This window comes from Rutidosis leptorrhynchoides, chromosome 5 (genome assembly GCF_046630445.1).
Source record: "Rutidosis leptorrhynchoides isolate AG116_Rl617_1_P2 chromosome 5, CSIRO_AGI_Rlap_v1, whole genome shotgun sequence".
Taxonomy (NCBI): domain Eukaryota; kingdom Viridiplantae; phylum Streptophyta; class Magnoliopsida; order Asterales; family Asteraceae; genus Rutidosis; species Rutidosis leptorrhynchoides.
This window is the reverse complement of record NC_092337.1, coordinates 196,429,474-196,573,652: the sequence shown is the minus strand read 5'-3', so window position 1 is coordinate 196,573,652 and position 144,179 is coordinate 196,429,474.

Genomic DNA, 144,179 nt, shown 5'->3' with positions numbered 1-144,179 from the left:
TTGACCAAAATATGTCGCCTTCATTTCAAAATAAAGATTGTTTCAAAGTTTACAAGAATTGTTCAACCAAAAGTTAAGTTACAACGTTATAAGTACGATTGAAGTCTAGGCGACACGGTCTAAAGTAAAGTCAAAAGACGCTCCATGAAATTCATGTATACTCGACATCGGATGCAAGTATCAAATAGTAAGCGGAAGCATGTTTCACATATCGTGCAAGACCTGAGAAAAACATAGAAATCTGTCAACGAAAACGTTGGTGAAATCATAGGTTTAGTAAGTAAATTGTATTGAACCACAAGGTTCTTTAAGAATTGTTCAACCAGAATCGTTCACATTCCAAAATTGTATTTGTATCACGAGCACCCAATTATCAAGGCTTAACCGAATCTTCCCTCTGAATTTTGAATTTAGTGTTAGAACTTACACTATACATTGTTGAAATTATATTTCATTCACTAACGGTAGCGAACCGTCTGAATGAGGGTTTGTTAAACCCGTATGGCCACACAACATAATTACACGCTTACACTTACACCCTGCAAGTGGAACTAATGATAATTGGATTGAGGACTTTTGTTCAAACTCGTATGCATCTTTGTATTCGTATTTGTTCACAATGTAAAAGCATGAAAAGTAAATAAGTATGAAATGTATGTGTTTCTCAGCCCACGATGTAAAGAATAAAAGTGATTGAAAAAGTGGGACTATGATCTCACCTTGAGTGCAAGAGTTAATAAAGTACTTCAACAAGTAGACGCGTGCAAAGACAAAGCTAGTCTTGACCTAAACATATAGGTTATATCAATAACGGTAAACACAAACGGTCAAAGATGTTCAATTAGTCCTATGGCTCGTTACGACTCGATTATATTAGCATGTGAATCAAATTGTCAAGTTTCATGCAAGATACTAGTAAATAATCATGTTAGAAAGGTTGCATAAGTATTTGGTTAAGTTTGACAAAAAGTCAAACTTGGTCAAAGTCAACGAAAAGTCAACACGTTCGGGTCGGGTCCCGAACTATTTTTCTAAGCTTAGAAGTCATATATGAGCATGTTGGCCAAGTTACATGTTAATCGGAGGTGCGTAGCATAGCAAACATTTTTCGAAATTTGACAAAATAGGTCAGAATCTGACCACGGCATATGCCGCGCCGCGGCCAGATGTGTCGCGCCGCGACATAACACGTGGTCTGGCACCTGGTCAGTTTCAAGGTTCAAGTCTTGGTCAAAACTTCAAATAACCATAAAACGCAAACCGTAAACAACTAGAAGACGTATCTTATACCGTTGGAAAGCTCTTTTGACAAGGAACACAACTAAGCACTTATCATCAAACGACAACATCATTTACAATAGCCGAAAACTCATCAAGTGATCATTAAACGTTCATTTCAAGGTTTCAAGTTCATCAAATGCAATTTGAGTTTCGGGAAACCAATTCACACATATGATATGCCGTTTTGAAGGTAATGGAGCATACATTACAACTAAACACTAACAATTAACATTCCATGGCATTCAAGCATCCAAAAATTCATGTCAAGAACCATCAAACCCTAGTCAAGAATCACAAAATCATTAATCATGTTTTTGAAGTTTTACAAATCAACCTACACATCAAAATGAAGCTAGTGATACTAGTAACACAATTAAAACATGCACTTTAACAATCTAACAACATTAACTCATCCAAAATCAAGGATTAAGCACACCCATCTCAAGTTCATGCTAGTTACTCCAAAAACAACAAATCGAGCAAACCAAACATATATTCATGTTAGACTCGAGCCATAGACACTAACTAACACCATTTCAAATCAAAAACACGAATTTAGAGAAATCTAGAGTTTTAGAAATGTTACCCAAACGAGATGAAGTTGGTATCAAATTGTAGAGGATGAAGAGAGGATTCCAAATATGTAATCGGATTTGTTGTGAGCTTCCAAGATTGAATTTAGATGATGAATGAATGGAATGGGTTTGTGTGTGTGTTCTTGAGATGGAGAGAAAAGGGATGAGGGAGATGATGGAATGGATGAAATGGGTTGACTAGTTGACCTAGTCAACTAGTTTGCCCATTTGGCAACTCCGGTCCCTCGAGTTTCAAAGCGGGTGCGGGATTTAACCGATCGAATATTTTTAAAACGCAAGTTAACGAGAGATGTTATAATTAAATGACGGAATTATTATGAACGTTAGTCAACGGAAACTACGAATTTAAATAACGAAAGGTATTATTTAAAAGAAAAAGACGGTGTTAAAAATAAATTTAACGGAAAAACGCGGGATGTTACATTATCCACAACTCAAAAGAAATTTCGTCCCGAAATTTAGTTGGAAGTAGTAGTCGATATCTCTTACTCGAGACTTTACGTTGTCAATGCTATGAATAAGTGAAAGTACGTTCTTGAGGGTTCTCATGAATTTGGATAGTCAGGGTTTTACGTTGCATTAAGGTTCGGTTTTTACGATCCCCAGTTTCAACTGGTTTTCCTATGAAGAGAAGTTTGTCATCGATAGCTGATGTATCCAGCAGGATTGCACGTTCCTGTTCCGCAGGACACGTTTCTAAGTTTGTTGCACGAAATGTAGGGTAAACGGAAACTTAATTGAGTCGGAAGTTCTAAACGGTAGGGAGCGGTTCCAATACGCCCCAAGGTTTCAAAAGGGTTCGATACTGCGGATATAGCCTTTCTCGATTTCCCCAAAATGGATTACACCCCTCCAAGGTGCGGTTTCTCAATATTACGCGGTTACACACTGGGTTTGGTGAGGTTTTCATCTAAGTTTGGTATAACTCTTCTGGCGACAATGGGTTGTCTCGAGCCCTTCTCGGACTTGAACGATCTCAATTGTTGTTTCTTGATGGAGTTCAGATTTCGGTGGTTGATGCTTTGGTTAAATGAACAGGGGTATGACATTAGCGGTCATATAGGGTTTCGGAAAATGCGCGTGAACACACGAGTGGTAACTACTGTTGTAAGAGTGATCTACTAAAGGTGACAATACGAGTTTGTGACATGTCTTTCCAAGACGTAAATCGTTCGTTTGCTCGGTTCGTCAGTTTGTGAGAGATACGCGGTACATGTGTCTAAGCGGGTCTCCAAGGTTCCTTGTAAAACTAGAAGTGAAACGAGTATTTCAATACGGAATAATTGACAAGGATACACCGTGTTGGAATAGAATCTCTTAAGATACGTTTGAACAAGTTAGTTAGGGTTCGAAAAAAAAAAAAATGTTCGTTAGGACTATTCACCCTCGTGGCGAATACTTATGTAATATGAGGAGTTTCTCTATCCATGGAGAAATGTTACAAGGAGTTTCTTTAAACGGAAAAGCGAACGGTAAAGATAGTAGTGAAATGAGGACTTAGAATAGGATGAGTTTACATCTCGAGATTGCCATAACGTGCCTCTAGTTGTCAAATGTTGAAGTCTGAAAGAGAAACGAGGTAGTACACGTAGTTGTATAGTTCGGGGTTGAATAATAGTTGACCGATTATCAGAAACACAAGGGCGTTAAGTCAAAGAAGAGTGAAGTATCGTTGGATTGTGTGCTATCTTAAATTCCAGTAATATCAGACGGTGACGGTGAAATAACAGAGGTATGTAGTGTGGTACATGATGACGAGAAGATTGATCGGATCCACAATTTAGTATTCGGATTCTTCGTGTAAAATAACGAATTTTAGTTATGTTGATTTTTGAGTCGAGAGAGTATGCCTTTCGGCGTTCAAATAGAAATATTTCCATGTTCGAGTTCCATCTGTTGCTATACGATTTTAACTAGAAATGTTGGTGTGAAGAATCACGTTCAAGGCTCGAACACGGAGAGGTTTATAGTTTTTCCTTAGTGAGTTAACGAGTTTAAAAGTCGGGTAACACGAGAAAAGTCAGAAATGAATCTTCGGTGATAACAGGCGAGTTCTAAGATTTTACGAATACAAGTCTGAGTTGAGAGAGTTTCATGATCACGTGTGGCTTGATTTCGAGATTGATTGTAATGCCTTTACCATTAACATCATGGTCTAGAAAATTTGACTTCGTTTAACAGAAATTCTCACTCGGAGAATTTGGTATAGAGTTGCTCTTTTCTCAAAAGTTCGAGCGTAAGATGGTGATGTTGTTCGTTTTCCTTCTTTACCTAAATAAGTTAAGACGTCATCTATAAATACGATAACAGATTTGTCTAGATAAGTTGCACACGTGATTTAGGAGGTTCATGAATACGGACGGAGTCCTAAATAAATCAAACGGTACTAAGAGAGATTTACAACTAACGTTGCGAGTTCGGAAATGGCTTAGGAGACATCGTCTCACTTAACCCCCAATTGATGATAACCGGAACGGAGGTCGTTTTGGAATACACACGGGATTCATGCAAGAAATCATGAGGTCATGGATGCGAGGGAGAGGGTATCGGTTTCCAACCGAAAATTACTCAGTTCACAATAATCTATACAAGATGATGGGGAAACAAATTTTTTTTTTTTTTTTTTTTTTTTTTTTTTTTTTTTTTTTTTTTTACGAATAGGTTTCGAGCTCCCTAGTTCTATAGGTGTCAAGTCAAAAGTCTTAACGTATATCCTCCAATAAAATTTATAGGCACACAATATTTTCCGTTGGTCACTTAAATCGTCTAAGTAGTATCTAGGGGAAAAAGTGGAATGTAAAGAGCACGAGTCAAAGACTTGTTTATAAAATGTCTAACGGTAACCGAATCGAATAAACATGAAACGTGAGAATTTCGAGGAGAAACATACCCGAGACTAGTCCATCGTCGTCTCGGGCATCCTAGGCGTTGATGTTGAAAGTTTAACGGCGTGCGTTGGGGTTGATTTTCTTATTTGGGCACGCACTCCTAAAATGACCCGGTTGGCCACATTCAAAACAAACACCCGTCTTGGGTGCATTGGGCTCCTTTTGAGCGACGGGAGCGGTATTCCTACAATCGTGGGCTACATGGCCACTTCTTTGACACTTCAAGCAAAAAGGTTTGCCACATTCACCTAAATGATGTTTGTAGCACTCGTTACAATACGGTAGGTGTCCGGTATAACCTTTCTTGTCGTTGGGGATGAAGGGCTTTTTGGCGGGGTTGTTGTAATTGCTTGATTGGGGGGCTTCCCATTTTCTTTTGTTGTCACCCGATTTATCCTCGGCTTTAGGTGCCGGCACTTCAATTTCGTCCACTGTTTCAATCAATTGGCGGGCCATATTCAAAGCCTCTTGGTGGTTAGCGGGTTTGGATGACATTACTCCTTGTTTGATGCTCTTGGGGAGACCATCCATGTAAAGTTCAACCCTTAAAGATTCGGGGTTCACAAGATTTGGGCACATTAAAGCAAGTTCGGAGAATCGTTGATTATATGCCTTTAGGTCATTCCCGACCGCTTTTAAAGTTCTTAGTTCGTGTTCGAGCTTACGGGTCTCTTCGCGCGGGAAGTATTCGGTGATCATCTTTTTCTTTAAGTCGGCCCATGAGAGTGTGTGGGCTTCATCGATACCCACCGACAGCACATACGTATTCCACCATGTGAGGGCGATACCGGCAAAAGTGTGGGTGGAATATTTGACTTTGTCTTGGTCCCGACAACCGCTTATGCTAAAAACGGCTTCTGTTTGCTCAAACCATCGGGTGAGCACAACCGGTCCTCCGGTCCCATCGAAGGTGTGAGGTTTGCACCCCATGAAAGTTTTGTAGGAGCAACCCTCGTTTGAATTACCGGCTCCATGGTTGTTGTGGTTGTGGTTGTTATTGTTGTTGTTGGAGGAGTGACCGGCCATGGCCGCATCCACGGCAGTGGCTATCATACGTTGGAGGGCTTGTTCGGGAGTTTCGGGAGGAGCGCGTCGACGAGCCATTGTTCCTTCATGACACAAGAATATCGTTGGTTAGTATTTTCAACAATACTAACCGGAGTATGGAATAAGGATAGAGAGAAAATTTTCCTTGACTCGCCCTAAATTCTTTATGTCATAATGTCGGAACGTCCATGTGAATCACCGTAATATAATCCCGGAAATTATATTACCCTGATTCTCATGTGCATTTAACATTACTTCATAAAGTCAAGGTGGCGCGTCAACAAAATTTATTAACGTAAGATCAAGATCGAATACAAGTTAGATATGATAGAAGAGTTCGAGTATAAATGCACAAATAGTCAAGTAATTCCTACTGCAGTCTATATGCCGGTTGTAGTCTAGATTCACCTATGTACCCTATGACTCGGGGTGGACACAAATGAACTCTAAATCCCTACAACCAAGGCTCTGATACCACTTGTAGCGACCCCGACAAATCGTCAAGTGACGGCGTCGGCTACGTGGGTCCCATTACCTGATTATAAGTCTTTAAGATAACGTTTGACCAAAATATGTCGCCTTCATTTCAAAATAAAGATTGTTTCAAAGTTTACAAGAATTGTTCAACCAAAAGTTAAGTTACAACGTTATAAGTACGATTGAAGTCTAGGCGACACGGTCTAAAGTAAAGTCAAAAGACGCTCCATGAAATGCATGTATACTCGACATCGGATGCAAGTATCAAATAGTAAGCGGAAGCATGTTTCACATATCGTGCAAGACCTGAGAAAAACATAGAAATCTGTCAACGAAAACGTTGGTGAAATCATAGGTTTAGTAAGTAAATTGTATTGAACCACAAGGTTCTTTAAGAATTGTTCAACCAGAATCGTTCACATTCCAAAATAGTATTTGTATCACGAGCACCCAATTATCAAGGCTTAACCGAATCTTCCCTCTGAATTTTGAATTTAGTGTTAGAACTTACACTATACATTGTTGAAATTATATTTCATTCACTAACGGTAGCGAACCGTCTGAATGAGGGTTTGTTAAACCCGTATGGCCACACAACATAATTACACGCTTACACTTACACCCTGCAAGTGGAACTAATGATAATTGGATTGAGGACTTTTGTTCAAACTCGTATGCATCTTTGTATTCGTATTTGTTCACAATGTAAAAGCATGAAAAGTAAATAAGTATGAAATGTATGTGTTTCTCAGCCCACGATGTAAAGAATAAAAGTGATTGAAAAAGTGGGACTATGATCTCACCTTGAGTGCAAGAGTTAATAAAGTACTTCAACAAGTAGACGCGTGCAAAGACAAAGCTAGTCTTGACCTAAACATATAGGTTATATCAATAACGGTAAACACAAACGGTCAAAGATGTTCAATTAGTCCTATGGCTCGTTACGACTCGATTATATTAGCATGTGAATCAAATTGTCAAGTTTCATGCAAGATACTAGTAAATAATCATGTTAGAAAGGTTGCATAAGTATTTGGTTAAGTTTGACAAAAAGTCAAACTTGGTCAAAGTCAACGAAAAGTCAACACGTTCGGGTCGGGTCCCGAACTATTTTTCTAAGCTTAGAAGTCATATATGAGCATGTTGGCCAAGTTACATGTTAATCGGAGGTGCGTAGCATAGCAAACATTTTTCGAAATTTGACAAAATAGGTCAGAATCTGACCACGGCATATGCCGCGCCGCGGCCAGATGTGTCGCGCCGCGACATAACACGTGGTCTGGCACCTGGTCAGTTTCAAGGTTCAAGTCTTGGTCAAAACTTCAAATAACCATAAAACGCAAACCGTAAACAACTAGAAGACGTATCTTATACCGTTGGAAAGCTCTTTTGACAAGGAACACAACTAAGCACTTATCATCAAACGACAACATCATTTACAATAGCCGAAAACTCATCAAGTAATCATTAAACGTTCATTTCAAGGTTTCAAGTTCATCAAATGCAATTTGAGTTTCGGGAAACCAATTCACACATATGATATGCCGTTTTGAAGGTAATGGAGCATACATTACAACTAAACACTAACAATTAACATTCCATGGCATTCAAGCATCCAAAAATTCATGTCAAGAACCATCAAACCCTAGTCAAGAATCACAAAATCATTAATCATGTTTTTGAAGTTTTACAAATCAACCTACACATCAAAATGAAGCTAGTGATACTAGTAACACAATTAAAACATGCACTTTAACAATCTAACAACATTAACTCATCCAAAATCAAGGATTAAGCACACCCATCTCAAGTTCATGCTAGTTACTCCAAAAACAACAAATCGAGCAAACCAAACATATATTCATGTTAGACTCGAGCCATAGACACTAACTAACACCATTTCAAATCAAAAACACGAATTTAGAGAAATCTAGAGTTTTAGAAATGTTACCCAAACGAGATGAAGTTGGTATCAAATTGTAGAGGATGAAGAGAGGATTCCAAATATGTAATCGGATTTGTTGTGAGCTTCCAAGATTGAATTTAGATGATGAATGAATGGAATGGGTTTGTGTGTGTGTTCTTGAGATGGAGAGAAAAGGGATGAGGGAGATGATGGAATGGATGAAATGGGTTGAGTAGTTGACCTAGTCAACTAGTTTGCCCATTTGGCAACTCCGGTCCCTCGAGTTTCAAAGCGGGTGCGGGATTTAACCGATCGAATATTTTTAAAACGCAAGTTAACGAGAGATGTTATAATTAAATGACGGAATTATTATGAACGTTAGTCAACGGAAACTACGAATTTAAATAACGAAAGGTATTATTTAAAAGAAAAAGACGGTGTTAAAAATAAATTTAACGGAAAAACGCGGGATGTTACATATGTTACAACAAAATAAGTTTCTTGAATGCAGTTTTTACACAATATCATACAAGCATGGACTCCAAATCTCGTCCTTATTTAAGTATGTGACAGCGGAAGCTCTTAATAATCACCTGAGAATAAACATGCTTAAAACGTCAACAAAAATGTTGGTGAGTTGTAGGTTTAACCTATATATATCAAATCATAATAATAGACCACAAGATTTCATATTTCAATACACATCCCATACATAGAGATAAAAATCATTCATATGGTGAACACCTGGTAACCGACATTAACAAGATGCATATATAAGAATATCCCCATCATTCCGGGACACCCTTCGGATATGATATAAATTTCGAAGTACTAAAGCATCCGGTACTTTGGATGGGGTTTGTTAGGCCCAATAGATCTATCTTTAGGATTCGCGTCAATTAGGGTGTCTGTTCCCTAATTCTTAGATTACCAGACTTAATAAAAAGGGGCATATTCGATTTCGATAATTCAACCATAGAATGTAGTTTCACGTACTTGTGTCTATTTTGTAAATCATTTATAAAACCTGCATGTATTCTCATCCCAAAAATATTAGATTTTAAAAGTGGGACTATAACTCACTTTCACAGATTTTTACTTCGTCGGGAAGTAAGACTTGGCCACTGGTTGATTCACGAACCTATAACAATATATACATATATATCAAAGTATGTTTAAAATATATTTACAACACTTTTAATATATTTTGATGTTTTAAGTTTCTTAAGTCAGCTGTCCTCGTTAGTAACCTACAACTAGTTGTCCACAGTTAGATGTACAGAAATAAATCGATAAATATTATCTTGAATCAATCCACGACCCAGTGTATACGTATCTCAGTATTGATCACAACTCAAACTATATATATTTTAGAATCAACCTCAACCCTGTATAGCTAACTCCAACATTCACATATAGAGTGTCTATGGTTGTTCCGAAATATATATAGATGTGTCGACATGATAGGTCGAAATATTGTATACGTGTCTATGGTATCTCAAGATTACATAATATACAATACAAGTTGATTAAGTTATGGTTGGAATAGATTTGTTACCAATTTTCACGTAGCTAAAATGAGAAAAATTATCCAATCTTGTTTTACCCATAACTTCTTTATTTTAAATCCGTTTTGAGTGAATCAAATTGCTATGGTTTCATATTGAACTCTATTTTATGAATCTAAACAGAAAAAGTATAGGTTTATAGTCGGAAAAATAAGTTACAAGTCGTTTTTGTAAAGGTAGTCATTTCAGTCGAAAGAACGACGTCTAGATGACCATTTTAGAAAACATACTTCCACTTTGAGTTTAACCATAATTTTTGGATATAGTTTCATGTTCATAATAAAAATCATTTTCTCAGAATAACAACTTTTAAATCAAAGTTTATCATAGTTTTTAATTAACTAACCCAAAACAGCCCGCGGTGTTACTACGACGGCGTAAATCCGGTTTTACGGTGTTTTTCGTGTTTTCAGGTTTTAAATCATTAAGTTAGCATATCATATAGATATAGAACATGTGTTTAGTTAATTTTAAAAGTCAAGTTAGAAGGATTAACTTTTGTTTGCGAACAAGTTTAGAATTAATTAAACTATGTTCTAGTGATTACAAGTTTAAACCTTCGAATAAGATAGCTCTATACGTATGAATCGAATGATGTTATGAACATCATTACTACCTTAATTTCCTTGGATAAACCTACTGGAAAAGAGAAAAATGGATCTAGCTTCAACGGATCCTTGGATGGCTCGAAGTTCTTGAAGCAGAATCATGACACGAAAACAAGTTCAAGTAAGATCATCACTTGAAATAAGATTGTTATAGTTATAGAAATTGAACCAAAGTTTGAATATGATTATTACCTTGTATTAGAATTATAACCTACTGTAAGAAACAAAGATTTCTTGAGGTTGGATGATCACCTTACAAGATTGGAAGTGAGCTAGCAACTTGAAAGTATTCTTGATTTTATGTAACTAGAACTTGTAGAATATATGAAGAACACTTAGATCTTGAAGATAGAACTTGAGAGAGATCAATTAGATGAAGAAAATTGAAGAATGAAAGTGTTTGTAGGTGTTTTTGGTCGTTGGTGTATTGATTAGATATAAAGGATATGTAATTTTGTTTTCATTTAATAAGTCATGAATGATTACTCATATTTTTGTAATTTTATGAGATATTTCATGCTAGTTGCCAAATGATGGTTCCCACATGTGTTAGGTGACTCACATGGGCTGCTAAGAGCTGATCATTGGAGTGTATATACCAATAGTACATACATCTAAAAGCTGTGTATTGTACGAGTACGAATACGGGTGCATACGAGTAGAATTGTTGATGAAACTGAACGAGGATGTAATTGTAAGCATTTTTGTTAAGTAGAAGTATTTTGATAAGTGTATTGAAGTCTTTCAAAAGTGTATAAATACATATTAAAACACTACATGTATATACATTTTAACTGAGTCGTTAAGTCATCGTTAGTCGTTACATGTAAGTGTTGTTTTTAAACCTTTAGGTTAACGGTCTTGTTAAATGTTGTTAACCCAATGTTTATAATATCAAATGAGATTTTAAATTATTATATTATCATGATATTATCATGTATGAATATCTCTTAATATGATATATATACATTAAATGTCTTTACAACGATAATCGTTACATATATGTCTCGTTTAAAAATCATTAAGTTAGTAGTCTTGTTTTTACATATGTAGTTCATTGTTAATATACTTAATGATATGTTTACTTATCATAGTATCATGTTAACTATATATATATCCATATATATGTCATCATATAGTTTTTACAAGTTTTAACGTTCGTGAATCACCGGTCAACTTGGGTGGTCAATTGTCTATATGAAACATATTTCAATTAATCAAGTCTTAACAAGTTTGATTGCTTAACATGTTGGAAATATTTAATCATGTAAATATCAATCTCAATTAATATATATAAACATGTAAAAGTTCGGGTCACTACAGTACCTACCCGTTAAATAAATTTCGTCCCGAAATTTTAAGCTGTTGAAGGTGTTGACGAATCTTCTGGAAATAGATGTGGGTATTTCTTCTTCATCTGATCTTCACGCTCCCAGGTGAACTCGGGTCCTCTACGAGCATTCCATCGAACCTTAACAATTGGTATCTTGTTTTGCTTAAGTCTTTTAACCTCACGATCCATTATTTCGACGGGTTCTTCGATGAATTGAAGTTTTTCGTTGATTTGGATTTCATCTAACGGAATAGTGAGATCTTCTTTAGCAAAACATTTCTTCAAATTCGAGACGTGGAAAGTGGTATGTATAGCCGCGAGTTGTTGAGGTAACTCTAGTCGGTAAGCTACTGGTCCGACACGATCAATAATCTTGAATGGTCCAATATACCTTGGATTTAATTTCCCTCGTTTACCAAATCGAACAACGCCTTTCCAAGGTGCAACTTTAAGCATGACCATCTCTCCAATTTCAAATTCTATATCTTTTCTTTTAATGTCAGCGTAGCTCTTTTGTCGACTTTGGGCGGTTTTCAACCGTTGTTGAATTTGGATGATCTTCTCGGTAGTTTCTTGTATAATCTCCGGACCCGTAATCTGTCTATCCCCCACTTCACTCCAACAAATCGGAGACCTGCACTTTCTACCATAAAGTGCTTCAAACGGCGCCATCTCAATGCTTGAATGGTAGCTGTTGTTGTAGGAAAATTCTGCTAATGGTAGATGTCGATCCCAACTGTTTCCGAAATCAATAACACATGCTCGTAGCATGTCTTCAAGCGTTTGTATCGTCCTTTCGCTCTGCCCATCAGTTTGTGGATGATAGGCAGTACTCATGTCTAGACGAGTTCCTAATGCTTGCTGTAATGTCTGCCAGAATCTTGAAATAAATCTGCCATCCCTATCAGAGATAATAGAGATTGGTATTCCATGTCTGGAGACGACTTCCTTCAAATACAGTCGTGCTAACTTCTCCATCTTGTCATCTTCTCTTATTGGCAGGAAGTGTGCTGATTTGGTGAGACGATCAACTATTACCCAAATAGTATCAAAACCACTTGCAGTCCTTGGCAATTTAGTGATGAAATCCATGGTAATGTTTTCCCATTTCCATTCTGGGATTTCGGGTTGTTGAAGTAGACCTGATGGTTTTTGATGCTCAGCTTTGACCTTAGAACACGTCAAACATTCTCCTACGTATTTAGCAACATCGGCTTTCATACCCGGCCACCAAAAATGTTTCTTGAGATCCTTGTACATCTTCCCCGTTCCAGGATGTATTGAGTATCTGGTTTTATGAGCTTCTCTAAGTACCATTTCTCTCATATCTCCAAATTTTGGTACCCAAATCCTTTCAGCCCTATACCGGGTTCCGTCTTCCTGAATATTAAGATGCTTCTCCGATCCTTTGGGTATTTCATCCTTTAAATTTCCCTCTTTTAAAACTCCTTGTTGCGCCTCCTTTATTTGAGTAGTAAGGTTATTATGAATCATTATATTCATAGATTTTACTCGAATGGGTTCTCTGTCCTTCCTGCTCAAGGCATCGGCTACCACATTTGCCTTCCCCGGGTGGTAACGAATCTCAAAGTCGTAATCATTCAATAATTCAATCCACCTACGCTGCCTCATATTCAGTTGTTTCTGATTAAATATGTGTTGAAGACTTTTGTGGTCGGTATATATAATACTTTTGACCCCATATAAGTAGTGCCTCCAAGTCTTTAATGCAAAAACAACCGCGCCTAATTCCAAATCATGCGTCGTATAATTTTGTTCGTGAATCTTCAATTGTCTAGACGCATAAGCAATCACCTTCGTTCGTTGCATTAATACACAACCGAGACCTTGCTTTGATGCATCACAATAAATCACAAAATCATCATTCCCTTCAGGCAATGACAATATAGGTGCCGTAGTTAGCTTTTTCTTCAATAACTGAAACGCTTTCTCTTGTTCATCATTCCATTCAAATTTCTTCCCTTTATGCGTTAATGCAGTCAAGGGTTTTGCTATTCTGGAAAAGTCTTGGATGAACCTTCTGTAGTAACCAGCTAGTCCTAAAAACTGGCGTATGTGTTTCGGAGTTTTCGGGGTTTCCCACTTTTCAACAGTTTCTATCTTTGCCGGATCCACCTTAATACCTTCTTTGTTCACTATGTGACCGAGGAATTGAACTTCTTCCAACCAAAATGCACACTTTGAAAACTTAGCGTACAATTCTTCCTTCCTCAATACTTCTAACACCTTTCTCAAATGTTCACCGTGTTCTTGGTCATTCTTTGAGTAAATAAGTATGTCATCAATGAAAACAATGACAAACTTGTCAAGGTATGGTCCACACACTCGGTTCATAAGGTCCATGAACACAGCTGGTGCATTAGTTAAACCAAACGGCATGACCATAAACTCGTAATGACCGTAACGTGTTCTGAAAGCAGTCTTTGGAATATCATCTTCTTTCACCCGCATTTGATGATACCCGGAACGTAAGTCAATCTTTGAATAAACAGACGAGCCTTGTAGTTGATCAAATAAGTCGTCGATTCTCGGTAGTGGGTAGCGGTTCTTGATGGTAAGTTTGTTCAACTCTCGGTAGTCGATACACAACCTGAATGTACCATCTTTCTTCTTGACAAACAAAACAGGAGCTCCCCACGGTGATGTGCTTGGTCGAATGAAACCACGCTCTAAAAGTTCTTGTAATTGGCTTTGCAGTTCTTTCATCTCGCTGGGTGCTAGTCTGTAAGGAGCACGAGCTATTGGTGCAGCTCCTGGTACAAGATCTATTTGAAATTCAACGGATCGATGTGGGGGTAATCCCGGTAATTCTTTCGGAAATACATCGGGAAATTCTTTTGCGATGGGAACATCATTGATGCTCTTTTCTTCAGTTTGTACTTTCTCGACGTGTGCTAGAACAGCATAGCAACCTTTTCTTATTAGTTTTTGTGCCTTCAAATTACTAATAAGAAGTAGCTTCGTGTTGCCCTTTTCTCCGTACACCATTAAGGGTTTTCCTTTTTCTCGTATAATGCGAATTGCATTTTTGTAACAAACGATCTCTGCTTTCACTTCTTTCAACCAGTCCATACCGATTATCACATCAAAACTCCCTAACTCTACTGGTATCAAATCAATCTTAAATGTTTCGCTAACCAGTTTAATTTCTCGATTCCGACATATATTATCTGCTGAAATTAATTTACCATTTGCTAATTCGAGTAAAAATTTACTATCCAAAGGCGTCAATGGACAACTTAATTTAGCACAAAAATCTCTACTCATATAGCTTCTATCCGCACCCGAATCAAATAAAACGTAAGCAGATTTATTGTCAATAAGAAACGTACCCGTAACAAGCTCCGGGTCTTCCTGTGCCTCTGCCACATTAATATTGAAAACTCTTCCGCGGCCTTGTCCATTCGTGTTCTCCTGGTTCGGGCAATTTCTAATAATGTGGCCCGGTTTTCCACATTTATAACAAACTACATTGGCATAACTTGCTCCGACACTACTTGCTCCGCCATTACTCGTTCCGACACCATTTGTTCCTTTCGTTCTGTTAACCCCTGGTCCGTAGACATCACACTTCGCCGCGCTATGACCATTTCTTTTACACTTGTTGCAAAATTTGGTGCAGAACCCCGAGTGATACTTTTCACACCTTTGGCATAGCGGCTTCTGATTGTTGTTGTTGTTGCGGTTATTATTGTTGTTAAGATGATTGTTGTGGTTGCTGTTGTTGTTGTTGTTGTTGGGCCATTTGTTGTAGTTGCGATTGATGTTGCGATTGTTAGGATAGTTGTTGCGATTATTGTTATAATTGCTGTTGTTGTTGTATTGGTGATTCTTATCACCGTTTTCCTCCCACTTTCTTTTGACTTGCTTCACATTGGCCTCTTCAGCAGTCTGTTCTTTAATTCTTTCTTCAATCTGGTTCACTAGTTTGTGAGCCATTCTACATGCCTGTTGTATGGAGGCGGGCTCGTGTGAACTTATATCTTCTTGGATTCTTTCCGGTAATCCTTTCACAAACGCGTCGATCTTCTCTTCCTCATCTTCGAATGCTCCCGGACACAATAGGCACAATTCTGTGAATCGTCTTTCGTACGTGGTAATATCAAATCCTTGGGTTCGTAACCCTCTAAGTTCTGTCTTGAGCTTATTGACCTCGGTTCTGGGACGGTACTTCTCGTTCATCAAGTGCTTGAATGCTGACCACGGTAGTGCGTACGCATCGTCTTGTCCCACTTGCTCTAGATAGGTATTCCACCATGTTAACGCAGAACCTGTGAAGGTATGCGTAGCGTACTTCACTTTGTCCTCTTCAGTACACTTACTTATGGCAAACACCGATTCAACCTTCTCGGTCCACCGTTTCAATCCGATCGGTCCTTCGGTTCCATCAAATTCCAAAGGTTTGCAGGCAGTGAATTCTTTGTAGGTGCATCCTACACGATTTCCTGTACTACTATCCAAGGTTATTGTTGGTATGTAGCGCAGCCTGTACTGCGGCTATGTTTGAAGCTAGAAAAGTACGAAATTCCTCTTCATTCATATTCACGGTGTGTCGAGTAGTCGGTGCCATTTCCTTCAAAATAGTTAAATGGAACAAGTTAATCATATAGAATATTAAGAGTAGTTAATAGTATTTCGTAGCATAATATGAACTCATTTATAAAAGCTTTTTCTTCATATTAGCGTTTTATAAGTTTAAATTCGGGTAGTACCTACCCGTTAAGTTCATACTTAGTAGCTAATATACAATTCAACTACTACAATTCTATATGAAAAACTGATTATAATAATATTTCGCGTTCAAACTTTTATACAATATTTTACAAACTTACAATACCGCTTATTTTACATAAAACATGAAATATAGCACACAATAACTTTGATACAAGATAGTTGTGAAGATAATTCTAGCTAGTACACAAGTCGTTCAGCAAAGGCAATAAAGACACGTAATTCATACGTCCAGAAACAAGTCATGCATTCTGGTTTTACTAGGACTACTTCCCATCCTTGGTCTTGTGCAACATAACCGTTATGGCCGTTGATAAGACAGCGTGTTGTAACGTCGTCAAAGGGACGAGGGTTACGTAATGTCCAACAGTCCCGTAACAATCTAAAAACCTCATTTCTTACCCCAATTACCGACTCCGTCACTTGTGGGAACGTTTTGTTTAATAGCTGTAGCCCGATGTTCTTTTTCTCACTTTGGTGAGAAGCGAACATTACTAACCCATAAGCATAGCATGCTTCTTTATGTTGCATGTTAGCCGCTTTTTCTAAATCATGAAGTCCTATATTCGGATACATTGAGTCAAAATAATTTCTTAACCCGTTGCGTAAAATAGCATTTGGGTTCCCCGCAATATATGCGTCAAAGTAAACACATCGTAACTTATGGGTTTCCCAATGTGATATCCCCCATCTTTCAAACGAAAGTCTCTTATAAACCAAGACATTCTTGGAACGTTCTTCGAATGTCTTACAAACTGATCTCGCCTTAAATAGTTGTGCCGAGGAATTCTGACCGACTCTAGACAAGATTTCATCAATCATGTCTCCGGGTAGGTCTCTTAAAATATTGGGTTGTCTATCCATTTTGCGTTTTTATACTGTAAAATAGACACGAGTTAGATTCATAAAAAAAATACTTATTAATACAAACAATTTTTACATATATCATAAAGCATAAGCACACTATATTACATATATTACACCACATGAATACAACTATCTTATTCCGACTCGCTTGTTTCTTCTTCTTCGGTTTTGGTTCGTTTTGCCAAGTTTCTAGGGATATATGATTTTTCCCTAATACGAGCCGTCGTTATCCACATTGGTTTAGAAAAACCTGGTGGTTTAGAGGTTCCCGGGTCATTGTTACAACTTAAGGACTTCGGGGGTTGACGATACATATAAAGTTCATCGGGGTTGGAATTAGATTTCTCTATTTCTATGCCCTTTCCCTTATTATTTTCTTTTGCCTTTTTAAATTCAGTTGGGGTAATTTCTATAACATCATCGGAATTCTCGTCGGAATCCGATTCATCGGAGAATTGGTAATCCTCCCAATATTTTGCTTCCTTGGCGGAAACACCATTGACCATAATTAACCTTGGTCGGTTGGTTGAGGATTTTCTTTTACTTAACCGTTTTATTATTTCCCCCACCGGTTCTATTTCTTCATCCGGTTCCGATTCTTCTTCCGGTTCCGATTCTTCTTCCGGTTCCGACTCTTCTTCCGGTTCCTCTTCGGGAACTTGTGAATCAGTCCACGAATCATTCCAATTTACATTTGACTCTTCATTATTATTAGGTGAGTCAATGGGACTTGTTCTAGAGGTAGACATCTATCACATAAAATCAAACGCGTTAAGAGATTAATATATCACATAATATTCACATGTTAAAAATATATAGTTTCCAACAAAATTTGTTAAGCAATCATTTTTCAAGTAAACACGGTCGAAGTCCAGACTCACTAATGCATCCTAACAAACTCGATAAGACACACTAATGCAAAATTCTGGTTCTCTAAGACCAACGCTCGGATACCAACTGAAATGTCCCGTTCTTATTGATTAAAAACGTTCCATACTAATTGATTCCGTTGCGAGGTTTTGACCTCTATATGAGACGTTTTTCAAAGACTGCATTCATTTTAAAACAAACCATAACCTTTATTTCATCAATAAAGGTTTAAAAAGCTTTACGTAGATTATCAAATAATGATAATCTAAAATATCCTGTTTATACACGACCATTACATAATGGTTTACAATACAAATATGTTACAACAAAATAAGTTTCTTGAATGCAGTTTTTACACAATATCATACAAGCATGGACTCCAAATCTCGTCCTTATTTAAGTATGTGACAGCGGAAGCTCTTAATAATCACCTGAGAATAAACATGCTTAAAACGTCAACAAAAATATTGGTGAGTTATAGGTTTAACCTATATATATCAAATCATAATAATAGACCACAAGATTTCATATTTCAATACACATCCCATACATAGAGATAAAAATCATTCATATGGTGAACACCTGGTAACCGACATTAACAAGATGCATATATAAGAATATCCCCATCATTCCGGGACACCCTTCGGATATGATATAAATTTCGAAGTACTAAAGCATCCGGTACTTTGGATGGGGTTTGTTAGGCCCAATAGATCTATCTTTAGGATTCGCGTCAATTAGGGTGTCTGTTCCCTAATTCTTAGATTACCAGACTTAATAAAAAGGGGCATATTCGATTTCGATAATTCAACCATAGAATGTAGTTTCACGTACTTGTGTCTATTTTGTAAATCATTTATAAAACCTGCATGTATTCTCATCCCAAAAATATTAGATTTTAAAAGTGGGACTATAACTCACTTTCACAGATTTTTACTTCGTCGGGAAGTAAGACTTGGCCACTGGTTGATTCACGAACCTATAACAATATATACATATATATCAAAGTATGTTTAAAATATATTTACAACACTTTTAATATATTTTGATGTTTTAAGTTTCTTAAGTCAGCTGTCCTCGTTAGTAACCTACAACTAGTTGTCCACAGTTAGATGTACAGAAATAAATCGATAAATATTATCTTGAATCAATCCACGACCCAGTGTATACGTATCTCAGTATTGATCACAACTCAAACTATATATATTTTGGAATCAACCTCAACCCTGTATAGCTAACTCCAACATTCACATATAGAGTGTCTATGGTTGTTCCGAAATATATATAGATGTGTCGACATGATAGGTCGAAACATTGCATACGTGTCTATGGTATCTCAAGATTACATAATATACAATACAAGTTGATTAAGTTATGGTTGGAATAGATTTGTTACCAATTTTCACGTAGCTAAAATGAGAAAAATTATCCAATCTTGTTTTACCCATAACTTCTTCATTTTAAATCTGTTTTGAGTTAATCAAATTGCTATGGTTTCATATTGAACTCTATTTTATGAATCTAAACAGAAAAAGTATAGGTTTATAGTCGGAAAAATAAGTTACAAGTCGTTTTTGTAAAGGTAGTCATTTCAGTCGAAAGAACGACGTCTAGATGACCATTTTAGAAAACATACTTCCACTTTGAGTTTAACCATAATTTTTGGATATAGTTTCATGTTCATAATAAAAATCATTTTCTCAGAATAACAACTTTTAAATCAAAGTTTATCATAGTTTTTAATTAACTAACCCAAAACAGCCCGCGGTGTTACTACGACGGCGTAAATCCGGTTTTACGGTGTTTTTCGTGTTTTCAGGTTTTAAATCATTAAGTTAGCATATCATATAGATATAGAACATGTGTTTAGTTGATTTTAAAAGTCAAGTTAGAAGGATTAACTTTTGTTTGCGAACAAGTTTAGAATTAACTAAACTATGTTCTAGTGATTACAAGTTTAAACCTTCGAATAAGATAGCTTTATACGTATGAATCGAATGATGTTATGAACATCATTACTACCTTAATTTCCTTGGATAAACCTACTGGAAAAGAGAAAAATGGATCTAGCTTCAACGGATCCTTGGATGGCTCGAAGTTCTTGAAGCAGAATCATGACACGAAAACAAGTTCAAGTAAGATCATCACTTGAAATAAGATTGTTATAGTTATAGAAATTGAACCAAAGTTTGAATATGATTATTACCTTGTATTAGAATGATAACCTACTGTAAGAAACAAAGATTTCTTGAGGTTGGATGATCACCTTACAAGATTGGAAGTGAGCTAGCAACTTGAAAGTATTCTTGATTTTATGTAACTAGAACTTGTAGAATATATGAAGAACACTTAGAACTTGAAGATAGAACTTGAGAGAGATCAATTAGATGAAGAAAATTGAAGAATTAAAGTGTTTGTAGGTGTTTTTGGTCGTTGGTGTATGGATTAGATATAAAGGATATGTAATTTTGTTTTCATGTAAATAAGTCATGAATGATTACTCATATTTTTGTAATTTTATGAGATATTTCATGCTAGTTGCCAAATGATGGTTCCCACATGTGTTAGGTGACTCACATGGGCTGCTAAGAGCTGATCATTGGAGTGTATATACCAATAGTACATACATCTAAAAGCTGTGTATTGTACGAGTACGATTACGGGTGCATACGAGTAGAATTGTTGATGAAACTGAACGAGGATGTAATTGTAAGCATTTTTGTTAAGTAGAAGTATTTTGATAAGTGTATTGAAGTCTTTCAAAAGTGTATAAATACATATTAAAACACTACATGTATATACATTTTAACTGAGTCGTTAAGTCATCGTTAGTCGTTACATGTAAGTGTTGTTTTTAAACCTTTAGGTTAACGGTCTTGTTAAATGTTGTTAACCCAATGTTTATAATATCAAATGAGATTTTAAATTATTATATTATCATGATATTATCATGTATGAATATCTCTTAATATGATATATATACATTAAATGTCTTTACAACGATAATCGTTACATATATGTCTCGTTTAAAAATCATTAAGTTAGTAGTCTTGTTTTTACATATGTAGTTCATTGTTAATATACTTAATGATATGTTTACTTATCATAGTATCATGTTAACTATATATATATATCCATATATATTTCATCATATAGTTTTTACAAGTTTTAACGTTCGTGAATCACCGGTCAACTTGGGTGGTCAATTGTCTATATGAAACATATTTCAATTAATCAAGTCTTAACAAGTTTGATTGCTTAACATGTTGGAAACATTTAATCATGTAAATATCAATCTCAATTAATATATATAAACATGTAAAAGTTCGGGTCACTACATAAAGCATCCGGTACGTTGAATGGGGTTCGTCGGGCCCATAGATCTGTCTTTAGGATTCGCGTCAATTTGGAGATCGGTTTCCAAATTTTTAGGTTACCAAGCAAAAAGGGGCATATTCGGCTTCGATCATTCAACCATAGAATGTAGTTTCAATTACTTGTGTCTATTTCATAAAACATTTATAAAAGTTGTGCATGTATTCTCAGCCCAAAAATATAAAGGGTAAAAAGGCAAATGAAACTCACCTAATGTATTTTGTAGTAAAAATACATATGACTATATTGAACAACTGAACAATGCAGGGTTGGCCTCGGATTCACGAACCTATATCATTTATATATATATTAACACATATTGTTGTAATCGAATAAATTTATATATATGTATGTATGCTTATCTAATCGAAAACTACTATTCGTGAATCGTCGAGGTTAGTCAAAGGTCAAGTGTATACATGATCATAGTTCAAAGTTTTTGAAATTCAGTTTAACAAACTTTGCTTATCGTGTCGAAACCATATTAAGATCAAGTTTAAATTTGGTCGGAAATTTTCGGGTCGTCACAGTACCTACCCGTTAAAGAAATTTCGTCCCGAAATTTGAGTAAGGTCGTCATGGCTAACCATAAAAATGTTTTCATGACGAATATGGGTTGATAAATAAAGTTTTATCACCATTAAATAATATTGATAAAACATTTCGATTACTCGAAGTGTACGAGTGGAGTTATCACAAAAGATTGATATTGAGATTTAACTTTTGACGTAGTCACTGTTGAATTTAGAAGATAAGGTGCGTCTTAACTTTTGACGTTGCCTTGGTTGAATTCCAGAATTCAAGGGATTCAAAAGGAAATCTTTAGAAATCTATAAGATCTTATTCTTCGGGATTTAAGGAAATTAAGATTTCTATAATTAAATACGGTGATCTGCCTTGATTACTCTGTCTGATATTTCCATTATAAATTAAGCTCTTACGTTCCATTATTCTCACCATTCCTATACTTTCTTTCTTAATTCATACATCCAAAAGATTGTGAAAATGCTTAATCCAGTTCTGATTCTTGTTCTTATCCTGACTATCGCAACAATCATTCTCCTTTTCCAACTTTCACCGGAGAAATCTATTTTCTTCTATTTCGCCCTTGGGGTTATATTGTTTTTAATTCTCCCGTGTCTTTATGTTGCGATAAACATTGATATACACGGTTTGTAATTTATGTGTTGTTATCGGCTTTATATTCTCCTTTATATTTCGGAGCTCCATGCTTTTGTTTTCTCTTTCCGACTTTAAGTCAAGCGAATAATGGTCCAGAATTCATATGTATGAAGTTTTGATTGAACATGACTAATGTTCTAAGAGGGAGATTGTATTAGCACGATCTTGATTGGTTAAATTACCAGAATTTAAAAGGAAGATAGATCTATCATGATGATATGTTCTTAATATGTGTGAAGATTGAGTAGAATGTAAGAGTCGTGTAACATGGAACCTGATGACGTTAAGGTCTGTGAATCATCAAGTTCCATTAGAAACTCAGCATGACTTACTGTAATATAATCACGTTGATCAAGTGTCATTATATTATACTAACTCATGCATCAGTTTCCAATACTACTTCAAAAACATTCATATTTTAAATTCGATGGTTCGCAGAATATAGAAACTAAAACAGTTTTCTTTTATAATATAATACGGATAGATCAGAGAGAAAATTAATATTGAACGAGAATATTTATGAAGATATCTTCGAAAATATTGAGGATATTAATAAAGAAAGGTACGATGATATCTTAGGATTTCAGAATCAATTTATGATGAAGAAATTCATTCACGATGATTTAGAGTGGTTAAGGAGTTAGGTATTCGCTAAAGATTTCATCAGAAACAGAATCATTTAGATTCTTTATGTACAAGTTTAGTCCTTGTGATTTGTCCAGAGTCTCCTTCATGGTTTGCTCAATCCGGTTTCCAGTTCTAACTTTTCTGAGCTTTGCCAACATACTATTCTTTATCTTTATATCTTCGACGGTTAAGGTCGTGTACAGTTTTTGCTGCTGTATTCATCTTGTACAGTTTTTTTGCTGCTGTATTCTGCTTGTATAGTTTTTGCTGCTGTATTCAGCTTGTACAGTTTTTGCTGCTGTATTCAGATTTTTCAGAATTTGGAGTATTGATTTGTAGACTGGGTGCTTTTCAAAATTTCAGAGTGGAAGATCATAATTTTAAGAGATAAGGATTACATGTATACTTATAACTGTTGATGTAGATATGCTGCGAGATTTCAAAATACTGATTGCTGATTTCCCAATACATGGTATGGCAATTCTCGTTACAAGATGCCGATGAGTTCATGATAAGACTTCAATAGATAAATATAGTGATTTGCCTAAGAGATTTAAGCCAAGGAGCAACGAGATTGCTGGTACATCTGCTGGTAATATGATGGAATATAAAAGGTTCTCCGGTAACAATAAAAGAGCACATATACATATCAAGGTTATAATAAGGTTGTTTCGAACGAAAAATTAAATTTGGTTTGCTGAAGCAGTGACAAAATTGACTACATTGGAAAGGTATTGTAAAGTGATTTTCGGGAATAATAACGCCAAAGGAGCTAGCACAAATACGTGTTAAACGTTTACTCAGGTTCCAAGTGTTTTTTAGGTGCATAACTATATGCATAAATCTTTTCTTCCGTAGATGAAGTGCGGTTGGTTCATTCTCTCGATTGAGGTGTTTTCAAGAATCACTAAAGGTTTGATCGCAGATTGTAATCGTCGAGATAAAAATGAGATTTAAGATGAAATCAAGTGGCAAACTTGAAGAATTGTTTAGTTTCATATGTTATAATCAATATTTTAATTCATTTTAATTGTCCAATGTTGGTAGTCCTTAGTTGATAGTCCACAGTTAGCAATTCAATAATTCATATATAGTTTAATATATAATATTCGAATTAATCAATACGTATCGTGACCCGTGTACATGTCTCAGACTCGATCACAACTCAAAGTATATATATTATTATAGAATCAACCTCAACCCTGTATAGAGAACTCGATCATTACTGCATATAGAGTGTCTACGGTTATTCCAAATAATATATATATATATATATATATATATATATATATATATATATATATATATATATATATATATATATATATATATATGCGTCGATATGATATGTCAAAACCTTGTATACGTGTCCCGATATTTAAAGTGCGTAAAATAAATACAGAAATTAAATGACGATAAATAAAATTGAGAGAATATAAATTGCAATAATTAAATTGCGATAAATAAAATCTAACCAGTTAGATAGGAACAGTTAGCGTGGATTCTTAACAAAATTCTTTATAATTAATTTGTTTGTTTCTAATAAATTTTAGTTTGTCCAATGTTTTCTTCATTATGCCACTTGTTGGATTCTGATAAGTCAAAATCCAAATATGAAATTGAATAAAAATGGTTATTCTGTGGTGCACGGATTTGTATATCTGTAGATGTATGTAGGATAGTAAATGATCATTGAATCTGATTCGAAGAACGTACAGTATAACTTATTAATGTGAAATCTAAATATTCCTCGGGTATTACCTACCCGTTAAAATATTTTCACCATTAATATTTTGTACAAAAGAACTTTTAATTACAATCTTTATGGAAAAAAAAATATATATATATACCTATATATTTTCTTCAGATGTAATCATGGATTTAAATGAGTTAATATGATATTAAACTCATTTGCTTTTCGGTTTGAGCTAGAATAAGTAATCTCTAAAACTATTAGGAACCACATATTCTTCGCAGAATATTAATGAAGTTATGGATCAATACTTCATTGTTCATTGTTGTTGGTATTCCTTGGTATCTATGGTGAGTATGATGTTGATGTTCATGGGACAGGTTGTGAAATTGAGACTTGGATTGTTGATGATTGTGGTGCTGTTGATGTCGGTGTTGTTGCTGAAGTTGGTACATTTTGCACCATATTTTCCAAAGCCACTATCCGAGCGCAAAGCTCGTTGACTTCTTCTATTACACAGGGGTAATTGTCGGTTCGAACGAGCGAATGAATAAGGTTTAGAATTTTTGATAGAATATAATCGTGGCGAGATACTCTGGAAATGAGTGTGAAAATGGTGTTTCGAACAGGTTCGCCGGTAAGTGCTTCAGGTTCTTCGCCAATCGGTGAATTCGGTTGGTGGAAGGGATCGCCTTTTTCGCGTCTCTATTGATAGAGTCGACTACGAACTCATCAGATGAATTGGGGATCGATGATTGGTTGATTCATTCTGGTGCCACTGCTTTCGGAGCTTAGGTGAAACTCCATATCGGAATAGCTGTCGGAATAACTATCGGAATAGCTATCAGAATCTGAGGGACTCGAACTGGTTGAGGGATTCATCTCGTACGATCAGATGAAGGATTTTTGATAAGAAATAGATTATAGGATGTAGATTAGTACCCTGCAATACATAATTTACATATGCATATATAATACTAAAATCTCATAAGTTACGGAGGAATCTACGAAATATGTCAGGCAAAGTTACAGTAACAGATACGCTAAGTTTTGAAGTAGCAGATACGCTAAGATATGAATTTTGTCTATACACTATTCATGCAATCCAGGCAGTAAGATATGTCTAGATTAGGAATAATAAGCAAGTGATTCCCTAAGAATGATAAGCAGGTAATTTTCGACACGAAATGATAATCAAAACTTTTGACATGCAGACACGGTCGAAGTCCAGAATCACTAATGCATCCTAACGACTCATCAGTTAGACACACTAATGCAGACCTAGTTCGCTAAGACCACCGCTCTGATACCAACTGAAAGGACCCGTCCTAATCCATCCGGACAAAGTCCACATCGATTATAAACGATTCACAATAGTTGATTACATCGCGAGGTACTTGACCTCTATATGATACATTTTACAAACATTACATTCATTTTTAAAAGACAAACTTTCATTTTATCGAAAGTTGACGGCATGCATACCATTTCATACTATATTCAACTATAATTGACTTAATAATAATCTTGATGAACTCAACGACTCGAATGCAACGTCTTTTGAAATATGTCATGAATGACTCCAAGTAATATCTCTAAAATAAGCAAATGCACAGCGGAAGATTTCTTTCATACCTGAGAATAAACATGCTTTAAAAGTGTCAACCAATAGGTTGGTGAGTTCATTAGTTTATCATAATCGATCATTTTCATCATTTTAATAGACCACAAGATTTTCATTTCCATTTCTCATAAATATACGTCCCATGCATAGAGACAAAAATCATTCATATGGATTGAACACCTGGTAATCGACATTAACTAGATGCATATAAGAATATCCCCTATCATTCCGGGAAATCCTTCGGACATGATATAAAACAACATCGAAGTACTAAAGCATCTGGTACGTTGGATGGGGTTCGTCGGGCCCATAGATCTATCTTTAGGATTCGCGTCAATTTGGAGATCGGTTTCCAAATTCTTAGGTTACCAAGCAAAAAGGGGCATATTCGGCTTCAATCATTCAACCATAGAATGTAGTTTCAATTACTTGTGTCTATTTCGTAAAACATTTATAAAAGTTGTGCATGTATTCTCAGCCCAAAAATATAAAGGGTAAAAAGGCAAATGAAACTCACCTATTGTATTTTGTAGTAAAAATACATATGACTATATTGAACAACTGAACAATGCAGAGTTGGCCTCGGATTCATGAACCTATATCATTTATATATATATTAACACATATTGTTGTAATCGAATAAATTTATATATATGTATGTATGCTTATCTAATTGAAAACTACTGTTCGTGAATCGTCGAGGTTAGTCAAAGGTCAAGTGTATACATGATCATAGTTTAAAGTTTTTGAAATTCAGTTTAACAAACTTTACTTATCGTGTCGAAACCATATTAAGATCAAGTTTAAATTTGGTCAGAAATTTCCGGGTCGTCACATAAGAGTTGTATATAGTTTGATGAACCAAAGTTACATCAAGATCTTAGATCCGACACATACATGAGTTCTAATAGTAATATTACACTACAAACTTGAAAGTAAACTAAATAAAAAAGATCTTAAGTTGTAGAACTTGTATCTTAGCTAGATCTTAAAGATCCTAGACTAGAAAGTCTAGATCTAGTGTTCTTAAGTTAGATCCTAAGTTATAGAACTTGGATCTTCACTTTAATGAAACAATAAGTTATGAAACTTAGATTTTTCAACTTGAAAAATGTATGTAAGCTTGTAAGCTCTTATTTACAACAAAATTAGAAGACCATAAGTTATATAAACTTAGATCCAACATAAGTACATGAAGTTATAACTAGAAAGTTATACTTCCATGTTCTTGAACTTATAAAGTTAACTTTTAGTTTCAAGAAATATGAGATCAAGATTAACTAGTAATACTTGACCAAATTAACAACATCACAACTTTAAAGTACTTACAAAAGAAAGAATTAAACTAAAGTACAAGTATTATGTTCATGTTTGTTTCATACTTAGGAAGATTCAAATCAAAGTTTGGATCTTAGGATTTAAGTCTACAAAACATGAACACAAGTATGATTATGAAACTTATGAACTTTAAATCTTGAAAACATTTAAATGTAGAACCATAAACTAGTAAGTTTAGATTCTTGTTCTTGGTTCTTCATCAAACAAAAGATGGAAGTAACCAAGATTACATGAAGATACAAGTTAGAAAACTTGATCTTTAACATAAACAAGAAACAACAACAAGTAACAACAAACTACAACTAGTAATTGATGATGATGGATGGCGGATTTGGAACAAGAAAAAGAAGAAGAAAAAGTTTTGTTACTTACAATATTTGAGAGAAAAAATGAGAGAAAAAGAAGTGGTGTTTGAAGTGTGTGTGAAAGTGAAAGAATACAAGTGAATAAGTAATAAAAAAATTTTTTTGAACTCTCCCTCCTACACCTCTTGGCCGATGGTTTTGGAGCAAATGGGGAAGGGTCAAAAGCCAACTTTCATGCATGGGGAGATGGTGTGAGCTAGAAGTAGTAATAAAGTTAAATGGTGTGGGAAAGATGTGTAAGTATACTAGTAACAAGTCTTTACATAACACTAACTAAACTAGTTTTATCTTAATGAAATACTTGCATAATAATGGGCTAATTAGTCTATTAAGAAAGTAGGGTGGGCTTCCAAGTCCATGTACATTAATAAAAGCCCAAGTCTAAGTAAGTATGCAACAATTAAATAAAAAGCCCAAGTAATTAACTACTAACATTAGTTAATTAAAAATGATTAATAATAATTAATCATGAACGTAAATAATATTCAAAATATTATTCGTGTAAAGTACGTGTGTCACAAAGACAAGTCGGGCCATGAAAAGTTAAATACGGTAACAAATAACACGTATAAGAACACATTTATTAAAACACAAGCATTAATAATAAATTATTAATAATTAAACGTTGGAAAATCCAGGGTCGTTACATTACCCACCTGTTAAAGAAAATTTCGTCCCGAAATTTTAAACTGAGGTAGATGGAGGAGTTGGGAAAAGGTGAGGATACTTTTGCATCATTTGATCCTCTCGCTCCCAGGTAAACTCGGTTCCTCGTTTGGCATTCCATCGTACTCAGACGATCAGAATCTTGTTGCATTTCAAAGTTTTGACCTCACGGTCCATAATTTCGACAGGCTTTTCCACGAAGTGGAGTTTTTATCAATCGTAAGTTCTTCCAATGGTATGACAAGTTCTGGTAGAGCAAGACACTTCTTCAAATTTGATACATGAAAGGTAGGATGAACTGAGCTCAATTGAGTTGGAAGATCCAAACGGTAAGCAACAGGTCCAACACGCTCCAAGATTTCAAAAAGACCAATGTATCGCGGGTTGAGCTTCCCACGTTTTCCAAAACGGATCACATCTTTCCAAGGCGCGACCTTCAACATTACACGGTCACCCACGTTGAATTCGAAGTCCTTACATTTAAGGTCGGCATAACTCTTTTGGCGATCACGGGCAGTCTTGAGTCTCGCTTGATTTTGGACAATCTTCTCAGTTGTTTCATGGACTATCTCGGGTCCGGTGATTTGAGTTTCGCCTACTTCGGCCCAACAAATAGGAGATCGGCACTTGTGGCCATACAATGCTTCAAAAGGTGCGGCATTAATACTCGAATGATAACTGTTGTTGTAAGAGAATTCGGCTAGCGGCAAATGCCTTTCCCAAGCCTTTCCGAAATCAATGACACATTCACGCAACATGTCTTCCAAAGTCTGAATCGTGCATTCGCTTTGTCCGTCGGTCTGTGGGTGATACGCAGTACTCATGTCGAGACGAGTCCCCAAGGCTTCTTGCAAAGAACGCCAAAATCTGAAAGTAAAATGGGGATCGCGATCTGAGATGATCGATAAGGGCACACCATGAAGAGATACAACCTCTTTTATGTATAGTTGAGCGAGTCTCTCCATCGTATCAGTTTCCTTCATGGCTAAGAAGTGTGCAGATTTGGTAAGACGATCAACGATAACCCAGATGGTATCGTATCCGCCCACCATCTTTGGTATCTTCGTAATGAAATCCATTGTTATACTTTCCCACTTCCATTGCGGGATTTTTGGTTGTTGAAGTAACCCATAAGGCTTCTGATGTTTGGCCTTAGCTTTCGAGCAAGTCAAACACTTACCAACATAAGTTGCAACGTCCTTCTTAAGATTAGGCCACCAATACTGTTCCTTAAGATCGTGGTACATTTTACCGGCTCCTGGGTGAATTGAATATCTCGACTTGTGGGCTTCATCTAGTATAAGGCTCCGTAAATCTCCATAACGGGGTACCCAAATTCTTCCGGCATAGCATCGGAGTCCAGTTTCCTTAACTTCGAATCGAGAGACGAGAATGTTTAAGTATTCATGAGATATATTCTCTTCCTTGAGAGCCTCATCTTGGACTGCTCGGATCTGGCTATTGAGGTTCGAATGAATAGTGATGTTCAGTGCCCGAACACGAGGTGCCATCCTCTCCTTTCTGCTCAAAGCGTCAGCTACAATGTTGGCTTTGCCAGGGTGATAATGAAGTTCACAATCATAGTCGTTCAGTGTCTCGATCCATCGACGCTGTCTCATATTCAGTTGCTTCTGATTGAAGATGTGTTGGAGGCTTTTATGATCGGTGAAAATATTGCTCTTAGTTCCATAAAGATAGTGTCTCCACAGTTTTAATGCAAAGACAACGGCTCCAAGCTCGAGATCGTGAGTAGTGTAATTTCGCTCGTGAATCTTCAGTTGACGAGAGGCATAAGCGATAACCTTTGTTCGTTGCATCAGTACACAACCAAAACCACTTTTCGAAGCATCGCAATAAATGATGAAATCGTCACTGCCTTCAGGAAGTGATAAGATCGGTGCGATGGTTAACTTCTTTTTCAAAGTTTGAAATGCAGATTCTTGTTCGGGTTCCCAAATGAACTTCTTCCCTTTGTGAGTCAGCGCGGTCAAAGGATGCGCAATCAGAGAAAAACCTTCAATAAATCTTCGGTAGTAACCGGCGAGGCCTAAAAATTGGCTAATGTGAGTCGGAGTAGTGGGGGTTTTCCACTTGCTGATAGCTTCAATCTTTGCGGGATCAACTTTGATACCTTGATCACTCACAACGTGACCCAGAAATTGGACTTCCTTCAACCAAAACTCACACTTGGAGAATTTTGCATAAAGTTGCTCTTGTCTCAAGAGTTCCAACACTAGACGAAGATGTTGCTCATGTTCTTCTTCGCTTTTGGAGTAGATGAGGATATCATCTATGAAGACGATAACGAAATTATCCAGGTATGGCTTGCATACACGATTCATGAGATCCATAAACACGGCAGGTGCGTTGGTTAAATCGAATGGCCTCACGAGAAACTCATAATGACCATAACGAGTCCTGAATGCAGTCTTCATCACATCGCTCTCTTTTACCCTCAACTGGTGGTAACCGGATCGCAAATCGATCTTAGAGTAAATGCTTGATCCTTGTAGCTGATCGAAAAGATCATCAATTCGGGGAAGAGGATATTGATTCTTGATCGTCAATTTGTTGAGTTTACGGTAGTCGATACACATGCGGAATAATCCGTCCGTCTTCTTCACAAATAAAACAGGTGCGCCCCAAGGCGAGAAACTTGGTTGGATAAATCCACGGTCTAGCAGTTCTTGTAGTTGGCTCTGCAACTCTTGCATTTCGGAAGGTGCGAGTCGATAAGGTGCGCGAGCTACAGGTGTAGCTCCGGGCACTAAATCGATCTGAAACTCCACTACTCTCGATGGCGGTAATCCAGGCAATTTTTCCGGAAAGACATCAAAAAATTCGTTCACAATTCTTACATCATCCACACTCTTCACTTCGGTTTCTAACATTTTCACATGTGCTAGAACAGCAAGACGTCCTTTCTTCATTATCTTTTGCGGTTTCATGCAACTAATGAGATTCAGTTTCGAGCTACATCTCTCTCCGTAAATAATCAGTGGCTCACCATCGCCGTGCAGTATACGAAGAGCTTTATCTCCACAGATAATGTCGGCCCTTATCTTGGTCAACCAGTCCATACCGACAATAACATCAAAGCTTCCCAACTTAATGGGTATCAAGTCAATTTCGAAATTCACACCAGCTATGTTGATAATAGCTCCTCGACTAACTTGGTCAACTTTCTCAAGTTTTCCATTGGCTACCTATACAAGCATACTCTCCTTTAAAGGAACTAACGACCAATTTATCTTAAAGCAAAAGTATCTACATACATAACTTCTATCGGCACCAGTATCAAACAGAACAAAAGCGAATATATTGTTGATAGTGAATATACCTGTGACCAAGTCAAGGTTCTCACGGGCATCCCTTGCGTTTACATTGAATGCTCTTCCACGCGGTGGTCCACCGTCCTTTCGCTTGTTGGGACACTCATTTCTGAAGTGGCCCGTCTGTCTGCATTCATAGCACTTTCTCGGTCCAGTAGGGTTTGTCTTCACATTTAGGGTGGTGATCTTGCAGTCTTTGCCAATATGCCCAGTCCTTTTACATTTTTCGTAGACCACGTTACAGTACCCGGTGTGATGCTTGTAGCATCTCTTGCACTGCGGCAGACTACCCTTGTAGTTATAGTTCGAGCTAGTGTTCGGGTTGGGGTTCCTTCCGTCGTTGTGCCTCTTAGCGGGGGTTTGATCATAGGCTCTCCCCTTGTTGTTGTCCCACTTACGCTTCTCACTGCTAACCCTCGATTTGTATTTTGCCTTTTCCGGTTCATCGCTGATAATTTAGTTCATTAAGGTGTGCGCCATGCGCATTGCTTCTGGGACATCAGCTGGTTTTGAAGAGGTAACATTTCCCTTAATGGTCTTAGGAAGTCCCTACAAGTACCTTTCCATTCGCTTAAACTCCGGGGTAACCATCGTGGGACACATCAGAGCTAATTCTAGATACCTACGGTTGTAACCATCAAGATCGTTTCCTACCACTTTCAGTCCCCAAAACTCGGTTTCCATCTTCTGTATCTCCGTTCTGGGGCAGTACTCTTCGATCATAGCCCCCTTAAATTCCTCCCACGGGGTAGCATACGCCTCATCAATACCCTTAGCTTGAGCAAGTGTGTTCCACTTGGTTTTGTTAATCTCTGAGCAGTTGCTTACACGGAACACCGATTCTAATTTCTTAAACCACCTAGTGAGACCAACTGGCCCTTCAGTACCACTAAAGTTGTGGGGCTTGCAGCTTTGGAATTCCTTATAAGTACACCCATTACGAATGGGCTGGTTAACTGGTGGGGCTTGCGGGTTCATTTTCGCTAAAGCTGTGGCTACTCGTTTAGTGATCATTTCTTCGATCTGTACTGCTGTGGGCGTTGATCTTCCGTTGGCCATTGATGATCTAAAATTTTTTTTGACTCAAGTCAAAATCCAGTATTCAAATAATAATAATGCAGTATATGGTAACCAACATGGAATCAACACAACACATGCTAATTAAGTAACGCAAATAGATTTAGATACTACAAAATCATCATACGGTAACGTAAATGGAACATCGTATAAAAATTAAACAACCCAAAGTTCCATTCATTAATTAAAAGTTGCATACATTCGCATATGATTCGTACAATCCATTAGAAAAACATGAAACTACAAACGAGATTACATAATGAAATCTACTACAATAACTCTAAGGTGACGGTGGGTGTAGGATGTCCATTACGTGGGACATCTGGTCCTCGAGCTCAGTCACCCGAGCACGGAGGATCTCCACCTCCCTCGTCAGTTCCTCAACAGAGGGAGAGGCTGGTGGAGCAGGCGGTGCTGATGGTGCAGGTGGTGCCTGTGGTGCAGATGGTCCAGCACCAGAAGTAGATGGTGCATAACAGTAAGCCTTACGCACGAAAGGATCAGCAGGGTAAGGCACAACCCGCTTACGGGCGGTGACCCTAGTCCTCAGTCCATGTGCGTTAATGAATGGTCGACCTCCGTTAATCCCTGGAATAACGGTACCATCAAAATGATACCGCTTCTTCGGCGGGGTGGAGGGTAGCTGCACGGGTGCCTCATCAGGGTCCTCATCGGAATCCTCGTTGCTAGAGTCATCGGAGGATGAGTAGTCAGATGATGAGTCGTCGGAATCATCTGGGGGTGGCTGCACAGGTGGCTCTGCTCGGCCGGCTATCATCAGTCGGTATCTGAAAGGCAGGATCGGCACAATACATCCATCAGGAAGGCGTCTGCACCAATGGTTATGCTCATTACGGAACGGACCCTCCCCATTCTCCCCGGGAATTACAGCACCACCGGAATGGTGCTATGGATTCGAGGGTCCTGGGACAAGTGGAGCTGGAATCTCCTGTAGGTCCTCGGCTCCGTCTGAGGTGATCACTGGGTCGGGTGCATGGCTACTGGCTCCAGAGGATGAAGTGCCAGAGTCCCTGGAGGGTGTCGATGACGGGATCTGAGAATCGACAACAATGGCAGGCGAGGTGGCGGATGAGTCTGAGTCGCTCTCCAAAATGATAACAGGCGGGACATCCGACATCTGAACAAGGAAAAATAACTTTTTCCATGTCAGTAAGTCATAAAGCAAGCACGTATTAGGAAAAGTAACTACGACAGTCTAGATCATGTATAGCAATAAATAGCATGGCAATAATAACGAATCCTACAGAAGTAGCATGCAATCGAAAGCAGATAATATCATGCAGTAGTGAAAACAAGTAGCAGTATACGACATATAACAGTAAAACTAAGGAGCAACATGCAGTAAGTTCCGCAGAAACAAGTAAACTAGCTAGTTGTAGATTAGTCCTATTAGTGAATCCTATTCGGGTCGGTCCAGACTCACTAATGCAACCTAATTCCCTACAACCAATTGAAATGCCCCGTTCATATTAATTATAAGCGTTTCATATTAATTAGTTTCTTTGCGAGGTTTTGACCTCTATATGAGACGTTTTTCAAATCTTCCATTCGTTTTTGAAAACAACCATAACCTTTATTTTTGAATAAAGGTCTTAATGACATAATTTAGATTGTCTATCAAAGACAATCTCCTCAAATAAATAAGTTTTTACACAACCCATTACAATATGATCAAATATATTACAACAAATACTCCGAATGCAAGTTTAAACAATATAAACAATTATGCCGACTCCAAATCTTGACCTTGTGTTGGCATACGACAGCGAAAGCATTTTTAATATTCACCTGAGAATAAACATGGTTAAAACGTCAACAAAAATATTGGTGAGTCATAGGTTTAATTTCTATATAATAATCATAATATTTAATAAGCCACAAGATTTCATTTAATTAAAATGCGCAGGATCATTACAACTGCAAAAATCATTCATATGATGAGTCGCCTGGTAACCGACCTTAACATAGAGCGCTTAAGATATCTGGCATCATACATTTCACTATTCAAATGTATGACAAGAACCCTTCAAAGTACTAAAGCATTTCCACTATTCGAAAATGGGGGTGGTTGTTGCCCGTAGATCTACCTTTAGGATTCGCGTTAATTAGTGTTTTTCACTAATTCTTAGGTTACCAAGCATAATAATAATAAGTACAGATATCCGGTATAACAAAACAATCGTAGAATGTAGTTCCATGAACTTGTGCTTATTTTGTAAAACATTTATAAATTTTGCATGTATTCTCATCCCAAAATAATTTAGATAGTAAAAATGGGACTATAACTCACTTGTGATGATTTCCGAATAGATGGTGGTAAGACTTGGCCTTTGACAAATTCACGAACCTAATAATAATATTCTTGTGTCAAGATATATATATATATATATATATATATATATATATATATATATATATATATATATATATATATATATATATATATATATATATATATATATATATATAATATTCCATACTTATGATACTTGTGATAATTTTAATTGTCCATTGTTAGTAGTCCAACGTTCGTAGTCCAATAGTCTAATAGTCCAATAGTCCAACAGTATAAATATATATATAAATATAAATGCGTATATTGTGTTAGAATTCACTAACACTATAATATATTGTCTTAATATAATAAGACACATAATATGTATATTGTCTGAAGCAATCTGTGTTCCATTGTATACATGTCTCAGGCTCGATCACAACTCAAAGTATAAAATATTTTGGAATCCACTTCGACCCACAGCTAACTCGAAATTACTGCCAATGGTGTCTTATAGTTCGTTCCAATAATATATATAGAAGAAATCAAAATGATATGTCAAAACGCTGTATACGGATCCACGGTGATCAAGTCATATATATATATATATATATATATATATATATATATATATATATATATATATATATATATATATATATATATATATGGTGCCTTACGATCTTTATTAAGACTATAATATATTGTCGTAGAACTTAATCACGACTATTATAAATTGTATTTCCATAAGTTCAGGAATAAGACATATATAAATACATGTAGGATACAAGGTAAGTTAGCTAGGATAAGGTTAGCATCCATTTTTATGAATCATGTCCGTAGCTAAAAATTAAGAAAAATATCCAATTTTGTTTTACCCATAATTTCTTCATTACAAATTCGTTTTGAGTGATTCGAGTTGCCATGGTTTCGTATCGAACTCAACATTATTAATCTTAACATAAAAAGTATAGGTTTATAGTCTAAAATACAGCTTAGGCTTCAAATAAGAGAAGATAGTCATATCCGTCGTAAAAACGACATCTTGATGACCCTTTTGAAAAACATACTTCCACTTAGAGTTTAACCATGGATTTTGGATATATTTCATATCCATATAAAATAAGATTTTTCACCAAAGGAAATCTTTTAATTCAAAGTTTAAGATAGGTTTTTAAAATTAAACCCAAAACAGCCTACGTTCGACTAAGACGACGTATATTCGATTTTAAGGTGTTCTTCGTGTTTACAAGTTTTATATCCTTATGTTAGCTTGACATACTGTCATAATACATGTGTTGAAGTATTTTAAAAGTCAAGTTAGAAGGATTAAGTTTGTTTACGAACAAGTTTAGAATCAACTAAACTATGTTCTAGTTGTTGTACGTTATAAACTCATAATAAGATAGCTATATGAATATGAATTGAATAAGATTATGAATATGGTGACTACCTTAAATCAATTGAACAAAGTTGCTGAGATAGAAGTGATGTTCTTGATCTTGGAAGAGTTGTTGGCTTGGTTTAAAAAGATTGGAAGTAATCTTCTTGATTTTGATGATGTTCTTGAAGTGTTCTTGGAATGGTTTTCTTATAATGATTTAAGCTTGATTCTTGGAATGGTTTATGAAATATATGATGAAAGGTTTCTGAATTGGAAGTGTTCTTTGAGTAGTGTGTGTTTTGAGATAAATGGAATGAAGATTAAAATGAAGTGAGGTGTTTATATATACACATACATACATACGTATAGATATAGATATAGATATAGATATAGATATGTGATGTGTATGTTTTTGTTTCTTGTATTTTAGTCATACAAGAGGTTAAATGCTTTATCCCCACATGTTTGATACTGATTTAGGGTGGCTAAGAAGGGTATTTTTGGTATTTATTATTGGTATATACTCATAGTAATTAAGTATAGAAGCTGGGTATTATACGGGTATAAATACCGAATGAATACGAATAGAATTCTTGATGGAATTGAATGAAAATATAATTATAGCTATCTTTGTTGAGTATAAGTATGTTAGTATATATGTTTAAGTCCTTCATAAGTGTATTAATACATATTAATACAATACATATACATATATTTTAATTTAGAAGTTACTACAACGTTAATCGTTATATATATGTATATAGTCTTGAAGTCTTTAAGTTAGTAGTCTCATTTTATATATATAACTCTTCATTAATATATTTAATGAGATACTTAAATATCATTTTAACATGTCATAAATATATATATCCAAATATATATATTCTATTTAATGATTATCACAAATTATGACGTTCGTGAATCGTCATACAGACTGGGTGGTCAAACATTTGCATAAAATCCATTCCAAATATATATATCTTGACAAGTTTGATTGCTTAACATGTTGGAAACATTTAATTATGTAAATATTAATCTTATATATAGCGAAAAAATCCGGGTCGTTACATTACACACCCGTTAAATTAAATTTCGTCCCGAAATTTAGAATAGTACCTAGTTAACGTGCGATATCGGGAAACAAATGTGGGTACTTCAACTTCATTTGGTCTTCTCGTTTCCAAGTAAATTCAGGTCCTCTACGAGCATTCCATCGAACCTTAACGATTGGTATCTTACTTTGTTTGAGTCGTTTGACCTCACGATCCATAATTTCGACTGGTTCTTCAACGAAATTTAGTTTCTCGTCAATTTTAATCTCGTCTAAAGGAATAATGAGATCTTCGGTAGCTAGGCATTTCTTCAGGTTTGAAACATGAAATGTGTTGTGAATCTTTTATAATTGTGGAAGTAGCTCAAGTCGATAGGCCACCGGCCTAATGCGTTTTTCAATTTTGAATGGCCCAATGTATCTTGGGCTCAATTTCCCCCGTTTTCCAAAATGAATAATACCTTTCCAAGGTGATACCTTAAGCATAACCATATCACCTTTCTCAAACTCTAAAGGTTTTCTTCTAACATCTGCATAGCTCTTTTGTTGACTCCGGACTGTTTTCAATTGTTGCTGAATCTGAATGATTTTATCGGTGATTTCTTGGATAATTTCCAGACCTGTAATCTGTTTATCCCCCACATCACTCCAAAAAATCGGAGACCTGCACTTCCTACCATAAAGTGCCTCGAATGGTGCCGCCTCCATACTAGAATGATAGCTGTTGTTGTAGGAAAACTCAGCTAACGGTAGATGTCGATCCCAACTGCTTCCAAAATCAATAACACATGCTCGTAGCATGTCTTCAAGTGTCTGAATCGTCCTTTCACTCTGCCCATCAGTTTGTGGATGATAGGCAGTACTTAAATCTATACGAGTTCCTAACGCTTCGTGTAATGCCTGCCAGAATCTGGAAGTAAATCTGCTATCACGATCAGAGATAATAGAGATTGGTATACCATGTCTAGAAACAACTTCTTTCAGGTATAATCGTGCTAATTTCTCTATACCATCCTCTTCTTTTATTAGTAGAAAGTGTGCTGACTTAGTAAGACGATCGACTATTACCCAAATCATATCATAACCACCTGCGGTTCTCGATAACTTAGCAATGAAATCCATGTTAATGTTTTCCCATTTCTATTCTGGGATTTCAGGTTATTGGAGCAGGCCCGATGGTTTCTGATGTTCAGCTTTGACTTTAGAACAAGTCAAACATGCTCCTACATATGTGCCTATATCGGCCTTCATTCCTGGCCACCAAAAGTTTCTCTTGAGGTCTTGGTACATTTTCCCCGCTCCGGGATGTATTGAATATCTGGTTTTATGTGCTTCATCTAGTACCACTTTCCTCAAATCTCCATTCTTTGGTACCCAAATTCTTTTAGCTAAATACCTGGTTTCGTCTTCCCGAATATTAAGCTGTTTTTCTAATCCTTTTAGGTATTTCTCTTTTAAAAATTCCTTCCTTCAAAACCTCCTGTTGTGCCTCTTTTATTCGAGTAGTAAGATTAGTATGAATAATCATGTTCATAGCTTTTACTCGAATATGTTCTCTTTCCTTTCGACTCAAGGCATCGGCTACCACATTCTCTTTCCCCGTGTGGTAACAGATTTCACAATCATAATCATTTAGCAGCTCAACCCATCTACGCTGCCTCATGTTTAGTTGCTTTTGATTTAAAATATGTTGGAGACTTTTGTGGTCGGTGTATACGATAAACTTGACCCCATATAGATAATGTCTCCACATATTTAATGCAAAAACAACGGCGCCCAATTCCAGATCATGTGTGGTGTAGTTTTGTTCATGAATTTTGAGTTTTCGAGAAGCATATGCAATCACCTTCTTCCGTTGCTTAAGAACACACCCAAAACCCATTCTTGATGCGTCGCAATAAATAACAAAATCTTCCATTCCATCAGGTAACGATAAAATAGGTGCCGTAGTCAACTTCTTTTTCAACAATTGGAAGGCACCCTCTTGTTCGGAAGTCCATTCATACTTCTTCCCCTTATGTGTCAAGGCAGTTAAAGGTTTGGCTACTCGGGAGAAATCTTGAATAAATATCCTATAATAACCGGCTAAACCCAAAAATTGACGTATTTGCGTTGGAGTTTTCGGGGTTTCCCAATTTTTGATGGCTTCGATCTTGGCGGGATCAACTTTGATTCCATTACTACTGACTACGTGGCCAAGAAATTGTACTTCATTTAACCAAAAAGCGCACTTAGAGAATTTTGCATAAAGCTGTTCTTTTCTTAACAATTCTAACACAAGTCTCAAGTGTTGTTCGTGTTCTTGGTTATTCTTCGAATAGATAAGAATGTCATCAATAAAGACAATAACAAACTTATCTAAATATGTACTACATACTCGGTGCATGAGATCCATGAAAACTGCAGGTGCATTAGTTAGACCGAATGGCATAACCATGAATTCGTAATGGCCATAACGAGTTCTGAAGGCTGTTTTTGGTATATCGGCTTCTTTAACCCTCAGTTGATGATAACCCGACCTTAAGTCAATTTTGGAGTATACGCTCGAACCTTGGAGTTGATCAAATAGATCGTCGATTCGGGGTAAAGGGTATCGGTTTTTGATGGTTACTTTGTTCAGATCACGGTAATCAATACACATACGAAAGACCCATCTTTCTTTTTAACGAACAAAATTGGAGCTCCCCATGGTGACGTACTCGGTCGGATAAAACCACATTCTAATAATTCTTGTAGCTGACTTTGTAATTCTTTCATTTCGGTGGGCGCAAGTCTATATGGAGCACGAGCTATTGGTGCGGCTCCTGGTATAAGATCTATTTGGAATTCAACGGATCGGTGTGGAGGTAGTCCCGGTAATTCGTCCGGAAACACCTCAGGAAATTCTCTTGCAACGGGAACGTCATCGATTTTCTTTTCTTCTTTTTCAACCTTCTCAACGTGTGCTAGTACGGCATAGCAACCTTTTCTTATTAGTTTGCGCGCCTTCAAACTACTAATAAGATTTAATTTGGCATTAACCCTTTCTCCTTACACCATTAAGGGTAATCCGTCTTCTCTCGGAATGCGAATCGCCTTCTCATGACAAACAACTTTGGCTTTCACCTTGGACATCCAGTCCATTCCAATAATTACGTCGAAGCTTCCCAATTCCACCGGTATTAAATCAATTGCAAACGTTTTGCTAACTAAACTAATTTTTAGATTTCGGAAAATTTTATCAACCTTAATTAGTTTACCATTTGCTACTTCAACTATACACTTTTTATCCAAAGGCATTAACGGGCAATTTAATTTGGCACAAAATTCTCTACTCATATAACTTCTATCGGCACCCGAATCAAATAAAACATAAGCAGGTGTATTGTTGATAAGAAACGTACCCGTAATAAGTTCCGGGTCTTCCTGTGCTTTCTCCCCATTAATGTTGAAAGCTCTCCCACGGCCATGCCTATTTCCATTCTGACACTGGTTTATGGTATGGCCCAGTTTTCCACATCCATAGCAAACAACGCCGTTATTATTTGTTCCGTCATTATTTGCTCCTCTGTTTCTATTTGGTCCGTAGACTTCACACTTTGCCGCAATATGGCCATTCCTATTGCACTTGGTACATAATTCTCTACAAAACCATTCCGGATGAAACGTATCACACCTTGGGCATATAGTCCTTTGCTTTTTGTTGTCATTGTTGTTGTTAGGGTTATTGTTGTTGAGACGTTTGTTGTTGTTATTGTTGTGATTGGGATTGTTGTTGTTGTTATTATTATTGGGATGGTTGTTGCGGTTATTGTTGCGGTTGTTGTTGCGATTATTGTTGTTGTTGGGGTGGTTGCGATTGTTGTTTTAATTGTTGTTGTTGTACTGGTGACCCTGATCACCGCTTTCCTCCCACTTTCTTTTCCCCTGTTTCATTATGGCCTCCTTGGCCGCTTCTTTCTTTATCCTTCCTGTAATTTGGCCTATCAATTTGTGGGCTATACGGCTCGCTTTCTGCATTGTTGCAGGGTCGTTAGCACCTACATGCTCTTGGATTCTTTCCGGCAACCCTTTTATGAATGCTTCAATTTTTGCTTCTTCGTCCTCAAATGCTCCAGGACACATTAAAGCCGGTTCATTGAAACGTCACTCGTAGGTAGTGACATCTAACCCTTGGGTTGTCAGTGCTTTAAGCTCTGCCTTGAGCTTGTTGATTTCGGTTCTGGGACGGTACTCTTCCGTCATCATGTGCTTGAAAGCGGACCATGGAAGTGCGTAGGCGGTATTCTGTCCTACGTAATCCATGTAGGTATTCCACCATGTCAAAGCAGTACCCCTGAAAGTATGTGTGGCATACTTAACTTTATCCTCTTCTGCGCAGTTGCTGATTGCGAACACAGCTTCAACCTTCTCTGTCCACCTCTTTAGTCCAGCGGGTCCTTCGGTTCCTTCAAACTCATTGGGTTTGCAGGCCATAAAAGCTTTGTAGGAACATCCTATCCGGTTGCCATTGTTTCCTCCACTGCTAGAACCCGATTGGTTATTGTTGTTCATTGCATTCACTACTGCAGCCACATTTGCAGCGAAAGCTTGAAGTCCTTCTGTGTTCAATTGTTGTTGTCTAATAGCTGGAGGAGCCATTTCCTTCAAAAATAGCCGAATGAGTTAATCATATAGAATTTTTAGAAGTAGCCAAAAAGTATTTTGTAGCTTAATATGAACTTATTATTATAAAAGCCTTTTATTCATATTAGCGTTTTATAATTGTAATAATGTTCATACTTAGCAGCTAACACACAAATTAACTACTAAAATTCTAATATGAAAAACTATGGTAAGTTATTACGTTACTACGTAATAATAAGTTGTAATAATAATAATAAACCTTCCATGCTTATTCTTATTATTATACAATCATAAGGAAAATTACATTGCTGATTTTCTTACAAACTTAAACACACAATATAATACATATTTCACAATGCATGGAATACAGGATAGCTGCCGATGGTTCAAGAACGGCGAGATTTCTTAGATGTTGACATTGTCTCTCTCTCGGCCAAACGTTTGGATTTTCGTTTGGATAGTTCTTTTTCCAATTCCTCCCAATTGGTTCTTTCGGCTAATTGTTTGGGAGAAAAACCAACAATCGTTATACGAGCGGTCATTTTATAAACTAGTCTCTTAGGTGGTTCAGGTGGATGATCACAAACATTTTGGGTCATAATAGGTTCATCGGGTTTGGGATCGGGTATAACAGCCAAATATTTTCTCAAATCACGTTGTGGTTCGGTAATTTTCACAACTTCTTCAGGATCCTCTTCTTCGGGTTCCTCTTCGGGATCTTCTTCTAGATCCTCTTCTGGAACCTCTACTGGCAATTGTGAATCTTCCCAATTTTCCCAACAATTTTCCACTTTAATGGTAGCACCAAAAGTTAACTTTTCCGTTGGCTCATAAGTTGTATGCTTTGACTCAGCCTCCGAATCACTTGATAAGTAAATGAAATCTGAATCACTAAAGATGCTTTTATGATCGGATGAAGTCATCTATCACATAATAGCAGGCACGTTAAGAGAATGATATATCTTATAATATTTATATGTTAATAATCTTATGTTTCCAACATTTATATTAAGCAATCATTTTTAAAACAATTACGGTCGAAGTCCAGACTCACTAATGCATCAAAAATCAGTTAGACACACTAATGAAAAATGTTTTGATTCTCTAAGACCAACGCTTGGATACCAACTGAAATGCCCCGTTCATATTAATTATAAACGTTTCATATTAATTGGTTTCTTTGCGAGATTTTGACCTCTATATGAGACGTTTTTCAAATCTTCCATTCGTTTTTAAAAACAACCATAACCTTTATTTTTGAATAAAGGTCTTAATGACATAATTTAGATTGTCTATCAAAGACAATCTCCTCAAATAAATAAGTTTTTACACAACCCATTACAATATAATCAAATATATTACAACAAATACACCGAATGCAAGTTTAAACAATATAAACAATTATGCCGACTATAAATATTGACCTTGGGTTGGCATACGACAGCGGAAGCGTTTTTAATATTCACCTGAGAATAAACATGCTTAAAACGTCAATAAAAATGTTGGTGAGTCATAGGTTTAATTTCTATATAATAATCATAATATTTAATAAGCCACAAGATTTCATTTAATTAAAATGCGCTGGATCATTACAACTGCAAAAATCATTCATACGATGAGTCGCCTGGTAACCGACCTTAACATAGAGCGCTTAAGATATCTGACATCATACATTACACTATTCAAATATATGACAAGAACCCTTCGAAGTACTAAAGCATTTCCACTATTCGAAAATGGGGGTGGTTGGTGCCCGTAGATCTACCTTTAGGATTCGCGTCAATTAGTGTTTTTTCACTAATTCTTAAGTTACCAAGCATAATAATAATAAGTACAGATATCCGGTATAACAAAACAATCGTAGAATGTAGTTCCATGAACTTGTGCTTATTTTGTAAAACATTTATAAATTTTGCATGTTTTCTCATCCCAAAATAATTTAGATAGTAAAAATGGGACTATAACTCACTTGTGATGATTTCCGAATAGATGGTGGTAAGACTTGGCCTTTGACAAATTCACGAACCTAATAATAATATTCTTGTGTCAAGATATATATATATATATATATATATATATATATATATATATATATATATATATATATATATATATATATATATATTCCATACTTATGATACTTGTGATAATTTTAATTGTCCATTGTTAGTAGTCCAACGTTCGTAGTCCAATAGTCCAATAGTCCAACATTATAAATATATATATAAATATAAATGTGTATATTGTGTTAGAATTCACTAACACTATAATATATTGTCTTAATATAATAAGACACATAATATGTATATTGTCTGAAGCAATCCGCGACCCATTGTATACATGTCTCAGACTCGATCACAACTCAAAGTATATAATATTTTGGAATCCACTTCGACCCACAGCTAACTCGAAATTACTGCCAATGGTGTCTTATAGTTCGTTCTAATAATATATATAGATGAAATCAAAATGATATGTCAAAATGCTGTATACAGATCCACGGTGATCAAGTCACATATATATATGGTGCCTTACGATCTTTATTAAGACTATAATATATTGTCGTAGAACTTAATCATGACTATTATAAATTGTATTTCCGTAAGTTCGGGAACAAGACATGTATAAATACATGTAGGATACAAGGTAAGTTAGCTAGGATAAGGTTAGCATCCATTTTTATGAATCATGTCCGTAGCTAAAAATTAAGAAAAATATCCAATTTTGTTTTACCCATAATTTCTTCGTTACAAATCCGTTTTGAGTGATTCGAGTTGCCATGGTTTCGTATCGAACTCAACATTATTAATCTTAACAGAAAAATTATAGGTTTATAGTCAAAAATATAGCTTAGGTGTCAAATAAGAGAAGATAGTCATATCCGTCGTAAGAACGACATCTTGATGACCCTTTTGAAAAACATACTTCCACTTAGAGTTTAACCATGGATTTTGGATATATTTCATATCCATATAAAATAAGATTTTTCACCAAAGAAAATCTTTTAATTCAAAGTTTAAGATAGGTTTTTAAAATTAAACCCATAACAGCCCCCGTTCGACTAAGACGGCGTATATTCGATTTTAAGGTGTTCTTCGTGTTTACAAGTTTTATATCCTTATGTTAGCTTGACATACTATCATAATACATGTGTTGAAGTATTTTAAAAGTCAAGTTAGAAGGATTAAGTTTTTTCATGAACAAGTTTAGAATCAACTAAACTATAATGATTTAAGCTTGATCTTGGAAGAGTTGTTGGCTTGGTTTAAAAAGATTGGAAGTAATCTTCTTGATTTTGATGATGTTCTTGAAGTGTTCTTGGAATGGTTTTCTTATAATGATTTAAGCTTGATTTTTGGAATGGTTTATGAAATATATGATGAAAGGTTGCTGATTTGGAAGTGTTCTTTGATTAGTGTGTGTTTTGAGATAAATGGAATGAAGATTAAAATGAAGTGAGGTGTTTATATATACACATACATACATACGTATAGATATAGATATAGATATGTGATGTGTATGTTTTTGTTTCTTGCATTTTAGTCATACAAGAGGTTAAATGCTTTATCCCCACATGTTTGTTACTGATTGAGGGTGGCTAAGGAGGGTATTTTTGATATTTTTTATTGGTATATACTCATAGTAATTAAGTATAGAAGCTGGGTATGATACGGGTATAAATACCAAATGAATACGAATAGAATTCTTGATGGAATTGAATGAGAATATAAGTATAGCTATCTTTGTTGAGTATAAGTATGTTAGTATATATGTTTAAGTCCTTCATAAGTGTATTAATACATATTAATACAATACATATACATATATTTTAATTTAGAAGTTACTACAACGTTAATCGTTATATATATGTATATAGTCTTGAAGTCTTAAGTCAGTAGTGTCATTTTATATATATAACTCTTTGTTAATATATTTAATGAGATACTTAAATATCATTTTAACATGTCATAAATATATATATCTAAATATATATATTCTATTTAATGATTATCACAAATTATGACGTTCGTGAATCGTCATACAGACTGGGTGGTCAAACATTTGCATAAAATCCATTCCAAATATATATATCTTGACAAGTTTGATTGCTTAACATGTTGGAAACATTTAATTATGTAAATATTAATCTTATATATAGCGGAAAAATCCTGCTCGTTACACCAATGCTCTGATACCAAATGTGATGCCCCATACAAAACCATCGTGTACGAATCATCAACAACAGGATCATTACAAGGTCAAATACTATATGCGGTTTCAAAATAAGTTTGCATTCATAAGAAAAGGTGACGTCATAACCAACGTCAAATGTTTAACATACGAAAGTGTGCTTCTACGAATAGCACAACTCGGATTAAGACGAGGTCTAAATGGAAAATCATCTACTTGAACCGAAATAACTGAAAATCAACTTTCCAGTAGCCCAGGTAGTCTGATCAGTTCCAGAAACAGTAAGTAAATGTGTTTCGGTGGGTTCTTGGTGCTTGATGCTCATCACGGTTCACATCCTTGATGCGTATAGCTTCAAGTGTACAACTCGTTGATGGGTTTGCATCATCTTAATCAAGGTTTGACCATCATAACACTAATGTAAGTCTAAGATATGTAGCACAACTCAATTAAGAGTTGTATGTAGTTTGATGAACCAAAGTTACATCAAGATCTTAGATCCGACACATACATGAGTTCTAATAGTAATATTAAGCTACAAACTTGAAAGTAAACTAAATAAACAAGATCTTAAGTTGTAGAACTTAGATCTTAGCTAGATCTTAAAGATCCTAGACTAGAAAGTCTATATCTAGTGTTCTTAAGTTAGATCCTAAGTTATAGAACTTGGATCTTCACTTTAATGAAAACGTAAGTTATGAAACTTAGATTTTTCAACTTGAAAAATGTATGTAAGCTTGTAAGCTCTTATTTACAACAAAATTAAAAGACCATAAGTTATATAAACTTAGATCCAAGATAAGTACATGAAGTTATAACTAGAAAGTTATACTTCCATGTTCTTGAACTTATAAAGTTAACGTTTAGTTTCAAGAAATATGAGATCAAGATTAACTAGTAATACTTGACCAAATTAACAACATCACAACTTTAAAGTACTTACAAAAGAAAGAATTAAACTAAAGTACAAGTATTATGTTCATGTTTGTTTCATACTTAGGAAGATTCAAATCAAAGTTTGGATCTTAGGATTTAAGTCTACAAAACATGAACACAAGTATGATTATGAAACTTATGAACTTTAAATCTTGAAAACATTTAAATGTAGAACCATAAACTAGTAAGTTTAGATTCTTGTTCTTGGTTCTTCATCAAACAAAAGATGAAAGTAACAAAGATTACATGAAGATACAAGTTAGAAAACTTGATCTTTAACATAAACAAGAAACAACAACAAGTAACAACGAACTACAACTAGTAATTGATGATGATGGATGGCGGTTTTGGAACAAGAAAAAGAAAAAGAAAAAGTTTTGTTACTTACAATATTTGAGAGAAAAAATGAGAGAAAATGAAGTGGTGTTTGAAGTGTGTGTGAAAGTGAAAGAATACAAGTGAATAAGTAATCAAAAAAAAAAATTTGAACTCTCCCTCCTACACCTCTTGGCCGACGGTTTTGGAGCAAATGGGGAAGGGTCAAAAGCCAATTTTCATGCATGGGGAGATGGTGTGAGCTAGAAGTAGTAATAAAGTTAAATGGTGTGGGAAAGATGTGTAAGTATACTAGTAACAAGTCTTTACATAACACTAACTAAACTAGTTTTATCTTAATGAAATACTTGCATAATAATGGGCTAATTAGTCCATTAAGAAAGTAGGGTAGGCTTCCAAGTCTATGTACATTAATAAAAGCCCAAGTCCAAGTAAGTATACAACAATTAAATAAAAAGCCCAAGTAATTAACTACTAACATTAGTTAATTAAAAATGATTAATAATAATTAATCATGAACGTAAATAATATTCAAAATATTATTCGTGTAAAGTACGTGTGTCACAAAGACAAGTTGGGGCATGAAAAGTTAAATACGGTAACAAGTAACACGTATAAGAACATATTTATTAAAACACAAGTATTAATAATAAATTATTAATAATTAAACGTTGGAAAATCCAGGGTCGTTACAATCCATTTTCATGGTGGCGCGGACACACCATGAGGATGACGTGACTTTAGAAGAATTCGTCACTCTTCGTAACGACGGAGACAATGTTAGCATCTTTGGAGCCATTTGCCGGATTAGCTCCTCCTGGACAATTAACCCTTACATGCTCAGTCTTCCCGCACTTCCAGCATGTTAGATTCTTTCTAGAGTTTCTCTTCTGCCTATCTGAACACAACAGTACCGTAGCTTCTGATGACGAGACTCTGTTACCTTCCAATCTTTTCTCCTCGGATAGGAGCTTGCTAGTAACATCTTCAAACTTCAACGTTTCTTTCCCGTACATTAGAATAGGTTTCATGTGCTCATAGGACAACGATAAAGATAATATCAACCTCAAAGCTTTATCTTGTCATCCGTTTTAACTCCAATAGCCTCCAGTTCCGAAACAATACCGTTAAGAATACTTAGATGATCTGAAATCTTTGAACCCCCATCCATACGCAGAGTATGAAATTGTTCTTTAAGACACAACCGATTTGAGATGCTCTTACCCTGGTACAACTGCTCTAGTTTAACCCAAAGCTCCTTTGTCGTTGATAACCCGTGCACATTTGCAAGTACGTTCTTTGCAAGACACAAACGAATAGCACTTGCTGCCCTCAAATCCATATCATCCCATTCTTCTTCATCGAACTTACTGCTAGAATCACTGTCAGGAACAAGGGTGGGTTTACCCTTCAAAGCCTTGTGTAAACCAGACTGAATTAACACATCCTTGACTTGAACCTGCCATAAGGCCAAATTGATCCTACCATCAAATTTCTCTACATCAAACCTCATTGGACTGAACTTCGACATCGTATCCGTATCCTATAAACAATACTTTCTCTGATTTTGCTCACGTTTCGACTGGCCGACAGATGTAGTGGAGTGGAGCACAGGATCCGTTAAATTGGAAAATCCAACACCCGGTCCACTACAAATTCGAATCAGAAAAAATATTATCTAACCAGATTCCTTATATGATCAATAGAACTCGTTTCTGATGTGGACGATCCACTCCCGTGGCAACCACAGAGCATACTCCGACTCCTATAACCGAGACCCCTGTCAAACCTGACGCTCTGATACCAGTTGTTGAGAAATTACGGTCTCACTAATTCCCACCACCCAGCCCAATAATAACAGTAAAGAAATTAGAACAATACACAACACAAGATTTAACGTGAAAACTCCAAAACAGGAGAAAAACCACCGGCCCCCAAAGAGAAAAATACACTATATCACAAATTGTTACAATGATATAGACGACTCTCTTAAGCCAACTACACTCTCCAAAATATTTAACTAATACAACTCTCAAACAAGGGTAAGAAAGAAAGAAATAATCAAATACTTAAATTGTATTGATTGGTGCAATTTGGAATGAAGACTTAACCCCTCTTTTATAACCAAGCAAGTCCCCTCCAACTTTTTCCTCCCACCTATGTGAGATAACATCTTTCACAAATACTATGCAACTATATCCAATTTTTCTAACCAAAACTATATCCAATATCTAGCAAGTATTATTCATTGTTTCTATATGGGTATTGATTCAAACTAAATTGTGCATGATGGTACAGATCTATTAGCTTGATTGCGACAGATTTCGGGTCAAGATAAGTTGTTTTTCGTGCTGGGATTTAGGAATCATTGCATACCGTCAAATATGGTCATGAATGTCTTTTTATCTTGATGAAAGTAACATTGTTTCGTTTCTTTTGCATTATTGATACGTAACCCCACAATAGTTCTAAGAACTTAGTTGCATATTGTAGCTCTATTAAAATGAAAACCGTGCACTTTTCAATCAATTCTCAACTTTTCTTTTTCCTTTTTAACTTTTAAGTAACGATGCTTTGATGATTTTTTGTCTAAAGGACCATTGAGGACATGAAGTTGACCAACGAAGGCTATTCATACCGCTTTTAGTGTAAAGCAAAGATGATGATCGTTATGAAGGGTAATCGGATGAAACAGGGGATCACAAGACAAACATTATAGAACTCGATAATTTACATTATTGAACAATCACTACCAATTATGGGAACATGTTTGTATTCATAACATAAATCTATACTACTTTATATATATATATAACCCTCTGAGGTCACACACTTTAGTATTTAAACACCAGTTATTATATATTGTTGATATATAATTATAATAACTCACGAAAAATATAGTTTAATTAAATGTGATTTAATTAAATAATTAAAAGAAAAAAAGTTTTTTGTTGTACTAGTTACATAAACTAAAAAACTAATACAAAATGGTCATGGGCCATATGTCAACTAAATGAGATGGGCTTTACTTTGATATTTTGTTTTAAGTTAATCAAAATAATACTCCTCTATAAACATATACTACGTATTTTTTCTTTTTTGAACCACGATTTTTGACATTAGTAGATCATTTCTTTCAACGACTCTCATCATTTGCACGTAACACACACGTTCGGGCGGAATCCCGAACCCGATCGACGGTACCCGGGAACACATCCATTTGGGCAGTGGTTCCGGGTAGGAGTCCGTGAACAAATCCGGTAAAACCTCCCTATAGGGTCAATATATACCACCATTATTGGTGTTCAATTGGTTTAAAGAAAATCATGACATCTCCCTATCCCATGACACAACCCACAAGTTCAACATATACTATGTATTATGTTAATAGAAGCTAGATGTAGTCATCGAAAAACTAAAACCAAAGGGTTGTAATCCGTTAGGCCACTTGCAATCGTTCAGATCTTTCACTAACATTTTCACTGCCACATCAGCGCCACATCACCACAAACCCTTTAACATCCCTTTCACATTCCTTTCACTAAACACTCACAATCATAAACTTCACCACCCCACTTTACACATTTTTAATATTATTTATATACATAATATAAATATAAATAACACTGCAAATTCAATTCGGGCCCACCAAGTCTTGTCAGAGGATCGTTACAGATCTCACAAACGGACCCTCTCACTAATTGCTGGTGGTGGCAGTCAGAGGGTGGCAGCCAGTGGCGGATGTGGGTGGCGGACCACTACATGTGGCCTTATGAATCTTCTGAAAGAAACAAATACATCAAAAGGGTTTTTAATTAAAATCGGTGCTTTTGGCAATATATACGGCACAACACACTCGAATTAAGATTCCACTTATTTATTGCCAAACCATCTCATCTTTATTTGTAGATACTCGATCGTATGAAACAGAAGAAAATTTGAGTTTCTTCCTTTATCTTTTTACTCTTTTGAAGTTCTAAAACAATATACGGATATTGTTTTTGGGTTATACGGACTAGCATCCGATTGTTGTTGTTTGATCCATAGAGATATTCATATACTTTGAATATATGTTTCAACTTAGACGTGGATTTTTGTTTCTACTGTTCTTGCATCGCTCGTGAAGGTACATCTAAACTTTACTTTGTGAAATTATTATTTGATAATTATTAGTGGTGTAATTGGATGTTGTTGGAAACCGTTAATCGTGTGAAATCTTATAGTGCGAATGGAGCTGTTCCTTTCTTTAGTTTATAAAAAATAGGGGACTAATTCAAAACATTTATATCATTGTTGGAACCTACCATCCCGAAAAAAGCATGTCCAATCTACAATTCATATGATGTCACTGCTTCAAGCATAATCGTCGATTTCTTGTGATCGCCCCTAATGTATTGTCCTTTCAAAGCGACGGGACAATTCTTCCACTCCCAATACATGCAATTGATACTTCCGAGCATACCCTTGAACCCATGTTTCTCCTCGTGTGCATAATATAATCGTGCAACATCATGTGCAGTGGGAGATCTCATGTATTGACTTATATATAAATCGATGACACATTTACAAAGTTTTCTAGACATATCATTGATGTTTGCTCACTCATTTGTAAATATTCATCGAACATATCGACGATGGTTCCATACGCCAATTGGTGTATCGCCGAAGTACATTTTTGTAAAGTAGTAAATGACTGCCTACCTGTAGCATCAACACTTTCCATAAAAAAACTAAAATACTCGGGAATAGAATTATTGGAAAAAGTAGTTATACTTTGCGCTATTCAGAAGAATAATTGTATTCGCATTCGAAAAAGCCTTTTAAAATTCTTGGGCGGAAAATTGGTGTGTCACAAAAGTACTCATTCCACAATCGTTGCGCTAGATCCTCACAATCTCTCATAATATATCCTCGAACTCTAGGAATTCGAGGCGCGGACTCGACATCGGACTCTTCATCCAATTCTTGAATAAGTTGAATAATATAAACATCCTTCGAATCGAAATCCGAATCAAGTAAATACGTTGCCATAATTATATAAATATTAAGATTATAAAAATTGAGAAAAAAAAATGATGTGTTGCTGTATAAAAATGAGATATGATAAGGTATATATAAATAAATAAATAAAAAATAGTCCCGACGGCTATATAGCCGTTTGAAAACGGCTATCCCATGGCAACTAATGAAATCGCGACACCTATGCAGTGACTGTTTCCCGTTAGTCCCATAACTGATGCCCAGTTAGGCTCGTCATTTTTTGCCACCTCGTCTGACGGGCTCCGTCTGGCGGGCTCCGTCTGGCGGGCCGTTAAAAGTGGTCATAGGGACTCATAATCAGTTACCGTTTCCTACCCACCAGGTCATAGGTGGACCTCACGATGAATATAAAGAAACAAACATGTACGCCTTTTATAAATTTATTCATAATTCATAACTCATAATTTTGAAGTTTCCAGAAATCTAGGACTTGTCCTCTGTGTGAAAATAAAAGTGGAAGAATAGTTAGTTTAAGCACGGAGACTCACACCATTAAAACTTAACGGGCTGTTAAGTGTCGTTAAGTTAAGGGATGTATTTGAGACCAAACACATATTTAGTAACTAATAATGCAGGTTATAATTGAGAGTGACTATTTAAGAAAAAATTGAAAAAATACAAGGACTATTTTAGTAATTTTGTCTTAAATAAATTGTCTTAAAAGATCAATTTGAAAATATGTGATCATTTTTTTTACAGCGATTAGGATCACCCGAGAGGAACTAAACCACTGCGATCATCTCCCATTTCGATTATGCCGATGTAGCGATAATAACCCCGCCCCCATCGCTGCCCGAGAGGAAACCTTGAAACTGATCTAAGGGCAAGGTCAAGTAAAACCCCCTCCCCTTTACCCCCCAAACGATATGGGAAAGGTTCCATGTGTGGATACTTCATGGCAGAGATGAAATTGTATTTTTAATATATAGCCAACGGGGGTCGAACTCCTGACCTCCCCTAAAGGAGGCAGACCACCAACCGCTGGACCACATCACAACTTCAAAATATGTGATCATTTTAATGGTTGATACATGGTATAGGTTGAAGCAATTTCTTTCTATTTACTTTTCACTTAATAATAAGTTTTAGTAAAACTCTTAATTTAGTAAATAAAATGTTGTTTGTTTTTGTCACTTAATCTGAAAATTGCTCTGTTTCTAGAAGAAATAGAATCAGACACCCATTTCCATTAAAAAAAGCAAATGGAACATGACTTAATAATATCAAAAAGTAAGCGGCACCTTAGGCAGGTTGCAATGGTTAGTGAGAGGGAGCCAGGGAGCCGTTATGAAATGTCCCGTTCTTATTGATTAAAAATGTTCCATAGTAATTGATTTCGTTGCGAGGTTTTGACCTCTATATGAGACGTTTTTCAAAGACTGCATTCATTTTAAAACAAACCATAACCTTTATTTCATCAATAAAGGTTTAAAAAGCTTTACGTAGATTATCAAATAATGATAATCTAAAATATCCTGTTTACACACGACCATTACATAATGGTTTACAATACAAATATGTTACAACAAAATAAGTTTCTTGAATGCAGTTTTTACACAATATCATACAATCATGGACTCCAAATCTCGTCCTTATTTAAGTATGCAACAGCGGAAGCTCTTAATAATCACCTGAGAATAAACATGCTTAAAACGTCAACAAAAATGTTGGTGAGTTATAGGTTTAACCTATATATATCAAATCATAATAATAGACCACAAGATTTCATATTTCAATACACATCCCATACATAGAGATAAAAATCATTCATATGGTGAACACCTGGTAACCGACATTAACAAGATGCATATATAAGAATATCCCCATCATTCCGGGACACCCTTCGGATATGATATAAATTTCGAAGTACTAAAGCATCCGGTACTTTGGATGGGGTTTGTTAGGCCCAATAGATCTATCTTTAGGATTCGCGTCAATTAGGGTGTCTGTTCCCTAATTCTTAGATTACCAGACTTAATAAAAAGGGGCATATTCGATTTCGATAATTCAACCATAGAATGTAGTTTCACGTACTTGTGTCTATTTTGTAAATCATTTATAAAACCTGCATGTATTCTCATCCCAAAAATATTAGATTTTAAAAGTGGGACTATAACTCACTTTCACAGATTTTTTACTTCGTCGGGAAGTAAGACTTGGCCACTGGTTGATTCACGAACCTATAACAATATATACATATATATCAAAGTATGTTCAAAATATATTTACAACACTTTTAATATATTTTGATGTTTTAAGTTTATTAAGTCAGCTGTCCTCGTTAGTAACCTACAACTAGTTGTCCACAGTTAGATGTACAGAAATAAATCGATAAATATTATCTTGAATCAATCCACGACCCAGTGTATACGTATCTCAGTATTGATCACAACTCAAACTATATATATTTTAGAATCAACCTCAACCCTGTATAGCTAACTCCAACATTCACATATAGAGTGTCTATGGTTGTTCCGAAATATATATAGATGTGTCGACATGATAGGTCGAAACATTGTATACGTGTCTATGGTATCTCAAGATTACATAATATACAATACAAGTTGATTAAGTTATGGTTGGAATAGATTTGTTACCAATTTTCACGTAGCTAAAATGAGAAAAATTATCCAATCTTGTTTTACCCATAACTTCTTCATTTTAAATCCGTTTTGAGTGAATCAAATTGCTATGGTTTCATTTTGAACTATATTTTATGAATCTAAACAGAAAAAGTATAGGTTTATAGTCCGAAAAATAAGTTACAAGTCGTTTTTGTAAAGGTAGTCATTTCAGTCGAAAGAACGACGTCTAGATGACCATTTTAGAAAACATACTTCCACTTTGAGTTTAACCATAATTTTTGGATATAGTTTCATGTTTATAATAAAAATCATTTTCTCATAATAACAACTTTTAAATCAAAGTTTATCATAGTTTTTAATTAACTAACCCAAAACAGCCCGCGGTGTTACTATGACGGCGTAAATCCGGTTTTACGGTGTTTTTCGTGTTTCCAGGTTTTAAATCATTAAGTTAGCATATCATATAGATATAGAACATGTGTTTAGTTGATTTTAAAAGTCAAGTTAGAAGGATTAACTTTTGTTTGCGAACAAGTTTAGAATTAACTAAACTATGTTCTAGTGATTACAAGTTTAAACCTTCGAATAAGATAGCTTTATATGTATGAATCGAATGATGTTATGAACATCATTACTACCTTAAGTTCCTTGGATAAACCTACTGGAAAAGAGAAAAATGGATCTAGCTTCAATGGATCCTTGGATGGCTCGAAGTTCTTGAAGCAGAATCATGACACGAAAACAAGTTCAAGTAAGATCATCACTAGAAATAAGATTGTTATAGTTATAGAAATTGAACCAAAGTTTGAATATGATTATTACCTTGTATTAGAATGATAACCTACTGTAAGAAACAAAGATTTCTTGAGGTTGGATGATCACCTTACAAGATTGAAAGTGAGCTAGCAAACTTGAAAGTATTCTTGATTTTATGAAACTAGAACTTTTGGAATTTATGAAGAACACTTAGAACTTGAAGATAGAACTTGAGAGAGATCAATTAGTTGAAGAAAATTGAAGAATGAAAGTGTTTGTAGGTGTTTTTGGTCGTTGGTGTATGGATTAGATATAAAGGATATGTAATTTTGTTTTCATGTAAATAAGTCATGAATGATTACTCATATTTTTGTAATTTTATGAGATATTTCATGCTAGTTGCCAAATGATGGTTCCCACATGTGTTAGGTGACTCACATGGGCTGCTAAGAGCTGATCATTGGAGTGTATATACCAATAGTACATACATCTAAAAGCTGTGTATTGTACGAGTACGAATACGGGTGCATACGAGTAGAATTGTTGATGAAACTGAACGAGAATGTAATTGTAAGCATTTTTGTTAAGTAGAAGTATTTTGATAAGTGTATTGAAGTCTTTCAAAAGTGTATAAATACATATTAAAACACTACATGTATATACATTTTAACTGAGTCGTTAAGTCATCGTTAGTCGTTACATGTAAGTGTTGTTTTGAAACCTTTAGGTTAACGATCTTGTTAAATGTTGTTAACCCAATGTTTATAATATCAAATGAGATTTTAAATTATTATATTATCATGATATTATCATGTATGAATATCTCTTAATATGATATATATACATTAAATGTCTTTACAACGATAATCGTTACATATATGTCTCGTTTAAAAATCATTAAGTTAGTAGTCTTGTTTTTACATATGTAGTTCATTGTTAATATACTTAATGATATGTTTGCTTATCATAGTATCATGTTAACTATATATATATCCATATATATGTCATCATATAGTTTTTACAAGTTTTAACGTTCGTGAATCACCGGTCAACTTGGGTGGTCAATTGTCTATATGAAACATATTTCAATTAATCAAGTCTTAACAAGTTTGATTGCTTAACATGTTGGAAACATTTAATCATGTAAATATCAATCTCAATTAATATATATAAACATGGAAAAGTTCGGGTCACTACAGTACCTACCCGTTAAATAAATTTCGTCCCGAAATTTTAAGCTGTTGAAGGTGTTGACGAATCTTCTGGAAATAGATGCGGGTATTTCTTCTTCATCTGATCTTCATGCTCCCAGGTGAACTCGGGTCCTCTACGAGCATTCCATCGAACCTTAACAATTGGTATCTTGTTTTGCTTAAGTCTTTTAACCTCACGATCCATTATTTCGACGGGTTCTTCGATGAATTGAAGTTTTTCGTTGATTTGGATTTCATCTAACGGAATAGTGAGATCTTCTTTAGCAAAACATTTCTTCAAATTCGAGACGTGGAAAGTGTTATGTACAGTCGCGAGTTCTTGAGGTAACTCTAGTCGGTAAGCTACTGGTCCGACACGATCAATAATCTTGAATGGTCCAATATACCTTGGATTTAATTTCCCTCGTTTACCAAATCGAACAACGCCTTTCCATGGTGCAACTTTAAGCATGACCATCTCTCCAATTTCAAATTCTATATCTTTTCTTTTAATGTCAGCGTAGCTCTTTTGTCGACTTTGGGCGGTTTTCAACCGTTGTTGAATTTGGATGATCTTCTCGGTAGTTTCTTGTATAATCTCCGGACCCGTAATCTGTCTATCCCCCACTTCACTCCAACAAATCGGAGACCTGCACTTTCTACCATAAAGTGCTTCAAACGGTGCCATCTCAATGCTTGAATGGTAGCTGTTGTTGTAGGAAAATTCTGCTAACGGTAGATGTCGATCCCAACTCTTTCCGAAATCAATAACACATACTCGTAGCATGTCTTCAAGCGTTTGTATCATCCTTTCGCTCTGCCCATCAGTTTGTGGATGATAGGCAGTACTCATGTCTAGACGAGTTCCTAATGCTTGCTGTAATGTCTGCCAGAATCTTGAAATAAATCTGCCATCCCTATCAGAGATAATAGAGATTGGTATTCCATGTCTGGAGACGACTTCCTTCAAATACAGTCGTGCTAACTTCTCCATCTTGTCATCTTCTCTTATTGGCAGGAAGTGTGCTGATTTGGTGAGACGATCAACTATTACCCAAATAGTATCAAAACCACTTGCAGTCCTTGGCAATTTAGTGTTGAAATCCATGGTAATGTTTTCCCATTTCTATTCCGGGATTTCGGGTTGTTGAAGTAGACCTGATGGTTTCTGATGCTCAGCTTTGACCTTAGAACACGTCAAACATTCTCCTACGTATTTAGCAACATCGGCTTTCATACCCGGCCACCAAAAATGTTTCTTGAGATCCTTGTACATCTTCCCCGTTCCAGGATGTATTGAGTATCTGGTTTTATGAGCTTCTCTAAGTACCATTTCTCTCATATCTCCAAATTTTGGTACCCAAATCCTTTCAGCCCTATACCGGGTTCCGTCTTCCCGAATATTAAGATGCTTCTCCGATCCTTTGGGTATTTCATCCTTTAAATTTCCCTCTTTTAAAACTCCTTGTTGCGCCTCCTTTATTTGAGTAGTAAGGTTATTATGAATCATTATGTTCATAGATTTTACTCGAATGGGTTCTCTGTCCTTCCTGCTCAAGGCATCGGCTACCACATTTGCCTTCCCCGGGTGGTAACGAATCTCAAAGTCGTAATCATTCAATAATTCAATCCACCTACGCTGCCTCATATTCAGTTGTTTTTGGTTAAATATGTGTTGAAGACTTTTGTGGTCGGTATATATAATACTTTTGACCCCATATAAGTAGTGCCTCCAAGTCTTTAATGCAAAAACAACCGCGCCTAATTCCAAATCATGCGTCGTATAATTTTGTTCGTGAATCTTCAATTATCTAGAAGCATAAGCAATCACCTTCGTTCGTTGCATTAATACACAACCGAGACCTTGCTTTGATGCATCACAATAAATCACAAAATCATCATTCCCTTCAGGCAATGACAATATAGGTGTCGTAGTTAGCTTTTTCTTCAATAACTGAAACGCTTTCTCTTGTTCATCATTCCATTCAAATTTCTTCCCTTTATGCGTTAATGCAGTCAAGGGTTTTGCTATTCTGGAAAAGTCTTGGATGAACCTTCTGTAGTAACCAGCTAGTCCTAAAAACTGGCGTATGTGTTTCGGAGTTTTCGGGGTTTCCCACTTTTCAACAGTTTCTATCTTTGCCGGATCCACCTTAATACCTTCTTTGTTCACTATGTGACCGAGGAATTGAACTTCTTCCAACCAAAATGCACACTTTGAAAACTTAGTGTACAATTCTTCCTTCCTCAATACTTCTAACACCTTTCTCAAATGTTCACCGTGTTCTTGGTCATTCTTTGAGTAAATAAGTATGTCATCAATGAAAACAATGACAAACTTGTCAAGGTATGGTCCACACACTCGGTTCATAAGGTCCATGAACACAGCTGGTGCATTAGTTAAACCAAACGGCATGACCATAAACTCGTAATGACCGTAACGTGTTCTGAAAGCAGTCTTTGGAATATCATCTTCTTTCACCCGCATTTGATGATACCCGGAACGTAAGTCAATCTTTGAATAAACAGACGAGCCTTGTAGTTGATCAAATAAGTCATCGATTCTCGGTAGTGGGTAGCGGTTCTTGATGGTAAGTTTGTTCAACTCTCGGTAGTCGATACACAACCTGAATGTACCATCTTTCTTCTTGACAAACAAAACAGGAGCTCCCCACGGTGATGTGCTTGGTCGAATGAAACCACGCTCTAAAAGTTCTTGTAATTGGCTTTGTAGTTCTTTCATCTCGCTGGGTGCGAGTCTGTAAGGAGCACGAGCTATTGGTGCAGCTCCTGGTACAAGATCTATTTGAAATTCAACGGATCGATGTGGGGGTAATCCCGGTAATTCTTTCGGAAATACATCAGGAAATTCTTTTGCGACGGGAACATCATTGATGCTCTTTTCTTCAGTTTGTACTTTCTCGACGTGTGCTAGAACAGCATAGCAACCTTTTCTTATTAGTTTTTGTGCCTTCAAATTACTAATAAGATGTAGCTTCGTGTTGCCCTTTTCTCCGTACACCATTAAGGGTTTTCCTTTTTCTCGTATAATGCGAATTGCATTTTTGTAACAAACGATCTCCGCTTTCACTTCTTTCAACCAGTCCATACCGATTATCACATCAAAACTCCCTAACTTTACTGGTATCAAATCAATCTTAAATGTTTCGCTAACCAGTTTAATTTCTCGTTTCCGACATATATTATCTGCTGAAATTAATTTACCATTTGCTAATTCGAGTAAAAATTTACTATCCAAAGGCGTCAATGGACAACTTAATATATCACAAAAATCTCTACTCATATAGCTTCTATCCGCACCCGAATCAAATAAAACATAAGCAGATTTATTGTCAATAAGAAACGTACCCGTAACAAGCTCCGGATCTTCCTGTGCCTCTGCTGCATTAATATTGAAAACTCTTCCACGGCCTTGTCCATTCGTGTTCTCCTGGTTCGGGCAATTTCTAATAATGTGGCCCGGTTTTCCACATTTATAACAAACTACATTGGCATAACTTGCTCCGACACTACTTGCTCCGCCATTACTCGTTCCGACACCATTTGTACCTTTCGTTCTATTAACCCCTGGTCCGTAGACCTCACACTTCGCCGCGCTATGACCATTTCTTTTACACTTGTTGCAGAATTTGGTGCAGAACCCCGAGTGATTCTTTTCACACCTTTGGCATAGCTGCTTCTGATTGTTGTTGTTGTTGCGGTTATTATTGTTGTTGAGATGATTGTTGTAGTTGCTGTTGTTGTTGTTGTTGTTGTTGTTGGGCCGTTTGTTGCAGTTGCGATTGATGTTGCGATTGTTGGGATAATTGTTGCGATTATTGTTGTAATTGCTGTTGTTGTTGTATTGGTGATTCTTATCACCGTTTTCCTCCCACTTTCTTTTGACTTGCTTCACATTGGCCTCTTCAGCAGTCTGTTCTTTAATTCTTTCTTCAATCTGGTTCACGAGTTTGTGAGCCATTCTACATGCCTGTTGTATGGAGGCGGGCTCGTGTGAACTTATATCTTCTTGGATTCTTTCCGGTAATCCTTTCACAAACGCGTCGATCTTCTCTTCCTCATCTTCGAATGCTCCCGGACACAATAGGCACAATTCTGTGAATCGTCTTTCGTACGTGGTAATATCAAATCCTTGGGTTCGTAACCCTCTAAGTTCTGTCTTGAGCTTATTTACCTCGGTTCTGGGACGGTACTTCTCGTTCATCAAGTGCTTGAATGCTGACCACGGTAGTGCGTACGCATCGTCTTGTCCCACTTGCTCTAGATAGGTATTCCACCATGTTAACGCAGAACCTGTGAAGGTATGCGTAGCGTACTTTACTTTGTCCTCTTCAGTACACTTACTTATGGCAAACACCGATTCGACCTTCTCGGTCCACTGTTTCAATCCGATCGGTCCTTCGGTTCCATCAAATTCCAAAGGTTTGCAGGCAGTGAATTCTTTGTAGGTGCATCCTACACGATTTCCTGTACTGCTAGATCCAAGGTTATTGTTGGTATGTAGCGCAGCCTGTACTGCGGCTATGTTTGAAGCTAGAAAAGTACGGAATTCCTCTTCATTCATATTCACGGTGTGTCGAGTAGTCGGTGCCATTTCCTTCAAAATAATCAAATGGAACAAGTTAATCATACAGAATATTAAGAGTAGTTAATAGTATTTCGTAGCATAATATGAACTCATTTATAAAAGCTTTTTCTTCATATTAGCATTTTATAAGTTTAAATTCGGGTAGTACCTACCCGTTAAGTTCATACTTAGTAGCTAATATACAATTCAACTACTACAATTCTATATGAAAAACTGATTATAATAATATTTCGCGTTCAAACTTTTACACAATATTTTACAAACTTACAATACCGCTTATTTTACATATAGCATGAAATATAGCACACAATAAATTTGATACAAGATGGTTGTAAAGATAATTCTAGCTAGTACACAAGTCGTTCAGCAAAGGCAATAAAGACACGTAATTCACACGTCCAGAAACAAGTCATGCATTCTGGTTTTACTAGGATTACTTCCCATCCTTGGTCTTGTGGAACATAACCGTTATGGCCGTTGATAAGACAGTGTGTTGTAACGTCGTCAAAGGGACGAGGGTTACGTAATGTCCAACAGTCCCGTAACAATCTAAAAACCTCATTTCTTACCCCAATTACTGACTCCGTCACTTGTGGAAACGTTTTGTTTAATAGTTGTAGCCCGATGTTCTTGTTCTCACTTTGGTGAGAAGCGAACATTACTAATCCGTAAGCATAACATGCTTCTTTATGTTGCATGTTAGCCGCTTTTTCTAAATCACGAAGTCCAATATTCGGATATATTGAGTCAAAATAATTTCTTAACCCATTGAGTAAAATAGCATTTGGGTTCCCCGCAATATATGCGTTAAAGTAAACACATCGTAACTTATGGATTTCCCAATGTGATATCCCCCATATTTCGAACGAAAGCCTTTTATAAACCAAGGCATTCTTGGAACGTTCTTCGAATGTCATACAAACTGATCTCTCCTTAAATAGTTGTGCCGAAGAATTCTGACCGACTCTAGACAAGATTTCATCAATCATGTCTCCGGGTAGGTCTCTTAAAATATTGGGTTGTCTATCCATTTTGTGTTTTTATACTGTAAAATAGACAAGAGTTAGATTCATAAAAAAAAATACTTATTAATACAAGCAATTTTTACATATATCATAAAGCATAAGCACACTATATTACATATATTACACCACACGAATACAACTATCTTATTCCGACTCGCTTGTTTCTTCTTCTTCAGTTTTGGTTCGTTTTGCCAAGTTTCTAGGGATATATGATGTTCCCCTAATACGAGCCGTCGTGATCCACATTGGTTTAGAAAAACCTGGTGGTTTAGAGGTTCCCGGGTCATTGTTACAACTTAAGGACTTCGGGGGTTGACGATACATATAAAGTTCATCGGGGTTGGAATTAGATTTCTCTATTTTTATGCCCTTTCCCTTATTATTTTCTTTTGCCTTTTTAAATTCAGTTGGGGTAATTTCTATAACATCATCGGAATTCTCGTCGGAATCCGATTCATCGGAGAATTGGTAATCCTCCCAATATTTTGCTTCCTTGGCTGAAACACCATTGACCATAATTAACCTTGGTCGGTTGGTTGAGGATTTTCTTTTACTTAACCGTTTTATTATTTCCCCCACCGGTTCTATTTCTTCATCCGGTTCCGATTCTTCTTCCGGTTCCGATTCTTCTTCCGGTTCCGACTCTTCTTCCGGTTCCTCTTCGGGAACTTGTGAATCAGTCCACGAATCATTCCAATTTACATTTGACTCTTCATTATTATTAGGTAAGTCAATGGGACTTGTTCTAGAGGTAGACATCTATCACATAATATCAAACACGTTAAGAGATTAATATATCACATAATATTCACATGTTAAAAATATATAGTTTCCAACAAAATTTGTTAAGCAATCATTTTTCAAGTAAACACGGTCGAAGTCCAGACTCACTAATGCATCCTAACAAACTCGATAAGACACACTAATGCAAAATTCTGGTTCTCTAAGATCAACGCTAGGATACCAATTGAAATGTCCCGTTCTTATTGATTAAAAACGTTCCATAGTAATTGATTTCGTTGCGAGGTTTTGACCTCTATATGAGACGTTTTTCAAAGACTGCATTCATTTTAAAACAAACCATAACCTTTATTTCATCAATAAAGGTTTAAAAAGCTTTACGTAGATTATCAAATAATGATAATCTAAAATATCCTGTTTACACACGACCATTACATAATGGTTTACAATACAAATATGTTACAACAAAATAAGTTTCTTGAATTCAGTTTTTACACAATATCATACAATCATGGACTCCAAATCTCGTCCTTATTTAAGTATGCAACAGCGGAAGCTCTTAATAATCACCTGAGAATAAACATGCTTAAAACGTCAACAAAAATGTTGGTGAGTTATAGGTTTAACCTATATATATCAAATCATAATAATAGACCACAAGATTTCATATTTCAATACACATCCCATATATAGAGATAAAAATCATTCATATGGTGAACACCTGGTAACCGACATTAACAAGATGCATATATAAGAATATCCCCATCATTCCGGGACACCCTTCGGATATGATATAAATTTTGAAGTACTAAAGCATCCGGTACTTTGGATGGGGTTTGTTAGGCCCAATAGATCTATCTTTAGGATTCGCGTTAATTAGGGTGTCTGTTCCCTAATTCTTAGATTACCAGACTTAATAAAAAGGGGCATATTCGATTTCGATAATTCAACCATAGAATGTAGTTTCACGTACTTGTGTCTATTTTGTAAATCATTTATAACACCTGCATGTATTCTCATCCCAAAAATATTAGATTTTAAAAGTGGGACTATAACTCACTTTCACAGATTTTTTACTTCGTCGGGAAGTAAGACTTGGCCACTGGTTGATTCACGAACCTATAACAATATATACATATATATCAAAGTATGTTCAAAATATATTTACAACACTTTTAATATATTTTGATGTTTTAAGTTTATTAAGTCAGATGTCCTCGTTAGTAACCTACAACTAGTTGTCCACAGTTAGATGTACAGAAATAAATCGATAAATATTATCTTGAATCAATCCACGACCCAGTGTATACGTATCTCAGTATTGATCACAACTCAAACTATATATATTTTGGAATCAACCTCAACCCTGTATAGCTAACTCCAACATTCACATATAGAGTGTCTATGGTTGTTCCGAAATATATATAGATGTGTCGACATGATAGGTCGAAACATTGTATACGTGTCTATGGTATCTCAAGATTACATAATATACAATACAAGTTGATTAAGTTATGGTTGGAATAGATTTGTTACCAATTTTCACGTAGCTAAAATGAGAAAAATTATCTAATCTTGTTTTACCCATAACTTCTTCATTTTAAATCCGTTTTGAGTGAATCAAATTGCTATGGTTTCATTTTGAACTATATTTTATGAATCTAAACAGAAAAAGTATAGGTTTATAGTCGGAAAAATAAGTTACAATTCGTTTTTGTAAAGGTAGTCATTTCAGTCGAAAGAACGACGTCTAGATGACCATTTTAGAAAACATACTTCCACTTTGAGTTTAACCATAATTTTTGGATATAGTTTCATGTTTATAATAAAAATCATTTTCTCAGAATAACAACTTTTAAATCAAAGTTTATCATAGTTTTTAATTAACTAACCCAAAACAGCCCGCGGTGTTACTACGACGGCGTAAATCCGGTTTTACGGTGTTTTTCGTGTTTCCAGGTTTTAAATCATTAAGTTAGCATATCATATAGATATAGAACATGTGTTTAGTTGATTTTAAAAGTCAAGTTAGAAGGATTAACTTTTGTTTGCAAACAAGTTTAGAATTAACTAAACTATGTTCTAGTGATTACAAGTTTAAACCTTCGAATAAGATAGCTTTATATGTATGAATCGAATGATGTTATGAACATCATTACTACCTTAAGTTCCTTGGATAAACCTACTGGAAAAGAGAAAAATGGATCTAGCTTCAATGGATCCTTGGATGGCTCGAAGTTCTTGAAGCAGAATCATGACACGAAAACAAGTTCAAGTAAGATCATCACTTGAAATAAGATTGTTATAGTTATAGAAATTGAACCAAAGTTTGAATATGATTATTACCTTGTATTAGAATGATAACCTACTGTAAGAAACAAAGATTTCTTGAGGTTGGATGATCACCTTACAAGATTGGAAGTGAGCTAGCAAACTTGAAAGTATTCTTGATTTTATGAAACTAGAACTTTTGGAATTTATGAAGAACACTTAGAACTTGAAGATAGAACTTGAGAGAGATTAATTAGATGAAGAAAATTGAAGAATGAAAGTGTTTGTAGGTGTTTTTGGTCGTTGGTGTATGGATTAGATATAAAGGATATGTAATTTTGTTTTCATGTAAATAAGTCATGAATGATTACTCATATTTTTGTAATTTTATGAGATATTTCATGCTAGTTGCCAAATGATGGTTCCCACATGTGTTAGGTGACTCACATGGGCTGCTAAGAGCTGATCATTGGAGTGTATATACCAATAGTACATACATCTAAAAGCTGTGTATTGTACGAGTACGAATACGGGTGCATACGAGTAGAATTGTTGATGAAACTGAACGAGAATGTAATTGTAAGCATTTTTGTTAAGTAGAAGTATTTTGATAAGTGTATTGAAGTCTTTCAAAAGTGTATAAATACATATTAAAACACTACATGTATATACATTTTAACTGAGTCGTTAAGTCATCGTTAGTCGTTACATGTAAGTGTTGTTTTGAAACCTTTAGGTTAACGATCTTGTTAAATGTTGTTAACCCAATGTTTATAATATCAAATGAGATTTTAAATTATTATATTATCATGATATTATCATGTATGAATATCTCTTAATATGATATATATACATTAAATGTCTTTACAACGATAATCGTTACATATATGTCTCGTTTAAAAATCATTAAGTTAGTAGTCTTGTTTTTACATATGTAGTTCATTGTTAATATACTTAATGATATGTTTGCTTATCATAGTATCATGTTAACTATATATATATCCATATATATGTCATCATATAGTTTTTACAAGTTTTAACGTTCGTGAATCACCGGTCAACTTGGGTGGTCAATTGTCTATATGAAACATATTTCAATTAATCAAGTCTTAACAAGTTTGATTGCTTAACATGTTACAAACATTTAATCATGTAAATATCAATCTCAATTAATATATATAAACATGGAAAAGTTCGGGTCACTACACGTTAATGGCCGCCAACGGCTACCGACTGTCGTCAATAAACCGCTAAACCTCTCGACAGTGGACCCTGCAACGAGGGTAATAGCCGGATTTGTGGGTCTCACTTATTTAATTATTTTTTTCCAACGGCTAGTTAACAGATTTTTTCCTTTTTCTTTTACAAATTAGTTATTACTTATTCTATATATATATATATATATATATATATATATACACACACACACACACACACACACACACACACACACACATACTACACTAAACATAATCACACACTCATACTACACTCTCAATCTTTATTTAATATCAAACACTCTATTTCACACACTCATAAACTTCCAATCCTTCAATTCAAACCAAAATGTCTCAACCAAATAACAACGATTTTGTAACGACCCAAACCTCGTTATACCAAAAACACGACCCAAATTTTTTTTTCTGAATCAGTACATCTGAACGGCATCCAATTATCTGGACGGCGTCCAGTATTGAAGGCCAGGACGGCGTCCAAGCAATTTGGACGGCATCTAAATGAACTGCAACTTTCTGATCTGTTTTCCATTTTCACGCGAGCAGAAAACCCGCTTCCCGACACATTTAAATGAAACAACTTCCACAACATGTTAACATAATTAAAACTAAGAAGTTTTCACAATAAAACCAAGTTTTACAACACCGGGCCCATAACGAACCCATTTACGAGTTTCGTTCAAAAATACAAGTTTCGACCATTTGAGTTTAATATCCAAACGACACTAGAGCATGGTGTTTGGGGGTTAAACTACCCAATTCTTGGTCAAACTTCAAAAGCTAATCACCCAAGAGCATCCCCTATCAAAACAAAGCGGGAGGCCACTAATCCAATCGAATACCCTTGCCTTTATCCAAGCCGGAGCTAAAAAAGATAAACAACGAGAGGGTAAGCAAAACGCTTAGTGAATGCAATAGTTATACACATACATATATAATATACCTACTTGCAAACACTTACACATCACCGCATACACGCTAGCAACTAAATAGTATACTATCGTACCAAAATACGCTAAGTCTCCAAATCACGAGCTAGCATAAATATTAGCATATATTCCAAAAAATACAATATGCTATACTACTACATAAAACCATGGTTAACCAATCCTTCAAGGAGATGGTGCTCGCAAAAGACCATCGGAGTTCGCAACATCCATTAGTGTACTTAACACCACGTATCAATAACCCCCGGGTGACATCTTAACACCGTGACTAACCCACCCACTATGACAATGTGGTGTCTTATCACCGCAACTAACCCACATGTCTTCAAGACTCAGAGTGGCGTCTTAACAACGCGACTAACTCACTCGTTACATAGAATGTGGTGTCTTAACACCGCGACTAACCCACATTTCATTAATTTTCGGAGTGGTGTCTTAACACCGCGACTACCCCACTCGTTACGTAATATGCGGTGTCTTAACACCGCGACTACCCACATTTCATCAAATTCCGGAGTGGTGTCTTAACACTGCGACTACCCCACTCGTTACGTAATATGTGGTGTCTTAACACCGCGACTACCCCACATTTCACGCCACACAAATAAATACATTATATACATACATGCATAATTATTCCACTCACCTTAACGCCTTTGGTGAAATGATAAACCAAGCTCGCAACTTCGAATTAACGTAGCTATTACATTATGCACATATAGTCAATCATACATTCAAGTTGGTCAACCAACTTACTCGCCATCCAAGTGTCATTTGACCCATAGTGCAAACGTGACCCATTTGCACCATTAACGCTCACACTGTGACAACCCCGAAATTTCCTACCAAATTCAAACTTTGATCTTTATATGTTTCCGACATGATAAGCAAAGTTTGTTAAGTTAAATCTCAAGAATTTTAAACTATGTTCATACGTTCATTTAACCTCGACCAAATTTTGACGATTCACGAACCATTATATAAATGAATATGATAATATATATATATATATATACAGATTATGACTTGAGAATGTCAACAAAGTATTTAAACGTAAAATGCTTTACATGAACGTATTTGTTTCAATATGATTATCGACGAAAATAAAAGATAAGATCAAATGATTGAATTATCAGAAACATTGAATTATGATTACGAGTCTCTGTTGAGAGGTCCATATTGATTTGAGAAATCTTTCCTTTTTAACGGTATTCGGAATAATTGGTAAAGTGATTACAAGTAAGAACAAATAGGTCAATTAACGATAACTGGACAAAGGTTAGTAGAGATTAACTTTCAACACAATGATTGCCTTGTGTCTTTTGATAAGATAATTATTAATTTTCATAATATTGAAAACGTAATATGACATAGATGAAATCTTTTAAGAAATGAATTTGAATAGATACAATAAGTTGAAATGTTATTTGTTCGAACTAAATATATAAATAACTTGCAACGTATATTTAAAACGTGTTCATTAAATATATATGTTTTCAAATCAGTTAAGTACACGATAGTAACACTCGCTTAGTGATGCGATTGATGATATAAACGCTAGTACCTAAATGAACCATATCTATTTAAGTTTTAAAATGTAAACGTTATATGATACAATATCTTCTAATATGTAAATGATTTTAAAGTTTACTTTGAAATATAAATAATTTTTGAAAGACTAAATAATATATTACTACATAAATGTAACATCCCGCGTTTTTTCGTTAAATTTATTTTTAACACCGTTTTTTTTTTTTAATAATATCTTTCGCTATTTAAATTCCCAATTTCCGTTGACTAACGTTTATAATATTCTCGTTATTTAATTATAACATCACTCGTCTACTCGAACGTTTTTAAAATATTTCGTTTGGTTAATTCCCGCACCCGACTACAAACATGAGGGACTTAAGTTGACAAGTGGGCAAAGTGGTGACTAGGTCAACTAGTCAACCACTTCACCTCCTCCATTCATTTCCACCAACACCTTCCACATTTTCTTCCTCTTTTTCTCTCTACTTCTCTTTTATGAACATAAACACCAAAAATCACAAAATCATCATCTAAATCCGATTGGAGAAGCAAACATCAAAACAAATTGTACTTTTGGAATCCTCGTTTCATCCTCTTCGATTTGATACTAGTCTCATGGCATGGGGTAAGAATTTCTCATGAAACCCTAACTTGTTAAATTCGTTTTTAGACTTGTCAAGTGGTTAATTAGTGTCTATGGCTCGTAGGGATGTCGTGTATGTAATTTGTATGCTCGTTCTTCGTGTTTTGAAAATATGACATGAACACCCAAATGGGTCTAGCTTAATCTTGAGTTTTGGTTGCTCAAATGATGTTATAAGATAAAGTGTATGTGTTAAAAGTGTTACTAGTATCATTAGCTTCGTTTTGATGTATAGGTTGATTAAGGAAACTCCAAAAACATGATTATTGATTTTGAGATGTTTGACTAGGGTTTGATAGTTCTTGACATGAATTTTTGGATGCTTGAATGCCATGAAATGTTAATTGTTAGTGTTTAGTAGTAATGTATGCTTCATTACCTTCAAAACGGCATATCACATGTGTGAATTGGATTCCCGAAACTTAAAATGCATTTGATGAACTTGAAACTTTGAAAATGGATTCTTAATGATCACTTGACGGAAAATCGGTTATTGAAATTGATGTTTTTGTTTGATGAAATGTGTTTAGTTATTTTCCTTGTAAAATTTCCTTTCCAACGATATATGGTATGCATTTTAAATGTTTTCGGTGGATGAAATGTGTTAAATTGTGTTTTGGTTCGAGACTTAGTCTATTTTCTGCAAACAGCATTTTTCCCAGGTATGCGCGTCGCGCATACCACCGCGCGCCGCGCGAATCCAAAAACCCAGATGAATGGCCCTTTAAGTCAAGTTCTGACCTGGTTTTACACTTGGGTGCGCGCCGCGCAACCCATTGCGCACCGCGCAAAACCCCCAGGCCAGGCTCTTGTGTTTTTAAATGTTCTCAAAATGTTTCTCGCTTAACCGTAACTCCGATTAACATGAAAATCGGCTATTGTGTTCATATATGATTTCTCATCAGGGGAAAATTGTCGGATACCCGACCCGACCCCGTTGACTTTGACTTTGACCAAGTTTGACTTTTAGTCAAACTTAACCAAACTTTTATGCAAATGTTCTAACATGCTTTTATACGTGATTCTTGCATGAAACTTGACAACATGATTCACATGCTATACTAATCGAGTCGTAACGAGCTATAGGACTAATTGAACACATTTCACCCGACCTTGTGTCGTAACCGGTTAATTGATATAACTTACTTGTTTAGGTCAAGGCTAAGCAACTTTCATGCACACGTTTACTTGTTGAAGTACCTTTATACTCGTGCACTCGAGGTGAGATCATAGTCCCACTTTTTACTATTTTGAACTTACTTTTGGGATGAGAAAACATAAACGATTCTTTTGAACTAAGTGAACACAAGTACAGGGAAAACAAACATTCTACATACGAGTTTGAACACAAATCCTCAATTCGATTATCATTAGTTACATCAGATGGTGTAAGCGAGAACTTATGTTATATGGCCATATGGGTTTGACAAACCCTCACTTCGGACGGTTCGCTACCGTCTACGGGTGAAATATATTTTCGGGAAACAGTGTATGTTCTAACACTATTATTACGGGGTTCAACGGACGGAATGTTAAGCTTTGATAATTGAGTGCTCATGAATATTAACTTTTAGAATGTACTATTATTCAACTTTGCAAATCTTGTGGTTCGACTTACTTTACTTTTACTCACTTACTCAAACCTATGATTTCACCAACGTTTTTGCGTTGACAGATTCTTCTATGTTTTCTCAGGTTTATACATGGCTACTTGATACATGCTTCCGCACTCTTTGATTACTTGATTGGAGTCTACCATGCATGCATACGCTAGGGATAGCATTTTTGGATTCAAACTTTTGTCTACCTACTTACGCTATTTATAGCAACTGTGGTTTCAAACTAATTATGTCGCAAGTTATTTCATTCATACGTTATAACTTTGTAAACTTAAACTTATTGTCGATCCGTTTGTTAAACTAAACTTTGTACCTTTCAAATGAACGCGACATAATTTTGGTCAAACGAGTCTCATATAGGGACTACGACCACGCAACGGGACCTAAGTTAACGACGCCGTCAATAACGGTTTTGGTCGGGTCGTTACAATAAATATTTCTATTACATATAAGTTACATTCCTAAATGAAAAGGTATTTATGTTTTACAAATATAATATTTACTTACTCATAAAACGTTTTGATTTAAAATAATATTATTAAATATACTACGAAACAATGATTTATAGAAGCAAATGACCACAACACTCAAATATATAAGTTACATTTATTATAAGATAATTTATCGATGTATGAGTTTAATTTTTGATAATGGTACGCATCACTAAACGTAAAGTGCTAGTTTCTTAAGCGTACGAAAGGTCATTTGAGAAAACCGGAACCAGGACATGAGTCGAGTAACAACGTCCATGTCATTAGAATAAAAATTACATTTTTACCATGCACGTAAATATAATATAATATATAATTAATTATATATATTAAATATATTATATATATAATAATATTATACGAGTGTCGGCTGGATCAAACAAGAGATGTGAGCTGGAATGAGCATCCATGCGATCGCATGGCATTCCCTCACACTACCCATGCGATCGCATGGTGGTGTTTAGTGGCCAATTTCTATAAAGTTCGAATGTTTGCATTTTCTGATTCATTCTAATTATCTATCTCTCGATCTCTTACAGACATATACATATATTATATATTATTAATATTATTAATATTGTTATTATTAAGATTATTATTATAATTATAAATCTTAATATTATTATTAGTAGTATTAATATTATTATTAGTATTAAAAATACTGCGACGGAGTGCTGTTCGAGTAATTTAAAAACGGGTTTTACAAGCGGGGCAGAGCTAAGGAGATTATGGGTTATAGCTATGGAGGTTATGGGTATGATTCGAGGGTATGCTCGTAAGGTCAATCTAGTGTTTTATAGTCTCCGTTACGTCTACGTACTTTCCTGCAATATTGAATCACAATATTGATATGTGAGCACTCATAACTTAACTTTTATATATTATTAGTGTATCCTTGACTAGTGCTCGAGTATATAGGATTATGCATGCTTGTACGTTTGATATTGTCGTTAGATAGGTTATGTTGAATACTAAATTAGATACGTATGTTACTGAGATAAGATATATGATATGCATGTCGTTGGAAAGTTAACAAAAAATTAAGAATTTTTCATTTAGATATCAAATGATTTCGATGAACGGATTAGAAGTTATAGTCAATTAGATTATCTATGATTTTATGTATTATTGTTAAAATGATTATTATTATTACTATCGTCGTTATTATCATCGTTATAATTATTATCTAATTATTATTATTATTATTATTATTATTATTATTATTATTATTATTATTATTATTATTATTATTATTATTATTATTATTATTATTATTATTATTATTATTATTATTATTATTATTATTATTATTATTATGATTATCATTATCGTTATTAATAAAAGGTATTATCATTAAAAATTGTTATTTTTATTATTATTACTATCTTTATTATCGTTGAGGTTATAATTAGTATTATTATTTATCATTAAAATAGTTATTAGTATTATCATTAATATTAACATAATATTTATTATTATTAGTATTATTATAATTGAAACTAATATTAGTAATATCTAATTATTATGATTACTATTATTATCATTATTATGAACGCGATATAAAAGATAACTAAAAGCTATTAACAAATTGATTAGGAAATAATGAGTATAAGTATCATGATGAAATTAAAATATTGAAAGGTATTGATTTAGATAAAAATATCGTTTTCATTATTTTTATCATTATTATTATTAAAAGTATTATTAATATTCAAACTATCATTTTTACAAAAATTATTATTTATATGAATATCATTGTTAATATAAAATATCATTATCGTTTTAATAAAAATGATCATTTTATCATAATATCATTTTTTTAGTAAATATAAATATTATTATTATTATTATTATTAGTAGAATAATAATTATTATTATTACTAAATAATACAATTTTTACGTACTATTGTTATTATGGATTCAGAGGTTCGATTTCTATGAAGATTGTATAATCGACCATCGGTGAGATGATTTTGCATTGCACGACGCATTAGCTACCGAAATGGTTCGATTTAGTAGTTAGTAACGGTGAGATGATTTTGCATTGCACGACGCATTAGCTACCATTTTAGCTACCATCGGTGAGATGATTTTGCATTGCACGACGCATTATCTACTGAAATGGTTCGATTTAGTAGTTAGTAATGGTGAGATGATTTTGCATTGCACGATGCATTAGCTACCGTTTTAGCTACCCTCGGTGAGAAATTTTTGCATTGCACGATGCATTAGCTACCGTTGTAAAATTATTTACGCTGAGAAATTTTTGCATTGCACGATGCATTAGCTACCGTTATTGAAATTATATTGTATTAACTACCACGGTGAGATGATTTTGCATTGCACGATGCATTAGCTACCGTTGGTGAGTTTGTTTTGAAAGGTTCCGGTGTTCTTCATATGAATGATTTTTACAGCAGTGAACAGACCTGCACAGATTGTTCTCGAAATATGAGTATCTTGTGGTCTATTATATTATTAGAAATGATTAATTTTGATAAACTAATGAACTCACCAACCTTTTGGTTGACACTTTAAAGCATGTTTATTCTCAGGTATTTAAGAAATTTTCCGCTGTGCATTAGCTCCTTTTAAGGATATTACTTGGAGTCATTCATGGCATATTTTGAAAGACGTTGCATTCGAGTTATTGAGTTCATATTATTATTAAGTCAATTATAGTTGGATGTGTTATGAAATGGTATGCATGCTGTCAACTTTCGATGTAAAGAAAGTTTGTCTTTTAAAAACGAATGCAATGTTTGTAAAACGTATCATATAGAGGTCAAATACCTTGCGATGTAATCAACTATTGTGAATCATTTATAATGCATATGAACGGGTCCTTTCATTTGGTATCAGAGCGGTGGTCTTAGCAAACCAGGTCTGCATTAGTGTGTCTAACTGATAGTAGTTAGGATGCATTAGTGTGTCTGGACTTCGACCGTGTCTGCATGTCAAAAGTTTTGCTTATCATTTTTGTCGAAAATTACCTGCTTATCATTCTTAGTCTAGACACATCTTATTGCATTGATTGCATGAATAGTGTATAGACAAGATTCATATCTTAGCGTATCTGCTAATTCATATCTTAGCGTATCTGTTACTGTAAACCTTGCCTGACATATTCCGTAAATTCCGCTGTAATCTACGAAATCTTTTGCTCTATATATAGATATTCTATGTGATTAGAATACCATCCGATAGCTGGAAAATCATTTCATATCAAAAAATCTTTTATTCAATCGTACGAAAAAGAATTCGTCGTTAGTTCAAGTCCCTCGGATTCCGAAATGGAATCCCACTCGAGCTCCGAAAGCAGTGTGACCGGAATGGACCAACCAATCAGCCATCATCTATCCTAGATGAATTAGGGATGGGTTCATAGCCTAGTTAGTCATTGGAGATAAGAAGAAGGTGATCCTTTCACCCACCTTATTGCCCTCTTGATGAAGAACCTGAAGCACTTACCGACGAACCTGTTCGTAATACCATTTTCTCTCTCATTTCCAGAGTATCTCGTCACGATTATATACTATCTCACATTCTAGATCTTATTCATCCACTCGTCCGAACCGACAATCACCCCGGTGTAATAGAAGAAGTAACAAGCTTCGCGCTCAGGTAGTGGCTCTAGAGAATATGGTGCAAAGGTTACAAGCACCAGCAGCAACACCGGCATCAACGGTACCACCATCAACAGTACCATCATCACCACCCACAGCAACATCCGCACCCCACACCTTAACATCACAATCGGTACCTCGAGCATCAACGTCACACACACCATAGATACCAAGAAGTACCAACAAGGACAAACGATGAAGTATTGATTCATAACTTCATTGTGGAAACATTCTACGACGATGACGTAATTTCTAAAGTTTATAGATTATCTATCCTAGCCTTAACCGTAAATAAAATGAGTTTAATTTGATATTAACTCATTAAATCTATGTTACATCTGAAGAAAATATACACATATATATTTTCATAAAGACTCTAATAAAATTCTTTTGTACAAAATATTAATTGTGAATTTTTTTAACGGGTAGGTAATACCTGAGAGATATATAAATTCACAATTAATATGTTACATTCTTCGATTATGATTCAATAAATCATCAACTATACCCACTACTTTCACAACAATATACATTCTTTTATAGAAATCAAAACAACTATTCTCATCCAAATTTGATTACGTATTCTGATTTTGATAAATCAAAATCGAAGTCAAGGTTTAACAAAAGACATCACTCTTAGATTCTTACATCTTTCAAAGTTATACTTTGACTTCAAAACTGTGCTAACACATAATTTCTATTCATAGAACCCAGAAAGAAAAAAGTATTTGTATCATTCAAAATCCTAGAACATCAAAGGTATGTTAATGATTACAACCCGTGTTCAAACCCTTCAAAATTCCTGAAGACACTTCAAACAATGAACAATTGAAATGATGATCCAACCACATATTACCACAGTCTTGTACCTGAAAAAAAAACTCTCGAAACCAAAGTTATAGTTTAACATGTACCCGCGTCAGATCCTTTGGCATTTATTAGCAAAAATAACTTTACGATTTATTTTCAAAATAGCAAATTCTGTCACAGCTCCAACAAGTCAACTTCAATTTTTCATCTGAAGTAGTCTTATTATAACCCTGATATATATACGATTACCCTTTTGTTACCGGGGAACCATTTATATTCCACCACATTAACAGTAACTTACCAGCAACTTCATTGATCTTTGACATTTTTCCGAAAAATTATTATATTTATCGAAACCTCATCATTTACTCACCCGCATCTTGTAACAAGAATTTCCATACCAATTATCGGGAATCAGCAATCAGTATTTTGAAATCTCGCAGCATTTCTACTTCAACAGTTATATATATACGTATAACGCCTATCTCCTAAACTTACATACTGCGAATGTGAAGTTTCTGAAAGACACCCCAGCCTACGAAATTAGTATTATGAAGTTTTGAAAAGGCTGATGAAGTGACAAGGACTGTAGACAACAATTATGGTCAGAAGTTTGATAATAAAGAATAGTAGATTGGAAAAGCTCAAACAAAAATTTGGTACTGGAAAACGAATTGAGCAAAGTATGAAGGAGGCTGTGGACAAATCACGAAGACTAAATCTGCCTTCAAAGAATCCAACTGATTCAGTGTCTGCTGAAGTCCTTAGCGAATACCTTGCTCCTTACTCTAAACCCTTGTGGACAATATTCTTCATCATCCTCTGATCTTAGATATTCTAAGATATCATCATATCTTTCATTATAAATATCCTCCATATTTCTAAAGATATTTTCATAACTATTCTTATCTGAAAATCATTTATCTCCTCGCGTTATCTGTATCACATCATAAAGGAAACTGTTTTAGTTTCTAAATTTTGAAACCTTCGAGTTTAAAGTATGAATGTTTTTGAAGTAGTGTTGGAAACTGAAGCATGAGTTAGTATAATATAATGACACTTGATCAACGTGATTATATTACAGTAAGTCATGTTGAGTTTTTAAATGGAACGTGATGATTCACAGATCATAACGTCATCATGTGTCATGTTACACGACTCTTGTATTCTATTTAATCTATAAAAATATTAAGAAAATATTTTCTTGATGATTCGGTCTTTTCCGAGGTATTCTAGTAATTGACCAATCAAGATCGTGCCATTATGATTCCCTTCTTAGAACATTAACTATGTTCATTTCAAAATCCATACATACAAATTCTGAACCATTATTCGCTTGACTTCAAGTCGGGAAGGGGAGATAAAAGTATGGAACTCTTGAATATAAAAGAAAATATAAAGCTCGACAACAACAAGTAAATTACAAACCGTGCATATCAATACGTATTGCCACGTAAAGACACGGGAGAATTAAAATTACTATAACCCCAAGGTAATAGTAGAAATAAATAAAATCCTTCGGTGGTAGATGAAAAAGAAGAATGACATATATGAAAGTGAAGAATTTATCAAGAATCAGTACTGGATGGAGCATATTGATGAATACTTTAAAATATGAGTTGAGGGAAAAAGAATAGAAGGTGTGTGTTGTAAGGAAACGAAGAAGGTGGATTTATAGTGAAATACCCGACAGAGAAATCGAGGTGGATTATCGCATTAAATCAAAGAGGATCATAATTTCTTTAATCGCCGAAGAATCAAATCCTATATAGATTACAAAGTTTTTCTTTAATCCGGAGATCAAACTTGATGACATTAAAAGATAAGACAAATCTCTATTTTCTCATTTCACTCTTTTACAATAGCTTCACTCACACGCTTCGAGAAATCGAATTATTTTATCCGTATTTCTCAATCATGATAAAACTCTATGTATCAGCTTACATTCGTCATAATAACATTCTTACTGTTAGTCATGACAACCTCGATCAAATTTCGGGGACGAAATTTCTTTAACAGGTAGGTACTGTGACAACCCGGAAATTTTCGACCAAATTTAGACTTTGACCTTTATATGTTTCTGACACGATAAGCAAAGTTTGTTAAGTTAAATCTCAAGAATTTTAAACTATGTTCATACGTTCATTTAACCTCGATCAAATTTCGACGATTCACAAACCATTATATAAATGAATATGATTATATATATATATATATATATATATATATATATATATATATATATATATATATATATATATATATATATATATATATATATATATATATATAGAGAGAGAGAGAGAGAGATTATGACTTGAGAATGTCAACAAAGTATTTAAACGTAAAATGCTTTACATGAACGTATTTGTTTCAATATGATTATCGACGAAATTAAAAGATAAGATCAAATGATTGAATTATCAGAAACATTGAATTATGATTACGAGTCTCTGTTGAGAGGTCCACATTGATTTGAGAAATATTTCCTTTTTAACGGTATTCGGAATAATTGGTAAAGTGATTACAAGTAAGAACAAATAGGTCAATTAACGATAACTGGACAAAGGTTAGTAGAGATTAACTTTCAACACAATGATTGCCTTGTGTCTTTTGATAAGATAATTATTAGTTTTCATAATATTGAAAACGTAATATGACATAGATGAAATCTTTTAAGAAATGAATTTGAATAGATACAATAAGTTGAAATGTTATTTGTTAGAACTAAATATATAAATAACTTGCAACGTATATTTAAAACGTGTTCATTAAATAAATATGTTTTCAAATCAGTTAAGTACACGATAGTAACACTCGCTTAGTGATGCGATTGATGATATAAACGCTAGTACCTAAATGAACCATATCTATTTAAGTTTTAAAATATAAACTTTATATGATACAATATCTTCTAATATGTAAATGATTTTAAAGTTTACTTTGAAATATAAATAATTTTTGAAAGACTAAACAATATATTACTAAATAAATATTTCTATTACATATAAGTTACATTCCTAAATGAAAAGGTATTTATGTTTTACAAATATAATATTTACTTACTCATAAAACGTTTTGATTTAAAATAATATTATTAAATATACTACGAAACATTGATTTATAGAAGCAAATGACCACAACACTCAAATATATAAGTTACATTTATTATAAGATAATTTATCGATGTATGAGTCTAATTTTTGATAATGGTACACATCACTAAACGTAAAGTGCTAGTTTCTTAAGCGTACGAAAGGTCATTCGAGAAAACCGGAACCAGGACATGAGTCGAGTAACAACGTCCATGTCATTAGAATAAAAATTACATTTTTACCATGCACATAAATATGATATAATATATAATTAATTATATAAATTAAATATATTATATATATAATAATATTATACGAGTGTCGGCAGGATCAAACAAGAGATGTGAGCTGGAATGAGCATCCATGCGATCGCATGACATTCCCTCACAATACCTATGCAATCGCATGGTGGTGTTTGGTGGCTAATTTCTATAAAGTTCGAATGTTTGCATTTTCTGATTCATTCAAATTATCTATCTCTCGATCTCTTACACACATATACATATATTATATATTATTAATATTAGTATTATTATTATTATTATTATTATTATTATTATTATTATTATTATTATTATTATTATTATTATTATTATTATTATTATTATTATTATTAAGATTATTATTATAAATCTTAATATTATTATTAGTAGTATTAATATTATTATTAGTATTAAAAATACTGCGACGGAGTGCTGTTCGAGTAATTTAAAAATGGGTTTTACGAGCGGGGCAGAGCTAAGAAAATTATGGGTTATAGCCAGGGAGGTTATGTGTATGGTTCGAGGGTATGCTCGTAAGGTCAATCTAGTGTTTTATCATCTCCGTTACGTCTACGTACTTTCCTGCAATATTGAATCACAATATTGATATGTGAGCACTCATAACTTAACTTTTATATATTATTAGTGTATCCCTGACTAGTGCTCAAGTATATAGGATTATGCATGCTTGTATGTTTGATATTTTCGTTAGATAGGTTATGTTGAATCCTAAATTAGATACGTATGTTACTGAGATAAGATATATGATATGCATGTCGTTGGAAAGCTAGCGAAAAATTAAGAACTTTTCATTTAGATATCGAATGATTTCGATGAACGAATTAGAAGTTATAGTCAATTATATTATCTATGATTTTATGTATTATTGTTAAAATGATTATTATTATTACTATCGTCGTTATAATTATTATCTAATTATTATTATTATTATTATTATTATTATTATTATTATTATTATTATTATTATTATTATTATTATTATTATTATTATTATTATTATTATTATTATTATTATTATTATCATTATCGTTATTAATAAAAGGTATTATCATTAAAAATTGTTATTTTTATTATTATTACTATCTTTATTATCGTTGAGGTTATAATTAGTATTATTATTTATCATTAAAATAGTTATTAGTATTATCATTAATATTAACATAATATTTATTATTATTAGTATTATTATAATTGAAACTAATATTAGTAACATCTAATTATTATGATTACTATTATTATCATTATTATGAACGTGATATAAAAGATGACTAAAAGCTATTAACAAATTGATTAGGAAATAATGAGTATAAGTATCATGATGAAATTAAAATATTGAAAGGTATTGATTTAGATAAAAATATCGGTTTCATTATTTTTATCATTATTATTATTAAAAGTATTATTAATATTCAAACTATCATTTTTACAAAAATTATTATTTATATGAATATCATTGTTAATATAAAATATCATTATCATTTTAATAAAAATTATCATTTTATCATAATATCATTTTTTTAGTAAATATAAATATTATTATTATTATTATTATTAGTAGAATAATAATAATTATTATTACTAAATAATACAATTTTTACGTACTATTGTTATTATCGATATTATTTTATCAAATAAATATGTGATACAAAGATATTTTACTACGTGTAATAAAATTACATTAATAATACCTATCATATTATTTTTATGATATTAAATGGACTTTATAAATTTTATTACTTAAGATATATAAAAGTATATTTTTATTATATAAATTTTAATATAAAATTTTATTTATTAATAAATGAATTATATTATTTACTCTAATAAAATCTGTTAAAAATATTTAAATATATAAAACGACTATATTTACACTATCTAATAATCATGTATAGATTTTAGAAGTTATTTTGGTCAAGATGATTTTGTTGACTTTTGCATAATAGTCTCGAGCATTAGGATTGTGATACACTACGACTTGACCTAAATTAATTAACAGATATTGACCAACATACAAATATATATACTTAATTTAGGTTCGTGAATCCAAGGCCAACCTTGCACTTGTTCAATGCCATCATACACTTAATTACTACGAAATACAATATGTGAGTTCATTTGATTCCCTTTTACTCTTTACATTTTTGGGACTGATAATACATGCGCTGTTTTTATAAATGTTTTATTAAATGCTTTTGAGATATATTTTGAACTGAGAATACGTGAACTGTTTTTATAAATGATTGACGAAATAGACACAAGTATTCAAAACTACATTCTATGATAGAATTATTTGGATTCAGAAGTTCGATTTCTATAAAGATTGTATAATCGACCATCGGTGAGATGATTTTGCATTGCACGACGCATTAGTTACCGAAATGGTTTAATTTAGTAGTTAGTAACGGTGAGATGATTTTGCATTGCACGACGCATTAGCTACCGTTTTAGCTACCATCGGTGAGATGATTTTGCATTGCACGACGCATTAGCTACTGAAATGGTTCGATTTAGTAGTTAGTAATGGTGAGATGATTTTGCATTGCACGACGCATTAGCTACCGTTTTAGCTACCCTCGGTGAGAAATTTTTGCATTGCACGATGCATTAGCTACCGGTGTAAAATTATTTACGGTGATAAATTTTTGCATTGCACGATGCATTAGCTACCGTTATTGAAATTATATTGTATTAACTACCACGGTGAGATGATTTTGAATTACACGACGCATTAGCTACCGTTGTTGAGTTTGTTTTGAAAAGTTCCGGTGTTCTTCATATGAATGATTTTTATAGCAGTGAACATACCTGCACAGATTGTTTTCGAAATATGAGTAGCTTGTGGTCTATTATATTATTAGAAATGATTAATTTTGATAAACTAATAAACTCACCAACCTTTTGGTTGACACGTTAAAGCATGTTTATTCTCAGGTATTAAAGAAATCTTACGCTGTGACGACCCGGAAATTTCCGACCAAATTTAAACTTTAATCTTTACATTATTTCGACATGATAAGCAAGGTTTGTTAAGAATTTTAAATTGTGTTCATACATTCAATTAACCTCGACCAAGTTTCAACGATTCACGAACCGATACATAAATGGATATGATTATATATATATATATATATATATATATATATATATATATATATATATATATATATATATATATATATATATATATATATATATATATATATATATATATATATATATATATATATATATACATATATATATATATTACAACTGGAAAATATTAACAAAGTATTTAACGTATAATACTTTACATGAACGTATTTGTTTCAATATGTTTATCGATGGAATTAGAAGATAATATCAAATGATTGTTTTATCAGATACATTGTATGATTACGAGTCTCTGTTGAGAGGTCCACTTTGATTTAGGAAACCTTTCTTTTTAACGGTATTCGGAATAATTGGTAAAGTGAATTACAAGTAAGAACAAAAGTGTCAATTAACGGGAACTAGACAAGGGTTAGTGGAGACTCCTGTTTGATTTTCAATACATGCCTTACAATAATTTTTCTCGTAACTATTGATAGGTTAATTACTAGGCTTTAATGATTTTTTATCATGAAGAGTAAATAATTGAGTTAATGTTCTTCGGCAAGATAAAACCATTTTTCATGTTAAGATGATTTCATACGTACATTTATCCATTTGACCTAACCCTACAACTCTTGAATAAACTGTAAGTTAATAACTTGAAACCCGTTATGATTTATATATTATTTTACTTTCTTAAGTAAAAACGTTTTTCGACATAATAGAACTAGATTATTAATGTATATGTTTAAATAACGTAAGTTGGAATATTAGTTGTTAGATATACGAATAACTTGCAACATACCTTAAAACGTGTTCATTAAATATATATGTTTTTCAAATTAATTAACTACACGATAGTAACACTTACTTGGTGATGCAATTGATATTTAAAACGTTACTGCATAAATGAATCGTATCTATTTAAGTTTTAAAGTATAAACGATACTTGTTATACTATTTTCTAAACGAAAGTTAAAACGAATTTCGAAATATAATTAGTTTTGAAAAACTATATATTATATTAAGTAAATAGTTCAAACTTATATTTTGAAATAAAAATAAAATATATATATATATTTATATATATATATATATATATATATATATATATATATATATATATATATATATATATATATTTTTTAACTTAGTCATAAAATATCCTGATTTAAAATAATATATTTTGATAAACAGTGAGCCCCTGATTTATAGAAGCAAATGACCACAACGCTCAAATATATAAGTTACATTTCTTATAATATGTTTCATCGACGTTTAAGTCTAATTTTTGTAAAACGTACCCGTCGCGTAACGAAAAGTGTTAGTTTTTTTAAGCGTACGAAAGGTCGTTCGAGAAACCGGAACCAAGACATGAGTCGAGTGACAACGTCCATGTCATTTGTGTAAAAATTACTTTTTTACCATGAACGTAAATATAATATAATATATATAATAATAATAAAAGTGTCGGCATCGAGATTCAAGTGCTTATGACCTGGGAAAAACCTCATGCAATCGCGTGGGTTCCCCTCACACTCTCATGCGATTGCATGAGGAAGATGGTGAGGCCACATCCCTTTAAAAGTCGAACGTACTCCTTTTCCTGATTCATTTTTTCTCTGCATCTATCTACTTCTATATATTACTTCGTATTACTTATTATATTTATTTTAGTATTTATTAATATTATTAAGGATTGATTATTAATCTCATGATATAAATATTAGTAGCAATATTATTAGTAATATACATAAAATACTACGACGAAGTGCTGCTCGCGTAATTTCAAAAATGAGTTTTTTGAGTAGGATAGGGCTAAAGAAATTATGGGTTATAGCTATGGAGATTATGGGTATGGATCATGGGTATGCTCATGAGGTCAACCTAGTGTTTATCGTCTCCGTTGCGTCTACGTACCTTTTCTGCAATATTGAATCTCAATATTGATACGTAAGCACTCATAATTTAATTTTTACATATTAATAGTGTATCCCTGACTAGTGCTCGAGTATATAGGATTATGCATGCTTGTACTTTTGATATTGCCGTTAGATAGGTTATGTTAAATCTTGAATAAGTTACATATGCGGTTGAGATAAGGTATAAGATATGCATGTCGTTGGAAAGCTAGCGAAAAATTAAGAACTTTTCATTTAGATATCGAATGGTTTCGATGAACGGATTAGAAGTTATATTCAATTGAAATTTGGTATTATTATTAAAAATGATTATTATTATCGTCGTCATTATCGTCGTTATAATTTTTATCTAATTATTATTATTATTATTATTATAATAATAATTATTATTATTATTATTATTATTATTATAATAATAATAATAATAATTATTATTATTATTATTATTATTATTATTATTATCAATAAAAAGTATTATCATTAAAAACTGTTATTTTTATTATTATTACTATCGTTATTATCGTTAAAGTTATAATTAAGTATTATCATTAATATTATCAGAATATTTATTATCATTAGTATTATTATAATTAAAAACTAATATTAGTAACACCTAATTATTATTATTACTATTATTATCATTAACATGAACGCGATATAAAAGACGATTAAAAGCTATTAAACGAATCGATTAGGAAATAATGAGTATGAGTATCATAATGAAATTAAAATATTGTAAGATATTGATTTAGATAAAATTACAGTTCTTATTTTTATTATTACTATTATTATTAAAAGTATCATTAGTATTAAAACTATCATTTTAACGAAAATTATCATTTTAATAGAAATGTCATTGTTATTATAAAATATCATTATTATTATCATTTTAAATAGAGTTATTATTTTAAAGTTAATATTAAAAGTATTGTAAATATTAAAGTTATCATAATTAGAATTATCGTTTTATCATAATATCACTTTTAGTAAATATAAATATTGATATTTTTATTAATAGAATAATAATAATTATTATTACAAATTAATACAACTTTTACTTATTATTATTATCAATGTTATTTTATCAAATAAATATGTAATACAAAGATATTTTATTATACATAATATATTTACATTAATAATACCTATCGTTATATTAAATAAACTTTATAAATTTTATTACTTAAGATATATAAAAGTATACTTTTATCATATATAAATTTTAAATATAAATTTTTATTAACGAATGACTTTTATAATTTACTTTCATAAAACCAGTTAAAAATATTAAATATATATAAAACGACGATATTTAAGTTATATGATAATCATGTATGGATTTTGGAAATCATTTTGGGTCAAGTTGACTTTTTGTTGACTGTCGCATATTAGTCTCGAGCATTAGGATTGTGATATACTATGACCTGACCTAATTTGTTAGACAAATATTGACCAACATATAAATATATATAATTAATATAGGTTTGTGAATCCGAGGCCAACCTTGCACTTGTTCAATGACTTAATATGTATTTTTACTACGAAATACAGTATGGTGAGTTTCATTTGCCTTTTCACCCTTTACATTTTTGGGCTGAGAATACATGCGCACTTTTATAAATGTTTGACGAAATAGACACAAGTAATTGAAACTACATTCTATGGTTGGATGATCGAAGCTGAATATGCCCCTTTTTGCTTGGTAGCCTAAGAATTAGTAAACCGATCTACTAATTGACGCGAATCCTAAAGATAGATCTATTGGGCCTAACAAACCCCATCTAAAGTACCGGATGCTTTAGTACTTCGAATTCGTTTTTATCATGTCTGATGGATGTCCCAGAATGATAGGGGATATTCTTATATGCATCTTGTTAATGTCGGTTACCAGGTGTTCAATCCATATGAATAATTTTTGTCTCTATGCATGGGACGTATATTTATGAGAAATGAAAATAAAAATCTTGTGGTCTATTAAAATGATGGAAATGATTATTTATGTTAAACTAATGAACTCACCAACCTTTTGGTTGACACTTTAAAGCATGTTTATTCTCATGTATTAAAGAAATCTTCCTCTATGTATTAGCTCATTTTAAGTATATTATTGGGAGTCATTCATGGCATATTTCGAAAGACGTTGCATTCGAGTCGTTGAGTTCATCAAGATTATTATTAGGTCAATTATAGTTGAATGTATTATGAAATGGTATGCATGCCATCAACTTTCATTGTAAAGAAAGTTTGTCTTTTAAAAACGAATGCAATGTTTGTAGAATGTATCATATAGAGGTCAATTACCTCGCGATGTAATCATATGTTATTGTATTCGTTCTTATGGATTAGGACGGGTCTTTACATATGGTATCAGAGCTGGTATAACCGCGTCCATGTGCGGCGGGTTAGTTGTAAATGAGGTTCTCACAGTGTGACCTGTGGCAAAGCATTGACTCTTACTCCTTGCGATCCCTTACGAGGGTTGGCAGTAGCCGAGAGGCAGGCCCTAAAATCAGTATCTGAGGTACACTCAGTGGTCGCTGGATAGTTAAGGCACTGGGTGGGACAGTGGTTGTCCCCACATGAATTACATGTGGTATCAGAGCGGTGGTCTTAGCGAACCAGGTCTGCATTAGTGTGTCTAACTGATAGTCATTAGGATACATTAGTGAGTCTGGACTTTGACCGTGTCTGCATGTCAAAAGTTTTTCTTATCATTTTTTGTCAGAAATTACCTGCTTATCATTCTTAGTCTAGATACATCTTATTGCATTGACTGCATAAATAGTGTATAGACAAAAATTCATATCTTAGCGTATCTGCTAAATCATATCTTAGCGTATCTGTTACTGTAAACTTTGCCTGACACATTCCGTAAATTCCTCTGTAATCTACGAAATCTTTTGCTCTATATATATATAGATATTCTATGTAATTAGAATACCATCCGATAGCCAGAAAATCATTTCATATCGAAAAATCCTTTATTCAATTGTACGAAATGGAATTCGTCATTAGTTCAAGTCCCTCGGATTCCGAAATGGAATCCCACTCAAGCACCGAAAGTAGTGTGACCGGAATGGATCAACCAATTAGCCATCATCTATTCTGGATGAATTGGGGATGGGTTCGTAGCCTCCATCATTGGAGACAAGAAGAAGGTGATCCCTTCCATCCACCCCATTACCCTCTTGGCGAAGAACCTGAAGCACTTACTGGTGAACCTGGCCGAAACACCATTTTCTCTCTTATTTCCAGAGTATCCCGTCACGATTATATACTACATCAAATTTTAGATTTTATTTATCCGCTCGTCCGAACCGACAATCACCCCAGTGTAATAGAAGAAGTCAACGAGCTTCGCGCTCGGGTTAGTGGCTTTGAAGAATATGGTGCAAAGGTTACAAACACCAGCAGCAGCACCAACAGCATAACTAGTACCACTATCAGTAACACTAACAGTACCATAGTATCACCAACACTGTCAGTACCATCAGCAGCATCAGAATCAGCAGCACTTATAACATCACAAACTCCGTCAGTTCAAGAATCACTGTGGACATCATTACGAATCAATAACGCGTATATTGTATCAACGAGTTATAAAGAATTAACTCATTCCCTCTGAAGAAATTATATGTATATTTTATATATATATATATATATATATATATATATATATATATATATATATATATATATATATATATATATATATATATATATATATATATATATATATATATAAATTTTGAGATAAAAATAAATATTTTCGTACTAAGCTATTGTGTGTGAATCTTAACTACTCGGTTAATTCATATTACAAATATGCAATGATGTACATTCTTTGTCAATAACTTCACTATCGTTAACCATAATCTCTGTTTCAACTCAATGAATTCCGTTTCATAATAATCCAAGTGTATTATTCTATTATATGTTTGATTTTACATTTTCGATATACTCGAGACTTTTTAAGAAACATCATTCGTACCTTACGAAATTCACAAGAATTTTGCGAACCAAACATCATACATCAACAAATAACGAAGTATCGATTCATAATTTCAATTACATTGAAGAAATACTCCTTAAAAGTTATGTAATTTCTAAAGTCTAGGGATTATTCAATTCTAGTTTCAATCTTAAATCAAAAGAGTTTGATATTAACTCATTACATCTATGTTTCATCTAAAGAAAATATAAATATATATATATTTTCATAAAGACTGTAATAAAATTCTTTTATACAAAATATTAATTGTGAAATTTTTTTTAACGGGTAGGTAATACCCGAGAGATATATAAATTCACAATTAATATGGTACATTCTTCGAATCTGATCCAGCAAATCATCCATTATACTTCCTACTTTCACAACAATACACATTCTTTCATAAAAATCAAAATAACCATACTCATTCAAATTCAATTACATATTCTGATTTTGAAATCGCAGAGTTCAATTCGAGATATAATCGGTATCATCCCTCTTAGATTCCTAAATCTTTCAAAGCTATACTTTAACTTCAAAACTGTGTTAGAACATCATATGTATATTAACGATTACAATCTGCATTCAAACCCTCCGAAATTCCTAAAGACACTTCAAATAATGAGCAATCGAGATGATGATCCAACCACATGTTACCCACAGTTATGCACCTGAAAAACTCTCGAAACCAAATCCTAGTTTAACACGGACCCTTAACAGATCCTTTGGAATTTATTAGCAAAAATAACCTTACGATTTTCTTTCAAAATAGCAAATTTTGTCACAGCTCCAACAAGTCAATTTCGACTTTTCAGTAAGACTAATCTTATTATAATCTTGAGATATACACCATCGTTACCGGGGAACCTTTTACATTCCACCACATTATCAGCAGATGTACCAGCAACTTCATTACCCTTTGACTTTAGTCTCTCCGAAAAGTCATTATAGTTATTGAAACCCCATCATTTACTCATCCGCACCTAAAACGAGAATTGCCCTACTAATTACCGAGAAATCAGCAATCAGTATTTTGAAATCTCGCAACATGTCTACATCAACAGTTATATATATACACATATAACGTCAATCTCCAGGACTTACATACTTCGAATGTGAAGTTTCTGAAAAACACCTCAATCTACGAATTAGATCTCCGAATTTTGGAAAAGCTGAATGAAGCAGTAGAAACTGTTGACAATCATAACAGTCAAAAGTTTGTTGATAAAAAAATAGTGTATTGGCAAAGCTCAGAAAAAGAGAAGTTTTGGAACTGGAAAACGGATTGAGCAAAGTATGAAGGAGGCTGTGGACAAATCACAAAGGCTGAATCAGCCTTCAAAGGATCCAAATGATTCAGTATCTGCTGAAGTCATTAACGAATACCTTGCTCCTGACTCTAAACCCCTGCAAACAATACCCTTCATCATCCTCTGATATTACAAATTATAAGATATCATCGTATCTTTCATTATAAATATCCTCCATATTTTTGAAGATATTTCCATAATTATTCTTATCTGAAATCATTTACCTCTTCGCGCTATCTGTATTACATCATAAAAGAAACTATTTTAGTTTCTGAATTCTGAAACCCTCAAGTTTAAAATAAGAATGTTTTTGAAGTAGTGTTGAGAACTGATGCATGAGTTAGTATAATATAATGACACTTGATCAACGTGATTATATTACAGTAATTCATGCTGAGTTTCATTCATGATGATTCACAGACCATACCATCATCATGTTCCATGTTACACGACTTTTATATTCTACTTAATCTCTAAAAATATCAAGAAAATATTTTCTTGATGATTCGATCTTTTCCGAGGTATTCTGCTAATTTGACAAATCAAGATCGTGCCATTACGATTTCCTTCTTAGAACATTAACAATGTTTATTCCGAAATTTTTATCTGCGAGTTATGGACCATTATAAGTGGTACTTACTCGCAAGAAGAAGAAACGAAAGGACAAAGCTCCGAAACAGAAATTGGGATATAAATCGCAGTAAATAAAAGAGAGCATTAATTGGAGATGACAATGATTATAGAAGACAGAATCAGGGACATCGAAATATAAGGGAAGATATAAAACCCAACAACCACCCAGAAATTATAAACCGTATATGTCGATGCATATAGCAATATAATGACACGGGAGAACTAGAAACACTATAAACCCAAGAGTATAGTAGAAGTAAATAGATTCTTCCGGCGGTAGATGAAAAAGAAGAATTACCGATATGAAAGTTAGAAGTATATCGAGAATCAGAACTGGATGGAGCATATTGACGAATACTTTAAAATATGAGTTGAGGGAGAAATAACAGAAGGTGTGAGTTGTAAGAAAACGAAGGAGGTGGATTTATAGGAAAATCTCCGACAAAGCAATCAAAATGGATGATCGCATTTAAAGCGGATCCTAATTTCCTTAATCAAATCTTGTTACTAAGATTTTCTCCAAATCTCTTGAACTTCGGAAATCAACCTGTCTATGTCAAAAGATATGACGAAACTTTACCTTTCTCATTTCACTCTTTTACGATAGTTTCACTAATACTCTTCGCGTAATCAAATTGTTTTATCCATATTACTCAATAAAGATAAAAATCTATTTATCGACCTATATTCATCATAAAAACATTTTTATGGTTAGTCATAACGACCACGATCAAATTTCGGGACGAAATTTCTTTAACGGGTAGGTACTGTGACGACCCGGAAATTTCTGACCAAATTTAAACTTTAATCTTTACATTATTCTGACACGATAAGCATAGTTTGTTAAGAATTTTAAACTGTGTTCATACATTCAATTAACCTCGACCAAGTTTCAACGATTCACGAACCAATACATAAATGGATATGATTATATATATATATGAATACACACACACACACACACACACACATATATATATATATATATATATATATATATATATATATATATATATATATATATATATATATATATATATATATATATATATATATATATTATAACTTGAAAATATTAACAAAGTATTAAACGTATAATACTTTACATGAACGTATTTGTTTTAAAATGTTTATCGACGGAATTAGAAGATAATATTAAATGATTGATTTATCAGATACATTGTATGATTAGGAGTCTCTGTTGAGAGGTCCACTTTGATTTAGGAAACCTTTGTTTTTAACGGTATTCGGAATAATTGGTAAAGAGAATTACAAGTAAGAACAAAAGTGTCAATTAACGGGAACTAGAAAAGGGTTAGTGGAGACTCCTGTTTGATTTTCAATACATGCCTTACAATAATTTTTCTCGTAACTATTGATAGGTTAATTACTAGGCTTTAATGATATTTTATCATGAAGAGTAAATAATTGAGTTAATGTTCGTCGGCAAGATAAATCCATTTGTCATGTTAAGATGATTTTATACGTACATTTATCCATTTGACCTAACCCTATAACTCTTGAATAAACTGTAAGTTCATAACTTGAAACCTATTATGATTTATATATTATTTTACTTTCTTAAGTAAAAACGTTTTTCGACATAATAGAACTAGATTATTAATGTATATGTTTAAATAATGTAAGTTGGAATATTAGTTTTTAGATATATGAATAACTTGCAACATACATTAAAATGTGTTCATTAAATATATATGTTTTTCAAATTAATTAAGTACACGATAGTAACACTCACTTGGTGATGCGATTGATATTTAAAACGTTAGTGCATAAATGAATCGTATCTATTTAAGTTTTAAAGTATAAATGATACGTGTTATAATATTTTCTAAACGAAAGTTAAAACGAATTTTGAGATATAATTAGTTTTGAAAAACTATATATTATACTAAGTAAATAGTTCAAACTTATATTTTGAAATAAATAAATAAATAAATAAATATATATATATATATATATATATATATATATATATATATATATATATATATATATATATATATATATATATATATATATATATATATATATATATATATATATATATTAACTTAGTCATAAAAGATCCTGATTTAAAATAATATATTTTGATAAACAGTGAGCCCCTGATTTATAGAAGCAAATGACCACAACGCTCAAATATATAAGTTACATTTCTTATAATATGTTTCATCGACGTTTAAGTCTAATTTTTGTAAAAGGTACCTGTCGCGTAACGAAAAGTGTTAGTTTTCTAAGCGTACGAAAGGTCGTTCGAGAAACCGGAACCAAGACATGAGTCAAGTGACAACGTCCGTGTCATTTGTGTAAAAATTACTTTTTTACCATGAACGTAAATATAATATAATATATAAGTAATTATATAAATTAAATATAATATATATATAATAATAATAAAAGAGTCGGCAGCGAGATTCAAGTGCTTATGAGCTGGGAAAGGACCTCATGCAATCGCATGGGTTCCCCCTCACACTCTCATGCAATTGCATGAGGAAGATGGTGAGGCCACATCCCTTTAAAAGTCGAACGTACTCCTTTTCCTGATTCATTTTTTTTCTCTGCATCTATCTACTTCTATATATTACTCCGTATTACTTATTATATTTATTTTATTATTTATTGATATTATTAAGGATTGATTATTAATCTCATGATATCAATATTGGTAGCAATATTATTAGTAATATACATAAAATACTACGACGAAGTGCTGCTCGCGTGAATTCGAAAATGAGTTTTTCGAGTAGGATAGGGCTAAGGAAATTATGGGTTATAGCTATGGAGGTTATGGGTATGGATCATGGGTATTCTCGTGAGGTCAACCTAGTGTTTATCGTCTCCGTTGTGTCTACGTACCTTTCCTACAATATTGAATCTCAATATTGATACGCAAGCACTCATAATTTAATTTTTACATATTAATATTGTATCCCTGACTAGTGCTCGAGTATTATGATTACTATTATTATCATTAACATGAACGCGATATAAAAGACGATTAAAAGCTATTAAACGAATCGATTAGGAAATAATGAGTATGAGTATCATGATGAAATTAAAATATTGTAAGTATTGTAAATATTAAAGTTATCATAATTAGAATTATCGTTTTATCATAATATCACTTTTAGTAAGTATAAATATTGATATTTTTATTAATAGAATAATAATAATTATTATTACAAAATAATACAACTTTTACTTATTATTATTATCAATGTTATTTTATCAAATAAATATGGAATACAAAGATATTTTATTATACGTAATATATTTACATTAATAATACCTATCGTTATATTAAATGAACTTTATAAATTTTATTACTTAAGATATATAAAAGTATACTTTTATCATATATAAATTTTAAATATAAATTTTTATTAACGACTGACTTTTATAATTTACTTTCATAAAACCTGTTAAAAATATTAAATATATATATAAAACGACGATATTTAAGTTATTTGATAATCACGTATGGATTTTGGAAATTATTTTGGGTCAAGTTGACTTTTTGTTGACTGTCGCATATTAGTCTCGAGCATTAGGATTGTGATATACTATGACCTGACCTAATTTGTTAGATAAATATTGACCAACATATAAATATATATAATTAATATAGGTTCGTGAATCTGAGGCAAACCTTGCACTTGTTCAATGACGTAATATGTATTTTTACTACGAAATACAATATGGCGAGTTTAATTTGCCTTTTTACTCTTTACATTTTTAGGCTGAGAATTCATGCGCAACTTTTATAAATGTTTGACGAAATAGACACAAGTAATTAAAACTACATTCTATGGTTGAATGATCGAAGCCGAATATGCCCCTTTTTGCTTGGTAGCCTAAGAATTAGTAAACCGATCTACTAATTGACGCGAATCCTAAAGATAGATCTATTAGGCCTAACAAACCCCATCCAAATTACCGGATGCTTTAGTACTTCGAATTCTTTTTTATCATGTCCGATGGATGCCCCGGAATGATAGGGGATATTCTTATATGCATCTTGTTAATGTCTGTTACCAGGTGTTCAATCCATATGAATGATTTTTGTCTCTATGCATGGGACATATATTTATGAGAAATGAAAATGAAAATCTTGTGGTCTATTAAAATGATGAAAATGATTATTTATGTTAAACTAATAAACTCACCAACCTTTTGGTTGACACTTTAAAGCATGTTTATTCTCAGGTATTAAAGAAATCTTCCACTATGCATTAGCTCATTTTAAGGATATTATTGGGAGTCATTCATGGCATATTTCTAAAGACATTGCATTCGAGTCGTTGAGTTCATCAAGATTATTATTAGGTCAATTATAGTTGAATGTATTATGAATTGGTATGCATGCCGTCAACTTTCATTGTAAAGAAAGTTTGTCTTTTAAAAACGAATGCAATGTTTGTAGAATGTATCATATAGAGGTCAATTACCTCGCGATGTAATCATATGTTATTGTATTCATTCTTATAGATTAGGACGGGTCTTCACATCCGCTGTGCATTAGCTCATTTTAAGGATATTACTTGGAGTCATTCATGGCATATTTCGAAAGACGTTGCATTTGAGTCGTTGAGTTCATCAAGATTATTATTAAGTCAATTATAGTTGGATGTATTATGAAATGGTATGCATGCTATCAACTTTCGATGTAAAGAAAGTTTGTCTTTTAAAAACGAATGCATGTTTGTAAAACGTATCATATAGAGGTCAAATACGTCGCGATGTAATCAACCATTGTGAATCGTTTATAATGTATATGAACGGGTCCTTTCAGTTGGTATCAAAATGGTGGGCTTAGGGAACCAGGTCTGCATTAGTGTGTCTAACTGATAGTTGTTAGGATGCATTAGTGAGTCTGGACTTCAACCGTGTCTGCATGTCAAAAGTTTTGCTTATCATTTTTGTCGAAAATTACCTGCTTATCATTCTTAGTCTAGACACATCTTATTGCATTGATTGCATGAATAGTGTATAGACAAAATTCATATCTTAGCGTATCTGCTAATTCATATCTTAGCGTATCTGTTATTGTAAACCTTGCCTTACATATTTCGTAAATTCCTCCGTAATCTACGAAATTTTTTGCTCTATATATATAGATATTCTATGTGATTAGAATACCATCCGATAGCTGGAAAATCATTTCATATCAAAAAATCCTTTATTCAATCGTACAAAATGGAATTCGTCGTTAGTTCAAGTCCCTCAGATTCCGAAATGGAATCCCACTCGAGCTTCGAAAGCAGTGTGACCGGAATGGACCAACCAATCAGCCATCATCTATTCTGGATGAATTGGGGATGGGTTCGTAGCCTACTTAGTCATTGGAGATAAGAAGAAGATGATCCCTTTCACCCACCTTATTGCCCTCTTGACGAAGAACCTGAAGCACTTACCGGCGAACCTGTTCGTAATACCATTTTCTCTCTCATTTCCAGAGTATCTCGTCACGATTATATACTATCTCACATTCTAGATCTTATTCATCCACTCGTCCGAACCGACAATACCCCGGTGTAATAGAAGAAGTCAACGAGCTTCGCTCTCAGGTAGTGGCTTTAGAGAATATGGTGCAAATGTTACAAGCACCAGCAGCAACACCGACATCAACGGTACCACCATCAACAATATCAACAGTACCATCACCACCACCAACAGCAACATCCGCACCCCACACCTTAACATCATAATCGGTACCTCGAGCATCAACGTCACACACACCATAGATACCAAGAAGTACCAACAACAACAAACGATGAAGTATTGATTCATACCTTCATTGTGGAAACATTCTACCACGATTACGTAATTTCTAAAGTTTAGAGATTATCTATCCTAGCCGTAACTGTAAATCAAATGAGTTTAATTTGATATTAACTCATTAAATCTATGTTACATCTGAAGAAAATATACACATATATATTTTCATAAAGACTGTAATAAAATTCTTTTGTACAAAATATTAATTGTGAATTTTTTTTAACGGGTAGGTAATACCAGAGAGATATATAAATTCACAATTAATATGTTACATTCTTCAATTATGATTCAACAAATCATTAACTATACCCACTACTTTCACAACTATATACATTCTTTTATAGAAATTAAAACAACTATTCTCATCCAAATTTGATTACGTATTCTGATTTTGGCAAATCAAAATCCAAGTCAAGGTTTAACAAAATACATCACTCTTAGATTCTTACATCTTTTAAAGTTATACTTTGACTTCAAAAATGTGCTAAAACATCATTTCTATTCATAGAACCCAGGAAAAAAAAATTTGTATCATTCAAAATCCTAGAACATCATAGGTATATTAACGATTACAACCCGTGTTCAAACCCTTCGAAATTCCTGAAGACACTTCAAACAATGAACAATCGAAATGATGATCCAACCACATATTACCACAGTCTTGTACCTGAAAAAAAAACTCTCGAAACTAAAGTTATAGTTTAACACGTACCCGCGTCAGATCCTTTGGCATTTATTAGCAAAAATAACTTTACGATTTCTTTTCAAAATAGCAAATTCTGTCACAGCTCCAATGGAATGTCCCGTTTATAATAATTATAAACGTTTCATATTAATTGATTTCGTTGCGAGGTTTTGACCTCTATATGAGACGTTTTTCAAAGACTGCATTCGATTTTTGAAACAAACCATAACCTTTATATTTACAATAAAGGTTTAAAATATTATGAAGATTATCAAATAATGATAATCTAAAATGTACCGTTTTCACTCGACCATTACATAATAGTTTACAATAATATTACACAACAACTTAAGTCTTCGAATGAAGTTTTTAAACAATATTGTACAAGCATGAAGACTCCAATCTTGTCTTTATCTAGCATGCAACAGCGGAAGCTCTTAATAATCACCTGAGAATAAACATGCTTTAAACGTCAACACCATGTTGGTGAGCTATAGATTTAACCTATATATCAAATTATATTAATAGACCACCAGATTTCATTTTTCATAATTAACTGCAGGAACACTCATCTGCAAAAAAAATATAATACAAGAACACTCATCTGTATAAAAATCATTCATATGAAGAACACCTGGTAACCGACATTAACAAATGCATATAGAATATCCCTAAATATACAGGTACACTCATATGTATATAAAAATCGAAGTACTAAAGCATCCATAACCTGAATGGGGTTCGTTAGGCCCATAGATATATCTTCAGGATTCGCGTCAATTAGTGGCGTTCACTAATTCTTAGGTTACCAAGCAAAAAGGTGATATTCAATAAGATAATTCAATCATAGAATGTAATTTTCAAGTACTTGTGTCTATTTTGTAAATCATTTATAAAACTGCATGTATTCTCATCCCCAAAATATTCGATAGTAAAAATGGGACTATAACTCACTTTCACAGATTATCCCTTCACCGGAAAATAACACTTGGCCACTGGTCGATTCACGAACCTATAACAAATATATACATATATATCAAAGTATGATCGAAATATATTCACAATATGTTTTATTATGTTTTAACGATTTAAGTTTGTTAAGTTAATAGTCCAACGTTCGTAGTCCATAGTTAGTAGTACAGAAATAAATCAATATATATTATCTCGAATCAATCCATGACCCAGTGTATACAAGTCTCAGACTAGATCACAACTCAAAGTATATATATTATTTTGGAATCAATCTCAACCCTGTATAGCTAACTCGAACATTACCGCATATAGAGTGTCTATGGTTGTTCCAAATAATATATATAGATGACGTCGATATGGTATGTCAAAACATTGTATACGTGTCTATGGTCTATCAAGGTTACATAATATATGTTAGACTACATGTATAATACAATATAAGTTAGTTAAGTTATGGTTAGTATAGAATTTTGTAAATTCATCCCGTAGTCAAATTAACCATTTTTAACCAATTTTGTTTTACCCATCATTTCTTCGTTTTAAATCCGTTTTGAGTGAATCAAATTGCTATGGTTTCATATTGAACTAAAATTTTTGAATTTAAACAGAAAAAGTATAAGTTTATAGTCGGAAATATAAGTTACAAGTCATTTTTGTAAGAGGTAGTCATTTCAGTCGAAAGAACGACGTCTTGATGACCATTTTGAAAAACATACTTCCACTTTGAGTTTAACCATGATTTTTGGATATAGTTTCATGTTCATAAGAAAAATTATTTTCCCAGAAGGACAACTTTTAAATCAAAGTTTATCATAGTTTTTAATTATCTAACCCAAAACAGGCCGTGGTTTTACTACGACGGCGTATGTCCAGTTTTACGGTGTTCTTCGTGTTTTCAGGTTTTAAATCATTAAGTTAGAATATAATATAGATATAGAACATGTGTTTAGTTGATTTTAAAAGTTATGTTAGAAGGATTGACTTTGTTTACGAACAAGTTTAGAATTAAGTAAACTATGTTCTAGTGATTACAAGTTTAAATCTTCGAATAAGATAGTTATATATATATGAATCGAATGATGTTATGAATATAATCACTACCTCAATTATAGTAGTTAAACCTACTAGAAGTGACAAGAAATGATCTAGCTTCAAAGGATCTTGGATGGCTTGAAAGTTCTTGAAGTAGAATCATGACACGAAAACAAGTTCAAGCAAGATTTTTACTCGAATTAAGATAGTTTATAGTTATAGAAATTGAATCAAAGTTTGAATATGAGTATTACCTTGAATAAGAAAGATAACCTACTGTAAATAACAAAGGTTTCTTGATCTTGGATGATTATTTGGAATGGATTAGAAAGCTTGGAAGTAGACTTGCAAACTTGAAAGTGTTCTTGAAGTTTTCTTGAGTAGTTATTTTATAAGTTGATATAAGTTAGGATTTATGAGCTAGATTGATGTAGATTTTGATGAATATGATGAAGAACACTTAGAACATCATCATAGAACTAGAGAGATATCAAATGGATGAAAGAAAATTGAAAAATGAAAGTGAATGAGAGTGTGATCAAAAACGTGAATGGCTTATTCCATATATGCAAGTTGTAATTTGATTTTTAGTGTAATAATTCATGCTAGTTGCTAGATGATGGTTCCACATGTTTGTTGACTAAATGAGGGCTGTTAAGAGCTGATCATTGAGGTATATATATCAATAGTATATACATATAGGAGCTTTGTATTGTACGAGTACGAATACGGGTGCATACGAGTAGAATTGTTGATGAAAATGAATGAGAATGTAATTGTAAGCATTTTTGCTAAATAGAAGTACTTTGATATATGTATTGAAGTCTTTCAAAAGTGTACTACTACATCTTAATACACTACATGTATATACATTTTAACTGAGTCGTTAAGTCATCGTTAGTCGCTACATGTAAGTGTTGTTTTGAAACCTTTAAGTTAACGATCCTGTTAAATGTAATTAATCCCTTGTTTATCATAAGAAATGAGAAGTTAAATTATTACATTATCATGATATTATGATGTATGAATATATCCTAATATGATATATATACATTACAATGTCGTTACAACGATAATCGTTACATATATTCCTCATTTTAAAATTCTTAAGTTAGTAGTCTTGTTTTACATATGTAGTTCATTGTTAACATACTTAATGATATATATAATTATCATTTTATCATTTTAAATATAGTGTAACAATATCTTAATATAATTCATATGTATTTAGTAAGACGTTGTTATAACAATAATCGTTATGTATATCTTTTCGAGCTTCTTAATTCAATAATCTCATTTTTTTTATGTAAATCACTCATTGTTAATATACTTAGTGAGATACTTACTTATCATAATATCATGTTAACCATATATATGTCCATATATATATCATCATGTAGTTTTTACAAGTTTTTAACGTTCGTGAATCTCCGGTCAACTTGGGTGGTCAAATGTCTATATGAAACTCATTTCAAATAATCAAGTCTTAACAAGTTTGATTGCTTAACATGTTGGAAACATTTAATCATGCAAAAATATTTTTCATTTAATATATATAATCATGAAAAAGTTCGGGTCACTACCTCCAACAAGTCAACTTCGATTTTTCATCCGGAGTAGTCTTATTATAACCCTGATATATATATGATTACCCTTTTGTTACCGGGGAACCATTTATATTCCACTATTTATTAACAGTAAACTTACCAGCAACTTCATTGATCTTTGATATTTTTCCGAAAAATCATTATATTTATCAAAACCTCATCATTTACTCACCCGCATCTTGTAACAAGAATTGCCATACCAATTACCGGGAATCAGCAATCAGTATTTTGAAATCTCGCAGAGTTTCTACTTCAACGGTTATATATACACGTATAACGCCTATCTCCTAAACTTACATACTGCGAATGTGAAGTTTCTGAAAGACACCCCAGCCTACGATATCAGTATTATGAAGTTTTGAAAAGGTTGATGAAGTGACAAGGATTGTAGACAGCAATTACGGTCAGAAGTTTGATAATAAAGAATAGTAGATTGGAAAAGCTCAAACGAAAAATTTGGTATTGGAAAACGAATTGAGCAAAGTATGAAGGAGGCTGTGGACAAATCACGAAGACTAAATCTGCCTTCAAAGAATCCAAATGATTCAGTGTATGCTGAAGTCCTTAGCGAAGACTTTGCTCATTACTCTAAACCCGTGTGGACAATATTCTTCATCATCCTCTGATCTTTGATATTCTAAGATATCATCATATCTTTCATTATAAATATCCCCCATATTTCTGAAGATATTTTCATAACTATTCTTATCTGAAAATCATTTATCTCCTAGCGTTATCTGTATCACATCATAAAGAAAACTGTTTTAGTTTCTAAATTTTGAAACCTTCGAGTTTAAAGTATGAATGTTTTTGAAGTAGTGTTGGAAACTGAAGCATGAGTTAGTATAATATAATGACACTTGATCAACGTGATTATATTACAGTAAGTCATGTTGAGTTTCTAAATGGAACGTGATGTTTCACAGATCATTACGTCATCATGTGTCATGTTACACGACTCTTGTATTCTATTTAATCTATAAAAATATCAAGAAAATATTTTCTTGATGACTCGGTCTTTTCCGAGGTATTCTAGTAATTTGACCGATCAAGATCGTGCCATTACGATTCCCTTCTTAGAACATTAACTATGTTCATTTCAAAATCCATACCTACAAATTCTGGACTATTATTCACTTGACTTGAAGTCGGGAAAGGGAGACAAAAGTATGGAACTCTTGAATATAAAAGAAAATATAAAGCTCGACAACAACACATAAATTAAAAACCGTGCATATCAATACGTATTTCCACATAAAGGCACGGGAGAATTAAAATTACTATAACCCCAAGGTAATAGTAGAAATAAATAAAATCTTCCGGTGGTAGATGAAAAAGAAGAATGACAGATATGAAAGTGAAGAGTATATCAAGAATCAGTACTGGATGGAGCATATTGACGAATACTTTAAAATATGAGTTGAGGGAAAAAAAATAGAAGGTGTGACTTGTAAGGAAACGAAGAAGGTGGATTTATAGTGAAATATCTGACAGAGAAATCGAGATGGATTATCGCATTAAATCAAAGAGGATCATAATCTCTTTAATCGCCGAAGAATCAAATCCTATATAGATTACAAAGATTTTCTTTAATCCGGAGATCAAATGTGATGACGTCAAAAGATAATACAAATCTCTATTTTAATAGCTTCACTCATACGCTTCGAGAAATCAAATTATTTTATCTGTATTTCTTAATCATGATAAAACTCTATGTATCAGCTTACATTCATCATAATAACATTCTTACTGTTAGTCATGACGACCTCGATCAAATTTCGGGGACGAAATTTCTTTAACGGGTAGGTACTGTGACAACCCGAAAATTTTTGACCAAATATAAACTTTTAAACTATGTTCATCCGCTCATTTAACCTCGACCAAATTTCGACGATTCACGAACCATTATATATATATATATATATATATATATATATATATATATATATATATATATATACAGATTATGACTTGAGAATGTCAACAAAGTATTTAAATGTAAAATGCTTTACATGAACGTATTTGTTTCAATATGTTTATCGACGAAATTAAAAGATAAGATCAAATGATTGAATTATCAGAAACATTGAATTATGATTACGAGTCTCTGTTGAGAGGTCCACATTGATTTGAGAAATCTTTCCTTTTTAATGGTATTCGAAATAATTGGTAAAGTGATTACAAGTAAGAACAAATAGGTCAATTAACGATAACTGAACAAAGGTTAGTAGAGATTAACTTTCAACACAATGATTGCCTTATGTCTTTTGATAAGATAATTATTAGTTTTCATAATATTGAAAACATAATATGACATAGATGAAATCTTTTAAGAAATGAATTTGAAAAGATACAATAAGTTAAAATGTCATTTGTCAGAACTAAATATATAAATAACTTGCAACGTATATTTAAAACGTGTTCATTAAATATATATGTTTTCAAATCAGTTAAGTACACGATAGTAACACTCGCTTAGTGATGCGATTGATGATATAAACGCTAGTACCTAAATGAACCATATCTATTTAAGTTTTAAAATGTAAACGTTATATGATACAATATCTTCTAATATGTAAATGATTTTAAAGTTTACTTTGAAATATAAATAATTTTTGAAAGACTAAATAATATATTACTAAATAAATATTTCTATTACATATAAGTTACATTCCTAAATGAAAAGGTATTTATGTTTTACAAATATAATATTCACTTACTCATAAAACTTTTTGATTTAAAATAATATTATTAAATATACTACGAAACATTGATTTATAGAAGCAAATGACCACAACTCTCAAATATATAAGTTACATTTATTATAAGATAATTAATCGATGTATGAGTCTAATTTTTGATAATGGTACACATCACTAAACGTAAAGTGCTAGTTTCTTAAGCGTACGAAAGGTCATTCAAGAAAACCGGAACCAGGACATGAGTCAAGTAACAACGTCCATGTCATTAGAATAAAAATTACATTTTTACCATGCACGTAAATATAATATAATATATAATTAATTATATAAATTAAATATATTATATATATAATAATATTATACGAGTGTCGGCAGGATCAAACAAGAGTTGTGAGATGGAATGAGCATCCATGCGATCACATGGCATTCCCTCACACTACCCATGCGATCGCATGGTGGTGTTTGGTGGCCAATTTCTATAAAGTTCGAATGTTTACATTTTCTGATTCATTCTAATTATCTATCTCTCGATCTTTTACACACATATACATATATTATATATTATTAATATTATTATTATTATTATTATTAAGATTATTATTATAAATCTTAATATTATTATTAGTAGTATTAGTATTATTATTATTATTAAAAATACTGCGACGGAGTGCTGTTCGAGTAATTTAAAAAGGGGTTTTACGAGCGGGGTAGAGCTAAGGAAATTATGGGTTATAGCTATGGAGGTTATGGGTATGGTTTGAGGGTATGCTCGTAAGGTCAATCTAGTGTTTTATCATCTCCGTTACATCTACGTACTTTCCTGCAATATTGAATCACAATATTGATACGTGAGCACTCATAACTTAACTTTTATATATTATTAGTGTATCCCTGACTAGTGCTCGAGTATATAGGATTATGCATGCTTATACGTTTGATATTGTCGTTAGATAGGTTATGTTGAATCCTGAATTAGATACGTATGTTACTGAGATAAGATATATGATATACATGTCATTGGAAAGCTAGCGAAAAATTAAGAACTTTTCATTTAGATATCGAATGATTTCGATGAACGGATTAGAAGTTATAGTCAATTATATTATCTATGATTTTATGTATTATTGTTAAAATGATTACTATTATTATCATTATTATGAACGCTGTATAAAAGACGACTAAAAGCTATTAACAAATTGATTAGGAAATAATGAGTATAAGTATCATGATGAAATGAAAATATTGAAAGGTATTGATTTAGATAAAAATATCGTTTTCATTATTTTTATCATTATTATTATTATTATTAAAAGTATTATTAATATTCAAACTATCATTTTTACAAAAATTATTATTTATAGGAATATCATTGTTAATATAAAATATCATTATCATTTTAATAAAAATTATCATTTTATCATAATACCATTTTTTAGTAAATATAAATATTATTATTATTATTATTATTAGTAGAATAATAATTATTATTATTACTAAACAATACAATTTTTACGTACTATTGTTATTATCGATATTATTTTATCAAATAAATATGTGATACAAAGATATTTTACTACGTGTAATAAAATTACATTAATAATACCTATCATATTATTTTTATGATATTAAATGAACTTTATAAATTTTATTACTTAAGATATATAAAAGTATATTTTTATTATATAAATTTTAATATAAAATTTTATATATTAATAAATGAATTATATTATTTACTCTAATAAAATCTGTTAAAAATATTTAAATATATAAAACGACTATATTTACACTATCTAATAATCATGTATAGATTTTGGAAGTCATTTTGGTCAAGATGATTTTGTTGACTTTTGCATATTAGTCTCGAGCATTAGGATTGTGATACACTATGACTTGACCTAAATTGATTAACAGATATTGACCAACATACAAATATATATACTTAATTTAGGTTCGTGAATCCAAGGCCAACCTTGCACTTGTTCAATGCCATCATATGCTTAATTACTACGGAATACAATATGTGATTTCATTTGATTCCTTTTTACTCTTTACATTTTTGGGACTGAGAATACATGCGCTGTTTTTATAAATGTTTTATTAAATGCTTTTGAGATATATTTTGAACTGAGAATACATGAACTGTTTTTATAAATGATTGACGAAATAGACACAAGTATTCAAAACTACATTCTATGATAGAATTATTTGGATTCAGAGGTTCGATTTCTATAAAGATTGTATAATCGACCATCGGTGAGATGATTTTGCATTGCACGACGCATTAGCTACCAAAATGGTTCGATTTAGTAGTTAGTAACAGTGAGATGATTTTGCATTGCACGACACATTAGCTACCGTTTTAGCTACCATCGGTGAGTTGATTTTGCATTGCACGATGCATTAGCTACCGAAATGGTTCGATTTAGTAGTTAGTAATGGTGAGATGATTTTGCATTACACGACGCATTAGCTACCGTTTTAGCTACCCTCGGTGAGAAATTTTTGCATTGCACGATGCATTAGCTACCGTTGTAAAATTATTTTCGGTGAGAAATTTTTGCATTGCACGATGCATTAGCTACCGTTATTGAAATTATATTGTATTAACTACCACGGTGAGATGATTTTGCATTGCACGATGCATTAGCTGCCATTGGTAAGTTTGTTTTGAAAGGTTCCGGTGTTTTTCATATGAATGATTTTTACAGCAGTGAACAGACCTGTACAGATTGTTTTCGAAATATGAGTATCTTGCGGTCTATTATATTATTAGAAATGATTAATTTTGATAAACTAATGAACTCACCAACCTTTTGGTTGACACTTTAAAGCATGTTTATTCTCATGTATTAAAGAAATGTTCCGTTGTGCATTAGCTCATTTTAAGGATATTACTTGGAGTCATTAATGGCATATTTCGAAAGACGTTGCATTCGAGTTGTTGTGTTCATCAAGATTATTATTAAGTCAATTATAGTTGGATGTATTATGAAATGGTATGCATGCTGTCAACTTTCAATGTAAAGAAAGTTTGTCTTTTAAAAACGAATGCAATGTTTTTAAAACGTATCGTATAGTGGTCAAATACCTCGCGATGTAATCAACTATTGTGAATCATTTATAATGTATATGAACAGGTCCTTTCAAACACTAGGTCGGAATTATGTCAAACCCTTATCATTATTTCGATTATGGTCTTAATACACCCTTTTATCACAAGGTTATATCATTTTCGCACACATTAACCTTCTTAGGTCATCAAAGACTCATTTGACCCTTTTCAAGGTTAACACACTCATTTAGGTCACCATCAAACCCAAATATACCCATTCATATTAACCACTAAGTGTGCTAGTGATTTACTAAACATTTAAGACCCATAAACTAGTTCATCACTTCAAAAACATAGGTTTGACATCTTCGAGTCCTCATCACCCAATCTTACCCAAAAAACCCCAAATCACTATCAAATGGGTTTTATGTTCATAACTAACCCAAACCCTAACCCTTATCACTAATTAAGTAAAGAAATTAGGTTTAGGACATACCACCACAATCACAACATAGCTAGTGACTAGATGAACAACTTTAAAACACGCACTTTGACCCGAATCAACCTTCTTCCTCCTTGATTTGAGCTTTCTCACTCTAGAACTCTTTTCTCTCTCTTGAATTTAAGTGGAAAGATGAAGGTAGGTGATAATGGAGTTATGACACTCCACTAACTAATCTTGTGGTCTTAAATTCGTCTCAAGTGTGAAATTACCAAAAAGCCCTTTTGAATATCTTAAAATAAAACAGCTGGTCTGCCAGTTAATCTGGACGGTGTCCAGTCCTTCAATGTTGGACGGCATCCTCTATTTTGGATGGCATCCCACTTAGCTGGAAAACAGGATCTTACAACTCTCCCCCACTTGAACCGGATTGCGTCCTCGCAATCCAAGCTGCATGACAAGCAGAAAGATACACCAAGACAAACTCTTCGGATTCCCATGTAAACTCGAAACCCTTACTACGACGCAATTGAACTTTAAAGGTTCTCACCTCTTTATTTCTCAATATTTTCACCTTTTCATCAAGAATGGCCATTGGTTCCTCGACATAATCTAACTTGTTGTTCAAGAAAATCTCGTCCAACGGTACCCACGCTGAGTCATCCGCAAGACACTTACAGAGGTAGGAAACATGGAATGTGTTATGAATCCCCGCAAGCTCTTCGGGTAACTCTACTCTATACGCGACCTCACCAACCCGAGCTAAAATTTTAAATGGCCCAATAAACCGGGGAGCTAACTTTCCCCGTTTTCGAAACCGAATAATACCCTTCCATGTCGAAACCTTAAGCATCACCATGTCACCTTCTTAGAACTCAATTAGTCGCCTACATTTATCGACATACGACTTTTGTATATCTTGAGCCGCTTTCAAATGAGTCCGAATCTTCTCAATCTTACTATTCGTCTCTAAAACCAAATCGGTACTCCCGATTTCCCTTTGTCCCACTTCACCCCAACAAATCGGAGTTTGACACCTACGCCCATAAAGCATCTCATAAGGTGGCATCCCAATACTAGTATGATAACTATTATTGTACGAGAATTCCACCAAAGGTAAGTGCTCGTCCCAAAAACCACCGAAATCGATAATACACGCCCGCAACATATCCTCCAATGTTTGAATCGTACGTTCGGTTTGACTGTCCGTATGAGGATGGTACGTCGTGGTCATTCTCAATTGTGTACCCATATCTTCATGAAACTTTTTCCAAAACCGAGATGTGAAATGAGTATCTCGATCCGAAAAAATAGATATAGGAACCCCGTGTCTCGATATCACCTCCTTGATAAACAACTTTGACAAAGCCTCCAACGATATCGTTTCCCGAATGGGAAGAAACAAAGCACTTTTCGTCAATCGATCAACTATCACCCAAATCGTATCAAATTGGGTTCTCGCCATCTTTGGTAACTTGGTAATGAAATCTATGGTAATGTGCTCCCATTCCCATTTCCATACGGCTTTTGATGTTCTGCCTTAACTTGCAAACACGTGATGCATTGCTCTACATACTTAACAACATCATGTTTCATGCCCGGCCACCAATACTCTCTCTTCAAATCAAGATACAGTTTCGTCGCGGCCGGATGAATGGAATACTTTGACTTATGTGATTCATCAAGTAGCACTTGTCGGAAATCTCCCATTCTAGGAACCCATAATCTTCCTTGAAAGGACAACAAACCATACGGGCCTAAAGTAATGGACTCCGTTTGCCCCACGATTCGTTCTTCATGCTTGTTGTTAACAAAGGCTTCAATTTGAATCTCACCAAGCTTTACAAGAAAATCGTTAGTAATAATCATGCGTAACGATCCTACTCGTATTGTCGAATGTTGACTCTTTCGACTCAACGCATCCGCGACCACATTCGCCTTACCGGGATGGTAAAGTATCTCACAATCATAATCCTTAACCACATCCATCCATCTACGTTGACGATAATTCAAATCTCGTTGGTCGAAGAGATGCTTTAGACTTTTATGATCCCAATAGATCGTACACTTGACACCATACAAGTAGTGGCGCCAAATTTTCAACGCATGAACCACCGCCGCCAATTCAAGATCATGAGTCGGATATCTCTTTTTGTGTTCCTTTAATTGTCAAGAGGCATAAGCGATGACTTTACCTCTTTGCATTAGAACACACCCGATTCCATTTAATGAGGCATCACAATAAACCGTCATATCTTCTACACCTTCCGGTAACACCAAAACCGGAGCTTGACATAACTTCTCTTTCAACAATTGGAAAGCAATTTCTTGCTCGTTTTTCCGATTAAATCTCGCGTTCTTCCTCGTCAACTTTGTTAACGGAGAAGGGATCTTAGAAAAGTCTTGGATAAACCGACGATAATAACCGGACAATTCGAGAAAACTTCGGATTTCTGTAGGTGTAGTCGGTTGTTCCCAACTCTTCACCGTCTCTATCTTCTCCGGATTCACTTGAATACCTTCTTTGTTCACAATATGGCCAAGGAATTGCACTTCCCGTATCCAAAATTCACACTTGGAAAGTTTAGCATACAACTTCTCCTTCCTCAACGTCTTCAATACTTCGCACAAATGACGTTCGTGTTCCTTCATACTCTTAGAATAAACAAGAATGTCGTCGATGAACACAATTACCGACTTGTCCAACATAGGTTGGCACACTCGGTTCATAAGATCCATGACTGCCGCCGGTGCATTCGTAAGACCGAAAGGCATTACTACAAATTTGAAATGCCCGTATCGCGTTCGAAAAGCCGTTTTCTCGATATCTTCCTCACGGACCCGCATTTGGTGATAGCCGGACCGTAAGTGAATTTTAGAAAAATAAGTCGTGCCTTGGAGTTGGTCAAATAAATCATCAATCCGAGGCAATGGATAACGATACTTGATCGTCACTTGTTCAACTCCCGATAATCGATGCACATCTGCATACTACCATCTTTCTTCTTCACGAATAAACCGGAGCACCCCATGGAGAGGCACTCGGTCGAATGAAACCCTTTTCAATCAACTCTTGGATTTTGTTCAATAACCTTTGAATTTCCGTTAGTGCTAAGCGATAAGGAGTTTTAGCAATGGGAGTAGCCCCCGGAACCAACTCAATGCGAAATTCAACTTGTCTTTCCGCCGGAACACCCTGTAATTCATCCGGAAAAACGTCTTCGAATTCATTAACCACCAGAATTTCACGAATCGATGGTGGCTCTTCACGAGTATTAACTACATGGGCAAGAAAAGCCATGCCACCACTACTAAGAAAATGACGTGCCCGTGCATAATGGCACAAGTCTCCTTCGTTTCTCGCCATGAATAATTAACTCTCCCCCACTTGAGGTCTTCACAAGAATAGACTTTTCATGGCATGCAATATCGGCTCTATAACGATCGAGCCAATCCATACCCACAACAATATCAAATTCACCCTAAGTCATCGGGATAAGATCGATCTTAAACGGTTCGGTACCAAACACAGCATCCAATCTTTACAAACATAAACCCCTAGCACCGTCTTACCATCCTCTATTTTGACTTTTATCGGATGACTTAACTTAGCTAGCGGTTTATCAAGCTTAGACACGAAACTCTGATACACAAACAATAAATTAGCACCGCTATCAAATAATATCCTTGCCAGATTAGAGTTAACCATGAAAGTATCTGAGACAACTTCGTTGGATTGCTTGGCTTCATCATGGGTCATCAAGTAGTTGCGACCCCTAGCCGTGCCCACCATTTTCTCTAACCTTTTAACTTGATGGTTATGCAAATCGGGACACTCCAACTTTCGGTGTCCTTCTTTATTGCAATTAAAACAAGTGAGTTTTGTGGAGGATGGTTTCGGGCAATCATGAGCCATATTCCCCTTTTGCCCACAATTGTGACAAGAAAAATGAAAACCTCCAGAAACACTCCTCTTCACACTATTAATACTTTCGGGACCCTTCTTGTTCTTCTTGCTTGAAGAGTTCGATTGACTCGAACCTTCAAATTTTCTTTTGCCAAAGGTAAAACCACTCTTTCTCAAAATGATCGGTTCAAAACCCTTAGCCATGTCGAACAACTCATCAAAAGTTTTCACCGCATTTACACTAATCTTCTCTTGATAGTTGTCATTCAAGATTCGATAGAAGTCTTCCTTTAACATGTAATCATTCCCGACATATTCCGGACAAAATTGGGTCTTTGATAAGAAAGTGGACTTAAGAGTGTTCAAGTCCATCGACCCTTGCCTCAAAGTATGCAACTCGTCTTTAAGCCTTGTAAGATCGGCTGAAGTTCAGTTTGAATTCATCCCACATGAATTCCATACATTGTTCTTCACCATAGAGCTGGATTTTGGCGTCCCACCACAACTTGGCATCGCCCCTTAACACACTACATCCATACCTCGTCTTCTTATCGAGAGGGCATTCACAAGTACGAAAAGCCCCCTCCATATCAGAGATCCAATGGACACTTTTAAGTGGGTCTCGTTCACCTTCAAAGGTGGGAGGTTGAGAATCCTTGAAGTTCTTATAGTAGAAGTCTCACCTTCTAACATTATCTTCGTGAAGAACAACCTACACTTGTTCCTTAACTAGATTGACTACTTACTCGTCAATTGAATCTAGAAACATCTTCCTAACATCCTCTAGAAAGGTCGTGTGATGCCTTTTCAAAATGGGCTCAACCTTGGCCGTGAACTCGGCGTCCTCGCTAGTACCTCCTTCATTGGTATCATGTCCATTTCTCATCTTCATACTATAAAATGGTAATAGGTTAAACAATGAAACGAAAGGACAAGACATAATATTCATATACACCTCACCGTTCCATCTTGCTCAACAATCATCGTATATCGCTTGTTTGACACAATTTGAAAACAATGGTAGCTAATCATTGTTACGCGAGCACGTTGCATTAACTTGCTAGTACAACGTCTATCTCGCTTGATGATTGCAAACACAACACAAAACAATTAGCGAAAAGTTAGTTCACCTAAACCCAGGCACTAACCAATCCCTGTGACGACCCGAAAAAACTCTCGGCGACTGAGTAAACATTTAACACGTAAATGTGTTAATTCCTTTAGCGTTATTATTACCGAAAATAACTTTGCAACTCCTGTTCAAGATAGCCAATTTTGTCACAGCTCCAGCAAGTCAACTTCGACTTTTCGTTTGAATCAACCTTATTATAACTTTGATATATACGTTTGCCATTTTTATTGTTACCGGAGAACCTCTTATATTCCACCATATTACCAGCAGACGTACCAGCAACCTCGTTGCTCCTTAGCTTAAATCTCTCCGACAGATCACAAGGACTAAACTTGTACATAAAGAATTCAAATGATTCAGTATCTACTGAAGTCATTAACGAATACCTTGCTCCTGACTCTATATTTTACGGATAAATCTTCATCATCATCTATCGATATTAGAAATTATACGATATCATCTTATCTTTCATTATAAATATTCTCGATATTTCTGAAGATATCTTCATAACTATTCTTATCTGAAATCAATTATTTCTTCGCGCTATCTATATTACATCATAAAGGAAACTGTTTAGTTTCTATATTCTGTAAACCTTCGAGTTTAAATTATGAAAGTTTTTTTTCTTCTGAAGAAGTGTTGAGAACTGAAGCATGAGTTAGTATAATATAATGACACTTGATCAATGTAATTATATTACAGTAAGTCATACTGAGTTCTTAATGGAACGTGATGATTCACAGATCATAACGTCATCATGTGCCATTTTACACGACTCTTGCATTCTCCCTAATCTCCAAACGTATCAAGAATATATATTTCTGATAGTTCTATCTTTTCTCTTGAATTCTGGTAATTTGACCAAACAAGATCGTGCTTTTATAATCTCTCTCTTAGAACGTTAGTCATGTTCATTCGAAACTCCATACCTACGAATTCTGGACCATTACTTGTGAAGAGAAAACAAAAGCATGAAGTTTAAAAATAGAAATGGGAGAGTGAAAACAAGGAAATAAAGGGGATGGATTTATAGTGAAATATCAGACAAAGCAATCAAGGCAGATCATCGCATTTAATCAAAGAGGATCCTAATTCCCTTAATTACCGAAGAATCAAATCTTATCACGAAGATATTCTCCAAATCCCTTGAACTCCGGAAATCAACCATATCTACGTCAAAGGATATGACGAAACATTATTTTCTCATTTCACTCTTTTGTGATAGCTTCACTTATACTCTTTGCGTAATCGAATTGTTTTATCTATATTACTCAATGATGATAAAACTCTAATTTCTAGCTCGTATGCGTCATGAAAACATACTTATTGTCAGCCATGACCATCTCAATCAAATTTCGGGACGAAATTTCTTTAACGTGTAGGTACTGTGACGACCCAAAAATTTTTGACCAAATTTAAATCTTTATATGGTTTCGACATGATAAGCAAAGTCTATTAAATTGAATTTCAAAATTTTTGAACTATTTTATGAAATCATTTGACCTTCGACCAGTTTCGACGATTCACGAATAATTAATTGTAACTTGATAGGTGTATATATATATATATATATATATATATATATATATATATATATATATATATATATATATATATATATATATATATATATATATATATATATATATATATATATATATATATAATAATAATTGGAAACATAAATTTAAATATTGTATGTTAATGTTACTAAAATTTATTTATGTAAAATAAAATAAAAATAGGATATTATAATAATTATTATTTAAAATATATCTAAATATATAAATAAAGTATATTAAGAATAAATATTAAATGATTGTAATACTCATTTGATGTCCCGATTGATTTTAAGTAAGTTAAATTCAAACTTATATAATTTTAAAATAAACGGTGATTCGAAAATGAGTTCTATAAATTTTAGGCTTACTAAAAATGTATTTAGGACCTAGTTATTAAATTTTAACAATTTTTATAGTTCACCCATAAATGAGAGGGACAGTTGATGTAATTTTTATTTAATAAATTAATGATCGAATTTTATGCCATAATGACCAAAATAAATAAATATAGTTAATTTAAAAATATGGGATTTATCTGAGCACTTTTTATTCGCGACTGAGTAACAAAGTAGCACGATATAATATCCCTAATAATGTGTCAGTAGAATAATTACAAATATTGTGGCTGCTTACTAATCGATTAGCTGTTTTGTGTCACTAATTAGTACTGATATTATCGTGTAATTATTAATAACAATTATTAAATTATTAAATTAATAATATATTCACGGATATAAATATAACACATGCATATAGACACAGAGATACACTGAAAATCTTCAACAACCACCCACTATCCTTTTTTTTTTCTTCTGACTTCTATTTTGTTGAAAAATTTCATCAAACCTACTAACAACTTAACACCAAGATTTTACTATATTTGATTGTTATTAACCGTCAATTGTTTCTACTCCATGTGGCCATCAACCTGCCACCGAAACCCATCATAGAATGCCATCCAAAACCACTATCCAAGAATATATTTTTTTCCAGTTGTTGTTGCAAATGTTCGAAGGCCTCACAAACACACCATTACCACAACCCTCATATTTCTATCACCGAGAACACCATATATCCTACACCACCAATATCACCGTTGCCAGGAACCACCCTCCAGCAACTTGAAACACCCACTACATCACCACAACAATCACTAAACCATCACCATAGTGTACTGTTGCTACTACTAATATTTTTCGTTTCTATTTTTTTCCCTTATTCCATACCCAACCTCACCATCTTCCTCGTTCTTAAACCACCACAACCCATCACTACAACTGTCGTTCATAAGCTTGCTATGGTTTCTTGTCCGGTTCAAATAAACACCCAATGTTCACCACTATGCATAACCAAACACCACCTTGGTGGTTTACTTTTATTCGGCCGACAACAAACACCATTATAGTGTCACTTTTTCTGTTGATATTCGACCAAACAAGCATCCTTACACCACCATGTTCGCTGCAGCTAGACGATGACATAAACCACGAGACCTGCAACTTTTTACTGTTAACGATCGATCAACAACCTGAACATCATCACATGTTTTTCTTTTCGTTGCTATTTATTACTTGAAACAACTGCTGTGTTATTGTTTCTTCGAATTTAACTGCTTCTGTTTCTAAATTTGTTCGACTTGCAATTAAACCAAAAACCCACTTAAAGATTTCGGTTGTACTACTATTGCTACCATCTTCGGTTACCAACCACACCACACTTCATCGATAACTATTATTGACACTAGTCTATTGCTTGAATGAGACTTGTTTATTGTTTAGAACCACGAACGAGCTACTACAGCTATACCCTCATTTTGATTCATTCACGTACAAATGAATATTTAACCTACTGGGTTTGTTTAAAGATCTCTTGGACATGTTAAGTTGGCTGCCTTGTTGGGCCATTTATCACTTAAACTTGGGACTTTGAACTAACTCTTATTGGACTGGATTAATTGGGCTACAATCAATGACGAACCAAACTAAACCACTTATAATCGGTTAAAGCTTTCGTTGTTCGATCATTTTTGTTGTTTCTATGGCCGAGTTCCAAACCCATCGAACATTCATCTTTCTCATTCGTTTTACCAAGGGTATAATCTATACCTTAAGCTTTTTGAATTCAATAATTTATATTATATAATTATATGAATATTTATGTGAAGTATTATGACTCGATTAATACGTATTTAATTTTGGTTGGAATCATTAACTTATCGTTCTCATGCATGTATGCGTACGTGTACATGTGTATATATATACGAAGTTATAAATTTTAAAGATATGTATAACTATATATATAACTCTTATATTATTATTATTATTATTATTATTATTATTATTATTATTATTATTATTATTATTATTATTATTATTATTATTATTATTATTATTATTATTATTATTATTATCATTATTATTATTATTATTATTAAAATGATAAGGTTAGGCTTAAAAAAATAAAAATTTAGGATTAAGTTTATGATTTAAAATAGGTTAATGATATGATTAAAATTATAAAGAAAAAGTATGATTAAGTTTATGACAAATACCTATTATTATTTTTACAAGTTATTAATTATATTATTATTAAAAATATTATTATTATTATTAAGTATTATTATTATTATTATTATTATTATTATTATTATTATTAGAATTATCAATATTTTTATCATTATTATTTTATTATCTCCATTATTATTATTATTATTATTATTATTATTATTATTAACATTAATATTATTATTTTTACATTATTAGAATTATTATCATTTTTATTATTACTAGTAGCATTATTATTTTTATAACAACCATATTATTATTATTATTATTATTATTATTATCAATATTACTACTAATATTATTATCATTACTACAATAAAAAAAATTAGTCATATAGAAATATACTTAACTAAACTATATTAACATTTTTATTTATTTAAAGTATATAAAATAAATATTTACAAATGAATGACTAAAATAACAGTTATATTAATAATAATACAGAAATTATTCGACTTCAATTATATGTGTTAATATATACATAAATGATATAGGTTCGTGAATCCGAGGCCAACTCTGCATTGTTCAGTATCGTCGTATGAATATTTTTACTACAAAATATTGTAGAGTGAGTTTCATTACTCCCTTTTTAAATGCTTTCGCTATAAATATTTTTGGGAGTGAGAATACATGCAATGTTTTATAAATGTTTGACGAAATAGACACAAGTACTTTAAAACATTCTATGATTGAGTTATGAGTACACTGGATATTACCCCTTTATAGTCTGGTAATCTAAGAATTAGGGAACCGAGCCCCTAATTGACGCGAATCCTAAAGATAGATCTATGGGCACTAACAAGCCCCAGTCAGAGAATTTGAACTACTTTAGTACTAAAATATAGGTATACAACCGCCAGCTTTAAAAGATATGATCTGTTTGTGAGGTGTACACAACCATCATATTTAAAAAAGTGGTCTGTTTGTATGCTTTTTACATGATCGTGCGGAATGCCGGTATGCGGGGGATATTCTATATGCATCTTGTTAAGGTCGAGTACCAGGTGTTAAATTCGTATGAATGGTTTTTACAGCAGTGAGCAGACCTGCACAGATTGTTTTCGAAATATGAGTATCTTGTGGTCTATTATAATATTGAAAATGATTGATTATGATAAACTAATGAACTCACCAACCTTTTAGTTGACACTTTAAAGCATGTTTATTCTCAGGTATTAAGGAAATCTTTCACTGTGCATTTGCTCATTTTAAAGATATTACTTGGAGTCATTCATAACATAATTCAAAAGACGTTGCATTCGAGTCGTTGAGTTCATCAAGATTATTGTTAAAGTCAATTATAGTTGGATATATTATGAAATGGTATGCATGCCGTCAACTTTCGATGTAAAGAAAGTTTGTCTTTTAAAAACGAATGCAATGTTTGTAAAATGTATCATATAGAGGTCAAATACCTCGCAATGAAATCATATGTTATTGTATTCATCCTTATAGATTAGGACGGGTAATTACAATCCCGGTTCGACCCGTCTCCTACAAGTCCTGCATGAAGCGCATACACAATAAAGTCCGAACCTATCCTAAATCGCCTAACTCCCTTAGACCATGCTCTGATACCACTTGTAACGACCCAAACCTCATTATACCAAAAACACGACCCAAAATTTTTTTCTGGATCTTTACATCTGGACGGCTTCCAGTATTAAAGGCCAGGACGACGTCCAAGCAATTTGGATGGCGTCCAAATGAACTACAACTTTCTGATCTGTTTTCCATTTTCACGCGAGCGGAAAACCCGCTTCCCGACGCATTTAAACGAAACAACTTCCACAACATGTTAACATAATTAAAACTAAGAAGTTTTCACAATAAAACCAAGTTTTACAACACTGGGCCCACAACGACCCATTTACGAGTTTCGTTCAAAATTACAAGTTTTGACCATTTGAGTTTAATATTCAAACGACTCTAGAGCATGGTGTTTGGGGGTTAAACTACCCAATTCTTGGTCAAACTTCAAAAGCTAATCACCCAAGAGCATCCCCTATCAAAACAAAGCGGGAGGCTACTAATCCAATCGAATACCCTTGCCTTTATCCAAGCCGGAGCCTAAAAAGATAAACAATGAGAGGGTAAGTAAAACGCTTAGTGAATGCAATAGTTATACACATACATATATAATTTACCTATTTGCAAACACTTACACATCACCGCATACACGCTAGCAACTAAATAGCATACTATCGTACCAAAATACGCTAAGTCTCCAAATCATGAGCTAGCACAAATATTAGCATATATTCTAAAAAATACAATATGCTATACTACTACACAAAACCATGGTTAACCAATCCTTTGTAACATCCCGCATTTTTCCGTTAAATTATTTTAACGCCCGTCTTTTTTTTAGATAATATCTTTCGTTATCTAGATTCGTATCTTTTATTAACTAACGTTCCTAATATTTTCGTTATTTAATTATAACCTCACTCGTTAATTTTCATTTTTAAAATAATTCGTTCAGGTAATTTACGCACCCGCTTTCAAACTCGGGGGACTAACTTTGCCATCTGGCCAAAGAGATAACTAGTGGGACTAGTCAATCACCTCCCACCTCTCATCCTCTCATTTCTCTCTCTTATCCCTTTTCTTAATACTTTCATTTTTCTCTCAAACCCCAATAACAAAGATTCATCATCTAATTCGGATCTAGGAAGCTTACAATAAAACGAATCGTACTTTTCGAATCCTCTCTTCATCCTCTACGTTTTGGTACCAATTTCACTACTTGGGGTATGGTTTCTAAAAAGTCTAGATTTTTCTAATTCGTTTTATGGACTTGAAATGGTGTTAATTAGTGTCTATGGCTCAAGTATAACATGGATATGTGATTTGTTTGCTCGATTTTGTAGTTTTGAGTAACTAGCACGAACACTTGAAATGGGTTAGTTTAATCCTTGATTTTGGTTGATTAAATGTTGTTTAAATGTAAAATTTCATGTATTAAATGTGTTACTAGCTTCATATGCTTCGATTTGGTATGTTGCATTGCATGAAAACTTTACATTTACATGATTATCGATTTTGTGATTCTTGGTTAGGGTTTGATAGATTTTAAAACGAACTTTTGATGCATTAAATGCTTTGCAATGTTGTTGGTAAGTGTTTAGTTGTATTGTATGCATAATTACCTTCAAAATGGCATACTATATGTGTACGTTCAACGTCCGAATCATGAAATGCGTTTTACGAACTTGAAACTTTGATAATGAACTTTTAACGATCATTCGATGAGGATTTTGTGATAAACTTGATTTATGATATGTGTTTAGTTGTATTCCTCGTCAAAATACTTTTCTAACAATATAAGATACATGTTTTGAATGTTTACGATTCATTAGTTGTGTTTGTTTGAAGTTTGGTTCGTGCACTTGTTAAAATTCAGAAACAGCATTTTCCCAGGTACAGGTGCGCCGCTCCTGCACTAAGAGCGCCGCTCCTGGTCAGAATTTTTTGGAGTTTTTCTTCATACGTTAGGAGCGCTGCTCTTGGAAACAAGAGCGCCGCTTCTGAGTCCTCAAGAGCGCCGCTCCTGGTTTTGGTGTGTCGCTCCTATGCAGAAAAAGTATACTAACTTATTATGTGTTTTCACAAATTCAACCCCGCTTACTCGCAACTCTGATTAACATGAAACTTGGCCAACATGTTCATATATGATTATATAACTTAGGAAAATTTTTGGATACCCGACCAGACCACGTTGACTTTGACGTTGACCAAGTTTGACTTTTAGTCAAACTTAAAAAAACACTTATGCAATCGTTCTAACGTGCTTTTATACTTATATCTTGTATGAAACTTGACAACTTGATTCACATGTTATATTAATCGAGTCGTAACGAGCCATAGGACTGATTGAACACATTTCAACCGACCTTGTGCCATAACCAGTAATTGATACGACTTAATTGTTTAGGTCAAGGCTAAGCAACTTTCATTGCACAACGTTTAATTACAAGTACTTTGGCATGCAACTATGGTGAGATCATAGTCCCATCTTTTCAACAACTTTTATACTTTAAATCATGGGATGAGAAATATATACGGTTTATACTTTTATACTTTGAACACAAGTACGAAAACAAACATTCCATGTGCGAGTTAGAACAAAAAGCCTCAATTCAATTATCATTAGTTACACTTGCAGGGTGTAAGTGCAAAATTATTTTGTGTGGCCATACGGGTTTGACGAACCCTCATTTGGACGGTTCGCTACCGTTAGCGGATGAAATGTAATTTTATCGTGTATAGTGTAGGTTCTAACACTATGATTCAGAGGTACCATTCAGTAAAGCCTTGATAATTGGGTGCTCGACATACAAAAACATCTTTGGAATGCAAACGATTTGGATAATCAACTATACTAAATCTTGTGGTTTAAAAACAACGTTTACAAATACACCTATGATTTCACCAACGTTTTGCGTTGACGATTTTCTATATGTTTCTCAAGTTCATACTTGGCTACTTGATACATACTTCCGCGTATACTTATACTTGTTTGGGTAGCACTTTTGGATTCAAACTTAAAGTTTACATGCATACGCTATTGATAGCACTCTTGATTTTCAACTTATATTATGTCGCAAGTTATTTCATTTATACTTTACACTTTTGTAAACTTAAACTCTTTGTCGAACCGTTTGGTAACCTAAAACTTTGCAAGTCATACACGTTTCAAATGAATGCGACATAATTTTGGTCAACGCGTCTCATTTACGGACTATGACCACATTATGGGACCTAAGTTAATGGCGCTGTCAATGACGATTTTGACGGGTCATTACAGATGGTATCAGAGCGTTGGTTGTAGAGAACTAGGATATGCATTAGTGTGTCTGACAGAGTCGTTAGGACGCATTAGTGAATCTAGACTACAACGGATAGTTAACCATTGCATTCTGACTTGCATTTGCTATAGATAGCACTTACTTGACTACTTGTGCATTATACTTAAACCTTTCTTAGGTGAACCATATAATGGCACCAAACTTTCATCATACGAATCCATATTCTGCCACTTTCTGGTAACACACGTGAATTCAAGATTCATACGCGTAAGGAGGATGATGAATTCATTAGTCATACTAGTTCTGAAACTCTGTCTCCCCTGTTGTTATTTCACCACCGTCTCAGCTTACTATCCACGAGCGCTGTGAAGTTCTCACCACCATGGCAATCACTAACCATTACCGATGTTACACCGGCATTCTTCACTATCTACTACTTCTTGTTACTACCACCACTACTCTAGATGAGTATCATCATCACTACTTATCACTACGGTTGCGTACTACTCATTATCATAATTCGTTACTCTTTTCGTACCTAAAGACATTATTGGTTGACTTGAACCGCATTGACGTGAACATTCGTTTATACACTTCATTCGGGAAACGCTTCTTCAAGAGTTGTACAAATTCTTTCGATTCAATACGAGTCACATTAGAGACGTCGTTACACTTTGTTCATTTTAAAACTTATACGATCACACGAACTTGATTCTATGAAGTGATGTGGGAATGGAGGTATGAGTTAGCGTAATATAACGATACTCGATCAACGTAGTTATATAATGGTAAGTCATACCAAAGTTCTAATGACTCGTGATGGTGATTGCACTCGATTAACCTAATCACCACCATGTGCCATGTACATGACTTTATTTTTCCTTGTTGCCATCCGAAAACTTCGAGAATATTGATAACAACCATACCAGGGACACATCTTGATATTACCAAATCCTATTTATGCTTCTGAACGAATGACCAATTCTTTCAACTTCAAAACATATGTTACATGTGTATACTATCTCGTTTTCGCACAGTTTTATCGACGAACTACAAAACGCTTGATATGCTCACATCGAGATGGAAACTTCTCTCGCATTACACTCGTATTTCCATTTAAGGAAAAACTTTATCTAAATTCTCAATGGAGAGAGTGACTCTTCACGTTATACTAGTATTCGCCTCGAGGGTGAATAGTCCTAACAAACGTTTTCAGAAACCGATAAGAAACTTGTTCCAACAAATGTTTTTCAAAAACCGACAAGATGGGAAAAACTTGTACAACTATACATTATAGGAATGCTATCTCGACACGGTGTGCCTTTGTCATTTGTTTCAGATCGAGATGCTCGTTTCACTTCTAGATTTCGGAGGGCCTTACAAGATGTAGCGACCCGACCAAATCGTCATTGACGGCGCCGTCTACTTAGGTCCCGTTACGTGGTCATAAGTCTTTAAAACAACGTTGGACCAAAAGATATGTCGCATTCATTTCAAATGTAAAGGTTGTTCAAGTTTTACAAGAATAGTTCCACCACAAGTTACGATACAAAGTTTTAAGTACAAATGAATCTTATGCGACACAATTTAAAAGTATCCAAAAGACGCTCCATGTATGCATGTATACTCGACATCCAATGCAAGTATCAAAATAATGAGCGGAAGCATGTATCATGTATAGTTCAAGGACCTGAGAAAAACATAGAAATCTGTCAACGAAAACGTTGGTGAAATCATAGGTTTAAGTAAGTAAGTACAAGTGAACCACAAGATTTGCATCAATGAAATAATAGTAATACATTCCAAAAGTTTGTTTCACGAGCACCCAATTATCAATGCTTAACATTTCCTTCCATTGAACCCCATCACTTAGTGCTAGAACATACACTGTTTCTCGAAAATATATTTCATTCGTAAACGGTAGCGAACCGTTTGAATGAGGGTTTGTCAAACCCATATGGATCCATACAACATAAGTTCTCGCTTACACCCGGCAAGTGTAACTAATGATAATCGAATTGAGGATTTTGTTCTAAACTCGTATGTAGAATGTTTGTTTTCCTGTACTTGTGTTCACTTAGTAAAGAAATGTTTATGTTTTCTCATCCCAAATGTAAGTTCAAAAAGAGTAAAAGTGGGACTATGATCTCACCTTGAGTGCACGAGTAGTAAAGTACTTCAACAAGTAAACGTGTGCAAAGAACAATGCTAGTCTTGACCTAAACAATAGGTTTGTATCAATAACGGTAAACACGATAGGTCAAGGATGTTCAATTAGTCCTATGGCTCGTTAAGACTCGATCATAATAGCATGTGAATCAAATTGTCATGTTTCATGCAAGGTACAAGTATAAAAACATGTTAGAACGATTGCACAAATATTTGGTTAAGTTTGATTAAAAGTCAAACTTTGGTCGGTCAAAGTCAACGAAAGTCAACACGTTCGGGTCGGGTTCCGAACTATTTTTCTGAGGTTTTTAATCATATATGAACATGTTAGAACAAGTTTCATGTGAATCGGAGGTCCGTAGTATGCCAAACATTTTCCATAAAATGGACACCGGAGACAGAAGCTGGGCACGGCTTATGCCGCGCCGCGGCACCCTTCTGTCGCGCCGCGACAATAGGCGGGTGCTGGTGCCTGGTCTGTTTCACTTGTCCAACTTGATCCAAACTTCAAATAAGCATAAAACGCAAACCACAAACACTTAGGACTCGCACCTTATATCGTTGGAAAGCTCTTTTGACATAGAATGCAACTAAACACAATTTAACAATCAAAAACCTCATTTGTAACAACCGAGTTTTCCAACCAAGTGATCATTCAATGCCCACATTAATGCTTCAAACTCACCAATGCACATTTAATGATTTGGGCATTCAATGCATACATGTGACATGCCATTTTGTAGGTAATGGAGCATACAATACAACTAACAACTTACTAACAACAATTCATGGCAATCAACGCATCAAATAATCACTTCAAGTTCTTCAAACCCTAACTCAATTCCACCAAAAATCAATAATCAAGCTCATGAAGTTTTCTAAGGCAACCTACACATCAAATTGAAGCTAGTGATGCTAGTAACACAATTAAAACATCAACTTTCAACATCTAACAACATATGATCATCTAAAATTCAAGAACAACACACCAAAATTCAAGTTCATGCTAGTTACACTAAAACAACGAGATCGAGCATATAAATCATATATTCATGTTAGACTTGAGCCATAGACACTAATTAACACTTTTATAAGTTAAAAACATCAAGAACACAAAATCTAGTGATTTTAAAAAGTTACCCAAATGAGATGAAGTTGGTACCAAAATGAAGAGGATGAAGAGAGGATCACGAATATGTAATTTATTTGGTTGCTAGCTCCCTAATCCGGATTTAGATGATGAATGAATGAGAAAGGAAATTGGGTGTGTTCTTGCTAGAGAGAAAGAGAGAGAGATAGGGAGATGGTAATGAATGGGTGAAAGGGGTTTGACCCTTTGACCTAGTCAAGGGTTTGATCCCTTGTCAAGTTTAGTCCCTCAACTTTCGTTCGGGTGCGTAAATTACCTAAACGAGATAATTTAAAACGCGTATCAACGGGAGATGTTATAAACATATAACGGAGTTTAAATTAGTATAACGTAAAAGTAAATGGAAAAAGGCGGGATGTTACATTACCTACTCCTTAAAAGAAATTTCGTCCCGAAATTTAAGTAAGCGTAGTAGTCGTTGTTTCTTCCTCGGAATCCTGCGTTTCCGGAATTGGGAATAAATGAGGGTATTTCTTTTGCATTTGATCTTGCCTTTCCCAAGTAAACTCGGGTCCTCTTTTGGCGTTCCAACGGACTTTAACAATCGGGATTCGACTTTGTTTCAATGTCTTGACGGAGGTGTCCACAATTTCAACCGGTTCCTCCACAAAATGAAGTTTGTCATCAATAGTAAGTTCCTCGAGAGGGATGACGATATCGGGTTTGGCAAGACACTTTTTCAAGTTAGATACATGGAAGGTAGGATGAACGGAACTCAGTTGAGGCGGAAGATCTAAACGATAAGCAACGGTTCCAATACGCTCCAAGATTTCGAAAGGACCAATATACCTCGGATTTAGCTTCCCGCGTTTCCCAAAACGGATTACACCCTTCCAAGGTGCGACTTTTAACATTACTCGGTCACCGACTTGAAATTCAAGATCGTTGCGTCGTTTGTCGGTATAGCTCTTTTGACGACTTCGGGCCGTCCTAAGCCTATCTCGGATTTGAACGATTTTCTCGGTGGTTTCGTGAATGAGTTCGGGTCCGGTGATTTGCACGTCGCCTACCTCGGCCCAAAAAAGAGGTGAACGACATTTGCGGCCATATAGCGCTTCAAAAGGTGCGGCTTTAATACTCGCGTGATAACTATTGTTGTAAGAGAACTCGGCGAGAGGTAAGTGCTTGTCCCAAGCTTTTCCGAAATCAACCACGCAAGCTCGTAACATGTCCTCTAAGGTTTGAATTGTACGTTCGCTTTGTCCATCGGTTTGAGGATGATATGCGGTGCTCATGTCTAAACGCGTTCCCAACGCTTCTTGCAATGTACGCCAAAATCTAGAAACGAAACGGCCATCTCGGTCGGAGATAATCGATAAAGGTACACCGTGTCGTGCTACGATCTCCTTAATGTAAAGTTGTGCAAGTTTCTCCATTTTGTCCGTTTCTTTCATGGCAATGAAGTGTGCGGATTTGGTGAGACGGTCAACAATAACCCAAATGGTATTATAACCGCCCGTCGTTTTTGGTAGCTTGGTGATAAAATCCATCGTTATCCTTTCCCACTTCCATTGCGGGATCTCGGGTTGTTGAAGTAGTCCGGACGGTCTTTGGTGTTCGGCTTTGACTTTGGAACATGTCAAACACTTGGAAACATAAGTAGCTACGTCCCTTTTGATGTTCGGCCACCAGTATAGTTGTTTAAGGTCGTGGTACATCTTATTGGCACCGGGGTGAATCGAGTATCGTGACTTATGGGCTTCATCTAAAATAAGGCTTCGTAGATCCCCATAACTAGGCACCCAAATTCTTCCGGCGAAATATCGGAGTCCGGTTTCTTTAACTTCGAATCGAGAGGTGAGGACGTTCAAGTGTTCGAGAGAGATGTTTTCATCCTTGAGAGCCTCATCTTGGGCTACCCGAATTTGGCTATTAAGGTTTGTGTGGATGGTGATGTTTAAGGCTCGGACACGAAGAGGCACCGCTCTTTCTTTTCGACTTAAGGCATCGGCTACTACATTTGCCTTCCCGGGATGGTAACGAAGCTCGCAATCGTAATCGTTTAAGGTTTCAATCCACCTTCGTTGTCTCATGTTTAGTTGCTTTTGATCGAAAATGTGTTGAAGGCTTTTGTGATCGGTGAAGATAGTACTCTTGGTTCCATAAAGATAGTGTCTCCACATTTTAAGTGCAAAGACAACGGCTCCGAGTTCGAGATCATGTGTCGTATAGTTTCGTTCATGAATTTTGAGTTGTCGAGAAGCATAAGCAATGACTTTCGTTCGTTGCATCAATACACACCCAAAACCATGTTTTGAGGCATCGCAATATACAACAAAGTCATCATTGCCTTCGGGAAGTGACAAGATAGGAGCGGTGGTTAGCTTCGTTTTCAAGATTTGGAATGCGGATTCATGTTCGGTCGCCCAAATGAATTTCTTTCCCTTGTGAGTCAATGCGGTTAGAGGACGTGCAACCAAAGAGAAATTTTCGATGAATCTACGATAGTACCCGGCGAGACCCAAAAATTGACGAATGTGAGTAGGAGTAGTAGGAGTCTCCCATTTGCTAATGGCTTCGATTTTCGTTGGATCGACTTTAATACCTTGGTCACTTACAACATGACCAAGAAATTGAACTTCCTTTAACCAAAATTCACACTTGGAGAATTTGGCATAGAGTTGTTCTTGTCTTAAAAGTTCAAGCACAAGTCGGAGATGCTGTTCGTGCTCTTCTTCATTTTTAGAATAGATCAATATGTCATCGATGAACACAATAACGAATTTATCGAGATACGGTTTGCACACGCGGTTCATAAGATCCATGAACACCGCCGGTGCGTTAGTGAGACCAAATGGCATGACAAGGAATTCATAACTACCATAACGAGTCCGGAAAGCGGTTTTGGAGACATCTTCCCCCTTAACCCTTAATTGATGATAACCCGAGCGGAGATCGATTTTTGAATATACACAAGACCCTTGTAGTTGATCAAAGAGGTCATCGATGCGAGGAAGAGGATATCGGTTCTTAACCGTCAATTTATTTAGTTCACGATAATCAATGCACATTCGTAGGGATCCGTCTTTCTTTTTAACAAACAAAATCGGAGCGCCCCAAGGTGAATGGCTAGGTTGGATAAAACCACGGTCAAGTAGTTCTTGGATTTGACTTTGCAATTCTTGCATTTCGGATGGAGCAAGTCTATACGGTGCACGTGCTACGGGTGCGGCTCCCGGAATAAGATCGATTTGGAATTCAACCGGTCGATGAGGCGGAAGACCCGGCAATTCGTCGGGAAATACATCGGAATAGTCACTAACAATTGGCACATCATCGATATGCTTATCATCGGACTCGACTTTCTTAACGTGGGCAAGGATCGCAAAACAACCCTTACGGAGTAGTTTTCTAACTTTAAGGCACGAAACGAGGTTGAGTCTGGTGCAACTCTTATCGCCATAAACAATCAAAGGTTCACCATTCTCGATAGGAATTCGGATTGCGTTAAGATCACAAAGGATGTGAGATTTCGTTTTGACTAACCAATTCATACCGATTATTACATCAAAGCTTCCTAGTTCCATGGGTATCAAGTCAATTTCAAATTCCTTACCCAAAATGTTTAACGTACACCCCCGGTAATATGTGTCGGCACTTAATAGTTTCCCGTTAGCCACTTCAATGGTATAAGTGGTATCTAATGGAAGAGGTGGAGTGCTAAAAGAATGAGTCAAAGTCTTGGATACAAAGCATTTATCGGCACCCGAATCGAATAAGCAAGAGACATAAGAATTGTTGAGAAGAAACGTACCCGTGACTAGTTCAGTGTCATCCCGGGCTTCCTCGGTGTTGATGTTGAAAGCTCGGCCGCGCGTGTTGGGGTTATCTTTCTTCTTTGGGCATGCATTTCTATAATGACCTGTTTGACCACATTCGTAACAAGTGCCCGTCTTTGGTGCATTGGGCCACTTTCGAACAACGGGAGTGGCACTTTTACAATCGTTGGCCTTATGACCAACTCCTTGGCACCGGTGGCAAATTAACTTACTACATTCGCCAAAGTGATGTTTGTTGCATTTGTTGCAAAGAGGTAGGTTCCCGGCATAACCTCTCTTGCCGTCGTTGGTGTAAGGCTTCTTAGCAAAGTTGTTGTTGCTTGATTGGGAGGGTTCCCACTTTCTTTTGTTGCCGCCCGATTTATCCTCGGCCTTAGGTGCCGGAACTACGATTTCGTCAACCGTTTCAATTAGTTGGCGAGCCATGTTCATAGCGGCTTGATGAGTAGTGGGTTTGGATGACATCACCCCTTGTTTGATGCTTTTTGGGAGACCGAGCATGTAGAGCTCAATCCTTTGAGATTCGGGGTTAACAAGATTAGGACACATCAAGGATAGTTCGGCGAAGCGTTGATTATAAGCTTTAAGATCGTTTCCGACCGCTTTCAAAGCTCTTAGTTCTTCCTCAAGCTTTCGGGTTTCTTCGCGCGGAAAATACTCAACAATCATCTTTTCCTTTAGATCGGCCCAAGAGAGGGCATGAGCTTCATCGGTACCCACCGATTGAACATAGGTGTTCCACCATGTTAGAGCAATTCCGGAGAAAGTGTGAGTGGAGTATTTGACCTTGTCTTGGTCCCGACAACCGCTTATGCTAAAGACGGCTTCCGTTTGCTCAAACCATCGGGTGAGCACGACCGGTCCCCCGGTTCCATCAAAAGTGTGAGGTTTGCACCCCATGAAAGCTTTATAGGAGCATCCCTCGTTTGAGTTTCCGGCTCCATTGTTGTTGTTGTTGTTGTTGTTGTTGTTGTTGTGGTTGTTATTATTATTGTTGTTGGATGAGTGACCGGCCATGGCCGCATCTACGGCGGTGGCTATCATCCGTTCGAGAGCTTGTTCGGGAGTTTCATTGCGGCGTACACGACGAGGAGCCATTGTTCCTTCAAGACACAAGAATATCATTGATTAGTATTCTCAATAATACTAACCGTGATATAGAATAAAGATAAAGAGAAGTTTTTTTTTTTTTTTTCTTTTTTTTTTTTTTTTTTTTCGACTCGCCTTAAATTCTTTATGCCATAATGTCGGAATGTTCATATGAGTCACCGTAATATAATCCCGGAAATTATATTACCCTGATTCATATGTGCATTCGACATTATTCTATAAAGTCAAGGTGGCGTGTCAATCAAATTAAACAACGTGAGATTAAGATGAACTAAGAGTAGATATGAGTAGAAGCGTTCGAGTATAAATGCACAAGTAGTCAAGTAATTCCTACTTCAAGTCTATATGCCGGTTGTAGTCTAGACTCACCAATGTACCCTATGACTCGAGGTTGACACTAATGAACTCTAAATCCCTACAACCAACGCTCTGATACCATCTGTAGCGACCCGACCAAATCGTCATTGACGGCGCCGTCTACTTAGGTCCCGTTACGTGGTCATAAGTCTTTAAAAAAACGTTTGACCAAAAGATATGTCGCATTCATTTCAAATGTAAAGGTTGTTCAAGTTTTACAAGAATAGTTCCACCACAAGTTACGATACAAAGTTTTAAGTACAAATGAATCTTATGCGACACAATTTAAAAGTATCCAAAAGACGCTCCATGTATGCATGTATACTCGACATCCAATGCAAGTATCAAAATAATGAGCGGAAGCATGTATCATGTATAGTTCAAGGACCTGAGAAAAACATAGAAATCTGTCAACGAAAACGTTGGTGAAATCATAGGTTTAAGTAAGTAAGTACAAGTGAACCACAAGATTTGCATCAATGAAATAATAGTAATACATTCCAAAAGTTTGTTTCACGAGCACCCAATTATCAATGCTTAACATTTCCTTCCATTGAACCCCATCACTTAGTGCTAGAACATACACTGTTTCTCGAAAATATATTTCATTCGTAAACGGTAGCGAACCGTTTGAATGAGGGTTTGTCAAACCCATATGGATCCATACAACATAAGTTCTCGCTTACACCCGGCAAGTGTAACTAATGATAATCGAATTGAGGATTTTGTTCTAAACTCGTATGTAGAATGTTTGTTTTCCTGTACTTGTGTTCACTTAGTAAAGAAATGTTTATGTTTTCTCATCCCAAATGTAAGTTCAAAAAGAGTAAAAGTGGGACTATGATCTCACCTTGAGTGCACGAGTAGTAAAGTACTTCAACAAGTAAACGTGTGCAAAGAACAATGCTAGTCTTGACCTAAACAATAGGTTTGTATCAATAACGGTAAACACGATAGGTCAAGGATGTTCAATTAGTCCTATGGCTCGTTAAGACTCGATCATAATAGCATGTGAATCAAATTGTCATGTTTCATACAAGGTACAAGTATAAAAACATGTTAGAACGTTTGCACAAATATTTGGTTAAGTTTGATTAACAGTCAAACTTTGGTCGGTCAAAGTCAACGAAAGTCAACACGTTCGGGTCGGGTTCCGAACTATTTTTCTGAGGTTTTTAATCATATATGAACATGTTAGAACAAGTTTCATGTGAATCGGAGGTCCGTAGTATGCCAAACATTTTCCATAAAATGGACACCGGAGACAGAAGCTGGGCACGGCTTATGCCGCGCCGCGGCACCCTTCTGTCGCGCCGCGACAATAGGCGGGTGCTGGTGCCTGGTCTGTTTCACTTGTCCAACTTGATCCAAACTTCAAATAAGCATAAAACGCAAACCACAAACACTTAGGACTCGCACCTTATATCGTTGGAAAGCTCTTTTGACATAGAATGCAACTAAACACAATTTAACAATCAAAAACCTCATTTGTAACAACCGAGTTTTCCAACCAAGTGATCATTCAATGCCCACATTAATGCTTCAAACTCACCAATGCACATTTAATGATTTGGGCATTCAATGCATACATGTGACATGCCATTTTGTACGTAATGGAGCATACAATACAACTAACAACTTACTAACAACAATTCATGGCAATCAACGCATCAAATAATCACTTCAAGTTCTTCAAACCCTAACTCAATTCCACCAAAAATCAATAATCAAGCTCATGAAGTTTTCTAAGGCAACCTACACATCAAATTGAAGCTAGTGATGCTAGTAACACAATTAAAACATCAACTTTCAACATCTAACAACATATGATCATCTAAAATTCAAGAACAACACACCAAAATTCAAGTTCATGCTAGTTACACTAAAACAACGAGATCGAGCATATAAATCATATATTCATGTTAGACTTGAGCCATAGACACTAATTAACACTTTTATAAGTTAAAAACATCAAGAACACAAAATCTAGTGATTTTAAAAAGTTACCCAAATGAGATGAAGTTGGTACCAAAATGAAGAGGATGAAGAGAGGATCACGAATATGTAATTTATTTGGTTGCTAGCTCCCTAATCCGGATTTAGATGATGAATGAATGAGAAAGGAAATTGGGTGTGTTCTTGCTAGAGAGAAAGAGAGAGAGATAGGGAGATGGTAATGAATGGGTGAAAGGGGTTTGACCCTTTGACCTAGTCAAGGGTTTGATCCCTTGTCAAGTTTAGTCCCTCAACTTTCGTTCGGGTGCGTAAATTACCTAAACGAGATAATTTAAAACGCGTATCAACGGGAGATGTTATAAACATATAACGGAGTTTAAATTAGTATAACGTAAAAGTAAATGGAAAAAGGCGGGATGTTACACAAGAAGCTTTGCGAACACGTTTAAACATGAGTACTGCGTATCATCCACAAACCGACGGACCAAGCAAACATATGATTCAAACCTTGGAAAACATATCACGAGCTTGTATTGATGCCTTTAAATTGATTTCCTCTTACAACGATAGTTATCATTCGAGTATTAACGCGGTACCTTTTCGAAACTTTATATATCCGCAAATGTGATTATCCTATTCGTTGGACCGAAGTAGGTGACAAGCAGACCACCGGACCCAAACTCATTCATGAATTAACCGAGAAGATCGTTCAAATCCGAGATAAGCTTAGGACGGCCCGTAGTCGTCAAAAGAGCAATACCGACATTAGACGCAACGACCTCGAATTCCAATTCGGTGACCGCGTAATGTTAAAAGTCGCACCTTGGAAAGGTGTAATCCGTTTCGGGAAACGCGGGAAACTAAATCCGTGATATTTTAATCCTTTTGAAATCTTGGAGCGTATTGGACCAGTTGCTTACCGTTTCGAACTCCCAACTCAATCGAAATTCCGTTCATCCTACATTCCATGTATCAACTAAAAGAAGTGTCTTGCCGAACAAGAACTTGTTATTCCTTTTCGATGAGCTTACTATCGATGACAAACTTCACTTCCTAGGAGAACCGGTTGAAATTATGAATCGTGAAACCAAACTTTAAAACAACGTGAAATCCCGACTGTCAAAGTTCGTTGGAATGCCCAAGGAAGTACCTTCACCTATTCGTAGAATTGGCAGGACAGGATTTTGAGGAAGAAACAATGACTACTACTTCCAACTAAATTTCGGGATGAAATTTCTTTTAAGGTGTAGGTAATGTAACATCCCACATTTTTTCGTTAAATTATTTTAACGCCCGTCTTTTTTTTTAGATAATATCTTTCATTATCTAAATTCGTATCTTTCATTAACTAACGTTCCTAATATTTTCGTTATTTAATTATAACCTCACTCGTTAATTTGCGTTTTAAAATAATTCGTTCGGTTAATTCACGCACCCGCTTTCAAACTCAGGGGACTAACTTTGCCATTTGGCCAAAGAGATAACTAGTGGGACTAGTCAACCACCTCCCACCTCTCATCCTCTCATTTCTCTCTTATCCCTTTTCTTAATACTTTCATTTTTCTCCCAAACCCCAACAACAAAGATTCATCATCTAATTCAGATCTAGGAAGCTTATAACAAAACGAATCGTACTTTTTGAATCCTCTCTTCATCCTCTACGTTTTGGTACCAATTTCACTACTTGGGGTAAGGTTTCTAAAAAATCTAGATTTCTCTAATTCGTTTTATAGACTTGAAATGGTGTTAATTAGTGTCTATGGCTCAAGTCTAACATGGATATGTGATTTGTTTGTTCGATTTTGTTGTTTTGAGTAACTAGCACGAACACTTGAAATAGGTTAGTTTAATCCTTAATTTTGGTTGATTAAATGTTGTTTAAATGTTAAAGTTCATGTATTAAATGTGTTACTAGCTTCATATGCTTCGATTTGGTATGTTGGATGACATGAAAACTTTACATTTACATGATTATCGATTTTGTGATTCTTGGTTAGGGTTTAATAGATTTTAAAACGAACTTTTGATGCAATAAATGCTTTTAAATGTTGTTGGTAAGTGTTTAGTTGTATTGTATGCGTAATTACCTTTAAAACGGCATACTATATGTGTACGTTCAACGTCCGAATCATGAAATGCATTTTACGTACTTGAAACTTTGATAATGAACTTTTAACGATCATTTGACGAGGATTTTGTTATTGTAAATGATAAAATTGATTTATGATATGTGTTTAGTTGTATTCCTCGTCAAAATATCTTTCCAACGTTATAAGATACGTGTTTTGAATGTTTACGATTCATTAGTTGTATTTGTTTGAAGTTTGGTTCGTGCACTTGTTAAAATTCAGAAACAGCATTTTCCCAGGTACAGGAGTGCCGCTCCAGCACTAAGAGCACCGCTCCTGGTCAGACTTTTGTGGAGTTTTTCTTCAGATGTCAGGAGCGCCGCTCCTGGAAACAAGAGCACCGCTTCTGGGTCCTCAAGAGCACCACTCCTAGTTTTGGTGCGCCGCTCCTGTGCAGAAAAAGTAGACTAACTTATTATGTGTTTTCACAAATTCAACCCCGCTTACTCGCAACTCCGATTAACATGAAACTTGGCCAACATGTTCATATATGATTATATAACTTAGGAAAATTTTTGGATACCCGACCCGACCACGTTGACTTTGACTTTGACCAAGTTTGACTTTTAGTCAAACTTAACCAAACACTTATGCAATCGTTCTAACGTGCTTTTATACTTATATCTTGTATGAAACTTGACAACTTGATTCACATGTTATATTAATCGAGTCGTAACGAGCCATTGGACTGATTGAACACATTTCGACCGACCTTGTGCCGTAACCGGTAATTGATACGACTTAATTGTTTAGGTCAAGGCTAAGCAACTTTCATTGCACAACGTTTAATTACAAGTACTTTGGCATGCAAATACGGTGAGATCATTGTGACAACCCGGAAATTTCCGACCAAATTTAAACTTTGATCTTTATATGTTTCCGACACGATAAGCAAAGTTTGTTAAGTTAAATCTCAAGGATTTTAAACTATGTTCATACATTCATTTAACCTCCACCAAATTTTGATGATTTGCGAACCATTGTTTAATTGGATATGAATATGTATATATAGGTATATGTATATATAATAACTTGAGAATATTAATAAAGCATTAAACGTATAATATTTTACGTTAACGTATTTGTTTCAATATGAGTATCGATGGAATTAGAAAACAATATCAAATGATTGATTTATCAGATACATTGTATGATTACAAGTCTTTATTGAGAGGTCCACTTTGATTTAGGAAATTTGTTCCTTTTAACGGTATTCGGAATATTTAGTAAAGTGATTTATAAATAAGAACAAAAGTGTCATTAACGAGGATTAGACAAAAGTTAGTGGAAGATTAAATTACATAAGGATCAATTGACTTAATTTCAAATATACGAAAACATTTTTTTCGATATAATAGAACTAGACTATTAGTGTCTTTGTTTAAATAACGTATGTTGGAATATGAGTTGCTAGATATGTGAATAACTTGCAACGTATATTAACACGTGTTAATGTATATTAGATATATATAATTTTAAATTAATTAAGTAAATGATTGTAACCCTCGCTTATTGATTCGATTAATATTTGGACATGTCAACCAGTACGTTAAGAAGTTAAACGCTAGTACAAATGAACTATATCTATTTAAGTTTTAGAACGTAAACGTTGTATATTATGTAAACGGTTTTAAATTATACTTTGAAATATAAATATCTTTTGAAAGACTAACTAATATATTACTAAATAAAAAATTTCTAAATATGGATAAGTTACATTTCTAAAGTATATTTATATTTTACAAAGTAATAGAATATAATATTAATTTACTCATAAAACGTTTTGATTTAAATATATTTTAATGAACAAACGAGACATTGATTTATTGAAACAAAAGACCAAAACACTCAAATGATTAAGATATATGTTGAGTGATATAGTTTACTAATACGCTAAGTCTATATTTTGTTAAGGGTACGAGTCACTAAATGTAAAGTACTAGTTTTCTAAGCATACGAAAATGCGTTCGAGAAACTGAAACCGGATCATAAGTCTAGTGACAATGTACGAGTCATCAGAATAAAAATTACATTTTTACCATACACGTAAATATAATATAATATATAACTAATTATATAAATTAAAAATATTATATATATATATATATATATATATATATATATATATATATATAATAATACACGGGTGTCGGCAAGAATGTAAATGGGTACGAGCTGCCATAAGCAATCATGCGATCGCATGATAGAACCATACACATCCCATTCGATCGCATAGGATGGCGGGAATGGTCAGAATGCTATAAAACGCGTATTAGCTTCGGATATAAAACACACACATACACATTCCACCCTGAGAACACATATTTATATATATATATATTATTATTATTATTATTATTATTATTATTATTATTATTATTATTATTATTATTATTATTATTATTAAGATTAATATTATTAATATTAATCGTATTATTATTATTAGGAGTAGTATTATTATTAGTTTATACATAAAGTACTACGACGGAGTCATGAGCGGGTTATTTCAAAAACGGATTTTATGAGCGGGATAGAGCTAAGGAAATTATGGGTTATAGCTATGGAGGTTATAGGTATGGATCAGGGGTATACTCGTAAGGTCAACCTAGTGGTTATCGTCTCCGTTGCGTCTTCGTACTTTCCTACAATATTGAATCTCAATATTGATACGTGAGCACTCCTAACTTAACTTTTATATAGTATGAGTGTTTCCCTGACTAGTGCTCGAGTATATAGGATTATGCATGCTTGTACATTTGATATTGTCGTTAGATAGGTTATGTTGAATCCTGAATTCGGTACATATACTACTAAGATAAGATATATGATATGCATGTCGTTGGAAAACTGACAAAAAATTAATAACTTTTCATTTAGAACTCGTGTGATTTCGATGAACGGACTAAAAATATAGTCAACTGAATTATTATTACTTTTAGTATATTTGTTGTTAAAATGATTATTGTGATGCCCCGTACAAAACCATCGTGTACGAATCATCAACAACAGGATCATTACAAGGTTAAGTACTATATGCTGTAATAAAAGAAGTTGCATTCACGATAGAAAGATGATGTCATAATCGACATCAAATATTTTACACCAACAGTATGCTTCTACGAATAGCAAGCATGAATAAATGTATGTGACCCTTAAGTCGTTACAAAACATAGTTTCAAATGTATTAAAGTTTGAATGCAAGATAAAGTGTTTCATGCAGTTGACATCTCTAAAGCAGCGGGTGTCTACAGCAAGTCTAGTAACACAGCGGAAGCAACCTTAGGCACCTGAGAAAAACATGCTTAAAAACGTCAACACAAATGTGGGTGAGCTATAGTTTAAATATAACAGTATGTAAGGTAGGCCACGAGATTTTAGTGCTACAAAGAGCGTTTCAAAACAGTATGATAAAGTATATGTTAACCGTGGGCACTTGGTAACTAACTTAATGTTTATATCCCTCGAAAGTACACTTGGCAAGTGCGTATGTTTACGAAGTATTAAACACTCGTTAAATGCTAGCGCTACTAGCCCGAGTGGGGATGTCAAACCCTATGGATCCATATCTAAGATTCGCGTTCACCGGTTCAAAAACCAATGACTAAACGTTACCGAGCTAAAGGGAATGTTTATGCCATTGTATAACCCACAGATATATAAGTTTAAGTACTCGTGCCTAGTATGTAAAACATAAAATGCGCATGTATTCTCAGTTCCTAAAATAGTTAAAGTAAAAAGGGAATGCTATAACTCACAATGATAAAGTAGCGGTAAAGTATGAGTCGGAAAGTAAGCAAGTGTGTAGGTCCGGAAAGTCCTCAACCTAAGTCAAATAGTACTAAGTCAGTAAATCATCCCAATAGGTTTAAATGTATGTAAATAAGGTCTTAAAGGTCATCATCATTCATCATCAAACAAAAGGTGTAAAGTAAGTTTCGTTCATGAAAAGAGTTTAAAACAAAGGCTGAGTTCGGTCAGTCACCACGGCCTCTATACCTACTGAAATAAGGTGATACCAGTGGACATGGCTCCGTATATGAGTCCTTTAGTTGTGGTAAAAATCCCAGAGGCAAACTCGTCTTCGTTTGACCGTGGCGACGGTCTAAGTGCGAGTAGGTCAGAATTTTCAGCACAACGTTAAAAGGACATAGGGACGATCGGAGGGCCATAAATCCTAAACCGTAACTCGGATTAAGACGAGTCCTAAATGAAAAGTTATCTACTCGAACAGAGATATCTGAAAATCATCTTTACAGTAGCCCAGGTCATATGGGTCAGACACAGAAACAGTAAAACAGTAGGTTCCGGTGGTTCTTGGTACTCGATGCTTATCACGGTTCTCATTCTTGATGCATATAGCTTCAAGTGTACAACTCGTTGATGTGTTTGCATCATCTTGACCAAGGTTTCACCATCATAACACTTGTATAAGTCCAAGACATGTAGCATAACTCATTTAAGTGTTGAAAGTGTTTTGATGAACCAAAGTTACATCAAAGTCTTAGATCCGACACATACATGAACTATAAAACTAATATTAAGTTACAACTTGAAAATAAACTTATAAAATCAAGATCTTAAGTTGTAGAACATAGTTCTTAGTTAGATCTTTAAGATCCTAGACCCAAAAGTCTAGATCTAGCATAAGTGTACCAAGTTATAATTAAAGAAAGCTTACTTACATGTTCTTGAACTATTTAAAGTTAACTTTTAGTTCAAGATTAATGAGATTAAAGTTAACTAGTAACACTTGACCAATCTTAACCAACAAACATGAATTTAAAGTGCATAATATAAAGAAACAAGCTAAGTAAACAAGTAACTAGTTCATGGGTTGTTCATACTTTAAAGATTCAAACCAAAGTTTGATCTTTAAGAATGTAAACTTTAAGTTTACAAACATGACTTACAAGTAATGATTCTACAACCATGAACTTAAAATCTTTAAAACTTTAAAGGTAGAACATAAACTAGTAAGTTTATGTTCTTGAGTGTTCTTGTAAATACAAGATAAAAGAAGAACAAACTAGTAAGTTTGATCCTTGATAATTTGTAAGTAATAACAACAAGTAACAAAGTAACAACAACTAACAAGTATCAAACAACAAATAAAGAACAAAAGACGATGATGATATGTATGTGTGTGTTTCGGTTTTTGTAAGAAAAAGAAGAGAAGCATTAACTTGTTACTTACAAGAATGGAGAGAAAAAGGAGAGAAAAGTATGCAAGTAAAAGTGTGTGTGTGAGAAATGAGGATGCAAGTGAGTATGTAATCAAGATTTGAAAACAAAAACACCTCCCCATGAGATGTAGGCAGACGGTTTCAAGTGGGGGAGGGAGGAAGAGTTTGTTCACTAGTTATTTGCAAGTAAAGTCTTAAAAGGTGGTTACAAGAGGTAGCTTCATGGGGATTATGGTGTAACTATATTCCTTAAGCACAAAACTAGCTAGTTCCATTCTAAAATGATACTTACATGAGTGTTGGGCTAATTAAGTCCATTAATATGGGTAGGGTGGGCTTCTAAGCCCATGCACAATTAAAAAGCCCAAGTATGTATGTAATTAACAAGTAAGTCCAATTAAAAGCCCAAGTAACTAACTAATAACCATAGTTAATTAAAATGATTAACAAAACTTAATCATGAATGTAAATAATATTCTAAAAATATTATTCGTGAAAGTTTCGTGTGTCACAAAGACGTTTCGGGCAATTAAAGTCAAGTACGGGCAATCATGGCAACATGTAAATGTAATAACATACATTCGTTTAATCACAAGTATTAATAATAATAATTATTAGTAAATAAACGTTGGAAAATCCAGGGTCATTACAATTATTATTACTATCATCGTTATTATCGTCGTTATAATTATTTAATTATTATTATTATTATTATCATTATCGTTATTAATAAAAGGTATTATCATTAAAAATTGTTATTTTTATTATTATTACTATCGTTATTATCGTTAAGATTGTAATTAGTATTATTAATATTATTATTATTATCATTAAAATAGTTATTAGTATTATTATAATAAGATATATTATTAGTATTATTATAAGTAAAAATAATATTAGTAACATCTAATTATTATGATTACTATTATTATCATTATTATGAACGCGATGTAAAAGACGACTAAAAAGCTATTAACAAATTGATTAGGAAATAATGAGTATAAGTAGCATGATGAAATAAAATTATTGTAAGATACTGATTTAGATAAAAATATCACTTTCATTATTTTTATCACTATTTTTATTATTAAAAGTATTATAAATATTAAAACTATCATTTTTACTAAAATTATTATTTGTAATAGAAATATCATTGTTATTATAAAATATCATTATTATTATCATTTTATCATAATATTATTTTTAGTAAATATAAATACTGTTATTTTTAGTAGTAGAAAGATAATAAATGTTATTACAAAATAATACAACTTTTACTTACTATTGTTATTCTCAGTATTATTTTATCAAATAAATATGTGATACAAAGATATTTTACTACGTGTAATATAACTACATTAATAATACCCATCATATTATTTTTATGATATTAAATGAACTTTATAAATTTTACTACTTAAGATATATAAAAGTATATTTTTATTATATAAAATTTAATATAAAATTTCATTCATTAATTAAATGAATTATATTATTTACTCTAATAAAATTTGTTAAAAATATTTAAATATATAAAATGACTATATTTAAACTATATAATAATCACGTATAAATTTTGGAAGTCATTTTTGTCAAGATGACTTTTGTTGACTTTTGCATATTTAGTCTCGAGCATTAGGATTGTGATACACTACGACTTGGCATAAATTGTTAAACAAATATTGATCAACATACAAATATATATACTTAATATAGGTTCGTGAATCCAAGGCCAACCTTGCACTTGTTCAGTGCCGTCATATGCATTATTGCTACGAAATACAATTTTGTGAGTTTCATTTGCTCCATTTTTAAATGCTTTTGCAATATATATTTTTGGGACTGAAAATACATGCGTTGCTTTTATAAATGTTTTACGAAATAGACACAAGTAATCGAAACTACATTCTATGGTTGGATTATTGAATCGAATATCACCCTTTTTAGTCTAGTAAACTAAGAATTAGGGAACAGATACCCTAATTGACGCGAATCCTAAAGATAGATCTATTGGGCTAAACAAACCCCATTCGGGTTACGGATGCTTTAGTACTTCGATTTTATCATGTCCAATGAGAGTCCCGGAATGATGGGGATATTCTAGATGCATTTTGTTAATGTCGCTTACCAGGTGTTCACCATATGAATGATTTTTAATTCGCGAGTTACGCGTATTATTTTGTACTCGGGTTACGTGTACAATTAAATATCTGGAAATCTTGTGGTCTATTAAAATGATGAAAATAAATGATTATGATAAACTAATGAACTCACCAACCTTTTGGTTAACACTTGAAAGCATGTTTATTCTCATGTATTAAAGAAATCTTCTGCTGTACATTCGCTCATTTTAAAGATATTACTTGGAGTCATTCATGACATATTTCAAAAGACGTTACATTCAAGTCATTGAGTTCAATAAAGATTATTATTAAGTAAATGACAGATTAGGTCATTTATAGTTTGGATATTATGAAATGGTATGCATGCCTGTCAACTTTCATTGTAATGAAAGGTTGTCTTTTGAAAACGAATGCAATGTTTGTAAAATGTATCATATAGAGGTCAAAAACCTCGCAATGTAACCATATGTTATTGTATTCGTCCTTATGGATTAGGAAGGGTCGCTACATGTGGTATCAGAGCGGTGGTATTAACGAACCAGGTCTTGCATTAGTATGTCTAAGTAGTAGTTGTTAGGATGCATTAATGAGTCTGGACTTCGACCGTGTCTGCATGTCAAAAGTTTTGCTTATCATTTGTTATCGAAAATTGTCTGCTTATCATTCTTAAGTTTAGACATATCTTACTGCATTAGTTGCATGAATAGTGTATAAACAAAATTCATATCTTAGCGTATCTGCTAATTCATATCTTAGCGTATCTGTTACTGTAAACTTTGCCTGACATATTTCGTAAATTCCTCCGTAATCAACGAAATCTTTTATTCTATATATATAGATATTCCATGTAAGTAGAATACCATCCGACAGCCAGGAATCATTTCATATCGAAAAATCTTTTATTCAATCGTACGAAATGGAACTCTCCACTAGTTCAAGTCCCTCGAATTCCGATATGGAGTTTCACTCAAGCTCCGAAAGCAGTGTGATCGAAATGGACCAACCAATCAGCCATCATCTATTCTGGATGAATTAGGGATGGGTTCATAGTCTACTTAATCATTGGATACAAGAAGAAGGCGATCCCTTCCATCCACCACATTGCCCTCTTGGCGATGAACCTGAAGCACTTACCCGCGAACCTGTTCGAGACACTATTTTCTCTCTCATTTCCGGAGTATCCCGTCATGATTATATACTATCCCAGATTCTAGATCTTATTCATCCGCTCGTCCGAACCGCCAATCATCCCGGTATAGTAGAAGAAACCAACGAGCTTTCGCGCTCGAGTAGTGGCTTTGGAGAATATGGTGCAAAGGTTACAAGTACCAGCAGCAACACCGGCATCAACAGTACCACCATCATCAACGTCAACAGAACCATTAACACCATCAACAACATCCACATTCCATGCTTCAACATCATAAACTGTCCCACGAACATCGACGACATACGCCTTATAGATACTAAGGAATACCAACAACAATAAACGATGAGGTATTGATTCATAACTTCATTGAAGAAAGATTTTGCGACGATTACGTAATCTCCAAAATCTTAGAGATTTTTTGATTCTGATTACAAATCAGATGAGTGAACAGAGACAGTACAGTAGAAACCCTGACCGGAATGGTGCACGATTTACAAGCTAGACTCATTTTACCAACATCATCAACAGTATCATCAACATCACCAGCACCATCAGTACCAACAACATCTATAATATCACAAGCTTCGCCAGTTCAAGAATCACCGTGAACATCATTACAAATCAACAACGAAGTATATTGTATCAACGAGTTATGAAGTATTAACTCATTTCCACTGAAGGATTTATATGTATATCTTATAGATATATAAATTTTTAAACCATAATAAATCTTTCCGTACTAAGCTATTATGTGTGAATCTTAACTACTCCATTAGTTCATATTATTAATATGCAATAATGTACGTCCTTCGTCCGCAACTTAACCATCATTAACTACAATCTCTGTGTCAATTCAATAAATTCCAATTCATAATAAATCAAGTGTATTATTCAAATATATGTTTGATTTTACACTTTCATCATCGATGTACTCGAAACTTTCAGACAACATCATTCGTACCATGTGAAATTCACAAGAATTCCACAAACACCAACATCATGCATCAACAAATAACGAAGTATTGATTCATAATTTCAATTATATTGAAGAAATACTCCGTAAAAGTTATGTAATTTCTAACGTTTTAGGGATTATTCAATTCT